Source organism: Myxine glutinosa, chromosome 3 (genome assembly GCF_964187855.1).
Source record: "Myxine glutinosa chromosome 3, kmMyxGlut1.1, whole genome shotgun sequence".
Taxonomy (NCBI): domain Eukaryota; kingdom Metazoa; phylum Chordata; class Myxini; order Myxiniformes; family Myxinidae; genus Myxine; species Myxine glutinosa.
In genome coordinates this window covers 17,627,185-17,771,363 of record NC_136263.1, presented here as the reverse complement: position 1 = coordinate 17,771,363, position 144,179 = coordinate 17,627,185, and positions in this window count along the sequence as shown.

The window sequence follows — 144,179 nt, the reverse complement described above, 5'->3', positions numbered from 1 at the left end:
GGAACTCTCTCATCGTGAAGGAAGGAGTGTTGGTGAACTGTGGTGTTTCTCGGGGGAGCTGGAGCATGATGCGTTTTGGAGGGAGTGAAGAGCGGGGCAGAACCGGCCGCACGAATTGCCTCATGTTCGTTGCGCAGTGAGGCTGAACTTCGCGCCATCTTGTGCATTTCCCGCCTGGGCGAATGCAGGCCACATCCGACTGTCGATGTTATTCAACGACTTCGTCGAGACCAGAGCTGAGTGCCGGAAAATAAAAGGGGGGATTTTCTTTTTATTTGCTTTCATCATTCCCCTGTCTATTTTCGTGTGAGTGGATACGTCTCAAGTTAGGATTTTAGACTTACCTCACCATTCATATTATTTTTGTGCTTTATTTCATTAAACCATTATTTGTTGCATTTCATTTGTTGTATTGTTGATTTTCCTTGTCTCGTTTATGTGTTTGTGGGTTCGAGGAATAACCCATGTGGCGGCCCTCCATAAAGGTAAGAACTTTGGTCCCGTCGTCCCGCGCGCGCCAAAAAAAGGTAATGTCAACTTTCGGCTTATTCGCCTCGAAGTAAAGCAAACTGTTCGGACAGTATTCAGACCCCTAAGTCAATACCTCATCGAAGCGCCTTTGGCAGCGATTACAGCTATGAGTCTTCTTGGGTATGTCTGTATCAGCTCCGTACATCTGGATTTGGGGAGTTTCTCCCATTCCTCCTTGCAGATTTGCTCAAGCTCTGTCAAGTTGGATGGGGAGCATCAGTGAACAACAATCTTCAAGAATTTCCACAGATTCTCAATGGGATTCAAGTCTGGACTTTGACTGGGCCACTGACTGACTTTCACTTCTTTTTCTGAAGCCATTCCAGTGTTGCTTTGGCTGTATGCTTGGGGTCATTGTCCTGTTGGAACATAAATCTTAGCTGCAGTCTAATGTCTTTTGCACTCTGAAGCAGGTTCTCCTCAAAGATTAGCCTGTATTTGGCTCCATTCATTGTTCCCTCGATCCTTACAAGTTTCACAGGCCCTGACATTGAAAAGCATCCCCAGAGCATGATGCTGCCACCACCATGCTTCATGTTAGGGATTGTGTTTGATGGGTGATAAACTGTGCTCAGTTTCTGCCAGACGTAGCTAACCATCGGGGTTTACCATCGGGGTTACAGGGTTTGATAGGCACAGACATAGGGACCCGGCAATGGATGGGAAGCTGGAGGTAGATCTCTGTTCGTGAGCCATGGCTGATGTTAGTGTAAGTTCCAATGCACAGCCATCATATTAAAATACGTAATTTGGTGTCTGTCTGTCTGTCAGACTGAGATACATTCGGTCATTATATATTCAATCACAACCAAACTTGACAGGAAGACTAGGGGGTTAAACGACGGAGGTTGTAGCACAAACAATACATCATTCAAAATACACCACCAAACGCAAACACGTAAAATACACCACAATAAACACACCAGCACAAACAATACATCATACACCACACAAACATAAACACACTAGCACAAACAATACATCATACAAAATACACCACCAAACATAAACATGTAAAATTCACCACAAAAACAAACACATAAAACACACCACACAAACACTTAAAATACACCACAAAAACACAAAACACAAACACATAAAATACACCACACAAACACTTAAAATACACCACAAAAACACAAAACACAAACACATAAAATACACCACACAAACACTTAAAATACACCGCAAAAACACAAAACACAAACAATACATCATTCAAAATACACCACCAAACGCAAACACGTAAAATACACCACAATAAACACACCAGCACAAACAATACATCATACAAAATACACCACACAAACATAAACATGTAAAATTCACCACAAAAACAAACACATAAAACACACCACACAAACACAAAACACAAACACATAAAATACACCACAATAAACACACCAGCACAAACAATACATCATACAAAATACACCACACAAACATAAACATGTAAAATTCACCACAAAAACAAACACTTAAAATACACCACAAAAACACAAAACACAAACACATAAAATACACCACACAAACACTTCAAATACACCACAAAACACAAACACATAAAATACACCACACAAACACATAAAATACACCACACAAACATAAACATGTAAAATACACCACAGAAACAAACACATAAAACACACCACACACACGCTTAAAATACACCACAAAAACACAAAACACAAACACATAAAATACACCACACAAACACAAAATACACCACACAAACATAAACATGTAAAATACACCACAAAAACAAACATAAAATACACAACACAAACAAGTAAAACACACCCCACAGACACAAACACACAAAACACATCCTGGGAAGGGTTTGTAATCCCTGATTGCTCGTTCTAGCTGGACTTGTTTTACTGGTTGCTGAAGAGTTTGTGGTCAGACAGAAGGGACATTCAGTTGTTAGTGTTAGTGTTAGTGTTATCTGATCGCAGGTGAGAGGAAGCACTTTTCACATTGCAATAAAATAAGAAGGAATGTTGAATCCACAGAACGAAAAAACATGAACAAAGTAAACAAACCGAACAACAGCACCACATCGTGCGAACATTCCAAATGATTGACAGGCAGACGAACATTGGGAGACAGAAAAGGAACCGCCTTTTAAGGCCATTTTCCCCGCAGAGCGGGGGTTTGCCTTTTTCGGGCACCTTGGCCCCCTTTTTGAAGCAATGTTTTACAGCCGGATGCCCTTCCTGCTGCCAACCCTGTTTGTCGCCTTTTTGCGACACACAGGGAATTACCATTGAACTGGTACTCAATTTGCCGACCTCAGAAGGATGACAGGCTGAGTCAACCCCCCTGGTGTTAATTCAGCGATCGACCCGGATTCGAACCCAGGATCCTCGGATTGGGAGACAGAAAAACAAACAATAAAAAACAAACGATAAAACAAACGACTAAACAATTAACGATAAAATAACTAACAATAAAACAATCTATAAGACAAATGATAAAACAAACGATAAAATTAGTGATAAAATAAACAACAAAACAATTACCGATAGAATAATTAACTATAAAACAAACGATAAGACATGATAAAACAAACGACAAAATAATTAGAGATAAAATAATTAACAATAAAACAAATGATAAAACAAACGACAAAACAAATGTTAAAACAAATGATAACATAAGCAATAAAACAAACAAAACAAACAACAAAACAATTAGCGATAAAATAATTAGTGATAAAACAAATGTTAATACAATAAAATATGTGATAAAACAAATGTTAAAACAAATTATAGCATAAGCAATAAAACAAACAAAACAATTAGAGAAAAAATAATTAGCGATAAAACAAATTTTAAAACAATAAAATGTGTGATAAAGCAAACGCTAAAACAAAGCTTTTCCAGCAAACACATCAAGACAATAAAATTGTAAAACTTCAGGGATCAGATCCCATGAAATAGCTCGTATTTAATACATACACAAAATGGTGGGAAGTTTAATCCTCTTTAAACGCCATGGGGTCGGACAAACGGGGCGACCGCCCCGAGCGCGAAGTGGATATGGCGCCAAAAGACAACCTCGTCTAAAACACGTGTTCATGCTCCATTTGGTTGTACAGAAATTACAAGACATACAACGGACTCGTGGGAGGACGAGACGTAACTTTCAGAACCACGTTTTACATTTTAAACTCCGTGCTATGTCTAACGTCATGTGATGTTTACAAACTCTTTCCATCCGGTGTAACATTTTTGTAATTACTAATCACCTCCGCACAGTAAATAATTTTTCGTATTAGTAATTATGGGTCTGCTGGCTGTGTAAATCGCTAATATTATGTAAGTGTTTTGTGAATCTTCGAACAGACGATGTTATGCATCCTGTAATATGGAGATCGCCCATGATAGATACAAGGGAAGGAGGGGTTGTACTTGTTGGACAGATGTCGTAATGAATGACGCGTCGATCAGATCCAGATGTCTCGCGACGTACAGCCCAATTAACGACGGCAAGGATCACGTGTCAAGTTAGTTCTTTAACAATTCCTTGTGCATCTCTCTTTTCCTTTCGACATCTTGGATTGGCATCCACTGATCTCGACACTAACTCGATAGGGTGTCAAACGTTAATTGATCAGGCGGTCCTGAAGCCAGCAGAAGCGCTCCATCCGCAATCCTGAAGCCACCGGAAGTGCTCCAGCCACTATCCTAAAGCCACCGGAAGTGCTCCATCCACGATCCTGAAGCCACCTGAAGTGCTCCATACACGATCCTGAAGCCACCTGCAGTGCTCCATCCACGATCCTGAAGCCACCAGAAGTGCTCCATCCACGATCCTGAAGCCACCTGAAGTGCTCCACGATCCACGATCCTGAAGCCACCAGAAGTGCTCCATCCACGATCCTGAAGCCACCGGAAGTGCTCCAGCCACTATCCTGAAGCCACCGGAAGTGCTCCAGCCACGATCCTGAAGCCACCTGAAGTACTCCATCCACGATCCTGAAGCCACCGGAAGTGCTCCATCCACGATCCTGAAGCCATCGGAAGTGCTGTATCCATGATCCTGAAGCCACAGGAAAGTGGTCCATACACGTTCCTGAAGCCACCGGAAGTGCTCCATCCATGATCCTGAAGCCACTGGAAGTGCTCCATCCATGATCCTGAAGCCACCGGAAGCCACCGCCATATTACTTCTCCCACAACACAGAAAATCCTGTTTCCGTCAACACAAATACTTGCTTCAAGGTGCATATTTCCTACAAAAATTCCACCTTCCCACTTTACTTTTCTCCTTTCCCATTTGATTTTAGTTTATTCCCGGGTTGTAAAAAGCATTTGTAATGGAGCGAGGTGGGTCACTCTAATTAAAGAGGCGAGACCAATCAACGTTCTCATTTTATTGCGTTGGTGTGAATCACGGTTATGCTGCGTGATTTTTGGGACTAATTAAAGTCAAAATCGGTTCGGACTATGCTGGGCCAATGGGGGAAAAGACGTACACGAACAGTTTTTTTTTTTTTTTTTTTGTATACAAGATCGAGGCTCGTGTAAGAGCGAACATTAATGACTAAAAAACCAAACGGACACATAAGACGAAATAAAGGTAGCGGGAGACAAGATGGGGAGAGAGGGGGAAGCACACAAGTACAACATTTGAGAGCAGGGACATCGGGAGATTTGTGGGAGCGAGAGGGGTTGGGGGGAGGAGGTGTGGTAAGGGGGGGGGGAGGTGGGGGTGGGAGAGGTAAAAAAGACATGGACACAGCTAGGACCTCCAGGAAAGAAGTCGGTATTTCAGAAAAGTGGTCTGGGGTGAATTAACAGGAGTATAAAACATCAAGGTTTTGGATGGGGGAAGATAAGAGATGGTGGTGAACAGCTGTTTTAAAGACCTGGAGAGATGAGTGGGATTGAAGAGAGTGAGGGAGTTTGTTCCAGAGGTGGGAGAAAAGAGGAATGAAAGAGTGAAGGTGAGTAGAGTCTTGATTTTGGCAGTTTCACCAGGAGAGGGTTGCAGGCAGATCTTGTGCGACCTGTAGGAATATTTGGGGGACAGAGCACAGACAGGGCTGAGGGGGCTAGGCTGGAGAGCAGTCGGTAGAAGACAGACAGACCACCAACCTGCCTGCGGTGAGTGAGTGAAAGGCCCTCAGAGTTAGCTTCATCGCGGGAGATTCCAATGATTCTGAAAGCTTTGGTTTCAACAGCGTGAAGCCGAGCTAGGTGTGAGGCAGGAGCACCAGCCCAGAGGGGAGAGCAGTATTCCATTGAGCTGCGGATGAAAGCCTTGTATGTGGTGAGGAGCTCAGGTGTGCCAAGGAAGGACTTCGCACGACGGAGAATGCCTAGTCGGCGACTGGCTTTGGACGCCAGCTTGGAAATGTGTTCTTCCCAAGAAAGATCATGGCAGATTGTGAGACCCAAGAGATTGAGTGACAGAACTTCTTGGAGTTCCCAACCCTCCCATCTACTTTCTTGTTGAGAAAGTAGATGGGAGGGTTGTCCAGACGGTCTTTTTGAAGAGACATAGTGAGAGTTTGAGATTTGTCAGGATTGAAAGACATGTTCCACTTGTTTGACCAGTCTGTGATTTTGTCCAGGTCTGCAGAGAGTGAGGATGCTGCAGACTGCCGATCTGCGGGATAAGGTATGGAGCGGCAGAGAGTGGAGTCATCAGCAAGGAGATAAAGAGGCTTTTCCAGAGAGTCGGAGAGATCATTGATGAAGACCAGAAAAAGCACAGGGCCCAGAACACTGCCTTGGGGAACTCCAGCCTGAACAGGAAGGGGAGATCCAGAAGGGGAGAGAGAAATCCATTCAGGGCCACACAATGACTATGACCAGAGAGGAAGTCCACAAGCCATGCATGGAGATTTACATGGATACTATAAGAGGTGAGTTTGGTGAGCAGAGCGGGGTGCCAGACCGTATCGAAGGCACATGATATGTCAAGGGAGACCGCTCTAATTTCCTGTTTGACAACGAGGACCTCCATCCATTGTTGAGACTGCAAAGCAGCATGTCCAGAGTAGAGTGCCCTGGTCTGAATCTAAATTGATGATCAGAGATCAAACCATTGGAGAAGAGGAAGGATTTGATATCCGAGGAATGATTTTTAAATCCGAAGAAGAGGAAGGATTTTATTTGTCTGGTTAGTCTTATGATCACATTAGTATGACTACATGCTGAAGTCAGCCTGTCATCATCTTTTTGTGCATGTCATCATCATGATGTGCTAAACGTCTGCCTGTCATCTTATTTCACTTAATAACACTTTATACTTCAGTAACAAATTGGAATAACTCGGTAATAAACAAACACAGATCCCATCAGAAGTGACGTAGATCACACAACTCACCATTCAGCTGGTCGCTTTGCTCCTCTTCCAGACCAAAGGGGTTCACATCCTCTATTTTTATCTGCAGAATCTCAGAAGATTCTTCCAGCTCCTCAACCTTTATTCCACACTCGAGCACAGTCGGCTGTTCCGATTCCGGCTGCACACCACAGGAATCCTTCCAACAGCCAACTTGAGCGTACATGGTATGGTGATCCTTTAAAGACGAAGGAAACAATAGGGAGTAAACATACCACTCTTCCTGATGTTTCCTGCACTCTGAATACCTTGATCCCGCACAGTAACGACATGTGAACTACCTTGTACTTGAGGCTTTATCCTCTGCCTAATTCAATAACAGTACTTTAAATGCCACCACACATATCTGCACACATTTTGACACCCTAACCCCCAAAACCCATTTTTTCCCCAAGGAAGCTGGTGTGAAAAAGGAAATATTTATAAATACGTGAAAAACTAGGATGAAAAAAAAAAAAAAAAAAAAAACGGATGAAAATTTATAGCTGGGTCAAGATTCAAACCCAGGCTAGACAGCTTTGAGGCGAGTGTGCTTACCTTTAGGGCGCAGTTTATTCCGCAGTTGATTTGCAGCAAGCAAAATTATTTTTACCCTATTTTTTGACTATTTTATTCTATTTTTGGTGTTTCAGCACTATTTAAAAACTATTTTTCTCCAAAAATGATCATAAAAATAGGTTATCCTTTCCTATTTTTTCACTATTTTCCTGGTCATTTTTATTTCTTTTTACACCAAATTAGTTGCTATTTTCACTATTTTCCTGGGATTTGTTTTTTTACACCAAATTAGATGCTATTTTTCACCAATTTCCTGGGCTTTGTTTTTTTTACACCAAATTAATTGCTTTTTTCATTATTTTACTGGGCTTTTGTTTTTTTTACACCAAATTAGTTGCTATTTTCACTATATTCCTGGGCTGTTGTTTTTTTTACACCAAATTAGTTGCTTTTTTCACTATTTTACTGGGCTTTTGTTTTTTTTTCACCAAATTAGTTGCTTTTTCACTATTTTACTGGGCTTTTTTTTTTTACACCAAATTAGTTGCTTTTTCACTATTTTACTGGGCTTTTGTTTTTTTTACACCAAATTAGTTGCTATTTTCACTATTTTCCTGGGCTCTGTTTTTTTATTCCAAATTAGTTGCTATTTTCAATATTTTCTTCGGCTTTTTTTTACACCATATTAGTTGCTATTTTCACTATATTCCTGGGCTGTTGTTTTTTTTACACCAAATTAGTTGCTTTTTCACTATTTTACTGGGCTTTTGTTTTTTTTACACCAAATTAGTTGCTATTTTCACTATTTTCCTGGGCTCTGTTTTTTTATTCCAAATTAGTTGCTATTTTCAATATTTTCTTCGGCTTTTTTTTACACCATATTCGTTGCTATTTTCACTATATTCCTGGGCTTTTGTTTTTTTACACCAAATTAGTTGCTATTTATTTCACTATTTTCCTGGACTTTTTTTTTTACACCAAATTCGTTGCTATTTTCAATATTTTCTTTGGCTTTTTTTTTTACACCAAATTAGTTGCTATTTATTTCACTATTTCCTGGGCTTTTTTTTTTACACCAAATTCGTTGCTATTATTTTTTTCCACTTTTCCTGGACTTGTTTTTTTTTACACCAAATTAGTTGCTATTATTTACTATTTTCTTGGGCTTTGTTTTTTAACACCAAATTAGTTGCTATTTTACACTATTTTCCTGGACTTTGTTTTCTATACCAAATTAGTTGCTATTTTACAATATTTTCCTGGACTTTGTTTTTTTACACCAAATTAGTTGCTATTTTGTTTACTATTTTAATAAGCCTTTAGGTTAAGGTAGCTGGCTTGAAACCTTAGGGTCCTGAGTTCAAGCCCCTTTTGTGCTGTTGAAATAACACCAGGTGGGTTGACTCAACCTGGCATCCTTCAGCAAAATGGCAGTCAGCAAAATGCCCAGCACTCCACTATTAACAGGGGCACTGCATCAGCAGCACAACCATGCTTCCAGAAAATGATGCAACTTATAACACCAAACTTATAACACCATAACACCAAATTTGTTGCTATTTTTTACTATTTTCTTTGTTCCAAAATTCGCTGTTTAGAATATATTTATCCAACTATTTTTGTGGTCTGGCTTTTTTTTACACCAAATTTGTTGCTATTTTTTACTATTTTCTTTGTTCCAAAATTCGCTGTTTAGAATATATTTTTCTCCGAGTTTTTCACTCTTTATTTTTTCCAAAACTGGCTCTTTAAAACATATTTTTCTATTTTTTACTTTGTTTATTTTGTTCGAAAACTCACTATTTAAAATATATTTTCCATTTTTTTCATAGATTTTTTGTTCCAAAACTGGCTATTTAAAATATGTATTTTCCATTTTTCCTATTTTTTTGTTTGTTCAAAAACTAGCTATTTAAAATATATATTTTCTATTTTTTCCTATTTTTTTATTCCAAAACTAGCTATTTAAAAGATATATTTTCTATTTGTTTCCTAGTTTTTTGTTGTTGTAAAACTGGCTATTTCAAATATATATTGTACACCGCTCCTTTCCTATGCCATCTCCAGGCATTGCAAATCGTCATTGCCGGGCACCGAAGGGGGCTCGGCAGTGACGCACGCTGAAAGAGAGTACTCAGTTTTCACTCTGGTTGTTTGTTTGTTTGTTTGCTTTCTTGTTTTCTTTCTTGTTTTCTTTCTTGTTTGTTTGTCCGGACGATATCTCAGCCATCCTTTGAGCTAGGAAGCTGAAATTTCGGCACAATAGTGAGCAAGTCCTTTGTCAAAAACGGTATTTTTTTTTTTTGATTAATCAATAAATTGAGGAGTTATTTAATTATTAGCGATTAATTAAGTACTTATTTAATTAATCAAATTTCCTTTCTCTTCTGACCATTAACTCAGGCACCTTTTGAGTTAGGAAGCTGATATTTGGACATGCCAATGACCAGGTGATTTGGCTGCAAAGGATATTTTTGATTTATTAATTAATCAAGTTGTTGACAAGTTGAAAGGAAACGAAATGTATACTTTTATTTATTATTCACAGAACAAGGACAAGAGGCAGACTTATCAATTCTTACCTATCTAAATCCCAACAGGCACCTTGCACACACACACGGGGGATGAATCGCACAGGTTAACTTGTAGTTGTACCGAGCAACGTGCAGCCGCGGACTTGGGTTCGCTAGCTTCCGTGTGCAGCTCCCGGGCTGTTCAGGATGTGCAGCTTGCACAAGATCCGCAGGACTAGCCGCCGCGTTAAAGTCAGCACGAACGACGATCCAGGTCGAATGAATGATTCAACGCAGGCGACGACCTTAGCTCAAGCACCAGCACGAGGAAGGACGAACCAGCACGTCGGACAGCCAGCTTGAAGTACCATGACGAGAGGGCAGTGAGAGAGAGAGAAAAGTGTGATGGGGATGGGTTTGATATGGGTGGAAAAGCTCCCTAGAATGTTCCACAGGCTCCCATTGGCCGAGGCAATACTGGTAGTTTGCTAGGGAAGTGTCCACGACCTGATTGGTTGCTTACGTGTCCACGACCTCTCATTGGTTGTTTGCGTGTCCACGATCTCTCATTTGTTGTTTGTGTGTCCACGACCTCTCATTGGTCATTTGCTGGTGAAGTTTGCTGGGGAAGAGTCCACGACATGATTGGTTGCTTACGTATGTGTCCACAACCTCTCATTGGTTACCTGCTGGTGACATGGGCGGTTCTTTTAGCCACGCCTACCCCAGTCGCGGTTGATCATGTGGACTGTGCTTGTAGCCACGCCTCCTTGCACATGAACAACGTCTTTGTTCTTCAACCATACGAAGGTTTGAAATCCTGCCTAAACTCAACGCATATCTGCTTTAATTACTACACCATGGGAAAGGAGCTAATCTTTACATTTAATAAGAAATAACTGACTACTGCAGGCTACATGTTGTCGTGTATTTAACTAGGGGGGGGGTGGGGGGGGGGGGTTCTTTATTGCAAAACCACAACAATATTTATGAAATGCCATCTTGTGCTGCTTCCGGTTGCAAAAACTGCGACGGTCATGATCAAAGAAGAAGAGGAATTACATTTCATTGGTAAGTGACATTAGTCACCTTTGTTATTTTGAAACTCATGTGAACTCATAGTACTAACATTCCCATTCGTTACTCATGGGAGAGCAAAGATGGTGGGCAAATGGCTTCAAAAAAATGAGCCCTCCCCTGCTATCTGATTAGTATGGAGATCAGTGTTGGAATCCATACTTTTCTATCACTTCACCCTCTTTATAATGTGTGCGGCCATCCGAGGATAATTGTTAATTTTTTCTCTCTTCCAGGTGCAGAGTTTTCTTAAGCCCGGCCTGTATGTACACGCAAGATACGCCATTACGTATGATGAGGACAGACATGTTAGCGAAAAGGTGAAGAAGGTGCTGTGCTCGAAGGGTCTGGACTCTGGACAAAAGGGTAAACGTGGTGAGAGGTCTCCGCATGTGTGTTGGGCTGGCAGGATGGCCTTGAGGTATGCAGACCTCGTCTGTAAGCTGTCTATCCTGGGTTTGAATCCTGACCCAGCTATAAACTGTCATTCTGGCCGATGTATCACAGGAGGGGTGATAAATCAATGTGTGTGTCATCCCTCGGATTGACGTTAACCTGGGTGTCCCGACTGCCGGCATTAGTTGGCGGACGTTAAAGATCCCACAGTTTCCTTTGGCAAGCATAAGAGAGCTTACCTCTGCTGCTGAGCCTGTTGGGGAATCGTCCAACTCCTTCATATTCCCCCCCCCCCCCCATTCCCTTCATATCCCCCTTCATGCTCCATTCATTCATGTTCATATTCTACCCTCCCCCCCCCCCCCCATACTTTTCATATTCATATTCATATTCTCCCAGCTCCTGTGGGGTGCCAGAATTCACCTTTGGACCTGGGCGCCACCAACGCTAACTACAACACTGGACTATACCACCTTCTCCACCTCTCCCTTTACTCCTATCTTTTCCAAACCTCCCACCAGCTTCCGATCCTTTCCCCTTTAAAAAAATTTGATCACTCCCCACTATTATGCATACGTAATAAATAGATAACTGCCAGTTGACATCTTGTATTGTGAATGTCTACTCTGCAGATGGCGCTCATATCTCGCACACAAACACAACAAGAGCAACAGAATGTCAGGCAGGTGAAGTACAAAGGATGTTTGATGAGAATTTAATCCGAACGAACAAATAACTTTTAATCCGAACTAATAATGTGGTTCTAATCCGTGCTAAAGTTCATGAGGTTCTAATCCGTGCTAAAGTTCATGAGGTTCTAATCCGTGCTAATGTTCATGAGGTTCTAATCCGTGCTAATGTTCATGAGGTTCTAATCCGTGCTAATGTTCATGAGATTCTAATCCGTGCTAATGTTCATGAGGTTCTAATCCGTGCTAATGTTCATGAGGTTCTAATCCGTGCTAATGTTCATGAGGTTCTAATCCGTGCTAATGTTCATGAGGTTCTAATCCGTGCTAATGTTCATGAGATTCTAATCCGTGCTAATGTTCATGAGATTCTAATCCGTGCTAATGTTCATGAGGTTCTAATCCGTGCTAATGTTCATGAGGTTCTAATCCGTGCTAATGTTCATGAGATTCTAATCCGTGCTAATGTTCATGAGGTTCTAATCCGTGCTAATGTTCATGAGGTTCTAATCCGTGCTAATGTTCATGAGGTTCTAATCCGTGCTAATGTTCATGAGGTTCTAATCCGTGCTAATGTTCATGAGGTTCTAATCCGTGCTAATGTTCATGAGGTTCTAATCCGTGCTAATGTTCATGAGGTTCTAATCCGTGCTAATGTTCATGAGGTTCTAATCCGTGCTAATGTTCATGAGGTTCTAATCCGTGCTAATGTTCATGAGGTTCTAATCCGTGCTAATGTTCATGAGGTTCTAATCCGTGCTAATGTTCATGAGGTTCTAATCCGTGCTAATGTTCATGAGGTTCTAATCCGTGCTAATGTTCATGAGGTTCTAATCCGTGCTAATGTTCATGAGGTTCTAATCCGTGCTAATGTTCATGAGGTTCTAATCCGTGCTAATGTTCATGAGGTTCTAATCCGTGCTAATGTCCATGAGGTTCTAATCCGTGCTAATGTTCATGTGGTTCTAATTCGTGCTGATGTTCATGTGGTTCTAATTCGTGCTGATGTTCATGTGGTTCTAATTCGTGCTGATGTTCGTGAGGTTCTAATCCGTTCTAATCCGTGCTGATGTTCAAGAGGTTGTAACCCGTGCTGCTGTCCGTGAGGTTATAATCCGTACTGATGTCCATGAGGTTCTAAGTCGTGCTGATGTTAATGAGGTTCTAATTCGTGCTGATGTTAATGAGGTTATAATTCGTGCTGATATTCATGAGGATATAATTCGTGCTGATTTCATGAGGTTCTAATCCGTTCTAATCCGTGCTGATGTTCATGAGGTTCTAATTCGTGCTGATGTTCATGTGGTTCTAATTCGTGCTGATGTTCATGAGGTTCTAATTCGTGCTGATGTTCATGAGGTTCTAATCCGTTCTAATCCGTGCTGATGTTCATGAGGTTGTAATCCGTGCTGATGTCCATGAGGTTATAATCCGTACTGATGTCCATGAGGTTATAATTCGTGCTGATGTTAATGAGGTTATAATTCGTGCTGATGTTAATGAGGTGATAATTCGTGCTGATATTCATGAGGATATAATTCGTGCTGATGTTCATGAGGTTAAAATTCGTGCTGATGTTAATGAGGTTATAATTCGTGCTGATATTCATGAGGATATAATTCGTGCTGATGTTTATGAGGTTCTAATCCGTTCTAATCTGTGCTGATGTTCATGAGGTTCTAATTCGTGCTGCTGTTCATGTGGTTCTAATTCGTGCTGATGTTTTTGAGGTTCAAATTCGTGCTGATGTTCATGAGGTTCTAATCCGTTCTAATCCGTGCTGATGTTCATGAGGTTGTAATCCGTGCTGATGTCCATGAGGTTATAATCCGTACTGATGTCCATGAGGTTATAATTCGTGCTGATGTTAATGAGGTTATAATTCGTGCTGATGTTAATGAGGTTATAATTCGTGCTGATATTCATGAGGGTATAATTCGTGCTGATGTTCATGAGGTTAAAATTCGTGCTGATGTTCATGAGGTTACAATTCGTACTGATGTCCATGAGATTCTAAGCCGTGCTGATTTCATGATGTTCAGATCCTTGTTAATGTTGATGATGTTCAGATCCTTGTTAATGTTTTATGATGGTCAGATCCTTGTTAATGTTGATGATGTTTGGCTTCTTGTTAATGCTCATGATGTTCCGATCCTTGTTAATGTTGATGATGTTGGGATCCTTGTTAATGTTGATGATGTTCGGATCCTTGTTAATGTTGATGATGTTCGGATCCTTGTTAATGTTGATGATGTTCGGATCCTTGTTAATGTTGATGATGTTCAGATCCTTGTGAATGTTGATGATGATTGGATCCTTGTTAATGTTCATGATGTTCAGAACCTTGTTAATGTTCATCATGTTCAGATACTTGTAATGTTGATGATGTTTGGATCCCTGTTAATGCTCAGCTCATGATGTTCAGATCCTTGTTAATGTTTATGATGTCCGTGTCCTTGTTAATGTTGATGATGTTCATATCCTAGTGAATGTTGATGATGTTTGGATCCTTGTTGATGTTGATTATGTTCAGATCCTTGCTAATGTTGATGATGTTCAGATCCTTGTTAATGTTGATGATGTTCAGATCCTTGCTAATGTTGATGATGTTCAGATCCTTGTTAATGTTCATGATGTTCAGATCCTTGTTAATGTTGATGATGTTCAGATCGTTAATGTTCATGATGTTCAGATCGTTAATGTTGATGATGTTCATGATGTTTGGACCCTTGTAAATGTTCATCATGTTCAGATCCTTGTTAATGTTGTGGATGTTCGGATCCTTGTTAATGTTGATGATGTTCGGATCCTTGTTAATGTTGATGATGTTCAGATCCTTGTGAATGTTGATGATGATTGGATCCTTGTTAATGTTCATGATGTTCAGATCCTTGTTAATGCTCATCATGTTCAGATACTTGTAATGTTGATGATGTTTGGATCCCTGTTAATGCTCAGCTCATGATGTTCAGATCCTTGTTAATGTTCATGATGTTCAGATCCTTGTTAATGTTCATGATGTTCAGATCCTTGTTAATATTCATGATGTTCAGATCGTTAATGTTCATGATGTTCAGATCCTTGTTAATGTTTTTGATGTTCAGATTCTTATTAATGTTGATGATGTTCAGATCCTTGTTAATGTTGATGATGTTCAGATCGTTAATGTTCATGATGTTCAGATCGTTAATGTTGATGATGTTCATGATGTTTGGACCCTTGTAAATGTTCATGATGTACAGATCCTTGTTAATGTTGATGATGTTCAGATTCTTGTTAATGTTGTTGATGTTCAGATTCTTGTTAATGTTGATAATGTTCAGATCCTTGTTAATGTTGATGATGTTCAGATCCTTGCTAATGTTGATGATGTTCAGATCCTTGCTAATGTTGATGATGTTCAGATCCCTGTTAATGTTGATGATGTTCAGATCCTTGCTAATGTTGATGATGTTCAGATCCCTGTTAATGTTGATGATGTTCAGATCCTTGCTAATGTTGATGATGTTCAGATCCTTACTGATGTTGATGATGTTCAGATCCTTGTTAATGTTGATGATGATTGGATCCTTGTTAATGTTCATAATGTTCAGATCCTTGTTAATGTTCATCATGTTCAGATCCTTGTAATGTTGATGATGTTTAGATCCCTGTTAATGCTCAGCTCATGAGGTTCAGATCCTTGTTAATGTTCATGATGTCTGGGTCCTTGTTAATGTTGATGATGTTCATATCCTAATGAATGTTGATGATGTTTGGATCCTTGTTGATGTTGATTATGTTCAGATCCTTGCTAATGTTGATGATGTTCAGATCCTTGTTAATGTTGATGATGTTCAGATCCTTGCTAATGTTGATGATGTTCAGATCCTTGCTAATGTTGATGATGTTCAGATCCTTACTAATGTTGATGCTGTTCAGATCCTTGTTAATGTTGATGATGTTCAGATCCTTGTTAATGTTGATGATGTTCAGATCCTTGTTAATGTTGATGATGTTCAGATTCTTGCTAATGTGGATGATGTTCAGATCCTTGCTAATGTTGATGATGTTCAGATCCTTGCTAATGTTGATGTTGTTCAGATCCTTGTTAATGTTGATGATGTTCAGATCCTTGCTAATCTTGATGATGTTCAGATCCTTGCTAATGTTGATGATGTTCAGATCCTTGTTAATGTTGATGATGTTCAGATCCTTGCTAATCTTGATGATGTTCAGATCCTTGCTAATGTTGATGATGTTCAGATCCTTGCTAATGTTGATGATGTTCAGATCCTTGCTAATGTTGATGATGTTCAGATCCTTGCTAATGTTGATGATGTTCAGATCCTTGCTAATGTTGATGATGTTCAGATCCTTGCTAATGTTGATGATGTTCAGATCCTTGCTAATGTTGATGATTTTCAGATCCTTGCTAATGTTGATGATCAGATCCTTGCTAATGTAGATGATGTTCAGATCCTTGCTAATGTTGATGATGTTCAGATCCTTGCTAATGTTGATGATGTTCAGATGCTTGTTAATGTTGATGATATTCAGTTCCTTGTTAATGTTGATGATGTTCAGATTCTTGCTAATGTTGATGATGTTCAGATGCTTGTTAATGTTGATGATATTCAGATCCTTGCTAATGTTGATAATGTTCAGATCCTTGCTAATGTTGATGATGTTCAGATCCTTGCTAATGTTGATGATGTTCAGATCCTTGCTAATGTTGATGATGTTCAGATCCTTGTTAATGTTGATGATGTTCAGATCCTTGCTAATGTTGATGATGTTCACATCCTTGTTAATGTTGATGTTCAGATCCTTGCTAATGTTGATTATGTTCAGATCCTTGCTAATGTTGATGATGTTCAGATCCTTGCTAATGTTGATTATGTTTAGATCCTTGCTAATGTTGATGATGTTCAGATCCTTGCTAATGTTGATGATGTTCAGATCCTTGTTAATGTTGATGATGTTAAGATCCTTGCTAATGTTGATGATGTTCAGATCCTTGTTAATGTTGATGATGTTCAGATCCTTGCTAATGTTGATGATGATTGGATCCTTGTTAATGTTCATGATGTTCAGATCCTTGTTAATGATCATCATGTTCAGATACTTGTAATGTTGATGATGTTTGGATCCCTGTTAATGCTCAGCTCATGATGTTCAGATCTTTGTTAATGTTCATGATGTCCGGGTCCTTGTTAATGTTGATGATGTTCATATCCTAGTGAATGTTGATGATGTTTGGATCCTTGTTAATGTTGATGATGTTCAGATCCTTGTTAATGTTCATGATGCTCCAATCCTTGTTAATGTTCATGATGTTTGGATCTTTGTTAATGTTCATGATGTTCAGATCCTTGTTAATGTTCATGATGTTCAGATCCTTGTTAATGTTCAGATTGTTAATGTTCATGATGTTCAGATCCTTGTTAATGTTTATGATGTTCAGATTCTTGTTGATGTTGATGATGTTCAGATTCTTGTTAATGTTGATGATGTTCAGATCCTTGTTAATGTTGATGATGTTCAGATCGTTAATGTTCATGATGTTCAGATCCTTGTTAATGTTGATGATGTTCAGATTATTGTAATGTTGATGATGTTCGGATCCTTGTTAATGTTGATGATGTTCAGATCCTTGTTATTGTTGATGATGTTCAGATCCATGCTAATGTTGATGATGTTCAGATCCTTGTTAATGTTGATGAGTTCAGATCCTTGCGAATGTTGATGATGTTCAGATCCTTGTTAATGTTCATGATGTTCAGATCCTTGCTAATGTTGATGATGTTCAGATCCTTGCTAATGTTGATGATGTTCAGATCCTTGTTAATGTTGATGATGTTCAGATCCTTGCTAATGTTGATGATGTTCAGATCCTTGTTCATGTTGATTATGTTCAGGTCCTTGCTAATGTTGATGATGTTCAGATTCTTGGTAATGTTGATGATGTTCAGATCCTTGCTAATGTTGATGATGTTCAGATCCTTGCTAATGTTGATGATGTTCAGATCCTTGTTGATGTTGATGATGTTCAGATCCTTGCTCATGTTGTTGATGTTCAGATCCTTGCTAATGTTGATGATGTTCAGATTCTTGTTAATGTTGATGATGTTCAGATCCTTGTTAATGTTGATGATGTTCAGATCCTTGCTAATGTTGATGATGTTGAGATCCTTGCTAATGTTGATGATGTTCAGATCCTTGCTAATGTTGATGATGTTCAGATCCTTGCTAATGTTGATGATGTTCAGATCCTTGCTAATGTTGATGATGTTCAGATCCTTGCTAATGTTGATGATGTTCAGATCCTTGCTAATGTTGATGATGTTCAGATCCTTGTTAATGTTGATGAGTTCAGATCCTTGCGAATGTTGATGATGTTCAGATCCTTGTTAATGTTGATGATGTTCAGATCTTTGCTAATGTTGATGATGTTCAGATCCTTGCTAATGTTGATGATGTTCAGATCCTTGCTAATGTTGATGATGTTCAGATCCTTGCTAATGTTGATGATGTTCAGATCCTTGCTAATGTTGATGATGTTCAGATCCTTGCTAATGTTGATGATGTTCAGATCCTTGCTAATGTTGATTATGTTCAGATCCTTGCTAATGTTGATGATGTTCAGATCCTTGCTAATGTTGATTATGTTCAGATCCTTGCTAATGTTGATGATGTTGAGATCCTTGCTAATGTTCATGGGATTTGGATCCTTGCTGATGTTATCTGTGCCTGCAATAAGACGGGTTCAAAGAGAATTAACGTCAAGGTGAAGTGATGTATCAAGGTGTGTGCTGTCCCTCCGATGGACATTAAACTGGGGGTCCCGTCTTGCTGGCATTAGTTGGTGGATGTTAAAGGTGCCACTGTGTCCACTGTAAACAATAGGTGAACCTACAGGGGGCACTGCTCGGCAGCACAGCAGGATGGCATGTGCTGCTTACAAAATAAGAATAAAAAGATACGGTGACTTGGCTAGGAAAAGGGTTCCCACCATGTCTCATGGTCACCTGATTTTGGACCCAGAACTTTAATTTCATTCTTGTACCGTACCTAAAACTGAACCCAATGTTTCGTTTCCATCTGCAAGACATGCTGTGACGGGACACGTTCTTTCGGCATGACTTGCATGTGTGAACAATACAAGGCATGTACATATAAATTATTCTTTCTTTGAATGAACATCTCCTGTTCCTGGGAACTTTGAAAGGCAATTTGTTGGCACAATGCGGTCATGTGTCAATCATTACGTGCGGCCATCACAACCTCAGTTGTTCTTTCCCATGACGAGCACTGGCCACACAAACCTCCATCATCTGGCTTCTGTTATGATGTGACAGCACCCAAACAAAGCATGCTTCCCAAACTATGCCTCAAGCACACCTACACACATTTCCCAGCCACATCATCATCTGTGCTCAATAGCTCACCTCCTTTATTTTCCATAGAAGATGGGCACTCGTGGAAGAACGAAGTGACTGAGGGTAAAATTGCTGACTGATAGTGATGCCACAGTTGGATACAAAAGGCAAGGGTGATGACTCACTCGTATGCTGATGACTCAACATTACATTGCTCCATGTTTTTCCCATCTTCCCCCATCGTTTCATCGCAGCCTCCTCTTTAAATTTGGATTTGGACACGATTCCCTAGTGGGGAAAATGTAATCAAGTTAAGTTTAATGCTTCTAAAACTCAATTTCTCCCAATCTCTGTCTCTAAACCTCCTCTCAACTCTCCAATCTCCTTTGAAAGCTCTACAATTACACCATGTGATTCAATAAACCTACTAGGTATTACCCTAACATCACATTTATCCCAGAATCCACACATTACACAAATAGCTAAGTCTGCCTCAAATAAACTGGGAGTCCTGTTCAGAAGTTAAAGATTCTTCTCCTCTCAACAGTTGCTTCAACGATATAAATGATTGATTCATCCTTGCATAGAGAACTGCTCTCACATCGGGGGAGGTTCTAGCTCCTTACAGGACAGAATTGAATCCAAAGTAATCGGACTTATCAACTCTCCCAATCTGACCTCAAATCTCGACCCGCTTGAATTACGCTGCCAAGTTGGCTCTTTCTCTGTTCTACAGATATTACTTCGGTTTCTGCTCCCAATAACTTGCTGCTTGTGTATCTCCTCCATTAGCGAGACCACGGGATACACGACAAGCCATTACATCGCATGATTACTGTGTGGCCATTGGCAACTCAAGGGTGGGCCATTATGATGTTTGTTTCTTCCCCTCCACTGCCAAACTCTGGAACTCTTTGCCATCCCATGTATTTCCAAACACTCTTAGACCTTCTCCTTTTCAAAAAGCAGATTTTTTACCTCCTCAAAAACTCACTATTGTACACCGCACCTTTCCTATGCCATCTCCAGGTGCTGCATAACGTCATTGTCGGGCACCGAAGGGGCTCGGCAATGACGCACGCTGAAAGGGATATCTCAGCCATCCTTTGAGCTAGGAAGCTGAAATTCCGGTACAATAGTGAGCAAGTCCTTTGTCAAAAACGGCATTTTTTGTTTTTTGATTAATCAATTAATTGATGAGTTATTTAATTATTAGCGATTAATTAAGTGTCGCAGCCCAAATTAAGTGCCGCAGGGTTGGCGTCAGGAAGGGCATCCGGCCATAAAAACATTGCCTCAAACAGGGAACTATGATTGTCATGGGGCCCGCAAGGCTAACCCCTGCTCTAGCGGGGAAAAATGGCCTTAAAACGATAATTCATTCATTCATTCATTCAATTAAGTACTTATACATTTCCTTTCTCTTCTGGCTATTATCTCAGGCACCTTTTGAGTTAGGAAGCTGATATTTGGACATGCCAATGACCAAGTTATTTGGCTGCAAAGGCTATTTTTATTTATTGATTAATCAATTAATCAATTAATCGATGAATTATTTAATTATTCGATTACCGACTATTTTTAAAGTTACATATTCTGATGAAATGGCGGTGGTTTATGTGTTCTATTGGCGAATTAATGAATATGAATGAATGATCGTTTTAAGGCCATTCATTTTAGCGAATTGATTAATTATTTTTTTAATGATTATTATTTATTTATTTTCATTATTAATTAATTATTTTTTTCCTTTCTCATCTGGGCAATATCTCAGGCATCTTTTGAGCTAGGAAGCTAATATTTGGACATGACAGTGACGAAGTGATGTGGCTACAAAGGATATTTTTGATTTATTGATTAATCACTTAATTGATTCAAGCTGAAATCAATCAATCAATTTTATTAATGCCTTATTTAATTAAATTTCTAAAAGATACATCTTCGGATGAAGCACCAGTGGTTTAGTTATGCTATTAGCCAATTGATAAAGAAAATATTTTATGATGATCTTTTCTTGATTTTAATTATGCAATTAATCAATGAATTATTGTGCACCTCTCCCTCCAAATACACTCTCTATGAGCTGCACGGCGGTATTGCCGGGCGCCAGAGGTGCCCCGGCAATGCCGCGCTGGAGGATATTTAATTGTTTGGCAAGGGGGCGGTGTACTTTGAATGTATCTGTACTTGTTCTCTCTTTCTTCACTTTTCTATCAATGCAGCTCTTTTATTTGAGGCCCAGCCTCGTTGGCAACTATATAGTCCATGACTGGAACTTTCAACATAAAAAAGGGAATAATGTACAGGAAAACAGCGGAGAGAGGATGAGAGGAGACACAGCAACTTGAAAATAAGAGGGTTGTGTTTGGAAGGATGGGATTGAACCACCGTTGGAAGGGAGTTCCACAAATAGGGGAAAAGGGAACAAAAGAGTGGAGATGTGTATAAATCCTGGATTTTAGGACTTTAATCAGGAGGAGTGAGCTACGGGGGAGGGGGGGGGAGTTACTACAATTATGCATGGATCCTATAGAGGACTTGGGGAGGGTCAGAGAGTTGAGAGACGAGATGGAGCTGGATAGGAGGAGAGGTGTGAACAACGAAAACAGACAGACCGCCAACCTCTACAAAGCGACAGCAACGGGCCTTGTTCTTTGGCCACATCAAGGGATATTCCAATTGTATTGAGACCTTTAGATTCTACAGAAACCAAGGGAGACCGATATGATGCTGGGGCACCAGCCCAAAGGGGAAAGCGGTACTCCATTTAACTATGGACCAATACCTTGGCTGTGAGTAATCCTATTTTTTCAAGGCAATGACAGAGGGTGCCTAGTCTGAACCAGTCATTTTTTAATGCATGGTCCAAGGATCATCATGGAGCAGCATCTCTGCTGAGTTACTGACGGTAGAGTTGAGTGAATATTTTTCCTGATGTAGAGTTGTCACTGAGTGATGTAGAGTTTTCCTGCTGTCGAGTAATGTACCTGCTGTCGCTTAAATAGAAAATATTTTTTCCAGTGTTGACCAAATAGGGAGCTGGCCTGGGAAAGGGCACAGATGCGAACCCTAACTTTAACCACAATTCATCATTCATGGCTTCACCACCATTGTTTTCAAGCTTACAACTCCTCGGGCATTTCTTCCCGATGAGAAACAAATTAGGAGCTGTTTATCAAACATCCAAGAAGTGTTCTCTGTTAGCTGATCACCCAAACTATAAAGCTTACAAGCATTTGCTTTTACAAGAGCTGTTCAAGGAACGTGATACCCGCAGTGATCCAAGACATGCCAACTTAATTTAATTCCTCAACAAATGAGAATTAATAAATAATTCGTTTTAACACGCACACTAATAGGGGATCATTTCATATAGCTGCAAAGGCTCAGGCACTATAAAGCGATTTTGTTTTTCAAAAAATCCCAAAAAAAGAACTTTTTTTCTCAAATATTTTTCCCCCTTTTTTTTTTTAGCCTAAAACACTCCCAATCACTCATTGATGAACCTCTGTAAGTTTGTTGAAGATCCGTTCAGCCATCTGAGAAAAATGGCGACACACAGACAGACAGACAGACCAACGGCTCTCTTATACATTAGACTAGCGGGAGTACCTGGTGTTATATTTGAAATTTTATGTTTTTTTTTTTTTTTTTGTATACAAGATCGAGGCTCACGTGAGAGCTAACATGAATCACATAAAAAGAAACGGACACATAAAAGATATGATAAAGGGAGCGGGAGACAAGATGGGGGGAGAGAGGGGAGCACACAAGTACAACAGTAGAGAACAGGGACATCGGGAGATCTGTGGGAGGGAGAGGGCTTGGAGGGAGAAGGCGTGGGAAGGGGGTGGGGTGATACTGTACAATTAATAAAGTCTTTGTATGTATGTGTCTGTGTGTATGTGACATAATTGTGAGAAACAGGAAGTATATTGTTGCGGATATGGGATTTGCATCCATCCATATCCGCTTGTAAATATTCCCCTATTTCCTCAATACTTCCCAACTCTCCCCAATCCCCCATTCCCTAGTCCCATTTTCTGTAAACAACACTCTGTAGACCCGACCTCCCCCTATTTCCCCCATTAAATGTCGCACCCAGGTTCACCACATCTCATGTAAGACAACTATAGGACATCTTGCTAGTTATTCTTAGTCTATGTCAGTTAAGGATTCGTTTCCATTAATTCTGACCCTTCGTTGCACCAGAATGTGATTGTATGGCACCGTTAGGAAGTTTAGGACCTCCCAATACCTCCCCGCAGCTCTTCCTCACAGTTCAACAACAACAACAACAACAACGAGCGCAGGGAGTGCGCGTCCTCACTCCGGCTTGGTAGGAGTGGTGGGAGGGCACCAGGCCTTCCCAACGAGCCGCCATCGGACATGTGCTCGACGGGGTTACCAAACAGGGGCTCCCTGTCGGCTCCTCGTCAAGGGCGGAGCCCGGCAACCCCCGCACCCAATGGAAGCGGCAGACCGGCCCCAGTGGGGCGGAACCAACCAGCCGAGGGCGTGTCACTCCCCGCTGAGCATGCGCAGTGAGAGGGATGTGACGTCAGATGCGCGCTGAGCTTGGAGCAAGCAAGACCACCTCCGAGCACTGTGAGACCTCCCTGCATCTTTTGAACCGTGCTTTATCCTGTCCCCGAGCCAAGGTGCACCTTGTGCCATCGACCGACCTGCCCATTCCCGCCATCAATCCCCGTGTGAGTCTACCTTGTCCGTTTGTCCGTGGTCTGTCCGGGAATAGATAAGATTGTATTTAAGTGCCCATCTCTTCTGTGTCTTTACCTCACTCTGCCTTGTAATCTACCCCCTTTTCTCCACCACTGTAATTATACCCTCCTCCGGAGGTCTTGAGAACTGTACCCCTTGCGTCCTTTCATCTATCCCAGTCGTCGTGTCCTTTCTATCATTGATTTAGCATAGCGCGATTTGGCCAACGTCTGGGTGAATCGGGTGTTAGTCGGGGAATAACTGTTCGGTCGCGGAGCCTCCGCTCGGCAAATATAACATCTTAAACCGCGGTCCGTAACAACTGGTGTCGGGGAGTGAGATACGAGGCCCGAACCAAAAAAAAAAAAAAAAAAACATCTAGACAAAATTTGGTCAAAATTATAAAGTACCGAAATTGCTTTTGTTTTACAAAAACCCGAATTTTGGAAGTCGCGCTATGGGAGATCAAGACGGCTGGGTTCCGGTAGAGGAGAGTGAGGCAGGGTCGATCCAGGACCAAATTGAGGGACATGAGGAGAGCGAAGCAGTGAGGGCGGCGGGTTCGCAAAATGGCAGCGCTAGGCATGGGGAAGAGGAGCGCGAACAACAGGTCGGCGCCGCGCAGGGGATTGCGGTAGCTGTACCCGTGCCGCCGATGGACATGCAAGTCCTCATGGCGCAAATAGGGGCCCTGTTGGCCCAGAATAGCGAACAATTGGAACAAAGAATGGGCAAGCAATTAAGGGAGGACATGGGGGCCAATAGCCAACGGTTAGAACAAAGGATGGGGTCCAATAGCGAGAAATTGAGGGAGGACATGGGGGCCCAGATCGGAGGGTTAGGGAGAAGAATAGAGGGATTAGGAAACAAATTTGAGGGACTAGACAACAAATTTGAGGGATTAGACAATAGATTAGGGGAAATACAGGAGGGGTTAACGGGGGTAGAAAACAGAATGGCCGCTCAAGAGAATCAAATGGAAGGGATGAAAAAGGGGTTCGAGGGGTTAGAAAACAGTATGGAAGGCAAATTGAGGGACATGAGGGACCAAGCGGAAAGGGAAGTTCAACAAATGGGGCAGCAGATAGAGGGGGTCAGAATGGGGGTAGAAACTAAATTGGATGCTCACAGGGAGGAAATGGAGCAGATGAGGGTGGCATCTGGGCAGGAGATGCAAGTGATGGGAGGGGAGATCAGAAGAGGTGTGAGTGAGGAGGTCGGAGGAGTGCGCGAGGAGGTGAGGCACTGTGAGGAGCGCATGGAGAAGGAGGTGAGAAAGGGGACTGTAAAATTGCAAGGTTGTATAGAGGAGTTGACGCTGGGAGTAGAACAGCTGACAGTGGGACAAAAGGAGTTGGGGGACCAGGTAAAGAAGAACACAGCGGTAATAGAGGGTTTAAAATCGACACAGAAGGAGATGAAAAAGGACGTAGGGGTAATTAAAAAAGAGTGTCAGATGGTACATGAGGACCTGACGAGGAAAATGAACAAGGTGGTAGAGGTGATGGAGGTTAAAGAGCGGGAGGTGCGGGAGCACATAGAAAAAAATAAGGTGGAGTTAGAGGAAGAACTTAAGGGGGCGCACGAGGAGATGAAGGAGGTGAAGCAGAAATTAGAAGAAGTGGAAGAAGGGGTGAGCGAAATTAAGAAGCGACGGAGAGAGGATAAGAAAGAGATAAAAGAGGAAGTAAAAGAATTGGTCCAAAGTCTGTGTTCGGATCGTGATGATGTGCTCATTAACCGGATGAGGGATTCGCAGGTGATGGAGGAGAAGCGAAGAGAAAGAGGACCCGGTGTAAGTGGTGACCAATATGGTCGTGCGTATGATGCGCCAGGTGATTTAATAAGCTTGGGGGTCGAGATGGACCCGGATGTTCATGAGAGGCCAAGAGTGAGGTGTATGGCTGGTCCGGAGTGTATGGAACAAGGGTGCGAGCGAGAGGGTCCGGTGATGGGAGAGTGTGCGCGAGAAAGGTGTGTAACGGACAGGTGCATGAGGAAAGAGTGCGCTGTCGAGAGTAAGGGTGAGTGCGCTGTCAAGAGTGGTGGTGAAAGTAGTGAGTGACACGGAGCATGAGTTGGTTATGACAGGTGAGAGAGGATGTACACCTGGAATGGAAGGATGCACACCTGGAATGGTAGAGCGTGTGTGGGAATGCACGCTGGAATTAGTAGTGAGGCACGTGGTTGGGTGTGCGAGTGAGAGCACACCTGTGATTGTCACAGAGGAGGTGACCGAGAAGGGGGTGCGAAAAGGTGTGTTGGTGAGGTGTGCGAACGACGAATGTGTGCCAAGGTGTTCGGTGGTCAGGTGTGTGACCAAGTCTGTGAGCGGAATGAGTGTACCTGGGTGTGTTAGAGAAGGTACGACGAGGAGCATGGGAACAGCTGGATGTATGAGCAAGAAAGGGGTAGCGTATGCGTGTAAGCATGCAGGTGAGGCATCGACGGTAACCGGGTTAGCGGTTAGAACGACATTTAGCCTAATCGGGCCCTCGGTGCGCGCCGATCAGCTTCGCGTGCCGCGAGGACCAGCGGGGATCCGAACCACGGCGGTTTCGAAAGAACCGCCGTACGCGATCCACGCCGGGCCGCGCTTTGAACGGCCGCGTCCGTGCTCCATTAAGCGGAGCGGGCAGCCCGATAGGAAGGGTCGTCATGGCGACCCCTTTTTGTTGAGGCGTTCCGGCAGGTCGAGATCGGGCCATGGGATGGCTCCGTGCCAAGGTGGTGCGTGGGATCTCGGCCCGGGTAAGCGTCCTTCCCTGCACCGAGTGTCGGACGCATCCAGCCACCGGCACCAAAGAACCCGCATTCATTGCTCGGCTTTACGAAGCCGGGCTGTAGAAGTGAATTGGCGCACCGATAGGATCTGGTAAGTAGACGGGTGATGAGGTTAGTGTTTTGGACCCAAAATTAGAAAAAGGCAAAATTTGATGATTGGCAAAGGATTGGCAGTAATGATTGGCAGATGATGGGTAGTGATTGGCAAATTTTTGATTTGTTGAAATTTGATGTGCAAAATTGGTAGTGGGAGATGCCCGATGTGGTGGGATGGCAACTCTGTCATCCCTCACAAATGGGGGCAAATGCGCTATAGTTTATGGGGTGGTTATGACAACCGAGCCAGGGAGGGCTTGGTTATAGTGATAGGGACTAGAGGTGACTATAGGTGACAAGATTTAAGTAAGAGACTTGGTACCTGTAGTGGGGACGTAGTAGCTTAGTGTATGATAATGACGTGGTATGTGCTTAGTTTAAAGGGAAGACGGGGAGCACTAAGTTAGCAGGGTAACAGGTAGAGCAGATGATGTCGTGTGTTTGAGGATTGAACAGGTGTGATGGAACAGGTGTGATTGCACAGGTGTGCAACTGGACAGGTGGATGGAGCAGTGTTTGAGTGATGGTGATGGTGATGTGAGTTGTATTGACTAAATGGTCCAGGGAGAGAAGGGTGCAGGCGGCACCAAGTATGAGAGCACAGGTGTGCAAGTACAGGTGTGTGGAATATATGGAGCAGAGAATGAGTGGTGTGGAGAGAGTTGGAGTAAGTGGTATGGAGTGGTGTGCGTGGTGCGAAGGTGTGGATGGGGGAAGAGTGGACCCCCATCACGGTTACCCGGGGCGGGTAGTGTAAGTGTTAGGTAGAGGGTATAGGTAAATTGTGGTTGGATATTGGCATCTGTGGTGCGGGTGGAAGAATGATGATTGGATGGGTGCATTAGTGTTGTGGAAATGGCTGGGCGTGTAGCCTGTTAGTGTGTGTAGTTGGTTTGGGCACTCCACCACTGTGAGGATGTCGGCCAGGTGAGGCCGCAGGTGGACTCTGGGAGCCGGTAGTAGTTGTTGTGGATGGGGCCCGAGGATCCGGAGGACGGACCCGGTTAGCCCAGTGCCAGAGGGCACCGAGTGTGGTGACAGAGCCAGGAGGGGCCTTCCCCAGTTAGTTAGGTTAGGGTGAGGAGCTAGGTAAGCTCGGGTGGCAACTGCAGTGGTGGAGGTGTGCAGGTGGGTAGACCTGCTGGGAGAGCTACACGTCACAGCCCAGAAATTGTGCAAGGGCACCGGGAGATGAATCGGGGGAGTGAGACCCCAAATTGAGAAGCACCACAGTTTGGTCAATGGGAATTGGTTTTTAGAACCCATAGTGTAAGTTGGCCAATGGTTTGGCAGGAGAAAGACCCCGGGTAATGTAAAGTTGTTAAAGTCATTTAGGAAATAGTTAGGATTGAGGAACCTGTCGCACCATACGCAGCCACTTACCTGAGGTGATGATGATGGCTCCACACCTGTGTTTTCTTTGTTTTGTGTTGCAGGAAAGGAGAATTGCTGTTTGAATTTGTGAGACGCATCACGACGTGGATGAGACATTGGGGTGATTCCATCTCTCCCTCCTTAGGAGGGACTGATGATGAATTGGAGATGGCAAATTTTGATGAGAGTTGGAAATGGCAAATTTGATTGGTTAGGAGGGAGAGAAGACGAATTTGGTTTATGGGAGGAACGGGGAAGACAGTAGGGACGGTTGTTGATGTGTAAAGTAGATGTTTATGGGTAGTGTTGTGTTTTGTGGATACAGTAAGGGGTAAGGGAGGGGCAATGTAGGTTACCTGGTGGGGGGGGGGGGGCATACGGTAGGAACGTACCTGTCTCACCTGGTTCCCATGTGCCCCAGTGTGCATTGCCTTGTATTGCGTGCACTTTTGCGCCCTTACCACCTTACTCACCTGTCTTCTTTTGTCTCCCACCTCCGAGGATCTGGCTTTGGGGCAGAGAGAGAGGAGAGAGAGGTGCTGGCTCTGCAGTTGTGGGCCTGTACTTCCGCTGCTTGCTGCCTGGATCGATACACCATATGGACCGCAATTTTTGTGGCCGCCCACAATGGACCGCAGTTCTTTTGCGGTCAAGCACCACCCGTTGATGGACCTCTGGGTCAACGTGGCACCTATGCCATACAGGTGAACCACTTTTAGTTGGCCCCCCTGACGGCCACAATTCAGAAATGGACGCGGTTGGCGCCTTTCTTTATTTCTAAAGAAGCCAGAAGGCCAAGTGCACTCCATGAAGGCAAGACCAGTGGCAGAACATCGGCCGGCTGCGACACCACCGGTGACCATGGACACTTAATTGTGCATTGTTATTAAACACTTTATTGGTGCACCGGATGGTGCTGACTGTACATAATGGGGTGGTGCTTTTGGTGCTTGGACGGGGTGCTCTGCACATTATTAAAGGCCGTAGGGCCACAGGGCACTCGTGGGTTGGTGTATCGATGCTGGCATGCGTGCTCTCCCTATGCATAAAATCTGCATGTGTTCCTCAAAGAACAGGTCCTGGATCGTAGTGTAAATATCAGTGTAGTCTTGTATAAATGATGCTCCCTACCGGCTGTATGTTTAGTTTGAGGATGCTTTCCGCGATTCGGTTATCCTGTGGGTGTGTTTCTGTTAGGAGAAGGATGCAACGTCGCAGGGGGACATATTTACTCATTTGTGAACATCTGTAAAACTGTCGCACTCAGGGTTGAGTTAATAGTAGAGGGAACTACATCTGAGTGCCACACTAAAGTAGGTAAAAATTTATCGGGTCGGGCCGCCCCGAGGTCGAGAAGGGTGCAGTGTTGCGGATATGGGATTTGCATCCATCCATATCCGCTTGTAAATATTCCCCTATTTCCTCAATACTTCCCAACTCTCCCCAATCCCCCATTCCCTAGTCCCATTTTCTGTAAACAACACTCTGTAGACACGACCTCCCCCTATTTCCCCCATTAAATGTCACACCCAGGTTCACCGCATCTCATGTAAGACAACTATAGGACATCTTGCTAGTTATTCTTAGTCTATGTCAGTTAAGGATTCGTTTCCATTAATTCTGACCCTTCGTTGCACCAGAATGTGATTGTATGGCATCGTTAGGAAGTTTAGGACCTCCCAATACCTCCCCGCAGCTCTTCCTCACAGTTCAACAACAACAACAACAACAACGAGCGCAGGGAGTGCGCGTCCTCACTCCGGCTTGGTAGGAGTGGTGGGAGGGCACCAGGCCTTCCCAACGAGCCGCCATCGGACATGTGCTCGACGGGGTTACCAAACAGGGGCTCCCTGTCGGCTCCTCGTCAAGGGCGGAGCCCGGTAACCCCCACACCCAATGGAAGCGGCGGACCGGCCCCAGTGGGGCGGAACCAACCAGCCGAGGGCGTGTCACTCCCCGCTGAGCATGCGCAGTGAGAGGGAGGTGACGTCAGATGCGCGCTGAGCTTGGAGCAAGCAAGACCACCTCCGAGTGCTGTGAGACCTCCCTGCATCTTTTGAATCGTGCTTTATCCTGTCCCCGAGCCAAGGTGCACCTTGTGCCATCGACCGACCTGCCCATTCCCGCCATCAATCCCCGTGTGAGTCTACCTTGTCCGTTTGTCCGTAGTCTGTCCGGGAATAGATAAGATTGTATTTAAGTGCCCATCTCTTCTGTGTCTTTACCTCACTCTGCCTTGTAATCTACCCCCTTTTCTCCACCACTGTAATTATACCCTCCTCCGGAGGTCTTGAGAACTGTACCCCTTGCGTCCTTTCATCTATCCCAGTCGTCGTGTCCTTTCTATCATTGATTTAGCATAGCGCGATTTGGCCAACGTCTGGGTGAATCGGGTGTTAGTCGGGGAATAACTGTTCGGTCGCGGAGCCTCCGCTCGGCAAATATAACATCTTAAACCGCGGTCCGTAACAATATATATATATATATATATATATATATATATATATACGTATATATATATATATATATATATATATATATATATATATATATATATATATATATATGTATATATATATATATATGTATATATATATATATATGTATATACAGTAGTGACCCCTAATTCCGAACGCCCCTCATCTCGAACTACTCTAATTCCGAACCGTAAATTCGAGAAAATTTTGTCCCTAATTCCGAATGTATTTCTATAACCGAACCGCCAACATAGCGTTAGCGTCGTTCATATTTCCCGCCGCGAGCGTCGTTCATATTTCCAGTGCTGAAATTAGAGAACTGTGCTTCCATTGGTCTAAAACACAGGCCATTGTTGAAAAGTGGCACCCTAATAAAGCAGTGGTTAACAGGAGCATTAACTTGTTCAGTGACAATGTGATTGACCACTTCAGAAAAATTAAGAAAAGTCGCCAACACCAGGCAACTTTGGAGAGGTGGTTCTCTAAAGAAAGCAAGCCTAGTGAGCCCCAACCCTCTGCAAGTGGTGTTAAGAGACAAAGAGAGCAAACACCAGAAGCACAGTCATCTGATGTTAGCTTGGAAGGTGCCTCACCTTCCAAGCAATAAAACCCTCTCCCTCCTTCCTCCTCTCCAGCTTCCACATGCACCATCAGAACTCTCCACTAAGGTAAATGCAGTTATTTTCATGTTAGTACATTTATTTCTTGTTTTTATTATTATTATTATTTGATATTTAGGGCATTTACTCATCTTATTTTACCTTGAATCATGTGTATTTGCAGTTAACAGTGTCTTGATAATGGGTTTTTGGGGTCCAGGAACGGATTAATTCACTTTCCATTATTTCTTATGAGGAAAATAGTTTCTAATTCCGAACTTTTCCCAATCCGAACTGCCGCTGGAACGAATTAAATTCGGATTTAGAGGTCCCACTGTATATATATATATATATATGTATATATATATATATATATGTATATATATATATATATATATATATATATATATATATATATATATATATATATATATATATATGTATATATATATATATATGTATATATATATATATATATATATATGTATATATATATGTATATATATATATATATATATATATGTATATATATATATATATGTATATATATATATATATATATATATATATATATATATATATATATATATATATATATATATATATATATATATATATATATATATATATATATTAATAGGATATTGCCCGCCACAAAGCCTACAGGCCACTCGAGGTGGGCGCTGCACAAAGAAAACTAGAACAGCATTCAGTGGAGAGCATACCTCCACCAGGTGAACAGTTTACGTTTTGTATCCCAGAGTACACCAGAAAATCACAATACGGAATCACATTTAATCAAAATCCCCCGTCCATAACTTTTTGAGATATCCTGCTATGTATCGTTTTTGGCCCGATTTCCCAATGGTGAAGAATCACTTTAAAAAATCTAGTAACCGGATCCGAATCCGGATCTTCACCAAAATATACTAATTTCGTCCTTGTCACAGACGCTACCTCTGTGCCAAAATTCGTCCGAATCCGTCAGCAGCTTTTTGAGATATCTTGTTCACAAACAAACGGACAAACAGACAGACAGACAGACAGGGGTGAAAACATAACCTCGATCCACCTTTGGTGGCGGAGGTAAAGAATATTAAATGGTAATCTGGGAAGAGGGAGAACCAAGTTGTACTGTGTGGTGCTTGAAATGGCAACTACGTTAGCCATAAATAAAAGCTGATTTAAAGGAGGAATAAAGGAAGCACAGGAGGGGTATAGAGGAGGAGGAGGAAGAGCTACTATAGCCCACTCAACGCATCTACCCCATTTCTCTTAGACAACAAGTGGGGTCATATCTGGCCATATATACTGATGATATACCTGGCTGGGGAACTCCTACCTGTCATGGATGGTCATCACCTGGGGGCCGGTTCCATAACCGTCACACTACTCCCCCTCTCCATGCCAGACTCGTCCCCAAGTTGATTTCGAAGTGGTTACATGGTAGGTGTAGTTCCCCTTAAGTGCGACATTTTAAAGTTATATTTGTGTTCCCCAAAATAATAAAGAAAAATTAATAAATCCCCAATGCGTTGTGTTGATGCTCAGACTTAATCAGACACAAGTATTTAACATTGTAAATTCAATTACTATTTCTAAACAGATATCCGGATGTGCTTGAACGCTTCACATTATTTACACTCCACCCTGGTCCAGGACCTATAACGAAAAGGTAAATAAGTAAACGCACACTGATGAATCGATTCTACACACAAGCAGTCTTTGGCGCAATGCGCAGGAATCGATGCCAAATCACAAGTGGTCCTCTTGCAGCAAATGTGAAGATTGGCCGCATCACAAGTGGTCCTCTTGCAGCAAATGTGAAGATTGGCCGCATCACAAGTGGTCCTCTTGCAGCAAATGTGAATATTGGCCACAGCACAGCGATCCTTGCAGCAAATGTGAAGATTGGCCGCATCACAAGTGGTCCTCTTGCAGCAAATGTGAAGATTGGCCACAGCACAGCGATCCTTGCAGCAAATGTGAATATTGGCCACAGCACAGCGATCCTTGCAGCAAATGTGAAGATTGGCCACAGAACAGAGATCTTTGCAGCAAATGTTGTTTTTATTCCTATTGAAAAGGCTTTTTTCAATTTCATCTCAAACTCATTCCACTTAAAAAAAAAAAATTCAATCTCTTATACGTCTCCCTCACTACATCTATCTATAATTCCAGTAATCTCTGTGTGTATGTGTGTTTGTCTGTGTGTGTGTCTGTGTGTGTGTGTGTGTGTGTGTGTGTGTGTGTGTGTGTGTGTGTGTGTGTTGTCTGTGACCGCTGTTTCTCGACAACTACCGGTCCGATATACTTGAAACTTGCCAGGTATATTGCTGGGGACCCGAGGATGTGCCTTTTCAAGGTTTCATATTAATCGGAGAAGTAGTTACCGAGCTATGGCGATTTCTTTACCAAACTCCGCAAGCCGTTCGCTTTGGACCAAACCATTTCATGTAAATAGAGGGGGGGGATTGTCACCGTACTCGCAAGCCGTTCGCTTTGGACCAAACCATTTCATGTAAATAGAGGGGGGGGATTGTCACCGTACTCGCAAGCCGTTCGCTTTGGCTTTGCGATATGGACCAAACCATTTCATGTAAATAGAGGGTGGGGGGGGGGGGGGGGGATTGCCACCGTACTCGCAAGCCGTTCGCTTTGGCTTTGCGAATGGACCAAACCATTTCATGTAAATAGAGGGGGGGGATATAATTTTAGATATATATATAGTACGGGCATGCCCTAGTCTATCTATAATTCCAGTAATCTCTGTGTGTGTGTGTGTATGTGTGTGTGTATGTGTGTGTGTCTGTGTGTCTGTGACCGCTGTTTCTCGACAACCACGGGTCCGATATACTTGAAACTTGCCAGGTATATTGCTGGGGACCTGAGGATGTGCCTTTTCAAGGTTTCATATTAATCGGAGAAGTAGTTACCGAGCTATGTCCAAAAAACGATTCAACCAATCAGAGAGCAGCGAGCTATCACGTGTGCCGAACGTGGCGAACAGACTCTGCCTCGGACGGCACATTTGAGAGCGTATTCATTTATTTCACGTTGGCAAACTATGTTGGCGCTATGTTGGCGTTAAACTATGTTTTAAAACTAAATATTAATCGGAGAAGTAGTTACCGAGCTATGTCCAAAAAACGATTCAACCAATCAGAGAGCAGCGAGCTATCACGTGTGCCGAACGTGGCGAACAGACTCTGCCTCGGACGGCACATTTGAGAGCGTATTCATTTATTTCACGTTGGCAAACTATGTTGGCGCTATGTTGGCGTTAAACTATGTTTTAAAACTAATTAAAACTAATTTGCGATTCATCGTAACTGCGATATGCGACCTTCCGGACAGTCAAATGAGGACGTCACTTCCGGACTTACGGATAGTCATAGTGACGACGTACTGATGCTGAACGTGGCGAGCAGACGCTGTAAGGTACGATCGATTGTAGTACACGTTTATAATAACTCTGCCGATACAGGCCCGATTAACTGCAGCGCCATCCGAGCTGCGGCGTCGGGACGATACATTCATTGTACGGTCACATCACGCACTTACGGGCACGCCCATGGGCCCATGGGCACGCCCATGCATGCATGGGCGAAGACATTTTTTCTTTTTTTTTTGGCAAGGAACGGGCACCCACGTACGGGCACGTCCTAGTGTTCTAAATTCACATTCATTCCACCCCTCCTCCATCGTTCTTAATCGGATTGCTAACTTGAAAATCACAATAAACCCAATTTGTTATCAATGTTCGTCTTTCATTAATCATCCACTTTCTAAACTCTCTTCTTGCCCCTCCCCTCCAAATCCCCCCCCCCTTGCACCTACACTCCTAAACTCCCCCCTTGCCCCTCCACTCACAAACTCCCCGCTTGCCCCTCCACTCATAAACTCCCCGCTTGCCCCTCCACTCCTAAACTCCCCGCTTGCCCCTCCACTCCTAAACTCCCCCCTTGCCCTTCCCCTCCTAAACTCCCCCCTTGCCCCTCCCCTCCAACCCCTCCCCCCTTGCCCCTACACTCCAACCCCACCCTTGCCCCTCCACTCATAAACTCCCCGCTTGCCCCTCCACTCCTAAACTCCCCGCTTGCCCCTCCACTCCTAAACTCCCCCCTTGCCCTTCCCCTCCTAAACTCCCCCCTTGCCCCTCCCCTCCAACCCCTCCCCCCTTGCCCCTACACTCCAACCCCACCCTTGCCCCTACACTCCTAAACTCCCCGCTTGCCCCTCCACTCCTAAACTCCCCCCTTGCCCCTCCACTCATAAACTCCCCACTTGCCCCTCCACTCCTAAACTCCCCCCTTGCCCTTCCCCTCCTAAACTCCCCCCTTTCCCCTCCCCTCCAACCTGCCCCTTGCCCCTACACTCCTAAACTCCCCCCTTGCCCCTCCACTCCGAAACGCCCCCTTGCCCCTCCCCTCCTAAACTCCCCCCTCACTCCTCCCCTTCAAACCTCCCCCCAACCCATCCCATTCAAATCTCCCCCCATACCATTCCTCTCCAATTCTCCCCCCTCCCCCCTCCTCCTCAAAGCTGCCTCCTCCCCACTTCGTCTCCCTTCTATCTCATACCTCCACCTCCCCCAACCTTCTACTTTCCTCTGCCCCCCTCAAACAACCCCTCACTGTGCCTCATCCCTTCACCATCAAACCTTTCATCCTCCTCATCCTTCCCTTTCTTGTAACTTAGTCCATGGGCCAGGCCAAATATCGGTACCACCTGGGGTGACCAAACCTAAGTGGTACTAAAATGTTTATTGGGTCAATATAAGTACATTAAGATGATAGCCTTTCCACACTGGCAGCTTTGTCAGTTTTTTGTAAAAACTTCAAATTCACCCAATAGCGGCATTGCGTAATTCATTTAAATCTTGCGGTATGCAAAGATCACATCTAATTTCAGTCAATACAGAACTAAAACCATGTGAGAAATGCTACTATATTGTAATTATTAAACATCAGAGCAAAGTAAATGCATTTCCTATTTGTCCGTACTTTCTTATTGGATAATTGTGTACTCACGTTCAGCCTTTTTTCTAGGAAGAGTTAATTGCGGATAGATGTAAGCTTTTTTTTCAGCTCCTTTGATGGAACTGGTGAGATATCTGGCTATGTAAGTTATCTTTTGCAGTTCTAATTAAGGTTAATTAAGTTTGATTAGTTAAGATCAGTTAACTATGATAATATCCTTTCCTTTTCTAGGATGAACTTACCAGTGAGGTCAAGATGTGGCAGATCTTAGATCAGATTTTGTTTTGCTTTCAATGGTACTGTCAGAACAAAGAATGCATTGGATTGCTGGAACACGGATTGCTGCTTGTACATTGCAGGTGTCTACTGTAGTGTGCTGACGCCCTGAGGTGTACATGATGGATCCACCAAGTAGAGATGAAGGTGCCACCCTGCCAAGGAAGCGAGCACGCACTGACTGTATCATTCATTGCTCTCATGAAGACTCCGACTCCCTGGTGTCACCACAAGATCTGGACTCATGGAACACTTTGCTCAGGGCTGCAGAGATCAGACAGCATGCTCCACTTCTGGATATAGCCAAAGGCATTCAAGAAGGACAAATACCACAATTGCAGTATCATCGCAAATGCCGTAGCATTTTCACCATGAAGAAGTCTCTTGACTCTCTCCTTTCCAAAGACCCCAAAGATGAACCTGGAGAGGTCAGTTCAAGAAGATCAGCTAGGGATGCGCCAGGTACATCAAGAGTGTATGATAAAATCTGCATTTTCTGCAACAAGTCGAGCAGATACCTAAAAGGACACAATACAAGGGAACCCCTCATCCAGTGTGTTGAGTTACGTGCAGATGCCAGGGTTCGCAACACAGCAACCAAAAAACTGGATCCAAGAATCCTTGCCTTACTTAGTAAGGGAAACATATGAAAATCTGTTAACTAAATTGTTACCAAAATATTTCTTCACCAATATGTTTGTAAAGGTGTGTAATAACATGTGTTAAAATGTTGAAGGTCAACTCCCGTGGGAAACCCAGAAAAAAAGCTGTTGAATTCGGGTACCGAAAAATTATTTTCGAGAATTTTTTTTTTTTTAATCGGCCCTTAAGTAACTTATGAGGGGTCAAATAAGGGTTTTTCATGATTCTGAGTTGATTGTTAACATTTATATTTCACCACAGACACTGCTTTGTGGAAAAATAATTTCTAAATATATCTCATTTTCTACTTTGCAGGACATGGAGTCTGGCAATATGGATGAAGACGTTACTCCACCTGTGCTCAATTGCTTCATCTGTGCACGCTCGGATACACCAGCTGAAAGGCTCATACAGGCAACTCCAAAGGGATACTCAACTTTATTGAAACAAGCAGAAACTGTCGAAAATGTTACTGTTGTGGAACGTATGAAGGAGGCTCAAAAGGAAGGAAAACTGAGGTACCACCAGAAGTGTAAAAATGATCTGTACAACAACTTTGTTGCAACCACCAAGAAGTCAGCTCAAGCATCAAAGGCAGAGAAAGAGTCATCAAAGTTGAAGAGAAGACGCACTACTTGTGAGTTCAGTTCATCAACTGGCTGCAGTTCTAGAAGATCACAGTCAGTTGACCTCCTGTATAAGGATGTATGCATTCTTTGCAACCAACCAGCCCAGCTCTACAAAAATAATCCAGCACAAGCTAGAAAGAAATACAGAGTGCCAGATAATTTGACTGCAGATACACTGAAGGCAAGCTTGCTGAAGACAGCACGGAGTCGCGGGGATGACTGGGGCACTGAAGTCACTGGACGCCTGGAAGGGATCAACGACTTGGTAGCAGAAGAAACACTGTACCATTTGCGATGCAAACTTATGTTTGCGAGAGGTGACAGTTTGTCCAAGACTGATGAGGAAGGAAAAAGTAAGAGAGGACAGAGGAGTATTGATGAGGAGCGAGAGGCAGTTTTTTATTGAATTCTGCGAATGGTTAGACTCAGAATTAGAGCATGGGGTAATGAACATGGACCAAGTCCATGAAAAGCTGCAGGAGTTTGATCAGTCACCAGAGAAGAGCCTTTCTTATTCAAAGCATTGGCTAAAGATAAAACTTCTCCCCCTCGCTGAGCTTTCCTCCTCCCTGGCTCATGATCAGCCACTCCTCACTCCAGGTGACACACTGAAGTTGTTGAGTCTGAAGAAGACATAGCCAATGACTGTTGAAACTTCTGACATTGTGAATGAGAAATAACTCTTGAGTATTATATATGTATGTGAAATAAAAGCTACTTTGTGTGTAAATGTAAAAGTGAAAATATAAATGTTAACAATCAACTCAGCATCATGAAAAACCCTTATTTGAGCCCTCATAAGTTACTTAAGGGCCGATTAAAAAAATAAAAAATTCTCGAAAATAATTTTTCGGTATCCGAATTCAACAGCTTTTTTTCTGGGTTTCCCACGGGAGTTGACCTTCAACATTTTAACACATGTTATTACACACCTTTACAAACATATTGGTGAAGACATTTTTTGGTAACAATTTAGTTAACAGATTTGTGAAATATCTCATAAAATGCCCTTACTAACTGAGAAGAGACCTTGTTGCTGCAGAGGGACATTACCACAAGTCCTGCTACAAACTGTACACAAAAGACGAGTCTTCTGCCAGCTCTGGTGCAGGTGAGGAGAATGAACAAAGAGAGGATGCAGAGTATGAGGAAGCAGTGAGACAAGCCTACGAGGAACTCTTCTTGTATATCAGGAATGAATTCTTTCCCAATCCTGAAATACTGCCTATGACAGACCTCACAGGTAGGCTAGAGAGATCCATGAACGCACATGGCATCACCCAAATGAAACCCTCAACGAAGAAACATGTTCGTCGTAAGCTGGAAAGTGAGCTGGGAGGATCACTCCACTTTGTCTCTGATGAGAAAGGAAAGATTCTCCTCTATCCAGACAGCCTTTCCATGGATGATCTTGCCAAACAAGCCCACAACATGAAGAAGGATCTGCAAGAAGCAAGGACTGCCAGCTCTGGAGATGTCTTAACCAAAGCAGCAATGCAGATGAGGAACCAGATCAAGAAGCAAGACGTCAGTCAAGCATGGCCACCCAATACAGAGCAGAGTGTCATTCCCGAATTGGTCAAGGAATTCCTGTATACCCTGCTGACTGGAGAGTGTGACTGTGCAAATCTCTCCAAGAGAGTCCAACGTCTTGCCACTTCTTTTGGCAGTGATTTGATCTTTGCTGTCACCCGTGGCAAGACAAACGTGCAGCAACCATGCCAGTGAAGAAGAGCCAGGGGTGGATTTAACTGACTGATATGGATGACGGTGATGATGAATAACTTGGTGGCATAATTGTGCACAAACAGAAACGTGAAACTGTACTTCATTAAATAATGTTAAGAGCCAAAGAAAAAGTGTCATGGATGCATGTTGATTCTACTGAATCAAAGACCTTGCTTAAAACAGGAAACCGAGAGTCTGATTTGTCACAGGGTGTGACTTGACAAAAACATAAATATTTTGTTCAACTTGCATAAATATTTTGTTAAGTTAAGTTCGAATTTTTTTGAAAACAACCCACTTCATCTACAAAATCTGCCTTTATGTACGAGAATGACTGCCTACATTCGCGATACTGGTAAGAAAGGATCCCGATGTGGTATTTTATGCTTGGCTGTGACTGAACTGATTCTTAACAGAAAGATTGTGGTGTGAGAATAAAGGAAAGTGGTAAAGTGTGTGTTTGCGCCTTTCATCCATGGGGCATGTCCATTACAAGAAGTGATAAACTCTAAAAGCTGTGAGTCTGCAAGGGCTATCATATCAAAATGCAAACTAGAGACATATAGCAAGTTAAAAACACCAAAGAGAATTAGTCACCCCGGATGGTACCGATACTGGAAATTTGGGATCCTGGCCCATGGACTAACTCTTCTGTAATCTTTGACACACTATCAACTGCTCTCCCTACCTCCCCCTCTCATCCTTCATCTTACCCTACCCCTCCCCTCCCCTGTCCTGTACCCGATGCTCCCCCTCTCTCTTCATTAACGGTATGGACCTCAAACATCCGGGGCCTTCGCTCAAACCTGACTGATCTCTCCATACAGGTTGCTTCTGACAATCCAGACTTGATCTGCTTAACAGAAACTTTCCTCCTTCAAGATGTCTCTGATTCCTTAATATCTCTTCCTGGTTACTCCCTCCTCCGGTATGATAGACCTGAGCCTCGTCCTGGTGGTGGGGTGGCTATCTTTATCAAAAACTCTCTTCCTCACTCTCCTTGCACTGCCCCCTCTCCACCTCACCCCCAGGAGTACCTCTGGCTATGGCTTCCTCTCCGCTCCCACCTGTTGTTCATATGTGTTCTGTACCGTCCTCCAAACAGTGATGACTCCATTTACATTTCACTGTCTGACAACATGGACCAACTTCTATCCACTCATCCCAACTCTCTCTTCCTCATATGTGGTGACTTCAACTGTCATCATGCCAGCTGGTTCGGTGTGGATTCCTCTCTCACCAGTCATGGCACCTCAGCAAAGGAATTCTGTGACTCACTGGGATTGACACAATCTGTCAATTTCCTGACCCGGATCTCAGCCAATGGAGTATCTTCTCTTCTAGACTTGGTTAATGCAAACTTCCCTGCTGATATCTGCTGCTCTTCTTCTGCTCCAATCGGTTCTTCTGATCATGTGCTTGTTAAAGTGGACATCTCTCTGGCCATTCTTGGAGAGCCTCCTCAGCGGCGACGAGTCTGGGATTTCACTCAGGCCGACTGGCACGGTCTTCAAGCAGCCATCAATCATCTGGACTGGTCTCCCATCTCCACTGCCTCTGACATCAATTCTTCCTGGGAATTCTTCCAAAGCAAACTGCTCTCTCTCATGCACAGATTTATCCCACATCTCGTCTTCAGTTGTCTTACCCTTCCTGTCCATGGTACACTGAATCTTGTGGTGAGGCAGTTGCCCTGAAACAACTTGCCTTTGCCTCTTGGAAGGCTAATCCAACTGAAGGCAATCTCTGTTCCTTCCACCAAGCTCGGAACAGGTGTGCGTCTACCCTCAGGAGTGCCAGGAAGCACTATCTCTCCACACTCAAGAATGAACTCTCAAACCTGACTCCTTCCTCCGAATCCTGGTGGCGTCTGGTCAAATCCGTTTCTGGTGTTTGTTCCCCCTCCATCCCCTCCATTACCTCAAATGGCTACACAGTTGACACCGCACGTGACAAAGCCAAATGCCTCAACACTGTGTTTGCCTCAAAATCTTGTGTCCCAAACCCATCTCTCTCTGTTTCCACCTTACCCAGTCGAACCTAACTGCTCCTGTACTCTGTGTCCTTCTCTCCTGACAAGGTGGAGGAGTTTTTGTCAAACCTCGACTGATTCTGCAACTGGACCAGACGGCATCAGCCCACGGGTCCTAAAATCCTGCTCTGCTGCTCTATCTCACCCTCTCTCTGTTCTCTTCACCCTCTCTTTTGCTCAAGGTCAACTGCCATCTGCTTGGAAATCAGCCAACATCACCGCTTTGCACAAAAAAGGTGCAAAAACAGATCCTTGCAACTACAGACCAATCAGCCTTCTCCCAATTATCAGCAAAGTCATGGAATCCATCATTGCTTCTGATATGAAATCTTTCCTCTTCTCCAATGGCTTGATCTCTGATCATCAATTTGGTTTCAGACCAGGTCACTCTACTCTGGACATGCTGCTTCTGCTGTCTCAACAATGGATGGAGGTCCTCAATGCCAAACAGGAAATTAGAGCTGTCTCCCTCGACATATCACGTGCCTTCGACACGGTCTGGCACCCCGCTCTGCTCACCAAACTCTCCTCCTTTGGTATCCATGGAAATCTCCACGCATGGCTGGCGGACTTCCTCTCTAGTCGTCGTCAACGTGTGGCCCTGAATGGGTTTCTCTCATCTCCTCTTCCTGTTCAGGCTGGAGTTCCCCAAGGCAGTGTTCTGGGCCCCGTGCTTTTTCTGGTCTTCATCAATGATCTCTCTGACTCTCTCGAAAATCCTCTCTATCTCTTTGCTGATGACTCCACTCTCTGCCGCTCCATTCCTCTTCCCTCAGATCGGCAGTCTGCTGCCTCCTCACTCTCTGAAGACCTGGACAAAATCACAGACTGGTCAAACAAGTGGAACATGTCTTTCAATCCTGACAAATCTCACACTCTTACTATGTCTCTCCGAAAAGATCGACTGGACAACCCTCCCATCTACTTTCTCAACAATCCTCTCCAAGAAGTTCTGTCGCTCAAGATTTTGGGTCTCACTATCTGCCATGATCTTTCTTGGGAAAACCACATTTCCAAGCTGGCCTCCAAAGCCAGTCGCCGACTGGGCATCCTCCGTCGTGCGAAGTCCTTCCTCGGCACACCTGAGCTCCTCACCACATACAAGGCTTTCATCCGCAGCTCAATGGAATACTGTTCTCCCCTATGGGCCGGTGCTCCTGCCTCACACCTAGCTCGGCTTCACGCTGTTGAAACCAAAGCTTTCAGAATTATTGGAATCTCCCGCGATGAAGCTATCTCTGAGGGCCTTTCACTCACTCACCGCAGGCAGGTAGGTGGTCTTTCTGTCTTCTACCGACTCCTCTCCGGCCTTGCACCCCCAGCTCTCTCTGTGCTCTGTCCCCCAAATATTCCTACAGGTCGCACAAGATCTGCCAGCAACCCTCTGATGGTTAAACTGCCGAAATCTCGGCTCTCCGCTCACCTTCACTCTTTCATTCCTCTTTTCTCCCGCCTCTGGAACAAACTCCCTCACTCCCTTCAATCCCACTCCTCCCTCCAGGTCTTTAAAACAGCTGTTCACCACCATCTCTTATCTTCCCCCATCCAAAACCTTGATCTTTTCTACCCCCGCTAATTCACCCCAGATCCACCTTGTTTGAAATTCCAACTTCTTTCCTGGAAGTCCTGGCAGTGTCCATATGTTTTATACCTCTCCCACTGCCCCCTTCCCACGCCCCCCCCCCCCAAAGCTCTCGCCCTCTCTCAGATCTCTCGATGTCTCCATGTCTCTCGGTCCCTGCTCTCAAATGTTGTGTTTGTGTCCTTCCCCCTCTCTCCCCATCTTGTCTACCGCTCCCTATGTTATATGTTTTATGTGTCGGTTTGTCTTTCTGTGTGATTAATGTTCGCTCTTTCACGAGCCTCGATATTGTATACAAAAAAAAAAAAAAAAAAAAAAAAAAAAAAGAACAGTGATCCTTGCAGTAAATGTGAAGATTGGCCCGATCACAAGTGGTCCTCTTGCAGCAAATGTGAAGATTGGCCACAGAACAATGATCTTTGCAGCAACTGTGAAGATTGGCCACAGAACAATGATCTTTGCAGCAAATGTGAAGATTGGCCACAGAACAGTGGTTCTTGCAGAAAATGTGAGAATTGGCCACAGAACAGTGGTATTTGCAGCAAATTGGAAGATTAGCCACAGCACAATGGTTCTTGCAGCAAATTGAAAGATTGGCCACAGCACAATGGTTCATTGGGAGATCTGTGGGAGGGAGAGGGCTTTGGGGGAAGAGGCATGGGAAGGGGGGAGGGGGGGTGGGTGGGCGAGGTAAAAACACATGGACACTGATAGGACTTCCAGGAAAGAAGTTCGTATTTCAAAAAAGTGGACTTGGGGTGAATTAACGGGGGTAGAAAAGATCAATGTTTTGGATGGGGGAAGATAAGAGATGGTGGTGAACAGCTGTTTTAAAGACCTGGAGGGAGGAGTGGCATTGAAGAGAGTGAGGGAGTTTGTTCTAGAGGTGGGAGAAAAGAGGAATGAAAGAGGGAAGGTGAATAGAGAGTCTTCATTTTGGCAGTTTAATCATAAGAGGATTGCTGGCAGATCTTGTGCGACCTGTAGGAATATTTGGGGGCCAGAGCACAGACAGAGCTGGGCCGGAGAGGAGTCGGTGGAAGACAGAAAGACCACCTACCTGCCTGCGGTGAGTGAGTGAAAGGTCCTCGGCGTTGGCTTCATCGCAGCAGGTTTCAATGATTCTCAAAGCTTTGGTTTCAACAGGGTGAAGCAGAGATAGGTGTGAGGCAGGAGCACCGGCTCAGAGGGGAGAACAGTATTCCATTGAGCTGCGGATGAAAGCCTTGTATGTGGTGAGGAGCTCAGGTGTGCCAAGGAAGGACTTCACACGACGGAGGATGCCCAGTCGGCGACTGGCTTTGGAGGCCAGCTTGGAAATGTGGTTTTCCCTGGAAAGATCATGGTAGATAGTAAGACCCAAAAGCTTGAGCGACAGAACTTTTTGGAGTGGATTGTTGAGAAAGTAGATGGGAGGGTTGTCCATTTGGTCTTTTCGGAGATACATTGTAAGAGTGTGAGATATATCAGGATTGAAAGACATGTTCCACATGTTTGACCAGTGTGTGATTTTGTCCAGGTCTGCAGAGAGCGAGGAGGCTGCAGACTGCCGATCTGAGGGATGAGCAATGGAGCGGCAGAGAGTGTAGTCATCAGCAAAGATATAGAGAGGATTTTCCAGAGAGTCAGAGGGATCATTCATGAAGACCAGAAAAAAAGACTCAACACTTATCAGAAAGACTCAACACCACGTTATAAACTCAGGATGTCTGTAAACGAAAACAAGTCAGGAGACGACGATGGTTCACGAGCGAGCAGTATTCAATGACAAAGGACGGACTATAACCGAAACAGGCCCGGACAGGCCAGGCCGGGAAATGTCAAAACGAAGGTTACTGACCTTGAAATAAAATAAAAAATAATGTATAATCAGTTATGAGGTTAGTTAGCTACACAATACCGAAAATTCGGTGAAAAATGAAATGAAAAAAAAAAAAGAACAACAAAAAAAAGAAAATGTAAAATCGAGCTAGACATGACAGAATGTGGTAAATGTGTAAATGGGCTAGACACATGACATTGGCCTAACCAAATATCGCAACCCCCTGTCAGATTCCACCAAACCCCTTGGAGAAGATGTAGCTTGAAATTGATTACTCCCTAAAAAGACATCTTTTTCGAGCGTTGCTCCGCCCACAATGGGCGCAATACGCCCACTCTATGCAGGACACAACTGCATCATGATATCAACCTCCCACCCAAGTTTCATCAAGACCGGATGATATCATCGGGTAGTTATGCTGCGGACAAACAGACACACACACAGACACACACAGAGACAGACGCACACACATGACGAATATAGTGGTCACTTGATAACTCGTGAACCAATATCCACAAATAATGGTCGACTGGTGCTGATTGTCTGCTTACTGCATATCACGTGATCCAAGGCAATGGAGATGATACTGTAACTGGTTGCTTGGCAACAGTAACAAACCCGAGACGATTAACAATGAATATTGCCATGGAAACAATTGTTACATATATATGTTTAAACGGTAAATTCTTCATTTTGATTTGAACTCTGGCTGTGAAAGGATGTCCAGTGAAAAGCATGACCTTTTCTTCTACGTTTGATATGTTTTTTTTGTCTCTCTCTCCATATATACAGTGTACATTGGTTCATGATTGCTTTTAACTTCTTCTTTTTTTCCTACTTTTAATGTTTAAAAAAACATTAATACTTATGTGCGTAAATATTGATATGTTTTAACTACCCTTTAGCGACTGTTGGGACATACCCAATATACCCCTTTTGACCTTTTTAGACGACTAGTACAGCTGTTCCATACGGGAGCGACAGGAAGGGTCATTCCTCTCTGGGGTATATAGATTACAGTAGATTTAGGGTCCGGCCTCAAGAACATCGGGGGTGTGTTCAGTTACCAAGGTTCTTGTAGTGCCAGACAAGTGCTTGAAACGTTCGAGCAAGCACTCCATTCAAAAGCATTGATAAGGAACGGCAGGCTTGACGAGCGCTAGCTCGCTGTTTGGTAACTGAACACACCCTGGGTTTCCTCCCTTTCAGTTTAGTGTTAAACAGCAGGAGCGACTGTTTCAAAAGGTAATCAAACTTGTTTGTGGTTTCCAATATTTTTACTTCTGGTGGAGGCCGTTGTTCCCACAAAACACCATAAGTTCCCACAAACACAAAGAAAAACATAAAAAAGCTATTTATACATGTTAACAAGGAGGAAAAAACCCCTTGGTGACGGGTGGATATTATTAGTATTAATATTGTTTTGTAATAACATTAGTATTATGCTTTTGTTATTCGAAGCGGCCTTGGAAAACGCCACGATAAAGCTGTCTTAACAGTGGATATACACCTCAACATGCAACCCCCTTGATGGGGAAATCCTTCTTGGGATGGGGGGGAAGGTAAAGCACTGCAACCTCCATCAAATGACCCTTAGTGTCTCTGTCAAGTTTGGTTGCGATAGGATAAATAACGACCGAATGTATCGCGGTCAAAAAACGTCAGACAGACGGTTTTCCCAGGAAAGATCATGGCAGATAGTGAGACCCAAAAGCTTGAGTGACAGAACTTCTTGGAGAGGATTGTTGAGAAAGTAGATGGGAGGGTTGTCCAGTTGGTCTTTTCGGAGAGACACAGTGAGTGTGAGATTTGTCAGGATTGAAAGACATGTTCCACTTGTTTGACCAGTCTGTGATTTTGTCCAGGTCTGCAGAGAGTGAGGAGGCTGCGGCCTGCCGATCTGAGGGATGAGGAATGGAGTGGCAGAGAGTGGAGTCATCAGCAAAGATATAGAGAGGATTTTCCAGAGAGTCGGAGGGATAATTTATGAAGACCAGAAAAACAGACAACACTTATCGGAAAGATTCAACACCACGATATAAACTCAGGATGTCCGAAAAAGAAAATATCCACAAATAATATTGGACCGGTGCTGACTCTGTCTGCTTACTGCATATCACTTGAGCCAAGGCAATGGAGATGATACTGTAACTGGTTGCTTGGCAACAGTAACACAACCCAAGATGATGAACAATGAATATTGCCATGCCAACAATTGTTACATATATATATGTGTGTAAACGGTAATTTCTTCATTTTGATTTGAACTCCAGCTGTGAAAGGATGTCCAGAGAAAAGCATGGACTTTTCTCTACGTTTGATATGTTTTTTGTCTCTCTCTCCATACAGTGTATATTGGTTCGTGATTGCTTTTAACTTCCTTTTTTTTTTTTTACTACTTTTAATGTTTTAAAAAACATTAATACTTATGATGTGCGTAAATATTGATATGTTTTAACTACCCTTTAGCGACTGTTGGGACATACCCTAGAGACCCCTTTTGACCTTTTTAGACGACTAGTACACCTGTTCCATACGGGAGCGACAGGAAAGGTCATTCCTCTCTGGGGTATATAGATCACGGTAGATTTAGGGTCCGGCCTCAAGAACATCGGGGGTGTGTTCAGTTCCATTTGTGTGGATACATTTGCGTGTTCCATTCTGCCCCATGTGTGTCTTTCGACCGCCAGATCTGTTCTATTTATTTATAGTGTCTTGTCTTTCCTTATCCCCGTATTCATTTTAAATAACGTTTTCCGTCTTCTGCCTTCCCGAGCAAACGACCACAAATCTGTTTTGTTTTAAATGATCCTTGGGGGGATTGCAAATGGTTAATTTCTGTTGAACACGGTGTGAATTCGGATATCGTTTGGTCATTAGACCTCCAGCTCAGAGGGTGACATGACCTCTGACATGACGGTATTGAAGGAGATGGTAGAGCAGATAAGAATGTTGGCATTCTCCGGAGGGAGAGAGAGAGAGAAGTTTTGACAATGAGATTGTTAGGAAGATTGTGGTAAAAACAATAATGTGTAAAGTGTGAGGAAATACAATATGTAGAAAGTTTGTGAGCATCAGTAAACCATTATTTCATTATAAATGAATGTTTGTGTCCCTGGCCTCTTACTCAATTATTGAATTAGGGGTTACATGCATTGCGGCTCTGAAGACCAATTTTTTAAAATCAAATTTGAAAAAATTGCTCTTCTTTTTATTTGGGATGTCGACCCCTGACTTAGACCCATTGAGCCTTGAGACCCTATAGCCCTTTAGACTATACACGTTAGACCTTTTAGACCCCGTAAGTGCATAAATGTACTCGCATTCTAATCCTACTACATACTTTAAAGACATGCTTTCTTAATTGATACGTATATGTGGGTAAATTACACGCCCAGACCAGGAATCCAACCCAGGTCCTCTGGTGAACCGTACCAGTGGGAAAATTGCATGCTTGGTCAGGGTCGCCCAGATAGCTCAGATGGTGGAGCACTGGTACGGTTCACCAGTGGACCTGGGGTCGATTCCTGTTCTGGGTGTGTAATTTTCCCACAAATGTCAACTAATTAATTATAATCCTGTTCATTTATTGAATAGACGTACTTACATTCTTATCGAATATATGAAGCTCTTTCTAACCACTCACCGAGAGAAATGTTTTGTACCTTCTAGGTGGAATAGAAAGCTGAAATTTTGCACACGGATGCAAATCAAAGCCAATATGCCAGGAAAAAATCATGAAATTGCCGGAAATGATCCGTAAACAAAAATTATCCATTAATAAGAGTCAGCTGGGGCAGATTCTGTCTGCTCACTGCAGGTCACGTGATACAAGGCAATGGAGCTGACACTGGAACTGGTTGCTTGGTAACAGTAACAAACCCAAGACAATGAACAAAGAATATTGCCATGGCAACCATTGCTGCATATAAAGGTGTAAACGGTAAATTCTTCATTTTGCTTTGAACTCTGGCCGTGAAAGGATGTCCAGTGAACAGCTCGACCTTTTCTTCTACGTTTGATGTGTTTTTTGTTGTGGTGATTTCAACGTCTCTCTCTCTCTCTCTCTCTCTCTCTCTCTCTCTCTCTCTCTCTCTCTCTCTCTCTCTATCTCTATCTCTATCTCTATCTCTATCTCTATCTCTATCTCTATCTCTATCTCTATCTATATCTCTCTCTATCTCTCTCTATCTCTCTCTCTATCTCTCTCTGTCTCTCTCTATCTCTCTCTCTCTCCCCCTACAGTGTACAGTACAGTGGTTAGTGATTACTTTGAACTGTTTTAACTTTTTATGTTTTAAAAAACCCCATCAATACTTCTGTGCATAAGCATTATGTTTTATCTACCCTTTAACGACTGTTGGAATATACCATAAAGACCCATTTAGATCTTTTTAGACCATTGTAAACCTCTTAGACCCATTGAGCATTTAGAACCATTAGCTGTACACGTTAGACCATTTAGACCCCTTTAGCGCATAAAGGTACTTGCATTCTCATTGTACATATTTTATAGAAGTACTCACATTATAATCGTACATATTTTGTAGACGTACTCACATTCTAATCGTACATAATTTATAGATATACTCACATACTCACATTCTAATCGTACATACTTTATATACGTACTCCCATTCTAATTGTACATACGTTAAAGACGTACTCACATTCTAATCGTACATACTTTATATACGTACTCACATTCTAATTGTACATACAGTCACGTGAAAAAGTAAGTACACCCCGTGTAAAGTTTTGACTTTTTCAACATATTTCAACATATAGCTATTTGATCTTCATTTCAACAATATTGAAAGATAAAGGTGATATAATATATCAAATATCATGAAACATTTACATTTTGTGGTCCATTGTATAATTTAAATAAACATAAATGCAAATTTCGCATGTGGAAAAAGTAAGTACACCCCTACATTTATCACTACTTCAAATACCTAAAATTTGAATCAGGTGCACCAGCTCAGGTGCAAATGATGAGAACATCGTTAGAGAGGATCTTGGAGGAACCTGTCTTATTTAAACCTCGGACATTTAGTTTGGTTTGCTCTTTGTTGTTGAAGTGTGCGGCGTCACCATGCCTAGATCCAAAGAGCTCTCTGAGGCCTTCAAAAAGAAGGTTATGGATGCCCACGAGTCTGGGAAGGGATTTAAAAAGATCTCCAAACAATTTGAAATCAATCATTCGACTTTCCGGAAGATCATCTACAAGTGGAGAAGAATCCCAAACAACTGCCAACCTGTTCAGGCCAGGCCGCCCCAGCAAGTTCAGCCCGAGAGCAGACCGCAAGATGCTGAAAGAAGTCTCTAAGAACCCCAGAATGTCATCACGGGACCTACAGGTAGCTCTTGCCACTGTTGATGTCAAAGTGGACGAGTCTACCATTAGAAAGAGGCTGCACAAATTTGATCTACATGGGAGGTGTGCCAGGAAGAAAACTTTGCTGTCCAGAAAGAACATCAGGGCAAGACTAAAGTTTGCCAATGAACCAAAGAAGGCAAAGAAGGCAAACCTCTTTGCCAAAGAAGGCAAAGACCAGCACTTCTGGAACAATGTGTTCTGGACCGATGAGTCAAAGGTAGAGCTATTTGGCCACAGTACCAGAAGACATGTTTGGCGAAAACCAAAGACAGCATTTGACCACAAGAACCTGATAGCAACTGTAAAGCATGGTGGTGCAAATATTATGGTTTGGGGGCAGCTTTGCTGCATCAGGGCCTGGGCAGCTCACCATCAGAGAATCCACTATGAATTCTTCATTGTACCAGAGGGTGCTTGAGGATAATGTGAGGCCATCTGTCGGAAAGTTGAAGCTCAACCGAAGGTAGAGCTTGCAACATGACAATGACCCTAAACATGCCAGTAAATCCACCAAGGAATGGCTGAAAAGAAAGAAATGGAGGGTTCTGGAATGGCCAAGTCAAAGCACGGATCTAAATCCCATCGAGATGTTGTGGGGGGATTTGAAACGAGCTGTGCATGCAATTGTGCATGCTGTGCAACAATTTGTTGTTGAATAAATTATTGCAAAGTCAATTTAATCATTGTTTTTTGTTCAATTAGATCACCTTTATCTATAGATATGTTTAAATGAAGATCAAATATTGAGATGTCCACATATGTTGAAAAGATTTTTTTTTAAACATTTCATGGGGTGCACTTACTTTTTCCACATGCAAAATTTGCATTTATGTTCATTTAAGTTATACAATGGACGACAAAATGTAAATGTTTCATGATATTTGTTATACTATATCACCTTTATCTATCAATATTGTTGAAATGAGGATCAAATAACTATGTTGAAATATGTTGAAAAAGTCGCTTTTTCACAAGATGCTGAAAGAAGTCTCTAAGAACCCCAGAATGTCATCACGGGACCTACAGGTAGCTCTTGCCACTGTTGATGTCAGTGGCAAGAGCCACTAACCTCAGTCATGTGTATATATGTCATGTCATGTGTATGTCATGTGTATATATATGTATATATTATATATATATGGATATATATATATATATATATATGATCAAGGCACCTCCTAGCTTTAATGGTGAGCACCAGCCACGAATTATGTCTCACACGTGTTACGTGGTCCTCCCGGTAACTACCTGGTCTTGGTGACCCCCGGACCGTGGGAGGGACCCCGCCAGAAAGATATATGGTTTATACGCTTTCGTAACGCAATCAATATGAATTCCGGTCAAGAAGAAACCCCACACCAAGGATCCGGAATAATCAATAATATATTCACTGAGCAATCAACAACCATCAACAATGCACAATCAATATTACAACCATGTGAACTCATCTACACAAACTCTAAGATGGCCATCTTAATCTTATACATTCCTCACGTGAGCCCCACTCCTGACTCCCTCCGTGGTCAATGTCTCTCCTCTCCGCACACGGGCGGTTGAACGAGCCCCGGGCGGACGTGCTCTAAACGTGCCGTCTCGGACTGGGGCCGCGGCTGCAGCGCACCTCCTTGCCAAGCCACGGGGCAAACCCAGCGCGGCGTCCAACGTGCGCGAGGCCCCAAGTGCGACTCTTACGCGTCCTTGTAGATGGGCAAAAACCCAGCGCGGCTTCCGACGCGAGCGAGGCCCAACGTGCGGACCCGTACGCGTCTTTGTAGACGGGGCAAAACCCAGCGCGGCTTCCGACGCGAGCGAGGCCCAACGTGCGGACCCGTACGCGTCTTTGTAGACGGGGCAAACTGTCCCGGACGCTTGGTTTCGTGCACGAACTCACAGTGACTGGACGTGTCCAAAGGTATTTACCGCCCAGGTAACTCCTCTCGCCAGACGTTTCGCAACGGCGCGTTTTCCGCGCAGCGTAAGGTCGATTCCACCTTCTCGTCGTCGCGGGGCGAGGAAGAAGAAGCCTTCCTTTCCCTCGTGTCTTTTCTCCTCCGTTTCCCGTCACTTCCGCTTCCGGCCACTTCCGTTTCCTGCCACTCTTTCAGAAGGGCTTCTGACCCTCCAACCACAACAACTACACAACAACTTAATATACTACACACGGAAGCAAACACCTGCATGGTAATTCACATACATTCACATAAATATGTAACACACGGTAAATACCGCATAACCCGCAAGGAACCAACAGCCTGTCTGCCACACAGACCATCGTTCCCACCAGTGCAAACCAAAACCAGGGGGTGCGGTGCGATCGGCGGGGATAATAATCAACGAACATAACAGCGTGATGAGCGCTGTCCCGATCTCCTGTGGACCGAAGTCCTAGACCAAAGCATCACCTCCGACCCAAAGGGTCTTCTGGAGGCTTCAGCCCGGCCACTCTGTCAACAGACAGAGATTTATTCATTGGTCCCCATTGGCTAAACATCAAGCAGAGCCGCCAATCCAGATTTCGGGCTTATAGACCCTCGTCAGGACGGCATACTGCAAAAAATCTAACCAATGAGGACCAAAATCGTCTATTAAGATGATCAAGGCACCTCCTAGCTTTAATGGTGAGCACCAGCCACGAATTATGTCTCACACGGTAAATACCGCATAACCCGCAAGGAACCAACAGCCTGTCTGCCACACAGACCATCGTTCCCACCAGTGCAAACCAAAACCAGGGGGTGCGGTGCGATCGGCGGGGATAATAATCAACGAACATAACAGCGTGACGAGCGCTGTCCCGATCTCCTGTGGACCGAAGTCCTAGACCAAAGCGTCACCTCCGACCCAAAGGGTCTTCTGGAGGCTTCAGCCCGGCCACTCTGTCAACAGACAGAGATTTATTCATTGGTCCCCATTGGCTAAACATCAAGCAGAGCCACCAATCCAGATTTCGGGCTTATTAACCCTTGTCAGGACGCCATACTGCAAAAAATCTAACCAATGAGGACCAAAATCGTCTATTAAGATGATCAAGTTGTACAAGTTAGTACACCCCATGTAAAGTTTTGACTTTTTCAACATATTTCAACATACAGCTATTTGATCTTCATTTCAATAATATTGATAGATAAAGGTGATATAATATGTTACGTGCTCCTCCCCAAACCCCGGTCACGGTGTACCTCCGAGCCCCGAGAGGAGTCACGGCAGAAAGATGTGTTATTCTGTATGCCAAGGATCAATGGTGAAACCACACCAATTGTTACCAACAAACAAGTATTGTATTAAGGTCACACAAGAATAACGGTACAGTAACAATATTAATCAAAAGTACAATCAATATATATCATTCCTATGATGGTACCATCAGTTTCGTAATATATAACTCACTGTGCTCCAAGTGAGCGAAAAGAAGAATATTCCCAATGTCTCTATTCCGGCATCAAGCCAAAGTCGATCCGCTCCAGTCGTCGTCAGAACGATGTCTCATCGAGACTAGAATCCCATTCGGATAACAGTCACAGTCACGCGGCCTAAGTTGCGCAAAGGTGCCCTCAAGGTGACTGGGAAATCACACCCTCGGGTGTGGACGTTCCACGGCTCCCACTCGGCGAACCGCAGGTTTCCCACTCAAAAGTCATGTTGCACACACACACCAGATTAACGTCTGAATGCAGTGAAAATGGTTGAAGCGAAGTGAAAAACCTTGAGCGAAGTGCAAATCCTGCACGAGTCAAAATGGCCAATGGCCCGTTCTCGTGGCGTAAAGGCACTCTGACGTTTCTCTCCGGAATCAACCGCAAAACCTGTCACGCAGGTTTATCTGTCACAGCGATGACAACTCTGTTGCAGGAATCCCTTTCCCGGGAAACCCAAAGTTCACTCATGACTCTCGTTCGCCAACGTTCGCTCCAGACCTCAAAGCAGCTAGGCTTCTTGTCCGACTCACTCACTCCGCCTTTTCTCCTCCTCTTCCTCTTCGTCATCGTCCGGTTCCGGTTTCATTTAAAACATTATCTGTTTTACCTTTTGAAAATAGCAATCTCTATTTCCCCCAAACGACAACAATAATAGTACATGGAATCAAAAATGTTTACAGTGGATGAAAACCACAACAACGGAAGTGACGAATCCGTAACACTTCCCCCCCTCAAGAAAGAAAGTTGGAACATAGTGAAAACTTTCTTTGCATGCAAAAACTCTTTTAACAAACAAAAGTAAAACTCACCCCCAAATGATCAATTCACGTGAGCAACAATCTATATAATAATACCGTAAGGACTTGACTTTGTTATCCCTTTTACGCCGCACCCAGTGACCCAATGCCCATGGCACTAATGCATTTTCCATCTACGAACCGCGCTCTTTGTTTATCACGTACAGCCATACTCGAAAAATCTGAATTCGCCGAATTTGGGACCCAAAAGCATCCGATTATCGGCCGATACGACGCCATCTTACGACACCATCATATTGGCGTCTGCTGGGCGAAGGTGATGCGTGGTGTGATGGGTGGTGTGAACCAAATGGTCTTTATCGTCATTTTAATAAAGTTAAATGGAGTGACGTTTTGGAAACGTTTTTTGAAGTTTGAAGTTTTTTCGAATCGAAGTGAAGAAGTTTTTGAAGTTTTGATTTTGGAAACGTTAAATGGAGAAACAGTTTCACAGGAAGAGAATGCGATGCGATGAAGAAGAATCCATCTTTATTTTATTTTTTTGAACTACATTGAAGCTCCACGAAGTCAAGAATGTGAAACTACGTGAATGTAATAAAATAAAAAATGTACATAAACGACACAGTTCTATGAAACAGTTTCACAGGAAGAGAATGCGATGCAATGCGATGAAGAAGAATCCATCTATTCCGCCATTTGTGCCGGTGTCATCGATGGCGGTGTACGCTAACCTCATCAGGTGGGTTTACCATAATTTCTTCCATATACTGTGATAACAACGAAGTGAAACGGATCAGCAGCCCATCAGTATCTGCTCTATTCACGGTGCTTAAGTTAATCCTTCAAATCATTTAAAAACAACCCAACGTTGACGAAGCATGGCATACGAGGCCCGTTCAAAAAGTTCACGGAATGACGTACTCTCAAAGGTCTGAGGCCAAAATGTTTGTTTTTATCCCCCCTTACACAACGGAAACAACAACTGGACAGGTATGGCCGAGGCCTACGCCTACGTTTCGCTCCTGCATCTGCCACCGTTCATGATTATCAAAGTAGGCTTTACCCTGTTCACGATAAGGTAGAAATCAGTGAGGTGTATACGAAGAGATAAAAGGATGGCATTGACTTCGAGACGACGGTACGTGATAGTTGGCTGCGGCTGGCTGATGCCACGTTTTTTTTTTCCCTAAGTGCCATGGATGCTGATGGACATAATAAAGGTATCGGCTGATCTCTCATCGTAATATTACCCGATGGAAATGAACTGTTTCTTTGTTTGTCATTTCCTGTGCAATAATGTCAAATTGATGTCAGACATCCTTTTCTATTGACAGCTGCGCTCCTTTTCAATGGCATCGTCTATTGATATGCATGTTCTTCTTTCATATAATTTTACACATTCACAATCAGTATTTCAATTCTTGCAGACATTGGAAAGGAAGTTGACTCACAGGCCAACTCTCTGGCTCAATCACAGGCCGACGCACAGGCGATGTAATTGTGAGTAGCATTTTTGCACAAGTGAAAATTGAAAATACACGTTTTTGGTATGTGGCTATGTTATTTAGTGTTTGTTTTGTCTCTAACAATATAAAATACAAAGTCAGGAGGTGACACTTTATACACAGTGTAAGTTGGATTCTACAAAGTGTCACCTTTTTCTTGATTTTGTTCACACAAATCCAACCCACACCATATAGTCTCATAAAAAAATGGCCAGAGTGGTGCTATGCCGATTCCTATTACGAATCCATTCATTTTTCAAAAGTATATCGTAGCGTTGTCATTTAAGTACATTGCCATAAATACGTTGTTCATATACGCACTCTTCATTCTCATCTTTCTTCCTAACTCTTACTCGGACAAGCAAATCCCCTATGCCATCCATATTGGTACACTCTATCCATACACCACATCCTCCCTTCCGTGGATGTTCCACGGGTTTCGGCTAGTCTATATAATAATAGCATAAGGACTCGACTTTGTTATCCCTTTTACGCCGCACCCAGTGACCCGATGCCCATGGCACGAATGGATTTACGATCTACGAACCGCGCTCTTTGTTTATCACATACAGCCATACTCAAAAAATCTGAATTAGCCGACGTTGGGGCCCAAAAGCATCCGATTAACTGCCGTATGACGCCATCTTACGACGCCATCGTATTGGCATCTGCTGGGCAAAGGCGAAGCAAGCCGTCCGCTGATTGGACAGGCGAAGGCGAAAGCAAGCCGTCCACTGAGTGGACCATCCAGAGCATGCATTTGTGCCGGTGTCGGTGATCGTTGTTCATATATGCACTCTTCATTCTCATCTTTCTTCCTAACTCTTACTCGGACAAGCAAATCCCCTATGCCATCCATAATGGTACACTCTATCCATACACCACATCCTCCCTTCAACGGATGTTCCACGGGTTTCGGCTAGTAATTAATATTCCCCAAAATAAAGCAACAAAACTTCCAAACAACCTACAGAAATTTCCAAAGTTAGTTCACTCTGGACAAAGCATCAGCAACGACATTGTCCCTGCCCTTTACATGCTCAATTTCCAAGTTGAACTCCTGCAAAGCCAAACTCAATCTCATCAACCTCTGATTTTTATTTTTCATTTTTTGAATGAAGGTTAAGGGGTTGTGATCAAAAATCCAAAGCAAAGCAAATCTATAGCACTTTTTGAAGGAGACCGAGCTGAGAGCCAGGTTTCCTGGTGGTTGGGTGGTGAGGCCTGGAAGTATTCACTGCATGGACGCATTTAGGGACGTGGAGTTCACAGGTTAATCCATGTAGGAATCTTGGCTCGGCTGTTCCTGAGCACTCAGTGCTTCCAACTCTTCTCTTGATCATAAGGATCATAAACACGGTTGTAGCGTCGGATGCTGTAGTCACGTGAGTAGCGGTCCCCATCTCGGCTACCACCGTAATAGTCATCCCGTCGAGAGTTGCCAAAACTGCGCTGCTGCTGCTGGGAGCCTCCGTAGTAATCACGACTGTGGCCGCCACCAAAACTACTACTCCCACCCCGGGAGCCATAGCCACCCCTGAAACTACCTCCACGTTTTCCTCCTCTGTAGCCCCCTCGACGCCCATGGCCTGCCTTCTCTACTGGTATGGTCCGACCATCCAAATCCTTGCCATTCAAATCCTTTTCTGCATCTTTGGCGTCCTTTGTGTTTTCAAACGTGACAAAGCCAAACCCTCTCGACTTTTGCATCTCCCTGTCTTTTATCAGCAGCACTTCCAAGAGTGGTCCATATTTGCCAAAGATAGAGTCCAGAACATCTTCACTTGTGTCAAAGTTCAGTCCACCTACAAAGAGCTTGCCAACATTGCCTCCATCCATGACTTGTGTATGCTGACACTTAGTTTCAGGATACTCGACAAGACGTGCCTGTGCAAAGCATGACGTCAGTACCTTCTCCTTCTCTTCAGAGCACTTCCTACCCATAGCACGAGTCACGGCACAGGATGGAAGATACCCGGAATCTCCTGCTCCAACCGTGCGGTGTTGTTTTCCGTACTAGGCTTTTCAACCATCAGATTACCAGAAACTTGACCACCGGCCAAATCATTCCCGATAACAAAAAGAGATTCCCTCTGCAGGAAGAGTGGCTTGTAAACCTACGGTGACCGGTCCTGACACCAAATCAGACTTCAAATGGATGACATGATGTGGAGCTTTAACATAGCTGTTACGGATTCGGCCCTTCCATGGTGGTGGTTTTCATCCACGTGAAACATTTCTGGTTAGGTATTATTATTCTTATCGGGGTTGGAAGGAAACGGCGATTATTGTTGTTTAAAGGAAATGGTTATTGTGATTAAAAGGTTAAAAGCGTTCATGGTAAAAATGAAACAGGAAATAGGATCGTGCCCAGGAAGACGTCGAGCGAAGAAGAGGAGGGCGTGAGGAAGAAGTAGAAAGACGGTTTTGTTGAAGCCCGTACCGAGGGTGGTCGAGCGTACATCGCGAGTGAACTTTGAGTCCTTGAAAGGAATCTCGTGCGATTGGTGTTATCGCTGGAGTAGTGAAAAAGCCTGCGAAGTCAGGTACAGGCGTGAGGTTCCGGAGAATCCTCGCCTAAAGGCTTTAGCTCGAGCAAGAGCTGGCCGCCATTGTGGACCCTCGCGCGTCGTTCACTGGACAAGGTTTTTTGCCGCATGCGCTGGTCTCACCCTCCGGTGGTCTGCCGGGGCTGAGTGGGAACTAAAGCGGCGTCTGAAGATTGCACTGCGGTTCGCTGATTGAACGGTGCCTGTGCACGACTGGATCGCATCTTTGGGAGGTCCCTTTCCACTGCCCGTTTGCTGTGGGTGTGGTTCATGTGACAGTCCACGCCTTGCCTCCACCTCATTACTCGCCATCGCCCCTTTGCCGCATCTCCGCTGAGTTATAGAGACATTGAGGGGTTTCTGTTCCATTCACTGGGAGTGCCGTGAGTTTTGTGACTTAGGGGTGGTACCATCCTAAGATATATTGATTGTCTGGATTTGCTATCATTATTATTGATAATGTTATTCCTGTGTGATTTTTAATATATTATTGGTTTGTTTATAACCATTGGAGTGGTTTCCTTATTGATTTCGACACGGAATAACATATCTTTCTGCCGTGACTCCTCCCGGGGTTCGGAGGCATACCGAGACCAGGAGGTCTGGGAGGAACACATAACAATAGCCACCAACCCCCTATAAAAGAACACTGACACCAGTTGCCGTCTTCTCTGACAATGGCAAAATGCCCTCAAGCATCAAAGATTGATGTTCTGAACAGTTGAACAGTTCTGAGAGTGCGCGTGTTGAATTGAGTAACAAGATAAACGCTCGGTTGAGTTTGAGGCAGATCCTCTATTGAGTTATGAGGGTGAAAGTGCGCCCTTGATTAATCGCGCTGTGAGGAACCGCCGAGCTGGGCGAGAGACGCGCATATTCGCCTGCCTGCCTTTTTTCGAGATACGTGCTGCAAGGATCCCTCCTGCCTGCCTTCATCGAGGGACGTGCTATGACCGCGGAGGGCCACACCGGGTGAAGCTGTTCCTGAACAACAGAGCTGGCGCGTTCAGCGCATGAACATTTCCTTCTTTCATTCCCCTTGTGAGTGTGAACGGGCCCGTGTCTGGGAATTAAGCTAAGACTGTTTAAGTGCCTGCTCTGTGTCTCTTCGAATTGTCTAAGCTGTAAATAAACCTGTGTTCTTCCTTCCATTTGATCGCTCCCGTCATTTCCATCTATTGACTAAGCGTGGTACGAATTATCGCTCTAAACGGGTTCCAATATAAGATAACTGCACGGACCACGTGGTATGCCATCCGCTCGGACGTACTCAAATTACGCGTGGTTCGTGCGAGACTTGATCCCCGCTTTTGCGGCGGCGTAGGTACTTAGGTACGTGCGAGAATTGTCCCGAAACCCTGTCCTGAGTCTGCCCGGGAGTGGTGATTGAAATCTCGCGGTTGCGACGACCCAAAAAGAACAAGGGGCTTAATCTACCCTTGGTAAGGGCAGGAGGGTCGTGCGAAAACCGTAACAATATATATTAAGATAAATCATTAAATCTAATTAAGTCATTGGCATCGGTGGGGCTTGGATAATTGATTAATTTATAAGTATTTTTCATATTAATATTTTTTGTTATATTATATTTTTGTCGTTCAGCCTGTGCCTTTGTATAATAATTTGATAAATCAATATCCTGAGGGGATTCTCCAAAGATAGAACCATCTTTTCCAACATAAGTCATTTATATTAGATTAAAAATGACATCATAAAAATTTTCATTATTGTTGAGTTGAAATAATACATATAAACATAATTGACCACAACATTTAGAATTAATTTCTTGAACTTGAAATGTTTGATAAACACCATTCTGTAAGAATTGTATTACTTCAACAGGTGGTGGCATACCATAACTATCAAAATAATATTTATCCTGACTATTATGAATACAAACCCAATGAGAACCATTCTGTGTGTCTAAATTCATAATAATATTCTTTGTATTCTTGGACAACTTTGTTAATTCATCTCTCATACAGATTTCCACATTATCAATTTTTAGTTTTTTACAATACTTAGCAAGTTCTATATTTGACGTTGTATTCTTTCCAAATTGTTTAAACCATTTATCCATTTATTTATGAGAAAGATACAATCCATTACCCCGTTTAGTTAGTTTAACACCCACTTGAGCGATAGAGGAAAGCATATCTCCAACCAACAATCTAGCTTTTTCAGGTAGACTTTCAAGTTTTTCAGCAAAATCCACAATTACACCACTTCCACTAATTTGTTTCTCCAACTCCTTGTTATGTCTTTCCAATTCTTTTTGAGCTTTTAGTTGTGCCTTCCTTTCGTTAGCAGTTTTTACCGCTGCTGAAATACCACCAGTCAATGCTCCCGCCGCACTTAAACCAGCAAATAAAGGAATTAGAAATGGGAGAAATCCTCCACTCGTCTCTATTATTGAATATTTCTTTAACATAGGTTTTGATATTTTAAATTTAAGTGAGCCAGTATCATTTGGTGTTTTCACCTGCTCTCTTGTGAGCAAATCATCAATTCTTACTGCTCCTTTTCTTTGAATTGTATTAACATTAATAATACAAGGCTTTATTAATAATTAACTTAGGGATATTAATAATTAATAAAGTACAATTTATTAATAATCCAATCACTTGAATAATGACTCATATTTAATTAGAAGAAAAAACATTACCGTGTAGTATATCCACATAATTAATTTTCATTAACAGATTCAACTACAACATTTTTTATATTAAAGGTAATTTTAAAATGGTTCCTAACTACTATTGAGTGAAATGACATTTCTCCTGATATATTGACATCTTTGGGGTTATTAAAGAATATATAAATTTCACCGTGTTTAGAGCTAATAGTTTTATCTTCCTTTTCGATAGGTTCTGTAAAAAGTGTTTTCTTTTTTGATACTTTTACATGTTTCATTACCTCCTCCAGTTTATTATACAGACTTGGCATTTAATAAGGAATATTTTTTTTTTCTTGACTTGGGTTTACTTTCTTAACTCAGTATATCAATCTGGTGAGTTTCTTTTACACTTTGGTGATTTATTTGTTAAAAGAACCATGTCACTAATTGTCTGTCGCAGCAAGAAGTCAACAACAGGATTATATCACAGGTGGCGTGGCAAAATGTACGGACAGGTGCATTTGACGATTGGCTTCACAGTCGGGTATACAAGGGATGTTGCGTTCTGTATTAGTGGAAAACAACTGCTGCACGTCTCCAAAAGTTATTGCCGCTTCCTCTGGAGATAGTCCGTCAACTCGACAATGCTGTTTGTTATGGAGTGGTGGCTTTACGAAATTACGGCATGAAAGAGCGTGCTATTGCTCGGCAGTATGGCATCACCCAAGGTCAGGGGTCAAAGATCCTGAAACGAAATGCTCAGAGGGGTGTCCCTACTCCAATACCGAGGCCAGGACGTCCCCGCAGAACCACAAGGAGGGATGATCGCCAGCTGCACCGGTTAGTCCGCAATGGCCGTACCAAGTCAGCTAATCGGCTTAGGGCTGAGTGGCAGCAACTGACAAATGTGCCTGTATCCAGAAGGCTCGTCAACCAACGACTGGTTCAAGCAGGCTATCATGCCAGGCGTCCCGTGAGAAAGCCACGCCTGACCAGACAACACCACCAGCGCCGATTGCAGTGGGCCAGAGAGCACCGCCAATGGCAGCCAGGACACTGGAATCACGTGATCTTCAGTGACGAGTCTAGATTTCTGGTCTATCGTCAAGATGGCCGCGTCCGAGTGCGCAGACAAGTGCATGAAGCCTACAACAAAAATTGTATAGTGCCAAGAGTCCAAGCGGGAGGTGGTGGGGTGACCGTTTGGGCTGCTTTTCATGCAGGGGGCAAAACTGACCTGGTTGTTCTGAATGGAAACCTGAATCAGTTCAAGTACAGGGCCATTCTGGAAGAAACATTGCTTCCATTTGCTCGTGCAGCCTTTCGAGGAAACTTTGTCTTCCAAGATGACAATGCACGGCCTCATCGTGCTTGCATGATCCAACACTTTCTTGCTGACCGTGGTGTAGAGCATATGGAGTGGCCTGCCATGTCCCGGGTATATGAATCCAATAGAGAACATGCGGGCAGAATTAACGCGTCAAATCGACCACTTGGACCAGCATCCGACCTCTGTGTGTGAATCGCAGCAGGCTATTGTCACTGCATGGCAAGCGATTCCTGTCCAAACCTTGGCAAATCTCGTGAACAGCATGCCTCAACGTGTACGTGCTCTCCTGAATGCTCGTGGGGGTTACACGAAGTACTGAACTGTAATTTTACTGTCCGTAATCCCAGTCGTAATTTAACTTTTGTTTTTGTTAAAAAAAATTTTGGCTAATGTGCAAAATAAAGAGATACTTCTGGAAAACGTACAGAAGTTTAACAGTACTGTGCATGAATTGAGTTTGATATCAGTTTACATCACTTTCAAGGATCAATTTATTTGTTTCGAAATGTCAAATGTGGTTTTTGTTTCTTTTAAAGGTCACATTAACAAAATCTAGAATAATTTCAACATAATTCCAATGAACTTTTGGTTCTAAGACATCTTGAAAAGTAAGGTCACCCCCACAAAAAAAGATTCCATATTAAATGCCAAGTCTGTAAATCTCCATAAATAGTGGTGAAACTTTTGTCATACTTACTTTAATTGACGACTTCCCAAAGACAGAGAATGCTCTTCCTTTAAAAGGTATTGAGTAGCTCATATTATCCTTCATAATAGGTTTAATCCAAATGTTATTGAAATCATCTTTGTTCAATTTTACAGCAGTGCAATATATTTCAGTATCCTTTTTAAATGAGGAGATTGATTGAAATTTGTTTTTTGTGTTTTGAAACATTGTATTTATTCGACAAAAAAGTGATTGCCAAGAGATTGATGGGAAAATAATTTACTATAACCTCAAAATGGTATGTGGTTCGGGAGGTGGTCAGACGAGGTCATTAAGAGAAGTTTATCATTTCATATCAGCTCAACGGGGATACCTAAACCGAGAGTTAAATTCTAATATAACATTTGTCAATATTCTAGATGGTGATTGTTCTTCTGAGAGAATTAAGTTATTACCTAAAAATGAAACACAAATATTCGTTGGGTCTCTGTATGATTACAATGAAAAATGGGGAGAGTTAATAAGTTAAATGCAGGGAGAAAAAGGGTGTAATTTTTGAAGCATGGCATGTCTGGCATTTCAAGCCATGGGCAAGGTTTAGGGAAAGTGGCCCGGGCTTAGTAAAAATTCTACAGATGCAGTTGCACCAAAAGGGGTGCAATTTTTTGAGTGAAAATTTCCTGTTAATTGGATCAACGGTTGCAGAGAAAATCATATTTATTCTGTGCGGGCAAACAGACAAACCGTCAAATGCAATACCCTCTCCTCAGGCGAGGGTAAAAAGGGGCGCAATTTTTTGAGAGAAAAAGGGGTGTAATTTTATGAGAGAGGGGGTGTGAGTCAATAAGTTTTTCCCTTTTTTCCCATTGACTTCAATGTTAAATTTAATGTGCCTCAGAACCCCCATTATTCCCCTACTCACAGTGGAGACTTTAGAAATAGGTAAGTGTGGAACGACCTAGAAACTCAATATCTTGAATACACCTGAAACCATCAGATGTTTGAAGCTAAGGCAGTCAACGTTATCATCATCGCCTCCACTAATACTGGAAAGGGACACCTGTATGATTGCGGAGATCACAGCAGAGCATCGATTGCTGCATATTCCTTGCTCCAGTACTGAGGACTGATTCTGACCAACGTGCCTCAATTATGTGTCTCAATTTATTCCTTGACCGAGGTCAAGGCAGTGTAGAGGTTTCTGTCGTTTAACTCTTAGATGCAGGCGTCAAAAATCCTACATAAACGCAGCCGTTGGGCCTCAGAGGCCCAACGGATGTATTCGTGTAATGTTTTTAATTTTTTATAGATTTTTTTTTCTTTCATATCCTTTTTCAATCCAAGTCGATGCTCATGAATGTGTATTTTCTCAGAAAATGTGAATCATTGATACTATTAGTTGGAAGAATCCCATACGAGTAATGAATCTTTTTTTTTTTTGGCAAAAATATTTATGGCTCTTGGTTTTTCAACTTTTTTTTCTCTAAAAAGTTGAGGCTCATGGAGGAGTATTTGCTCAAAAAATATGATTCACCAATCCTTTTATTTAGAATGTATATGTCCACAACTGTCAAAAATCCTACACCTATGCAGCCATTGGGCCTCGGAGGCCCCACGAATGTAGTCGTGTAAAGTTTTTTAATTTTCATATTTTTGTCACTGAATTATTTGTAACCAAGTTATAGGAGCATATAATGAGGCTCATATCAAGAAAATAATGATATAACATAGTAGTACAACAACATTTATGCGGGGCCTCGAAGGCCCCAGGCCTGCATTCGTATCGGATTTTTGGGTTATAAGTGAAGAATTAAGATTTCCCCACGAGCCTGAATGAATTTTTTTTATGTCACTGAATTTTGTGTAACAACATGAAAGACGGTGAAAATGAGGCTCATTCCCCAAAAAAATTGTACAGCATAGTTTTTGCAACAAAAACAAAACCTTGTGGGCCTCCGAGGCCCAATCACTGCATCCAAGGGTTAAGAATGCAAAGAAATAATTGTCGGATTTGGACGAAATTTGGTGGACAGGTTGGGTCTGTGATGAGGACAAAGTGATTTGATTTTGGTGAAGATCTGGATGTGAATACTGGAAAAAAATTAGTAATTCTTCACCATTGACGATATATAGCATGATATCTCAAAAAGTTATCGATGGATTCGGATGAAACTTTTTTTTTCTGTATAGATACATTGAACATAGAACACATATAGAACATCGAACCTGGTAGATTGGACATCGTCGACATGATGGACATTGGACTTGGGTGTGTTCAGCCTTGCGGAAGTGCGTGCTCCACCGAGTGGCGTTTAGTATTGTTTCGGGTTTGTTAAGTGTATGAACAGCCTACAAAACGTGTCTCATACAAGACCTTTACAAGATCATAGCTGGTAGGGAATATATGCTTCTAAAGTGCAGCCCGATGAAGATCAATCTATAATGATGTATAATCACACTTTATTAGGATTTTCACTTGCTTTATCCTCCAGCCAGAGTAAAATAAACTTCATTTAAGGATTAACGTTCTGGGAGCTCAATGAGAGAGCATTACTGAAACTGACATCTTGCTAAAGAGTTAGTCACACCTGTCTCTTTCATTACCGTTGAAAATAAATCTCTCACTTGTATGCAGCATGTTCATCCGCGAGCCGGCGCACTGCTAATTGCACCTGCGGACAGCACAAAGCGCTGGATTTGGGTAAAAAGCCCCCCCCCCCCCCCTTCACATGCCTGCCCCCCAAAGCCCTCTCCCTCCCACAGATCTCTCGATGTCTCCATGTCTCTCGGTCCCTGCTCTCAAATGTTGTGTTTGTGTCCTTCCCCCTCTCTCCCCATCTTGTCTACCGCTCCCGATGTTATTTGTTTTATGTGTCTGTTTGTCTTTCTGTGTGATTAATGTTCGCTCTTTCACGAGCCTCGATCTTGTATACAAAAAAAAAAAAAAAAAAAAAAAAAAAAAAAAAGGTAAACTATCTCGCACAGCAACGGTTGCGTCTTCGATGGACGATGGAGCTCTGCAAGCATCAGGTCATTCTGGTGCAAATTTTTTGAGTAATAAAATGGGAAATTTTTGTTTTGAGGGAATGCCTTGAAATATAAAATGGCTGACATTTTGCTGAAAATGGCGATCTTATAAAAAAAACACAAGAGCTTCTTTCAAAGATCTATGATTACCAGCGTGACCGAAGGTGGACGCAGGTTGTGTTTTCATACCTGTTTGTCTGTTTCTCAAAGAGTTATGGACGGATTTGGCCAAAACGTGGGTGTGGTGTTGGGTGTGGTGTTGGGTGTGTGACGACGAAGAATTTTTTTTCAATTTTGGTGAATATCTGGATCCGGATATGCAAATTATTTATTTTTTCAGTGATTCTTCACCATTGTGAGATGAGGGCCAAATACAATATATAGCACGATATTTCAAGAAGTTGTGGACGAGTTATGACAAAACTTGGTGGGTGGGTTAGGTAGGTGACAAGAACAAGCCAATTCGATTTTGGTTGAGGTCCGAATCCAGATCCGGCCTTTCAGTGAGATATAAAACGTAAGCTGTTCAGCCTGGTGGAGGTATGCGCTCCACCCAGTGCTGCTGTAGTTAGTCATGATATCAGAGAGAAATGTGATGGGAATCTCATCGGAATGTTTTTGTAAGGTTTCTTGTAGATTGCGAAGCCATTGACTTGCAACTAAAGTAGGTATATCCAAGGTTTAAATGATGGTGGATGATCTCCATAGAAAAGGTGTGTAGGACAGTGACAATAATGGCACAAAGCAATCTGCAAAGGTGGCGGTAATGGAGGATGAGAGTGGTGCTTATCGCTCTCAAGTGTGAGTGCCATTTCAGGAGTGGGTTATTAGGGTAAGAGGCAACACCCTGCCTCAAAAGTAATTACAGTCAAAGGTAATTGCTACCACCACAAACAGAAAGAAAGGTGCTGATATAGAAATAGAAGCTGCAAAATTGGTTATCATCTTTTGAGACTTTTCTCAAGTGACCCTTAGAGACAAAGAATGTGTCATTTACATTTTTTTTGAGCATAGCATCATAACTTCATTCCATAGTTGCCAAACTTACAGAAATACCAAGCCTTTACTGAAAGGTCAGCGTAAGTGATGGATAGTGAAGAGGCGTTAGGTTCTGTGGATGTGTGCACCTCAGGCTGGTCCCACAGACGAAAAGTTATAATAAGCACAAAAATGGGCACGCCTATTCCACCGTATCCTCGGTCAGGTAAGACCCATCTGGCCAGAAAAGGCCATTTTGCGCATAATTCTGCCCACAAGACGAGGTTGCGCATGGTTCGTTAGCCTGCAGACCACAACCTTAGCACCCAAATGACATAATTAAAATCATTTTACAAGAGGCAGGTCGGAACATCTTTCGGAGGCAACTTGACCTGCTCATCAATTCCACTTGGATTATCGTGTTCCCAGGGCAGCCATTGCTGATTGGCAACCGTGTTCGCGAGAAGCCCTTCAAAGCTTTTGTCGGAAATGTTCTCTCGGGGTCACCTAATCCTTTTCTTTATTACTACGTGCACCTCAGCGGAGCAGTGCAAGAATGAAGTGGTGGCATACACAATGCGGCTTGGGAGGAAAAGACCCACAAACCAAATACTGCTCAGAATCCCAACCATGACAACCAAGCGTTCTGCCTGGCAAAACGTGTGTGCATGGCAATTAGCAAGATTAGATCTCCCATGTCAGTTATGTCATGTTGCTGAGCATCGCTGTTCTCAGCTGCTTAGCAATGACATGCCATGGGCAAGGTTTTATGCTTATATGGCTTTATAGACAATTTTTTGTTTTGCTGTGCAGTGCGAAGGAGAACGATTGTATTCATTTATTACAAGCCCGAGTTGAAGTCAAAGTCACGAACATTATAATAGTACAAATGGAAGATAGCATTGATTGGATACACAAAGTGATGAATGAAGAATGAGCAGAATATAAACTACGGCAACTAAAAAAGGTCAAGAAAAAAATGCAAGATAATGCCTAAGAGGAGACCTTGAGAAAGACTTTTTAACGGAGACCTTGGCAAGACTTCTTAGAGGAGACCTTGGTAAGACTTCTTAGAGGAGACCTTGGTAAAGATTTCTGAAATGAGACTTTAGTAATCACTTTTTAAAGGAGACCATGACAAAGATTTCTTAGAGGAGACCATGGTAAAGATTTCCTTGAGGAGACCTTGGTAAAGACTTCTTAGAGGAGACCTTGGTAAAATTTCTTAGAGAAGACCTTGGTAAAGCCTTCTTAGAGGAGACCGTGGTAATACTTCTTAGAGGAGACCTTGGTAAGACTTCTGAGAGGAGACCTTGGTAAAGCCTGCTTAGAGGAAACCTTGGTAAGACTCTTAGAGGAGACCTTGGTGAAGATTTCTGAAATGAGTCTTTAGTTATCACTTTTTAAAGGAGACCATGGTAAAGATTTCTTGGAGGAAACCTTGGTAAGACTTAGAGGAGACCTTGGTAAAGATTTCTGAAATGAGACTTTAGTTATCACTTTTTAAAGGAGACCATGGTAAAGATTTCTTAGAGGAGACCTTGGTAAAGGCTTCTTAGAGGAGACCTTGGTAAGGCTTCTTAGAGGAGAACTTGGTAAAGATTTCTTAAATGAGACTTTAGTTATCACTTTTTAAAGGAGACCATGGTAAAGATTTCTTGGAGGACACCTTTGTAAAACTTCTTAGAGGAGACCTTGGTAAGACTTCTTAGAGGAGACCTTGGTAAGGCTTCTTAGAGGAGAACTTGGTAAAGATTTCTTAAATGAGACTTTAGTTGTCACTTTTTAAAGGAGACCATGGTAAAGATTTCTTAGAGGACACCTTTGTAAAACTTCTTAGAGGAGACCTTCGTAAAGCCTTGTTTGAGGAGACCTTGGTAAGACTTCTTAGAGGAGAACTTGGTAAAGATTTCTTAAATGAGACTTTAGTAATCACTTTTTAAAGGAGACCATGGTAAAGATTTCTAAGAGGGGACCTTGGTAAGACTCTTAGAGGAGACCTTGGTAAAGATTTCTGAAATGAGACTTTAGTTATCACTTTTTAAAGGAGACCATGGTAAAGATTTCTTGGAGGAAACCTTGGTAAGACTCTTAGAGGAGACCTTGGTAAAGATTTCTGAAATGAGACTTTAGTTATCACTTTTTAAAGGAGACCCTGGTAAAGATTTCTTAGAGGAGACCTTGGTAAAGGCTTCTTAGAGGAGACCTTGGTAAAGCCTTGTTTGAGGAGACCTTGGTAAGACTTCTTAGAGGAGACCTTGGTAAGGCTTCTTAGAGGAGAACTTGGTAAAGATTTCTTAAATGAGACTTTAGTTATCACTTTTTAAAGACCATGGTAAAGATTTCTTAGAGGACACCTTTGTAAAACTTCTTAGAGGAGACCTTCGTAAAGCCTTGTTTGAGGAGACCTTGGTAAGACTTATTAGAGGAGACCTTGGTAAGGCTTCTTAGAGGAGAACTTGGTAAAGATTTCTTAAATGAGACTTTAGTAATCACTTTTTAAAGGAGACCATGGTAAAGATATCTTAGAGGAGACCTTGGTAAAACGTCTTAGAGGAGCCCTTGGTAAGACTTATTTGAGGAGACCTTTGTAAGACTTCTTCGAGTAGACCTTGGTAAGATTTCTTAGAGGAGACCCTTGGTAAGACTTCTTAAAGGAGACCTTGGTAAGACTTCTTAGAGGAGACCTTGGTAAGACTTCTTCGAGTAGACCTTGGAAAGATTTCTTCGAGGAGACCTTGGTAAGACTTCTTTGAGGAGACCTTGGTAAGACTTCTTCGAGTAGACGTTGGTAAGATTTCTTAGAGGAGACCTTGGTAAGACTTCTTAGAGGAGACCTTGGTAAGACTTCTTCGAGTAGACCTTGGTAAGATTTCTTAGAGGAGACCTTGGTAAGACTTCTTAAAAGAGACCTTGGTAAGACTTATTCGAGGAGACATTGGTAAAGCGTTCTTAGAGGAGACCTTGTTAAGACTCCTTAGAGGAGACCTTGGTAAGACTTCTTAGAGGAGACCTTGGTAAGACTTCTTAGAGGAGACCGTGGTGAAGCCTTCTTAGAGGAGACCTTGGTAAAGATTTCTTAAATGAGACTTTAGTAATCACTTTTTAAAGGTGACCATGGTAAAGATTTATTTGAGAAGACCTTGGTAAGTCTTCTTAGAGGAGACCTTGGTAAGACTTCTTAGAGGAGACCTTGGTAAGACTTCTTAGAGGAGACCGTGGTGAAGCCTTCTTAGAGGAGACCTTGGTAAAGATTTCTTAAATGAGACTTTAGTAATCACTTTTTAAAGGTGACCATGGTAAAGATTTATTTGAGAAGACCTTGGTAAGTCTTCTTAGAGGAGACCATGGTAAGACTTCTTAGAGGAGACCTTGGTAAGACTTCTTAGAGGAGACAATGGTAAAAATTTCTTAAATGAGACTTTAGCAATCACTTTTTAAAGGAGATCATGTTAAAGATTATCACGTGGTGTTGGCCCAATGGTTAGGGTGGCGGGCTTGGGATACTAAGGTCCTGAGTTAGAAATCCCGTTGAATTAACACCAGGTGTGTTTGACTCAGCCTGTCATCCTTTCGAGGTCGGCAAAATGAGTACCAGATAACTGGTTATAGAGATGCGCAGATGCGCCCACAGAAAAATGATGCAACCAGCAGCAGGGTGGCTGCACACGAACCAGCCACATGGTAAAGATTTATTCGTGGAGATTATGGTAAAGACTTCTTGGAGGAGACCTTGGTAAGGACTTTTTAAAGGAGACATTAGTGAGGACTTCCAAGGGGAGACCACGCTGAAGACTTCTTCGAGGAGACCAAGTGGAAAATGCTACTGGATTAGAAATTCCCGATTATAAACCAACTTCACCACATTTCAAGCCATTTATATGCCTGCCTGACCGCACTGAAACTCGGTGGTGGTCAAATGGTTTGAGTAAATCAGGAAATTTTGCCAATTATTATCGAGTCCCATGAACACCACTACTACTACTACTACTATACCTACTACCACCTTAATATTCCCGATTATTCCCACCTTGTGGGATAGGCCAAGTAAAGTTTTTGGTCCAAGTCTTTAATTTCACAAACTAACTGGCCAGCCTGATGTTCGACTGGAGGTGATTTCGGCAGGAATTTGTAATATTTGTTTCAGGGTGACTGAGATCATTTGTCTGCTCTTCCTGAAATGCATTGTGGGATCTTTAAACGCCCACCAACATCCAGTGCTGGCAGAGGATGGCTTAATGTCCATGTATGTGGTGGACGGCACACACATTGATGAATCACACTGCATGGCACACACCATGGTAGCAGTTTATAGCTGGACCATCCCCGAATGAGTTCAATTAACACTTCGCAGTTGACGAAATCATAAAAATAAAGGAAATCTCCTGCGAAATGATTTTCTGGCTTGATGATGGCTGGTAACAATTATAACCCAAGAAATATTTGGAATGAAATTTCATGAAGCAGGGAATTCTGGTGGCCTACATTAAATATTTTGACAGTTTCACAAAAACGCTGTCAACAGTCATTTAGAATTAATGTTTTCCAATCCTGGAAGCAATCCAATCAGGTGACTCAAGAACAGCATCCTGTGAATTAATGCACGTGGACATGATTGATTGATTTTTGCATCCCGTCATTTATTCATGCATCGCCCTGCTTGTGAAACACCAGGATGGCAGTTTATAGTTCGGTCGGGATTCAAACCCAGGCTAGACAGCTTAGAGGGGAGTGCCCATACCCATACCTCGGCACAATCTCGTTGGACAAAACCGGAGACCTGGGAGTGATTTGTTTAAAAAAAAATCCTTGAATTAATAATTTTCAAATAAATTTGGATACTTTGCTGAACTCGGTACTTAGGGATGGAAAAGTATATCCATTAACGAGTCGTAACTAAACCAATGACCAACCTTCAATGTGATGATTTCTGGAGACCTTTGGCCAGACCACATCACAACCAGGTGGAATCTTGTCAAACAGGTGGAATCTTGCCAAACAGGTGCAGTCACAACCAGGAGTAATCTTGCATGGAATGAACTGACCAGCTGCCCAATGGGAGCAGAGTCTATAAGGCTCATGAAGGAGGTTGGGCAAAAATCACCTGCAGGACAAAGACATGAGGACCCATCAGCATACTTTACATGAATTACAAGGTCATAACTAGATGGTATTCAAAGAATACTAACCCCGCACAGTCGACTTGGTGTGAGCCAACTCTTCTGTTTTCAAGAGGTTTTTACGGCGTAGCCCATAGGGCAAAGCCGTCTACAACAGTGTTTGTCCGTCTGTATGTATGTATGTATGTATGTATTTATGTATGTATGTAGCCCATGTCCTCCTAAACGTATACCAATCAGAGCTGATGATCTGGTCACATGACAGGGTGATGTGATTAGGTCTGATGTCATTACGGGAGTACGTACGCAGCTGACTCTCCACACACCGCCATTTTGATTTATATGTCATTCAGGCTGAACATATCGTCGAACCTGTCATATTGTAGGGGTTACCCCATTGGGACGTAATCCACAGGCACTGGTCCAGTGGGGCTATTGATTGTATGGGCGTGGCGTGCGCTCGGTTGTTGGAGCCACGCCCCCTGAAGAGTGAGTTGCGTTATAAAAGATGCGTGAGTTCCGGTATGTTTTGAGTTCTGTTGGAATAAAGGAGCTTTGATCAAGCAACAAAGCGTCTCGCCCTCTCGGTATCCGCAACTCCTACATTGGTGACCCCGTCTTGCTCCCGAACGTTTTCGGGGCTTCAAAAGAACATGGCGACAAGCGCAGTTTCGATCAAACTGCCGGAGTTTTGGGAACGACAGGCGGCCATTTGGTTCGCATAAGCTGAGGCCCAGTTCGCCATTCGGAGCATTTCTGCGGACGACACGAAGTATTATTATGTCGTGTCTGCGCTCAGCGGCGCCTCTGCGACCAGAGTGGTGAATCTTCTTCAGGATCCTCCGAAGGAACGCAAGTACGAGACGCTAAAGGCACTGCTGCTCGTAACCTTCGAGCGCACTGAGGCCGAGCGCGCCCGCAAACTACTTTCTCTACCCTGGCTGGGTGACTCCAAGCCGTCGGAGCTTATGGACCACATGTTGTCTCTACTGGGCAGCCACCGACCATGTTTCCTCTTCAAATAACTGTTTCTGCAACAGCTGCCAGGTCAGGTACAGACAGCCCTGGCCAACTCGTCTGCTAAGGATTTTCGCGCCCTGGCCAGGGAAGCAGACAAGTATTTCTCCGCCAGCTAGCAATGTAATGTGGCCGCATGGGACCCCGGCCCCGTCGAGCCTGCGGCGCTGGCGGACATCGTCGTGGCCGCCATTATGGCCCAGCGGCGGAAGGCCCCAGGCTTGTGCTTTTACCACGCAAGGTTTGGGCCCAAAGCCAAGGCATGCCGGCCACCCTGCAGCTTCAGCGAGTTGGGAAACGGGATGGCCGGCACTCGTTAACTGCCATGAGCGTCGGCCGTTCGGGCAGTTTGTTGTTCATTTCAGACACTGACTCCAGACGTCGTTTCCTCTGCGACACAGGGGCCCAGGTGAGCGTTCTACCTGCGTTGGCGTTGGACCGAGAGGCCGGGAGTCATGTCCCCGCCCTGGAAGCCGCCAACGGCAGTGCTATTCAGACTTTTGGCAAACGGAGCGTGGCACTGTGCTTTGGCGGGTAGCGGTTTAAATGGGATTTTGTCACGGCGAAGGTGTCCACCTCCTTGCTGGGCGCTGATTTCCTCTGCGCCAACAGCCTATTGGTGGATGTTATAAATCGGCGGCTCATTAATGCGGAGACATTCAATTCTCTTCCATGCTTGCTGAGTGCCTCCGCCTCGACGAGGCTTGCGTGCAAGCTCTCGACCTCTGATGAGTTCACCCGCCTCCTCACCGAGTTCCCGGCCCTTACATGGCCCACCTTTTCGGTCGTTGCCGTCAAGCACGGGGTTGGAGCATCACATTCCGACCACTGGCCCACCTGTCTATGCCCGGGCTCGACGCCTCGACCCGGGGAAACTCGCTCTCGCAAAGGCGGAGTTCGACACGTTGGAGCGTCTTGGCATCGTGCAACGGTCCGACAGCCCATGGGCCTCGCCTCTCCACATTGCGCCAAATTGCGCAGGGCTGCAGTCACGGGGCTTCGACTGTCTGACGTGCCATTCAAGGACACGGGCACCACGCTACTGTGCGACGTTTCCTTGGGTCAGCCTCGCCCCGTTGTACCCACCAGCTGGAGACGGCCGATGTTCGATGCCGTCCACGGTCTTTCTCACCCGGGCAGGAAGGCGTCGCAAAAGTTGGTGGTGGCGAAGTTCGTTTGGCACGGGCTCACGAAGGATGTGCGTGACTGGGCCAACACCAGCGTCGAGTGTCAACGCTCGAAGGTGCATCGCCCCGAGTGACGGTTTGATCAGGTTAATGTGGCCCTGGTGCCTTACGACGGGCCTTTCCCCGTTCTGGAGACAGGACAATTCCTTCGTGGTCGACATCGGCGGCGAACCGGACCACCTTTCGGTGGACCGCCTCAAGCCGGCTCACTTGGACCTAGACCAGCCCCCTCGGTTGGCTCAACCCCAGAACACGGACATTGCCCGTGCGAGTGCATTCTGGGGGGGGGGGGGCGCATGTAGGGGTTACCCCATTGGGACGTAATCCACAGGCACTGGTCCAATGGGGCTATTGATTGTATGGGCGTGGCGTGCGCTCGGTTGTTGGAGCCACGCCCCCTGAAGAGTGAGTTGCGTTATAAAAGATGCGTGAGTTCCGGTATGTTTTGAGTTCTGTTGGAATAAAGGAGCTTTGATCAAGCTACAAAGCGACTCGCTCTCTCGTTATCCGCCGCTCATACAATATATTACAATCGCCATGCTCTACCTTAACGTTTTTCATTCAGTGTGAAACACAAACAAACCGATTGTTAAAATGACCATCAAATATTGAAAGCATCGGCGTTACAGGTCTTCCAACAAAACGGTACCTACTCACCCCTTGTGGGGTATAATCTAGATTACAGTAGATCTTCCCTCAGTTCTGTAAGTAAAACTTACCTCATGGGATTCCTCCAAATTTCTTTGTTTAATGTAATAAACAGCATTAGCGACTGTTTAAAAAGCTAATCATGTGTGTTTGTAGTTTAAAATATTGCCCAAGCCCGGCTATGCCACTGTTAGACTTTTTAGTCTTGTTCTATTATGATCCAATATGGCTGCCAGACCATGTGACTGATGACGTAATAAGCTTACATTCTCCAATATAAGTGTTGTGTATATCACGCTCAAAAAATTCAAACTGAGCAGACTAAGCGTTGTACTTGTCGAAGTATGACGTCATAATTAAGACACCAATTATGTCATCATTAACATATGTTGTTCTCCATGGGGAGTTCTTTACAATGAGCCATGTTTAAAAAAATTCCATAGAGCAGTTTCAGAGATAGAGAGGTGCAAAGTTTTCAGTTTTTCAAGGATGGCGCTTGTACCATCTTCGGGGCGTGGCTCATGGCCCTGCCTGTCCTGTTTGCCCACCAAGTCGGTGTTATCCACGGTAAGGCTTCATGCCTCGTTTCCGGTTGGTTTTATAATTAGTGTGTTTAATGGGCGATTTCTGGCTAGGTGTCAAGTGTGGTGTCATAAGGAACAGAGGAATAAATTACAGAGGCAATTACATACAGGGGATTAATTACCCATAATTCCTCACTAATTAACAAGCCCCACCCCTCTTATGGGGATGAAGATACAAGCTTACCCGACATCCGGTCTACACAAATTCCCTACTTATGATACTTCGAGGTTTCTTCTTCTTCACCACAGTCGGAGCACACTAATCTATACACTGTACCTGGACTAAGGTATTCCTACCCCCCACAAACGTAACAATACTTTTTTAATCTTCGATTTTCGCAAGTAACAAACTGCCAGGGGTGAAACAGATATGGGAATGAACTGAGGATCCCACTCAGTATCATGGGTAAAGTGAGGGCAGAATGTCAAACATGTCATGCACTACTCTGATGACATTTATTGCTGTTTCCTATTACTTCCTTGTTTGCTATTACAGTATTGGTGGTTTCTCCCCTGATTCTTGTTGACCTACCGAACTCTTCACAGAGTGTCGGTGCTGCCAAAACAGTTTGTTGGCAAGGGTTATACTGGGTGGGTCCCCATTTTCCCCATTTTCCCCATTTCCCTCCTCCCCCCTTCCTGCCCCGCCGGGCAACGCCGTGTACTTCTGCTAGTCTTTAATAAAGTGTTTGTTATGACATCATCAGGGTTGGCAGACTCAGAGCAAACACTCTATTATGCCACAAAGCCTGCCATGTACACACACACACACACACACGCACGCACGCACGCACGCACGCACACAATCTTTTGGCTCAGGAAAGAGTAATATGACTCGATCCGACATGGCAACAAACCCACAGTGGAGTCGTAGTGGCCAAATTTGGATGTCTTGAATATACAAACATGAGAAGAGTTGAGAGTGGAGTGAAGGAAACGCAGTAATCTGTACGTAAGAGCAGTGTTGGGTGTCATTTGGTTAATGGAGTTTGTAAAGATCATCCAAATAAGACTATGTTTGACATTAAACATATTTTAAACCAAGATTATCTATTTACCATTCCCCTTATGAAAAGGAACAACCCTTAAAACCCCCAAGTAGTTATTCTGTGGTTAAGACAAGATGTACTTATAAGTACTTATAAGACAAGATGCTTTGACGAATTACCCCGACCCACCTTTGTTTGTCTCTTTGCCAATGTTGTTGCGTGGATACTTTCAAAACATTAGTTCAACCTTTAAAAAGCAACTTAAAGATTTCATCAAATATGCAACAATTTTTTTTTAAACAAAAGACAGAAGTTAAGAATTTTCTTTGTGAGCAAAATAACTCATCAGATCACTAGAGACTATCCAGGTGCACCTTATTAAGTGAAGTTCTTCCTCTATTATAAACAAATCTCCCTGTTTACAAGGTATTCACAACATGGTTAAATAGATACAGTGATAGATCACCATAAAAGTTGGTTTAGGAAGTACGCACTTTACCGATGTCTCTTGTGTTTACCATTGTCTCCTCCAACAAGTCTCTACCAAAGTCTCATCTTGGAAGTCTTACCAAGGTCTCCTTTAAGAAATCTTCACTAAGATCTCCTCGAAGAAGACTTACAAGGTCTCCTTTCAGAAATCTTTACCATGGGCTCCTCTAATATTTTCCATGGTCTCCTCTAATCTTTACCATGGTCTCCTCTAATCTTTACTGTGGTCTCCTCTAATCTTTACCGTGGTCTCCTCTAATATTTACCATGGTCTTCTCTAATCTTTACCAATGTCTCATCTAATCTTTACCATGGTCTCCACTAATCTTTACCAAAGTCTCCTCTAAGAAGTCTTCACTAAGATCTCCTCGAAGAAGACTTACAAGTTATCCATTCAGAAATCATTACCATGGGCTCCTCTAATCTTTACCGCGGTCTCCTCTAATCTTTACCGCGGTCTCCTCTTATCTTTACCAAAGTCTCCTCTAATGTTTACCATGGTCTCCTCTAATCTTTACCAAAGTCTCCTCGAAGAAGTCTTCACGAAGATCTCCTCGAAGAAGACTTACAAGGTCTCCTTTCAGAAATCTTTACCATGGGCTCCTCTAATCTTTTCCATGGCCTCCTCTAATCTTTACCGTGGTCTCCTCTAATCTTTACTGTGATCGCCTCTAATCTTTACCGTGGTCTCCTCTAATCTTTACCGTGGTCTCCTCTAATCTTTGCCATGGTCTCCTCTAATCTTTACCATGGTCTCCTCTAATCTTTTCCATGGTCTCCTCTAATCTTTACTGTAGTCTCCTCTAATCTTTACCGTGGGCTCCTCTAATCTTTACTGCAGTCTCCTCTAATCTTTACCCTTGTCTCCTCTAATTTTTAGCCTGGTCTCTAATCTTTACCATGGTCTCATTTAATCTTTACCATGATCTTCTCTTTAAGAAGCCCTTACCATGATAATTTGCATGCAAGGGAAGCAGAATATTCATGCAGAAAGCCACGCAATCATGTTTGTTTGTTCTTTTCGTCTCGAAGTTTGAACATGCTAGCGCTTGAATCATCGTCCAAACTACAGCCTTCAGCACTTGGGTCTGTAATTTAAAAATAAATTAACGATTCAAGCAAATGTAATCAAATGCAGATTACGTTCAGCTTCAGACAAGCAAATGACACGGTGATTGGGCCCATGGTCACCTCTAATTTACCATGGGCTCCTCTAATCCATGGTAAATTACCATGGGCTGAGAGGCCTTTGCCCATAAGTTTAAGATATTTTGTTGAATGCTATTTCATCATAACGACTCATAACCCTTAAGATTGACCAAATGTCTGAGATCCTTTATACATATATGGGATGTGAACTGCAACTACTTTATAATAATAATAATAATAATTCATTTATTTTGTATAGCGCTTTTCCAGAAGCCCAAAGGCGCTTTGACAGAGTGGAAAACATAATGCATAACAATACATGAAAACAACAATTGCAAAAAGACAAGAATCAAGAAAACAAACAGCAGCGATATACGGCATATATATAAGACAAGAATCAAAAAGACAAGACAAGAATCAATAGGGAAATATTTAAAGCAAAAGGAGGGAGAAGGAGAAGAGATAGTCAGGGGTTAAATGCTGTGGGTTGAATGTTGAATGCAGCGTTGAACAGGTGGGTCTTTAGTGATGTTTTGAATGTGGTGAGTGAGGAGGAGTCTCTGATGGTGTGAGGTAGTGAGTTCCAGAGGGTGGGAGCAGCGATGGAGAAGGCCCTGTCCCCCCAGGATCTGAATTTGGTCCGGATGGAGGGGGTCAGGAGGTTGGTACCAGCAGAGCGGAGGTTGCGGGTGGGAGTGTGTCTGGAGAGGAGGTCAGCCAGGTAGGATGGGGCCAGGTTATGGAGGGCTTTGTATGTCAAGAGGAGGATTTTGTACTGGATTCTCTGGGGGATGGGGAGCCAGTGAAGCTTGTAAAGGACGGGGGTGATGTGGTCACGGGTCCGGGAATGAGTGAGTAGACGGGCAGCGGAGTTCTGAATGTATTGGAGTTTATTGGTGATTTTTGAGGGTGAACCATAGAGGAGGCTATTGCAGTAGTCCAGACGGGAGGTGATGAAGGCGTGGATGAGGGTTTCTGCAGCCGTGGAGGAGAGGGATGAGCGGAGACGGGCAATGTTTTTCAGGTGAAAGAAGGCTGACTTTGTGATCTGTTTAGTGTATTTGTCGAAGGAAAGGGTTTGGTCAAAGATGACGCCAAGATTCCGGATGTGAGGGGAGGTGGATACTGGGATACCGTCGATGTTGAGGGCAAAGTTATGGGTGGATTTTGTGAGCGTTTTTGGGCCAATGATGATTATTTCAGATTTATCACAGTTAAGCTTGAGGAAGTTGATTTGAAGCCAGGATTTTATTTCAGTGATGCAGTTTGTCAGGATAGAGTGGGTGTCGGTGGAGACGGACTTGGTGGAGATGAAAAGCTGGATGTCATCGGCGAAGCAGTGGAATTGGAGACCATGACGGCGGATTAAGTGACCGAGCGGGGACAGGTAAAGGATGAAGAGGAGGGGGCCAAGAACTGAACCTTGGGGGACACCTTGGGGGAGGGGAGCAGTGGGGGATTTGCAGTTATTGATGGAGATGAACTGGCATCTGTCAGAGAGGTATGATTTAATCCAAGAGAGGGCAGTGCCGGTGACGTTAAAGGTGGATTCAAGTCGGGTGAGGAGGATAGTGTGATCGATGGTGTCAAAGGCAGCGCTGAGGTCGAGGAGGACGAGAATGTTGAGGTTGCCAGCGTCAGAGGAGAGGAGAAGGTCGTTGGTGATTTTGAGGAGAGCAGTTTCAGTACTGTGGTTGGAGCGGAATCCGGATTGGAATGTTTCATACAAGTTATTGGCAGAGAGATGATGTTTGAGTTGAGTGGCTACAGCGCGTTCCAAAACTTTTGACAGAAAGGGTAGGTTGGAGATGGGTCTGAAGTTGTTTAGGGTGTCAGGGTTTAGACCAGGTTTTTTTAGAATGGGGGTAACAGCAGCAATTTTGAGGGAAGGTGGGACGATGCCTGTAGACAGGGAGGAGTTTATTGTTGCAATGATAAGTGGAGAGAGAGCAGGGAGGGAGGCTTTGACAAAGCTGGAGGGGATGGGGTCAAGAGTGCAGGTGGCAGTTTTCATTCCTATGAGGAGTTCAGAGAGGTCAGTAGGAGAGATTGGGGAGAACCGAGACAGGGGATGGCAGGACAAGGGGGGGCAGGTGGTTGGAGGGGGAGCGGGTGCGGCGGTGGTCAAGCTGTTGTAGATGTTGTCAATTTTGCGTTGGAAGAAAGAGAGGAAGGAGATGCAGTTGTCTACTGTGAATGACTGGGTGGTGGTGTTCAGGGGGCGGAGGAGTTTGTTTATTGTCGAGAAGAGTGCTTTTGGGTTTCCGGAGCCAGAGTGGATAATTTGAGAGTAGTAGGCAGAGCGGGCGCGGGAGAGGGCATCTTTATAGTGTTGTATGTGGTCCTTGTAGGCTTGGGAGTGAACTGTGAGACCCGTTTTATTGCGGAGTCTTTCAAGTTGGCGAGCACGAGTTTTCATCAGGTGGAGTTCAGGGGTAAACCAGGGAGCAGAATGGGTGAAAGAAACTGTTTTGGTTTTTACAGGCGCAAGCTGGTCAAGGCAGGAGGAGAGAGTGTGGTTGTAGTAGTCAGTGAGGTCGGAAGGGGTGTGGAGGTCAATGAAGGGAGAAGTGGACATTTTTTCAGAGAGGGTGGATGAGAATGAGGTAGGTGAAAGAGCGTTTAGCTTACGGAAGTTGATTGTGCGATAATGCCTTGGTGTTGGGGCGGGGATGTTGATGGTCAGAGTGATGGCTAAGTGGTCAGAGAGGGTGAGGTCGGAGCCATAGAGATGGTGCAAATTTAATCCAGTGGAGCAGACAAGGTCCAAAATGTGACCACGGATATGGGTAGGAAAGTCGACATGTTGAGTGAGGTTAAAGCAGGTGAGTAAATCAGTGAAGTCAGTGGTTATTGTGGAGTCAGTGGAGTCCATGTGGATATTGAAATCACCAAGGAGGAGGATTGAGGGGGAGAGGGAACATAGCTGGGTCAGAAAGTAGGAGAAGTCAGACAGGAATGATGGGTGTGGTTTGGGAGGGCGGTAGACGACAGCCATGACTGACTGCGTGTGACCAGAGAGTTTTAAAGCCAGGTGTTCAAATGATGGAGCAGATGAGATGGAGATGAGGTTGGTCTTGATGTCTTGACGGTGGATAACGGCAATTCCACCACCTCGGCCCTCCGAGCGTGGTTTATTGACGTAGGAATATCCACTGGGTGTGGTGAGGTTGAGTGTGTAGTAGTCCAGAGGTTGTTGCCAGGTTTCGGTGAGACAGAGAAAGTCCAGTTTGTTATCCAGGATGTATTCGTTCAGGATGAGGCATTTGTTGTTGAGGGACCGGGTGTTGAACAGGGTGAGCTTGATGTTGTTTTGAACAGCAGGGATGAATTCAGGTGATTTAGCCAGGGTTCGTAGGCAAGAGGTGCGATCGTGTGGGTTGCTGTGACCAGGTGCGCTGGGACGAAGAGTGAGAGTGCGCTGAGCCGACCAGAGGACGGGGATGGAGTGACCTGATTGCGAATAAACAAACTTGCGACCGGAGCCACGGTGAATGTACCTGGGTCGTCGGAGGAGTCCATTTGATTTGATGGCAGAGATGCATGATGGGGTGGAGCGGGTATTGAGCAGAAGAAGCCTTGCGGCGGAGTACTTCAGAGCCATGCCAGGCAGGAGCGAAGGGACGAGTACGAGGCCAAGGTCGAGGAGGCAAAGCGGCAAACGCAGCGGCAAACGCAGCGGCAAACGACTGCAGCCGCTAATCAAGACCACAGCGGCAAACAAGGCCACAAGGTCACCGGCAAACAAGGCCACGGCCACAAACAACGGGAGCGGGCCTTTCGAATTCCGTATTCCGTACCATCAAAAGCAGATTCCGTTATCCAGCCGGAGAACACGCGGCACGTGCGGGTGTGAAAAGGCAGGACAGGTGTGAGATGTCAGGTCAGAAAGGTAGAAGCGGACCCTGTACATCCATCCAGTCGGAGAAGCGGCGAATATGCAACGCCAGCGTCCTCTCGCAACCGAACCCGGACAATTTTTTATTTATTTTTATTTTTATTTATTTATTTATTTATACAATTTTATATAAGGAGAACGTTAGTGCCCATACCAAGCTTCCCTGCCATTTCCTAAGGGAATAAAGAGCCGATCGACCTTCTCGATAAACGATCTCTCTGAATCTCGGGAAAATCCTCTTTATTTATTTACTGATGATTCCACTCTCTGTCCTGACATCCCTCGTCCTTCAGACAGGCACGCTGCACCTCTTCCCTCTCTTTAGACCTTGACAACATCAAAATATGGTCAAACACATGGAATATGTCTTTGAATCCAGACAAATATCTCGCTCTCTCCCTCCGAAAGGATCGTCTGGCAAACCCTCCTATCTACTTTCTTAACAATCTTCTTGAAGAATTTCAGCCATTCAGACATTTGGTGCTCACATTCAGCCATGATTACCCCGCAGTTTAGCAGTACTTTGGCTCTGAATTTGGCAAATTGTCGGAAGCTCATCCCGGTCGCGCATGCACACAGAGGAGTGAGATAATCGTCTTACTTTGTCTGTCAGTAAAACAAAATTTTAAATCATTCCAAACAGTAAACTTACGGTTTTTGGGCACATCTTAATGGACACAAACAACAGGCGCGAACAATGAATGTAACATGTCAAATAAGGTGATGTAAAAGACGGTGCATCAACGGTGGTGCATTCCCCCAAAAAAGTTTGTTTTGATTGATTTTTTTCAATAGCCTTCAATAAAAGTTTAATTTTATTTCAATTAAATTACATACTTGGGTACTAAAGAACACGAATCGCCTTGTTGGCACTTCCAAAAGCCTCCAGTTTAGCAGTACTTGGAAAAATATCCATGCCATCTCATTCCCCGAGGGCAGAGTGTGACATTCAGCATTCAGATAAATATGGCGGCGTTCAAAACGCAGTGGTTAGAAAGAGATATACATGTATATATATATATCATAATCTAATTTTTGTTCTCCAACCTAATGAGCGCACGCAGTGACATCACCGCCACGTACGTACGTCTTGCCTGCCAAACTCTGGAGGGGCCATCAAGCAGTACGTAATTTTTAGATGTTAATTCAGATACAATCATAAGTGCCTGCAAAAGCTCACAGTTACCGACCTGGTTTCGCCCTGTTGGGGCTTCATCAGGGCAACGCAGCGAGTCCTTCATACACTTATGAATCTGAAAACCTTTCGGTTTTATACCAGTCATTAGATCTAAAATTTACGTACTGCAAGATGGCTCCTCCAGAGTTTGGCAGGCAAGACGTACGTACGTGGCGGTGATGTCACTGCGTGCGCTCATTAGGTTGGAGAACAAAAATTAGATTATGATTGGTTACTCCCGACCGCATCTAGGCGACACCATATAATGAGTGGATACCACAGATAATGTACCGTGTGGCAGGCGGTGCTTATCACTCCCATTAAGGTACAGCGATAGCTGAATGGGATACCTTAATGGTGGTTCACCACTGATGGTATGGAGTCGCCTTATGACTGATATATATATATATGTGCAGTGTTTGTCTTGTCCTGTGTTGTCACTGAACTACTCCCTCAAACATTTGTGAAATCATACAAAACTTCTGGTATGCACCTATCTCTTCTGTGTGCATGACGTAAGGGTATTGTTTTTAGAAAATTTTTATTTTTATTTTTTTAATATTTTTTTTTAACTTAAATCTTCAACTTCAATTGTTTATAAAATGTAATGTCACGTATATTACAAATACATCTGTGCAAAATTGTTAGTATTATGATTGGTTTAAACCATGACAAAACAGCAACTCAGGTACAGTCATGTATCTATATATCTACATATCTGGGCAGTGTCTGTTTTCACTGAACTACTCCCTGAAACGTTTGTTTCCGTGGCTGCGAGGTATATTTACGAACGTGGTTGTTAGGTGTTTAGAATGACGTGGTGGTGAGATGTATTTACTAACGTGGTTGTTAGGTGTTTTGAATGACGTGGTGGTGAGATGTATTTACTAACGTGGTTGTGGGGTGTTTAGAATGACGTGGTGGGGAGAGGTATTCACTAACGTGGTTGTGGGGTGTTTTGAATGACGTGGTGGTGAGATGTATTTACTAACGTGGTTGTGGGGTGTTTAGAATGACGTGGTGGTGAGATGAATTTACTAACGTGGTTGTGGGGTGTTTAGAATGACGTGGTGGGGAGAGGTATTTACTAACGTGGTTGTTAGGTGTTTAGAATGACGTGGTGGTGAGATGAATTTACTAACGTGGTTGTGGGGTGTTTTGAATGACGTGGTGGTGAGATGAATTTACTAACGTGGTTGTGGGGTGTTTAGAATGACGTGGTGGGGAGAGGTATTTACTAACGTGGTTGTGGGGTGTTTTGAATGACGTGGTGGTGAGATGTATTTACTAACGTGGTTGTGGGGTGTTTAGAATGACGTGGTGGTGAGATGTATTTACTAACGTGGTTGTGGGGTGTTTTGAATGACGTGGTGGTGAGATGTATTTACTAACGTGGTTGTTAGGTGTTTTGAATGGCGTGGTGGTGAGATGTATTTACTAACGTGGTTGTTAGGTGTTTTGAATGACGTGGTGGTGAGATGTATTTACTAACGTGGTTGTGGGGTGTTTAGAATGACATGGTGGTGAGAGGTATTTACTAACGTGGTTGTGGGGTGTTTAGAATGACGTGGTGGTGAGATGTATTTACTAACGTGGTTGTTAGGTGTTTTGAATGACGTGGTGGTGAGAGGTATTTACTAACGTGGTTGTGGGGTGTTTAGAATGACGTGGTGGGGAGAGGTATTTACTAACGTGGTTGTGGGGTGTTTTGAATGACGTGGTGGTGAGATGTATTTACTAACGTGGTTGTGGGGTGTTTAGAATGACGTGGTGGTGAGATGTATTTACTAACGTGGTTGTGGGGTGTTTTGAATGACGTGGTGGTGAGATGTATTTACTAACGTGGTTGTGGGGTGTTTTGAATGACGTGGTGGTGAGATGTATTTACTAACGTGGTTGTGGGGTGTTTTGAATGACGTGGTGGTGAGATGTATTTACTAACGTGGTTGTTAGGTGTTTTGAATGGCGTGGTGGTGAGATGTATTTACTAACGTGGTTGTTAGGTGTTTTGAATGACGTGGTGGTGAGATGTATTTACTAACGTGGTTGTGGGGTGTTTAGAATGACATGGTGGTGAGAGGTATTTACTAACGTGGTTGTGGGGTGTTTTGAATGACGTGGTGGTGAGATGTATTTACTAACGTGGTTGTGGGGTGTTTTGAATGACGTGGTGGTGAGATGTATTTACTAACGTGGTTGTGGGGTGTTTTGAATGACGTGGTGGTGAGAGGTATTTACTAACGTGGTTGTGGGGTGTTTAGAATGACGTGGTGGTGAGAGGTATTTACTAACGTGGTTGTGGGGTGTTTAGAATGACGTGGTGGTGAGAGGTATTTACTAACGTGGTTGTGGGGTGTTTTGAATGACGTGGTGGTGAGAGGTATTTACTAACGTGGTTGTTAGGTGTTTTGAATGACGTGGTGGTGAGATGAATTTACTAACGTGGTTGTGGGGTGTTTAGAATGACGTGGTGGTGAGAGGTATTTACTAACGTGGTTGTGGGGTGTTTAGAATGACGTGGTGGTGAGAGGTATTTACTAACGTGGTTGTGGGGTGTTTAGAATGACGTGGTGGTGAGATGTATTTACTAACGTCGTTGTGGGGTGTTTAGAATGACGTGGTGGTGAGAGGTATTTACTAACGTGGTTGTGGGGTGTTTTGAATGACGTGGTGGTGAGATGTATTTACTAACGTGGTTGTGGGGTGTTTAGAATGACGTGGTGGTGAGATGTATTTACTAACGTGGTTGTGGGGTGTTTTGAATGACGTGGTGGTGAGATGTATTTACTAACGTGGTTGTGGGGTGTTTTGAATGACGTGGTGGTGAGATGTGTTTACTAACGTGGTTGTGGGGTGTTTTGAATGACGTGGTGGTGAGATGTATTTACTAACGTGGTTGTTAGGTGTTTTGAATGGCGTAGTGGTGAGATGTATTTACTAACGTGGTTGTTAGGTGTTTTGAATGACGTGGTGGTGAGATGTATTTACTAACGTGGTTGTGGGGTGTTTTGAATGACGTGGTGGTGAGATGTATTTACTAACGTGGTTGTGGGGTGTTTTGAATGACGTGGTGGTGAGAGGTATTTACTAACGTGGTTGTGGGGTGTTTAGAATGACGTGGTGGTGAGAGGTATTTACTAACGTGGTTGTGGGGTGTTTAGAATGACGTGGTGGTGAGAGGTATTTACTAACGTGGTTGTGGGGTGTTTAGAATGACGTGGTGGTGAGAGGTATTTACTAACGTGGTTGTGGGGTGTTTTGAATGACGTGGTGGTGAGAGGTATTTACTAACGTGGTTGTGGGGTGTTTAGAATGACGTGGTGGTGAGATGTATTTACTAACGTGGTTGTGGGGTGTTTAGAATGACGTGGTGGTGAGAGGTATTTACTAACGTGGTTGTGGGGTGTTTTGAATGACGTGGTGGTGAGATGAATTTACTAACGTGGTTGTGGGGTGTTTAGAATGACGTGGTGGTGAGATGAATTTACTAACGTGGTTGTTAGGTGTTTTGAATGACGTGGTGGTGAGATGTATTTACTAACGTGGTTGTGGGGTGTTTAGAATGACGTGGTGGTGAGATGTATTTAATAACGTCGTTGTGGGGTGTTTAGAATGACGTGGTGGTGAGATGTATTTACTAACGTGGTTGTGGGGTGTTTAGAATGACGTGGTGGTGAGATGTATTTACTAACGTGGTTGTGGGGTGTTTAGAATGACGTGGTGGTGAGATGTATTTACTAACGTGGTTGTGGGGTGTTTAGAATGACGTGGTGGTGAGATGTATTTACTAACGTGGTTGTGAGGTGTTTTGAATGACGTGGTGGTGAGGTGTTTTGAATGACGTGGTGGTGAGATGTATTTACTAACGTGGTTGTGGGGTGTTTAGAATGACGTGGTGGTGAGAGGTATTTACTAACGTGGTTGTGGGGTGTTTAGAATGACGTGGTGGTGAGAGGTATTTACTAACGTGGTTGTGGGGTGTTTAGAATGACGTGGTGGTGAGAGGTATTTACTAACGTGGTTGTGGGGTGTTTAGAATGACGTGGTGGTGAGATGTATTTACTAACGTCGTTGTGGGGTGTTTAGAATGACGTGGTGGTGAGATGTATTTACTAACGTGGTTGTGGGGTGTTTAGAATGACGTGGTGGTGAGATGTATTCACTAACGTGGTTGTGGGGTGTTTAGAATGACGTGGTGGTGAGATGTATTTACTAACGTGGTTGTGGGGTGTTTAGAATGACGTGGTGGTGAGATGTATTTACTAACGTGGTTGTGGGGTGTTTAGAATGACGTGGTGGTGAGAGGTATTTACTAACGTGGTTGTGAGGTGTTTTGAATGACGTGGTAGTGAGGTGTTTTGAATGACGTGGTGGTGAGGTGTTTTGAATCACGTGGTGGTGAGGTGTTTTGAATGACGTGGTGGTGAGGTGTTTTGAATCACGTGGTGGTGAGGTGTTTTGAATGACGTGGTGGTGAGATGTATTTACTAACGTGGTTGTGAGGTGTTTTGAATGACGTGGTGGTGAGATGTATTTATGAACGTGGCGGTGAGGTGTTTTGAATGACGTGGTGGTGAGGTGTTTTGAATGATGTGGTGGTGAGATGTATTTACTAACGTGGTGGTGATGTGTTTTGAATCACGTGGTGGTGAGGTGTTTTGAATGACGTGGTGGTGAGGTGTTTTGAATTACGTGGTGGTGAGGTGTTTCAATTACGTGGTGATGAGGTGTTTTTAATTACATGGTGGTGAGGTGTTTTGAATTATGTGGTGGTGAGGTGTTTTGAATTACGTGGTGGTGAGGTGTTTTGAATTACGTGGTGGTGAGGTGTTTTAATTACGTGGTGATGAGGTGTTTTTAATTACATGGTGGTGAGGTGTTTTGAATTATGTGGTGGTGAGGTGTTTTGAATTATGTGGTGGTGAGGTGTTTTGAATTATGTGGTGGTGAGGTGTTTTGAATTACGTGGTGGTGAGGTGTTTTGAATTACGTGGTGGTGAAGTGTTTTGAATTACGTGGTGGTGAGGTGAAATCGTCCCAAACTTCCAGTCTGCACCTGCCGCTCCCGTATGTATGTGCTGAGGGGTTGTTTTTTAATTGTTTTTTTTCAACCTAAAATGCTTTTAAAAGCTATAAACTGTCATCTTGATGTTTTCTATCCGGGGCGAGGCATCAATGGTTGTGACGTCCTTAAAATAGACCGGTGGACCCGCCTGCCAGCACTCGGTGTGTTGGTGGATGGAAAATACCCCACGGTGTCATTCGAGAAAAGAGCAGGCGACTTTTTTTTTTTTCTTTTTTTTTTTGTATACAAGATCGAGGCTCGTGAAAGAGCGAACATTAATCACACAGAAAGACAAACAGACACACAAAACAAATAACATCGGGAGCGGTAGACAAGATGGGGAGAGAGGGGGAAGGACACAAACACAACATTTGAGAGCAGGGACCGAGAGACATGGAGACATCGAGAGAACTGTGGGAGGGAGAGGGCTTTGGGGGGGAGGCATGGGAAGGGGGTGGGGGGTGGGAGAGGTATAAAACATATGGACACTGCCAAGACTTCCAGGAAAGAAGTTGGAATTTCAAACAAGGTGGATCTGGGGTGAATTAGTGGGGGTAGAAAAGATCAAGGTTTTGGATGGGGGAAGATAAGAGATGCTGGTGAACAGCTGTTTTGAAGACCTGGAGGGAGGAGTGTGATTGAAGTGAGTGTGGGAGTTTGTTCCAGAGGCGGGAGAAAAGAGGAATGAAAGAGTGAAGGTGAGCAGAGAGCCGAGATTTCGGCAGTTTAATCATCAGAGGGTGGCTGGCAGATCTTGTGCGACCTGTAGGAATATTTGGGGGACAGAGCACAGAGTGAGCTGGGGGAGCAAGGCCGGAGAGGAGTCGGTAGAAGACAGAAAGACCCCCTACCTGCCTGCGGTGAGTGAGTGAAAGGCCCTCAGAGATAGCTTCATCGCGGGAGATTCCAATGATTCTGAAAGCTTTGGATTCAACAGCGTGAAGCCGAGCCAGGTGTGAGGCAGGAGCACCAGCCCATAGGGGAGAACAGTATTCCATTGAGCTGCGGATGAAAGCCTTGTATGTGGTGAGGAGCTCAGGTGTGCCTAGGAAGGACTTCGCACGACGGAGGATGCCCAGTCGGCGACTGGCTTTGGAGGCCAGCTTGGAAATGTGGTTTTCCCAAGAAAGATCATGGCAGATGGTGAGACCCAAAAGCTTGAGCGACAGAACTTCTTGGAGAGGATTGTTGAGAAAGTAGATGGGAGGGTTGTCCAGTCGATCTTTTCGGAGAGACATAGTAAGAGTGTGAGATTTGTCAGGATTGAAAGACATGTTCCACATGTTTGACCAGTCTGTGATTTTGTCCAGGTCTTCAGAGAGTGAGGAGGCTGCAGACTGCCGATCTGAGGGAAGAGGAATGGAGCGGCAGAGAGTGGAGTCATCAGCAAAGAGATACAGAGGATTTTCCAGAGAGTCGGAGAGATCATTGATAAAGACCAGAAAAAGCACAGGGGCCAGCACACTGCCTTGGGGAACTCCAGCCTGAACGGGAAGGGGAGATGAGAGAAATCCATTCAGGGCCACACGTTGACTACAACCAGAGAGGAAGTCCGCAAGCCATGCATGGAGATTTCCATGGATACCATAGGAGGAGAGTTTGGTGAGCAGAGCTGGGCGCCAGACCGTATCGAAGGCACGTGATATGTCAAGGGAGACAGCTCTGATTTCCTGTTTGGCATTGAGGACCTCCATCCATTGTTGAGACAGCAGAAGCAGCATGTCCAGAGTAGAGTGACCTGGTCTGAAAACCAAATTGATGATCAGAGATCAAGCCATTGGAGAAGAGGAAAGATTTCATATCCGAAGCAATGATGGATTCCATGACTTTGCTGATAATTGGGAGCAGGCTGATTGGTCTGTAGTTGCAAGGATCTGTTTTTGCACCTTTTTTGTGTAAAGCGGTAATGTTTGCTGATTTCCAGGATGCTGGCAGATGACCTTGAGCAAAAGATAGGGTGAAAAGAACAGAGAGAGGGTGAGATAGAGCGGCAGAGCAGGATTTTAGGACCCGTGAGCTGATGCCATCTGGTCCAGTTGCAGAATCAGAGTCGAGGTTTGACAAAAACTCCTCCACCTTGTCAGGAGAGAAGGTCACAGAGTCCAGGAGCAGTTTGGTTCGACTGGGAAAGGTGGGAACAGAGAGAGATGGGTTTGGGACTAAGGATTTTGAGGCAAACACAGAGTTGAGGCATTCGGCTTTGTCACGTGCGATGTCAACTGTGTGGCCATTTGAGGTAAGGGAGGGGATGGAGGGGGAACAAACACCAGAAACGGATTTGACCAGACGCCACCAGGATTTGGAGGAAGGAGACAGGTTTGAGAGTTCATTCTTGAGTGAGGAGAGATAGTGCTTCCTGGCACTCCTGAGGGTAGCCACACACTTGTTCCGAGCTTGGTGGAAGGAACTGAGATTTCCTTCAGTTGGATTAGCCTTCCAAGAGGCAAAGGCAAGTTGTTTCAGGGCAACTGCCTCACCACAAGATTCAGTGTACCATGGACGGGAGGAAGGGTAAGACAACTGAAGGCGAGATGGGATAAATCTGTGCATGAGAGAGATCAGTTTGCTTTGGAAGAATTCCCAGGAAGAATTGATGTCAGAGGCAGTGGAGATGGGAGACCAATCCAGACGATTGATGGCTGCTTGAAGACCGTCCCAGTTGGCCTGAGTGAAATGCCAGACTCGTCGACGCTGAGGAGGCTCTCTGAGAATGGCCAGAGAGATGTCCACTTTGACAAGCACATGATCAGAAGAACCGATTGGAGCAGAAGAAGAGCAGCAGACATTATCAGGGAAGTTAGTCATAACCAAGTCTAGAAGAGAAGATACTCCATTGGCTGAGATCCGGGTCGGGAAATTGACAGATTGTGTCAATCCCAGTGAGTCACAGAAGTCCTTTGCTGAGGTGCCATGACTGGTGAGAGAGGAACCCACACCCAACCAGGTGGCATGATGACAATTGAAGTCACCACATATGAGGAAGAGAGAGTTGGGATGAGTGGATAGAAGTTGGTCCATGTTGTCAGACAGTGAAATGTAGATGGAGTCATCACTGTTTGGGGGACGGTACAGAACACATATGAACAAAAGGTGGGAGCGGAGAGGAAGCCGTAGCCAGAGGTACTCCTGGGGGTGAGGAGGAGAGAGGGCAGTGCAAGGAGAGTGAGGAAGAGAGTTTTTGATAAAGATAGCCACCCCACCACCAGGCCGAGGCTCAGGTCTATCATACCGGAGGAGGGAGTAACCAGGAAGAGATATTAAGGAATCAGAGACATCTTGAAGGAGGAAAGTCTCTGTTAAGCAGATCAAGTCTGGATTGTCAGAAGGAACCTGTATGGAGAGATCAGTCAGGTTTGAGCGAAGGCCCCGGATGTTTGAGGTCCATACCGTTAATGAAGAGAGAGGGGGAGCATCGGGTACAGGACAGGGGAGGGGAGGAGTAGGGTAAGATGAAGGATGAGAGGGGGAGGTAGGGAGAGCAGTTGATAGTGTGTCAGATGTTGCAGAAGAGTTCCAAGAAAGGGAAGGATGAGGAGGATGAAAGGTTTGAAGGTGAAGGGATGAGGCACAGAGAGGGGTTGTTTGAGGGGGGGCAGAGGAAAGAAGAAGGTTGGTGGGGGTGGAGGTATGAGATAGAAGGGAGACGAAGTGGGGAGGAGGCAGCTTTGAGGAGGAGGGGGGAGGAGGGAGAATTGGAGAGGAATGGTATGGGGGGAGATTTGAATGGGAGGGGTTGGGGGGGAGTTTTGAAGGGGAGGAGTGAGGGGGGAGTTTAGGAGGGGAAGGGCAAGGGGGGAGTTCAGGAGTGGAAGGGCAAGGGGGGAGTTCAGGAGTGGAGTGGTAGGGGGGGAGTTTAAGAGTGGTGGGGCAAGGGGGGAGTTTAGGAGTGTAGGTGCAAGGGGAGGGATTTGGATGGGAGGGGCAAGAGGGGAGTTTAGAAAGTGGATGATTAATGAAAGACGAACATTGAAAACAAATTGGGTTTGTTGTGATTTTCAAGTTAGCAATCCGGTTCAGAATGATGGAGGAGGGATGGAATGAATGTGAATTTAGACCATGTAGTGAGGGAGACGTATAAGATATTGAATTTCTTTTTTTTGAGGTGGAATGAGTTGGAGAGGAAATTGAGAAAAGCCTTTTAAATAGGAAGAAAAACAGCGTGTTGTAAAATACCACTGAGTAAAACACTGAAGGGGAAAGGTTATACATATTTAAATAATATTTAAACAGAACCGTGAACAATCTTATGTGCACAAAAATACCAACGGGGGGAGAGCCGAGAGGGACCACCACGAGTCACGTGAAGGGCAAACGGTGGATGGCAAGGATTTATCGCCGGCACTCTGGCCGAATCTTACGTTCCTGCCAATCGAGCTTCAGGTCTGGCCAACTGGTTCCAGAAAGACTTGGGCCAGAACCGTTCCTCCGACCAGGAGGTGGGAATAATCGGGGCCAAGAAAGGAAACCATGTCTACAAAATGTGTTTCATTTATATCCATTCCCTTACCTTAATATTTCCATTTTTTTTCTCAATTTCGCCCCCAACCTACCTTTTGCCCAGTGCATATGTAATATATATATATATATATATATATAGCCCCTTACATATGACACGATAAGCAAAGGACCAAACATGTAGCCCCTGACAAATTATGAGCAAACTAAGAAGACACAAATGTTTTAAAAGTTGTAAAGTATGCCCAGATGTTTACCTGCCAGGAATTACCCCATAATGTTGTAAAGTATGCCCAGACGTTTACCTGTCAGGAATTACCCCATAATGTTGTAAAGTATGCCCAGACGTTTACCTGTCAGGAATTACCCCATAATGTTGTAAAGTATGCCCAGACGTTTGCCTGTCAGAAATTACCCCATAATGTTGTAAAGTATGCCCAGATGTTTACCTGCCAGGAATTACCCCATAATGTTGTAAAGTATGCCCAGACGTTTACCTGTCAGGAATTACCCCATAATGTTGTAAAGTATGCCTAGACGTTTGCCTGTCAGAAATTACCCCATAATGTTGTAAAGTATGCCCAGACGTTTACCTGTCAGTAATTACCCCATAATGTTGTAAAGTATGCCCAGACGTTTATCTGTCAGAAATTACCCCATAATGTTGTAAAGTATGCCCAGACGTTTACCTGTCAGAAATTACCGAATAATGTTGTAAAGTATGCCCAGACGTTTACCTGTCAGTAATTACCCCATAATGTTGTAAAGTATGCCCAGACGTTTATCTGTCAGAAATTACCGAATAATGTTGTAAAGTATGCCCAGACGTTTACCTGTCAGTAATTACCCCATAATTTTGTAAAGTATGCCCAGACGTTTACCTGTCAGGAAGTACACCATAATGTTGTAAAGTATACCCAGACGTTTATCTGTCAGAAATTACCCCATAATGTTGTAAAGTATACCCAGACGTTTAACTTTCAGAAATTACCCCATAATGTTGTAAAGTATGCCCAGACGTTTACCTGTCAGTAATTACCCCATAATGTTGTAAAGTATACCCAGACGTTTATCTGTCAGAAATTACCCCATAATGTTGTAAAGTATGCCCAGACGTTTACCTTTCAGGAAGTACACCATAATGTTGTAAAATATTCCCAGACGTTTACCTGTCAGGAATTACACTATAATATTGTAAATTATGCCCAGACGTTTACCTGTCAGGAATTACACCATAATGTTGTAAAGTATTCCCAGGCGTTTACCTGTCAGGAAGTACACCATAATGTTGTAATGTATGCCCAGGCGTTTACCTTTCAGGAAGTACACCATAATGTTGCAAAGTATTTCCCGACATTTACCTGTCAGCAGTTTCACCATAATGTTGTAAAGTATGCCTGGACGTATACCTGTCAGGAATTACACCATAATGTGCAAAGTATTTCCAGACGTTTACCTGTCAGGAATTACACCATAATGTTGTAAAGTAAGCCCAGACGTTTACCTGTCAGCAGTTACACCATAAAGTTGTAAAGTATGCCCAGACGTTTACACCATGGTTGTTGTTTCGCGAGACTAATAATGGAGTGGTTGTTGTTTCGTGGGACTAATAATGGAGCGGTTGTTGTTTCGCGAGACTAATAATGGAGTGGTTGTTGTTTCGCGAGACTAATAATGGAGTGGTTGTTGTTTCGCGAGACTAATAATGGAGTGGTTGTTGTTTCGTGGGACTAATAATGGAGCGGTTGTTGTTTCGCGAGACTAATAATGGAGTGGTTGTTGTTTCGCGAGACTAATAATGGAGTGGTTGTTGTTTCGCGAGACTAATAATGGAGTGGTTGTTATTTCATGGGCCTAATAATGGAGGGGTGGTTGTTTCGCGAGACTAATAATGGAGTGGTTGTTGTTTTGCAAGACTAATAATGGAGTGGTTGTTGTTTCGCGAGACTAATAATGGAGTGGTTGTTGTTTCGCGAGACTAATAATGGAGTGGTTATTGTTTCGCGAGACTAATAATGGAGTGGTTGTTGTTTCACAAGAGTCATGATGGAGTGGTTGATGTTTGGCGGGACTAATAATGGAGTGGTTGTTGTTTCGCGAGACTAATAATGGTGTGGTTGTTGTTTCGCGAGACTAATAATGGAGTGGTTGTTGTTTTGCGAGACAAATAATGGAGTGGTTGTTGTTTCGCGAGAGTCATGATGGAGTGGTTGATGTTTTGCGGGACTAATAATGGAGTGGTTGTTGTTTCGTGAGACTAATAATGGAGTGGTTGTTGTTTCGTGGGACTAATAATGGAGCGGTTGTTGTTTCGCGAGAGTCATGATGGAGTGGTTGTTGTTTCACGAGACTAATAATGGAGTGGTTGTTGTTTCACGAGACTAATAATGGAGTGGTTGTTGTTTCGCAAGAATAATAATGGAGTGGTTGTTGTTTCGCGAGACTAATAATGGAGTGGTTGTTGTTTCGCGAGACGAATAATGGAGTGGTTGTTGTTTCGTGGCACTAATAATGGAGTGGTTGTTGTTTCCCGGGACAAATAATGGAGTGGTTGTTGTTTTGCGAGACTAATAATGGAGAACTTGTTTCGCGAGAATGATAATGGAGTGGGTGTTGTTTTGCGAGACTAATAATGGAGTGGTTGTTGTTTCGCGAGACCAATAATGGAGTGGTTGTTGTTTCGCGAGATTAATAATGGAGTGGTTGTTGTTTCGCGAGACTAATAATGGAGTGGTTGTTGTTTCGTGGGACTAATAATGGAGTGGTTGTTGTTTCCCAGGACTAATAATGGAGTGGTTGTTGTTGTTTTGCGAGACTAATAATGGAGTGGTTGTTGTTTTGCGAGACTAATAATGGAGTGGTTGTTGTTTTGCGAGACTAATAATGGAGTGGTTGTTGTTTCGCGAGAGTCATGATGGAGTGGTTGTTGTTTTGCGAGACTAATAATGGAGTGGTTGTTGTTTCGCGAGACTAATAATGGAGTGGTTGTTGTTTCGCGAGAGTCACGATGGAGTGGATGATGTTTTGCGAGACTAATAATGGAGTGGTTTTTGTTTCGCGAGACTAATAATGGAGTGGTTGTTGTTTCGCGAGACTAATAATGGAGTGGTTGTTGTTTTGCGAGACTAATAATGGAGTGGTTGTTGTTTCGTGAGAGTCATGATGGAGTGGTTGATGTTTTGCGGGACTAATAATAGAGTGGTTGTTGTTTCGCGAGACTAATAATGGAGTGGTTGTTGTTTTGCGAGACTAATAATGGAGTGGTTGTTGTTCCGCGAGAGTCATGATGGAGTGGTTTTTGTTTTGTGGGACTAATAATGGAGTGGTTGTTGTTTTGCGAGACTAATAATGTAGTGGTTGTTGTTTTGTGGGACTAATAATGGAGTGGTTGACGTTTCGCGGGACTAATAATGTAGTAGTTGTTGTTTTGTGGGACTAATAATGGAGTGGTTGTTGTTTCACGAGAGTCATGATGGAGTGGTTGTTGTTTCGCGAGACTAATAATGGAGTGGTTGTTGTTTCACGAGACTAATAATGGAGTGGTTGTTCTTTCGCGGGACTAATAATGGAGTGGTTGTTGTTTCGCGAGACTAATATTGGAGTGGTTGTTGTTTTGCGGGACTAATAATGGAGTGGTTGTTGTTTTGCGAGACTAATAATGGAGTGGTTGTTGTTTCGCGAGACTAATAATGGAGTGGTTTTTCTATTTACTATAAGACTATTAACAAGACTAATAATAGAGTGGTTGTTGTATTGCGAGACTAATAATGGAGTGGTTGTTGTTTCGCGAGACTAATAATGGAGTGGTTGTTGTTTTGTGGGACTAATAATGAAGTGGTTGTTGTTTCGCGAGACTAATAATGGAGTGGTTGTTGTTTCGTGGGACTAATAATGGAGTGGTTGTTGTTTCCCAGGACTAATAATGGAGTGGTTGTTGTTTTGCGAGACTAATAATGAAGTGGTTGTTGTTTCGCGAGACTAAAAATGGAGTGGTTGTTGTTTCGCGAGACTAATAATGGAGTGGTTTTACTATTTACTATAAGACTATTAACAAGACTAATAATGGAGTGGTTGTTGTTTCGCAAGACTAATAATGGAGTGGTTGTTGTTTCGTGGGACGAATAATGGAGTGGTTGTTGTTTCCCAGGACTAATAATGGAGTGGTTGTTGTTTTGCCAGACTAATAATGGAGTGGTTGTTGTTTCGCGAGACTAATAATGGAGTGGTTGTTGTTTTGCGAGACTAATAATGGAGTGGTTGTTGTTTTGTGGGACTAATAATGGAGTGGTTGTTGTTTCGCGAGAGTCATGATGGAGTGGTTGTTGTTTCGCGAGACTAATAATGGAGTGGTTGTTGTTTCGTGAGACTAATAATGGAGTGGGTGTTGTTTCGCGAGACTAATAATGGAGTGGTTGTTGTTTCGCGAGACTAATAATGGAGTGGTTGTTGTTTCGTGAGACTAATAATGGAGTGGTTGTTGTTTCGCGAGACTAATAATGGAGTGGTTGTTGTTTCACGAGAGTCATGATGGAGTGGTTGATGTTTGGCGGGACTAATAATGGAGTGGTTGTTGTTTCGCGAGACTAATAATGGAGTGGTTGTTGTTTCGCGAGACTAATAATGGAGTGGTTGTTGTTTTGCGAGACTAATAATGGAGTGGTTGTTGTTTCACGAGAGTCATGATGGAGTGGTTGATGTTTTGCGGGACTAATAATGGAGTGGTTGTTGTTTCGTGAGACTAATAATGGAGTGGTTGTTGTTTCGTGGGACTAATAATGGAGCGGTTGTTGTTTCGCGAGAGTCATGATGGAGTGGTTGTTGTTTCACGAGACTAATAATGGAGTGGTTGTTGTTTCACGAGACTAATAATGGAGCGGTTGTTGTTTCGCAAGAATAATAATGGAGTGGTTGTTGTTTCGCGAGACTTATAATGGAGTGGTTGTTGTTTCCCGAGACGAATAATGGAGTGGTTGTTGTTTCGTGGCACTAATAATGGAGTGGTTGTTGTTTCCCGGGACTAATAATGGAGTGGTTGTTGTTTTGCGAGACTAATAATGGAGAACTTTTTTTCGCGAGAGTGATAATGGAGTGGGTGTTGTTTTGCGAGACTAATAATGGAGTGGTTGTTGTTTTGCGAGACCAATAATGGAGTGGTTGTTGTTTCGCAAGATTAATAATGGAGTGGTTGTTGTTTCGCGAGACTAATAATGGAGTGGTTGTTGTTTCGTGGGACTAACAATGGAGTGGTTGTTGTTTCCCAGGACTTATAATGGAGTGGTTGTTGTTGTTTTGCGAGACTAATAATGGAGTGGTTGTTGTTTCAGGAGACTGATAATGGAGTGGTTGTTGTTTCGCGAGACTAATAATGGAGTGGTTGTTGTTTTGCGAGACTAATAATGGAGTGGTTGTTGTTTTGCGAGAGTCATGATGGAGTGGTTGTTGTTTTGCGAGACTAATAATGGAGTGGTTGTTGTTTCGCGAGACTAATAATGGAGTGGTTGTTGTTTCGCGAGAGTCATGATGGAGTGGTTGATGTTTTGCGAGACTAATAATGAAGTGGTTTTTGTTTCGCGAGACTAATAATGGAGTGGTTGTTGTTTCGCGAGACTAATAATGGAGTGGTTGTTGTTTTGCGAGACTAATAATGGAGTGGTTGTTGTTTCGCGAGAGTCATGATGGAGTGGTTGATGTTTTGCGGGACTAATAATAGAGTGGTTGTTGTTTCGCGAGACTAATAATGGAGTGGTTGTTGTTTTGCGAGACTAATAATGGAGTGGTTGTTGGTCCGCGAGAGTCATGATGGAGTGGTTGATGTTTTGCGGGACTAATAATAGAGTGGTTGTTGTTTCGCGAGACTAATAATGGAGTGGTTGTTGTTTCGCGGGACTAATAATGTCGTGGTTGTTGTTTTGTGGGACTAATAATGGAGTGGTTGTTGTTTTGCGAGACTAATAATGTAGTGGTTGTTGTTTTGTGGGACTAATAATGGAGTGGTTGACGTTTCGCGGGACTAATAATGTAGTAGTTGTTGTTTTGTGGGACTAATAATGGAGTGGTTGTTGTTTCACGAGAGTCATGATGGAGTGGTTGTTGTTTCGCGAGACTAATAATGGAGTGGTTGTTGTTTCACGAGACTAATAATGGAGTGGTTGTTCTTTTGCGGGACTAATAATGGAGTGGTTGTTGTTTTGCGAGACTAATATTGGAGTGGTTGTTGTTTTGCGGGACTAATAATGGAGTGGTTGTTGTTTTGCGAGACTAATATTGGAGTGGTTGTTGTTTTGCGGGACTAATAATAGAGTGGTTGTTGTTTTGCGAGACTAATAATGGAGTGGTTGTTGTTTCGCGAGACTAATAATGGAGTGGTTGTTGTTTCGTGGGACTAATAATGGAGTGGTTGTTGTTTCGCGAGACTAATAATGGAGTGGTTGTTGTTTCGTGGGACTAACAATGGAGTGGTTGTTGTTTCCCCGGACTAATAATGGAGTGGTTGTTGTTTTGCGAGACTAATAATGAAGTGGTTGTTGTTTCGCGAGACTAATAATGGAGTGGTTGTTGTTTCGCGAGACTAATAATGGAGTGGTTTTACTATTTACTATAAGACAATTAACAAGACTAATAATGGAGTGGTTGTTGTTTCGCAAGACTAATAATGGAGTGGTTGTTGTTTCGTGGGACGAATAATGGAGTGGTTGTTGTTTCCCAGGACTAATAATGGAGTGGTTGTTGTTTTGCCAGACTAATAATGGAGTGGTTGTTGTTTCGCGAGACTCATAATGGAGTGGTTGTTGTTTTGCGAGACTAATAATGGAGTGGTTGTTGTTTCGCGAGACTAATAATGGAGTGTTGAGGAAGATTTAATGTGTTTGAATTATTCACTCAAGGGTTATTTGCAGGCTCTGTGTACTAAAGCTGATTGTGATGTACGTTTAAACACTTCCAATCTACAAGCATGTCGCACATTATAATTAATACCATGGCGAGGCTCCAAAGGGGCTATCTATTTATTATGTACGCAGATACGACGAACCCATGACCCCCATTCAGCATAAGGTGGACCATACCCAAGGGCTTCATAGATCTTTATAAAAACCTTTTACATACCTGTTTCCATATCTTAAATCATTACCTCTGCCGAAGGTAATGTCATCACCTCCTTTTCACACCTGTGTGTCTGTTTGCCCTTCTGTGAGCAGGATATATCAAAACGTTATGGACGGATTCGGGCGAAACTTGCTGGACAGGTGAGTTTGTGACAAGGAAGCATTCATTCAATTTTGGGACAGGTCCGAATCCAGATCCGACTTACCAGTGGGATGCAATAGGTAACAGGCCAAGGGACTCAAGCGAGGGACTTCTTGCCATAAGTGTGATTCCCATATAACGTACGGAAAAACGCCAAGCCGACACATTCAGGTGGCTCTTGAAGTTTCCTGAAATATCAATCCTGATGTATAGTTTGAACAAAAGTGATGACGTAAACGGCCTTCATTTTTAATCACCTTTTAAAAATCCATTACGTTGTTGGTGGATGAGAGGGGTGATCATTAAGTTCGTGGCCTAATTGAGGGAGTCTGAAAATAATCGTTCAATTAAAGGATGAAACATGTTGTAAATGTGCTATTTAGAACCATTAAGTTAGTTTTTGAAAGTTTATGTGAAAAACTCTTTGTAACCACAAATATGCTCCATGCTTAAGGCCCTGATGAAGGCTGCTCTGTGGTTGAAACTTTGGACCTGAACTCGTGTTTTTGTTTTGCCTTCGTTACAAATGTCGCTCGAAAATGTACGTTTGCGTTCTACTTGCATAAACCACGTGGAGCATTCAAAAAGTTCAACAAACGTTCAAAAAGTTCAACAAAAGTTTTAAAAGTTCAACAAACGTTCAACAAAAGTTCAAAAAGTTAAACAAATGTTCAAAAAGTTCAGCAGCAAATTAAAAAAGCACAAAAAGGCCTCCGGCCGGCATCATCCCTACTGCTTATCTCTAATCTCTGATCATCAGTTTAACTTCTGCCATGGCTATTCCATAATTGTTGCTTCACTTAGGTCTTAGAGCCGAACAATCAATGGAAGTAGGAAATCATGAATGAGAAATCAGGGATATCTCTCAAACTTTTGACACTATCTCCAGGCCCCTCGTGTTATCAGCCCCCGTTTGGCTTAGTCCAAAACGAAGGCTTACGTATTGCGTCGCGTCCGTCCGTCCGAAACCGTATCTCGGATATCTATGGACCGATTTTGTTCATACTTGGCACGAAGGCAAGACATGATGGTCTACATATGCACGTCATCTTCTTTCGAGATTAGATCCAAGATGGCCGACTGGCGGCCATTTTAGTTGTAAAAAAACCCGATGTTGAACACGTCCTCAACCATTTCTTGGAGATGCATTTACCGATCTTGTTCAAACATATAAATAATGATGGCTTACATATGCACGTCATCTTCTTTCGAGATTAGATCCAAGATGGCCGACTGGCGGCCATTTTGGTTGTAAAAAACCCGATGTTGAACACGTCCTCAACCATTTCTCGGAGATGCATTTACCGAACTTGTTCAAACTTGGCACACAAATAATTAATGATGGCTTACATATGCACGTCATTTTCTTTCGAGATCACATCCAAGATGGCCGAGTGGCGGCCATTTTGTTACTTAAACGTTTCCCCAACCATTTATTGACATGCATGTTCCGACTTTGTTCAAACTTGGCACAAAGATAATACATGAGAGTATACATATGCAGAAGATTTTGTTTTGTAATCCGACCAAAGAGGGCCGACTGGTGGCCTTTAACTCCGTACAGCAAAATTACTAAAATCACGGGGGCAATGACATTTTATGTCTTTTTCTCCTTATTTACCAAGCTCGTCGTATTCAGAGAGGCTTCTTCTTCGCGGCTGGATATCATATATTCTCTGCGAGTGGAAACAACCGATTTTTGATGTCATGTGAGGCAGTCTTTTAGCACTGGCCTTATTCTTGGTCTACATCAATGACCTTTCCGTTTCTTTGGAAAAACCTCTGCCATTTGGCTGATGACTCAACCCTGTGCAGAATCCTACAACACAATTTCAGAGGCAGGCTGCTCCATGTGGATGCAGATCTGGAAAAACAAGTCTGTCACGAGATGTGTCGGTCCTTTGATCGATGGACACACACCAGCAAGAAGGTCTTCCATCGGAGAGATGATTCAGCAAAACAAACGTGAAATGGCATACAGTACACCGCAACACAGGATCTCCCCCAGTCCTTCTGCTCTCCCTTCCCATTCATATCCTCTAGATATAATCTCCATGAAGGTTCTTCCTTATAGCGCAATCAGTGTTTTCCAGGTGCTTCTAAAGCTGGAATTTACTGGAAAATTGTCACATCTCAGTGGTTAATCTATGAAGGTCCAATGTTAACCCCAACATTATAACTGGTTCCACTTTTCCACAAAACTCCTTTTACAATTCATAGTTCATCTCTGAAAACATTACGCAACCATCTAACATTACAGCACGTTTTGCATCAAGTCCTAGGTGTACCAGCACAAAACCCTGGAAGGAGTGCAATTTCTGGAGCACCTTCTATTGCGTCGATGACATCTCTACCCTGGCCTCGAAGACTGTCTGATGCTCTAGAAATCTCCAAAAAGCCAAGTCCATTCTCAGCGGGTCAGAGCTCACTACAGTGTATAAGGCCTTCAATGTAAGTATCGTGAAATAGCCGATAGGTCTCCATTGCGAGCAGGTGCAGTTGCAGTTGCGCCAAATCCTGATTAACTGAAGCGATAAATTCCAAAGCTCTCCACGTTATTGGAATCTCCCGACAGGAGGCCATCTCCAAAGATCTGTTTATCACCCACCACAAGCAGGTTGGTGGACTCTTTCATTTTCTATATCCTCACTTCTCACCTACCTCTTTCTGCCCTTTTGTCCCGTAGTCCTGCCCCAGCATGCACATACACACACACCTTTCTCCCACTCACGTATAATAAGTATCTTGGTGCAGCTGTTCCATATGTAAAACATCCATTGAAGTGTTTCCGGTGGTTCCAGGAGCTTTGAATTATAATATCGATAATTATTTCCCGAAACGCAACGTCACAGCTAAAAGCGCAAGACATTACAGTAAACGATCTCCCGAAAACAGCAAATACACTTCCGAGATAATTTCGACTTCCCAGGATCGGGATGAGTTTGAGTTCAAAGAAAACCTTCCTGCAAATGGTCTAAGCTGTGGAACACTGCGACAACGTCAACAAAAGGTGTCTTAACTGCAACAATAAAACCATTTAGAGGTTTACTGACTTACAACACAATGATGTATAACGATTATTATGATGCTGATTAGTTAATAATCCAATGCCAATGAATATTTACAAGGATCTTCAACTTCAATGCAGGAGGCCATTAGGCCCATCAAGCCTGCGCAATCAAGTCAACATTTTAGAACACCCAACACCAAATCCCCAATTCCCACGACTTACAGATACCTATACAACTCAATTTAAAAACTATCCACTGAGTCTACCTTCACCACACCTGCATTCAATGCATACATTCACCACTCTCTGATTGGTAGACCCCTGTGCTACGACCATCCTAACTCTCTTCTTTATTCTTAAACTGAGACCCCTTATCATGTCAGTGTCTATTCTATTGAAAAAATTATTCTATACTTCATTTCTCTAAACCCTTAATTATCTGAATCATCACATGCCCTCGAAACTGTCTTTTATATATACGTATATGTATATACTGTATATATATATATATATATCAAAAGCAAAATGTAGCAAAATGTTTTCACACCTTCCAGCTTCACTCGGTCTCCAAGATCCAACTCAAACAACAACAACAACAACAACAACAACAACCTCAACGTACGATCTTCACAAAACATATTACTCGATCACTTTCAGAAAAAAAACAAATACCCAGGCAGTGTATAAGCACAATAACCGATTGAGGCTTGAAGGCCATTTATTTGGTTTTATTTGGGGTCAGTTTTTTTAAAATCCAAACATATCCCTCCATCCAGAAGCAGATTGAGATTTTTGGGGCCATGGGCAAAAAATACACAAACGCACAAACAAACAAACTTTCTTCTTTATATGTTAGAATTTTGGATAACGCCTTGTGTCCTTCGACCAATCATCAGTCATTACTCATTATAGCTGAGTCTTACAATGCCCAGAACCGGGCCTGCACTCTATGGCAGCTATGGCGTCCCTCAGATGTGGTGACCAAATACGCACACAATATTCTCGATGAGGCCTCCCTAAATTCCTGTACAATATTATAACGAACCTGATGATGGTGAGGTGTATGGAGAAGCTACCGCGGAGACATTTTGCTACCTCGGAGATGCTGAATGGAGAAGGTGGATCAGATTCGACAACGGTTGCTTGAGTGAGATGTGCATGGAAGAAGTTTCTGGAACTGAGTGGCGTGCTGACGAGGAGGGGTGTCGTTGAAGCTGAAGGGAAAGGTGTATGCTGCATGTGTGAGAAGTGTTATGATTTATGGGAGCGAGACATAGGTAACTAGAACACCATTCAGTAGTGCGCATACTCCCGCCGTGGGTGGCCGCTGCTGAGCCCTATCTTCCAATGGTAAAAAAAACCTTCAAAAAAATTCCTGGATCCGGAATAATATCCTGAGCTTCACCAAAAACTAATCAATTCTTCCTTATCCCAAGGGCAACCATCCCACCAACTTTCATCCAAATCCATTCAGAACTTTTCCAGATATCTTGTTCACAAACACACGAACACACGAACACACACGGACGGACACAATCGAATACATTACTCCCTTGCGGGAGTAATTAACATAGAGCAGCAACGGAGGCTGGAAAGGGTGGAAATGCGAATGGTTCGGTGGATGTGCGGAGTATCGTTGAGAGAGAGAGGAAGACAAATGATGAATTGCGAAAGATGATGGGAATAGAGCCTGTGGTTGATGCTGTGAAGAGGAACAGGTTGAGATGGTTTGGTCATGTGTTGAGGAAGGATGAAAGTGACTGGTTGAGAAGAGTGATGGAAATGAATGTGGAAGGAAGTAGAGGACGGGGAAGACCGAGAAAGACTTGGCTAAAGGTGGTGGAAGAAGAAATGCGGGCAAGGGGGTTAACAAGGAGAGATGCAGAAAATAGGGCAAAATGGAGAAGATTGTCATGGGGACCACAAGGCTATCCCCCGCTCTAGCAGGGAAAATGGCCTTAAAATGCATGTTGTTGTTGTTGTTGTTGATTAGTTATATTCCTGCGTGTGGTTCATTTCATACGGAGTCACCGATTCATAATGCTAATGACAATTAAAGCTCGTTACACCCAACATCGCTGTGTGAGGTTCCGCAAGTGAAAGCAAACGGTTTGAAATGTGTAAACATGATCAGGGTAATGGAGGGCAATGTTTGTCGACATGCTCATCGCTAGGGAGAGCGAGAAGCATTTGAAGTAATTACGAGTGAGAGCAATCGACCAAGTTTGCATGCATCCTCCATGTCCCCCAACAGCCCCCCAACCAACCACCCCCAACCACTGTTTCCTTGCCTCCGGACAATATCGCTTCTGAAACACAGGAAAAGCAGAATTGGGGCCTGCACCTTGTTCATGGAAATATAGTAACATCAACAAAGTAATGATCGACCATTTCACACAAATAATCGTCCTTTGAGATCTCCCCTATAGATTTCCCCTATAGTGCTGGGTGTGCTTACCTCTAATTGGAAACTTGGCCTTGATTCCGGTGTCCTTTGTGGAATGTGCCTCCTGGGTGTTTTTCTACATTGTAACTTTAATTATCCATCATCCATAATGCAATTCATGTCATTGCAAGGTACACGATGTACCTTTACTCGATGATAAATCTTTCCGTCCAGGAGGAAACAATGTCTACTTTAGTACATTCCCCGACTTTTCACCTGCAGCTGCGGCAAATGCTTTATATTAACTGCAAAAAAAAATCTTCCCAAATCAAAACAACAATTATGTGTCGTGACGTCATGAGTTCCACAATAGGCAATAACGATGAGACGTCGATAACAACTGCAAGCCTCGGTCGATGGTCGTCATAGGCCGCACCGTGGGTTGCTCCTCTACCCCAGCGAGTATCGGGCCAACAGTTCCCCCCAACACGTCTCCCGCGGGGTTAATTACCTGGATCTGGAATCTTTCTATGCGGGGCCGCAAGGGTGTGTGCCCGCTTTCCTTTTCCTAACTAATTAGATGAGGCATGGCTCATGGTGAGAAGCCAACTGTGGCGCCGGGCACTGGGGAAATGCACACCATGTGGCCTATCACGGATGAGTGCTTTCACTAAGAGATCATGGAAAGTAGTTCTATACCTGCTCAATCAACGAAAATATGATGAATCTATGAAAATATGTCTGCTCAATCCTGCGTCGTGCGAAGTCCTTCCTTGGTACACCTAAGCTCCTCACCATATACAAAGATTTCATCCGCAGCTCAATGGAACAAAAAATGTGCAAAAACAGATCCTTGAAACTACAGACCAATCAGTCTTCTCCCAATTATCAGCAAAGTCATTGAATCCATCATTGCTTCGGATATCAAATCCTTTCTCTACTCCAATGGCTTGATCTCTGATCATCAATTTGGTTTCAGACCAGGTCACTCTACTCTGGACATGCTGCTTCTGCTGGCTCAACAATGGATGGAGGTCCTCAATGCCAAACAGGAAATTAGAGCTGTCTCCCTCGACATATCACGTGCCTTCGATACGGTCTGGCACCCCGCTCTGCTCACCAAACTCTCCTCCGATGGTATCCATGGAAATCTCCACGCATGGCTTGCGGACTTCCTCTCTGGTAGTAGTCAACAAATGGCCCTGAATGGGTTTCTCTCATCTCCCCTTCCTGTTCCATCTGGAGTTCCCCAAGGCAGTGTTCTGGGCCATGTGCTTTTTCTGGTCCTCATCAATGAACTCTCTGACTCTCTTGAAAATCCTCTCTATGTCTTTGCTGATGATTCCACTCTCTGCCGCTCCATTCTTCATCCCTCAGATCGGCTGTCTGCAGCCTCCTTACTCTCTGCAGACCTGGACAAAATCACAGACTGGTCAAACAAGTAGAACATGTCTTTCATTCCCGACAAATCTTACTCTCACTATGTCTCTCAGAAAAGACCGTTTGGACAACCCTCCCATCTACTTTCTGAACAATCCTCTCCAATAAGTTCTGTCACTCAAGCTTTTGGGTCTCACTATCTGTCATGATCTTTCCTGGGAAAACCACATTTCCAAGCTGGCCTCCAAAGCCAGTCGCCGACTGGGCATCCTCCGTCATGCGGAGTCCTTCCTTGGCACACCTGAGCTCCTCACCACATACAAGGCGTTCATCCGCAGCTCAATGGAATACTGTTCCCCCCTCTGGGCTGGTGCTCCTGCCTCACACCTAGCTCTTCTTCACGCTGTTGAAACCAAAGCTTTCAGAATCATTGGAATCTCCCGCGATGAAGCCGATTGTGAGGGCCTTTCACTCACTCACCGCAGGCATGTAGGTGGTCTTTCTGTCTTCTACCGACTCCTCTCCGGCCTTGCTCCCCCAGCTCTCTCTGGGCTCTGTCCCCCAAATATTCCTACATGTCGCACAAGATCTGCCTGCCACCCGCTTATGGTTAAACTGCCAAAATCAAGACTCTCTGCTCACCTCCACTCTTTCATTCCTCTTTTCTCCCACCTCTGGAACAAACTCCCTCACTCTCTTCAATCCCTCTCCTCCCTCCAGGTCTTTAAAACAACTGTTCACCACCATCTCTTATCTTCCCCCATCCAAAACCTTGATATTTTCTACCCCTGTCAAAATACCTCAAATCCACCTCTTTCAAGCTCCAAATTCTTTCCTGAAATTCCTCGTCGTGTTCATCTGCTTTATACCGTCTCCTGCTCCCTAAAAACTAGGGTTCATAGAACACCTTACCCCGCATAGTCTTGAGAAATATGGACATATGCGGGGTCTGCGAGCGGCAAATTTGATTGGTCGAGATGTTATAAATGCTGTAATATTTTGGAGAGATACTGGTAATCAGAAAGTTTTTGAAAGTGACATCAAGGCGATTTGTGTTCTACAGTGTTCAAATATATAATTAAATTGAAATAAAATAAAAATTTTAAAGGTTGTAGAAAAAATATTTTTTTGTAAGTTTACCGCCGTTGATGCAACTTCTTTTACACCGCCTTGTTTAACACGTTACACTTGTTTGTCGTGCCTGTTGTTTGTGTCCTTCATGAAGTCCTTAAAAACAGTTCGTTTCCTGTTTGGAATGATTAAAAATTTTGTTTTACTGCCAGACAGGAAGACAGAGTACAGACATGAGATCTCGCTCTTCTCTACACATGCGCCGATCGGACGAGATTCCGTACAATTTGCCAAATTCAGAGGCAAAGTACTGGTAAACTGCAGGTTGATGTTCCAAGTTGTGTTCAAAATATAACTTCAAATCAGGTTGTTCCTCCATGAAAAATTTATGTTTGCAGACAAACAGACAAAGCGAACCACGTGTTTAACCCCACTTTTTGCTTCGCGCACGGGGTCACAACACCCGATTTTAACCTCACCGTGAGCATCTATTCTCATATTTGTCCCATGATATCACCATATACGAGGATGTGTCGATTCAGGATGTCCGCTAACTCGGGGTCCTGATGAGAAGCCTTCAATGACGTGCTCAAAGACTCCATCTGCAGCCGCAAAGGCTTCTGGGATGAAACGTGCGTCTTCCTTTGAATACAATGAGTCACAAAGTGCGCCCGTCCCTCGGATGGACGATAAGCCGGCTATCCTGTCTGCTAGTCGGTACCCCAAACAAATTACAAATTTCTGCGAAGGCGATTACAAACCACCCAGTGTATTCCTTGCCATGAGCCTGTTTTGGTGGCACTGCCAGACACTTAAACGTGTCCAGGAGTAGGGAGTGTCACGTGATGATGAGACGTCGTCAAGCCGCAGCACGCATTAAAGCAACAGGTGCACGGTGCAATTGGACGTCACATTGCCATTCCATCCCACGGCAATTTGGGAGCGATTTTTAACCCCACGGTCTGCTCTCAATCACCACAACGACATGGGGTGTCTGGGGATGTATGAGACCGCCCACTCGCAGCTGCCACCCAGCGTCCCCGAAACACCATGGTGCCAATAAGCGCCGTGTTCCCAGGTGCTGCGCCCCGCTTGCTTCTGTGCGACTTTGCAGCAAAGCTGATTTGTCATCTTTTCATATCGGAAGATGTCAACTTCAATGTCGTCAACTTCAACTTCAATGTCAGAAGATGGCATTATTGTGATTTAAATGGCAGGAATGATTGTTAATGTAATTTGGCTTGTTTGGCCGTGCCATTTGGGTGCTTACTTCATGATGTAATGACCTCAGGTTGAAATCCTGTACCTGTGCCGATTTGTCCACGGTCTACAATGTCCTCTACAATGTAATGAACGCGCGTCTGCACTCTTGTCTCCAAATGTTCCTTAGGAAATTATTAATTAAATATAATTAATCACAGGCTTTCATGCACCAAAATACTATTTTAACAAGGACTAAAAGGCATAAAATGTCATCGCTCTCGTGATTTTAGTAATTTTGCTGTACGGAGTTAAAAGCTGTAAGTCGGATATCTTTGGTCGGATTACAAAACAAAATCTTCTGCTTATGTATACCCTCATGTATTGTCGTTGTGCCAAGTTTGAACAAAATCAATCCATGCATGTCTGTGAAATGGTTGTGGACACGTTTAAGTAACAAAATGGCCGCCATTCGGCCATCTTGTATCTGATCTCGAGAAAAGATGACATGAATATGTAAGCCATCATTCATTATCTGTGTGCCAAGTTTGAACAGGATCAGTAAATTCATGTCCGAGTAATGGTCGAGGTTTGTACGAGGAGTAATGGTCGAGGTCGAGGCCATGTACAATATCAGGTTTTTTACAACGAAAATGGCCGCCACTCTATCAGGGGGCCATCTTTGATCAGATTGCCAAATAAAGTGAGGTGCACGGGTATGCCATCATGTGCTGTGCTTTGGCCTAATTTGAACAAAATCGGTCCATGCATGTCTGTGAAATGGTTGGGGACACGTTTAAGTAACAAAATGGCCGCCAGTCGGCCATATTGGATCTGATCTCGAAACAAAATGGCGTGCAGATGTAAACCATCATTCGTTATCTGTGTGCCAAGATTGAACAAGATCGGACCATGCATGTCCGATATATGGTTGCGGATGCACACACGCACGGACGGACGGACGGACGAGACACAATCCATAAGCCCCCGTTTCGGACTAAGTCCAACGTGGGCTAAAAAAATACTGAACCCAAGGCTGATTTTCTTTCTTTATGTGACGTGTCATGGGCTGATAGAACAGCTTAGAGGTATGCACACTCACCTCTGAGCTGTCTAGCTTGAGTTCGAATCCCGACGCAGGTATAAACTCTCATCCTGGTGTTTCACATGCAGCGCGAGGCATCATTGTGTGCGATGCTCATCCCAAGACGCCGACCCAGAAGACCCGTCTGCCACCACTTGTGGTTCGTGCAATTTCAAGATCTCATGGTGTCCTTCTCGAAGAGTCAGTACGTTATCACCGGCATTCTGTACCAATTACAAAAACCCCGTTCAAATGGCCTTCAATCGAGCCTCAGGCCGAGCCAGCAGGTTCATGAAAGCCTCCAGGTAACTCCATAAAGGTACCACGAGTGGCTGTGAATTTTTGGGACCGTTATTTAAGTGGTAGATAGGTTATCCGAGTTATGATCATATGTTTGCTAGGAGGAGTTCTCAAAGCTGTGAGCATGAAATGTCCCTCGACCTATTTGCCCAGGTTGATTGGTACCTGGGTCTCCAGGGCCACATAAAACACGATTTTACCATCGTTCGGAAATTGTCGTTGCTAAGCAACACCAAAACAATATTGATTCTAATCTGTTACCTTTATTCACATATGAAGCACGTGGATTGTGTATGCACAAAAAGAGCATTTTCGATCACATTAATAATGAATACCTTTTTCAATTAGGGCTTGGTGCAAACTTTTACCTTTTTACCAAGAGGGAGCAGAGAGCAATAACCGTGGCAGGTATCCACAGATCACCTTAGGAATCCACAGATCATCCACAGATATCCACAGATCACTGTTATATTTCTAACTACGTATAAGAAAAACATTTAGGATGAGATCTGATCTATACCAATAAAGTAATACCATAAAACGTTTAATTAATTAATTATTTATCTCTCCTGTCTCAGGTTCATCGAGGAGCTCGTGCAGGTGGTCGGGAATCGAACCCGGTGAGTGGTTGTTTGAGTGGTGCCCCCCAGAGCAATTATTTGATTTATTAGCCCCCATTGGACTTACACCCAAACGGGGGCTTATGGATTGGGTCTCGTCCGTCCGTCCGTCAGTCAGTCCGTGCATGTGTGCGTGCGTGCGTCCTCAACCATTTCTCAGAGATGTATGGACCGATTCTGTTCAAACTTGGCACACAGATAATGAATGTCGGCTTACATATTCATGTCATCTTTCCTGAAGATCAGATCCAAGATGGCCGACTGGTGGCCATTTTGTTACTTGAACGTGCCCCCAACCATTTCTCAGAGATGTATGGACCGATTTTGTTCAAACTTGGCACACAGATAATGGATGTCGGCTTACATATTCATGTCATCTTTCCTGAAGATCAGATCCAAGATGGCCGACTGGTGGCCATTTTGTTACTTCAACGTGCCCCCAACCATTTCTCAGAGATGTATGGACCGATTTTGTTCAAACTTGGCACACAGATAATGAATGTCGGCTTACATATTCATGTCATCTTTCCTGAAGATCAGATCCAAGATGGCCGACTGGTGGCCATTTTGTTACTTAAACGTGCCCCCAACCATATCTCGGAGATGTATGGACCGATTTTGTTCAAACTTGGCACACAGATAATGAATGTCGGCTTACATATTCATGTCATCTTTGCTGAATATCAGATCCAAGATGGCCGACTGGTGGCCATTTTGTTACTTAAACGTGCCCCCAACCATATCTCGGAGATGTATGGACCGATTTTGTTCAAACTTGGCACACAGATAATACATGAATCTATATATGCAGAAGATTGTGTTTTGTTATCCGACCAAATCTGAACTCTGGGATAATAGGATGTCCGAGTATGGAGGCATACACACTCTACTCTGAGCTCTCTTGCCTGGGCTCAGATTCCGACCCAGCTTCAAACTGCCATCCAGGTGTTTCACAGGCTGGGTGAGGCATAATTGTGTGCGCCGTCCCTCGGATGGACGTTAAGCTGGGTATCCCGTCTACCTGAATGCGTTGGTGGACATGAGAGATCCCACGGTGTCTTTTATGAACAGAACACGAGTTATCGCCGGTATCCTCAACAAACTACAAATTACTGCTCTAGCCCACAGGGGGCACTGCATCAGCGGTGTAGCTGTCACCGCAACCCCCAGAAAATGATGCAACTAGCAGCCATGTGCTGCATTAAAAAAAAGGAAAGGACCTTAGGAGCTCTTTTTAACTGCTGCTGATGTTACCTGAACGCCATTTTGACTATTTTTGGCCAGAAAGGTCCACCAAGAAAATGGCGACCACTTGTCGATAGGTTTGCTCTTCGGTCACAGTGTCCTTAATTAAGCGTGCACGGTCAGTCGAAGTAGGTTCCACCAAGTTTAGTCCCAATAGGAATTCGTCCGCAATTTGCCAGAATTTTCACCGAGCAGGAAGCTTACCTATACAAAGGTAAGCAGGTTGAAAGTGAACCAGCACATACGGAGCATGTGGGAACTGCCGCCCCGAGCTCATTCAAGTGTGCCCTTACCAAACGAGCTTTGAAAGAGGGACAGGAGGTTCTCTGGATTTGAATCGTCGGGAATTTTCACCTCTGTTAATTCCATCACCCCTTGGAGTGTGGTAATCAGATTAGAGACGGCCAAGAGGCTTTGCGGCCTTTAATCCGTAAAGAAGTACTCCTTGAACGCCGATGGTGGGAAACCGTGCGGCTGAGGTCATTGCTTTTGTCATGCTTTACCAAGTAAATTCTCTTCTTTTTAAAAACCCCATCTCTTTCTTGGCTGGGGTCCCTGGCCAGTTGTGGGCTTCGTGCGGGTGTGACGCAGCGGGGCGGAAAACGCAATTTGCGGCCGCCATGTTTTGACAACAAAAGCAGCCAAACAGATGTCGCGCTGCCCTGTCCAATTACCCGGGTGAGCACGCCTCACCGACAACACTTCATTATTTTCTAATCAGGCACTTGTTAATCCGTACGCCACCCCTAATTCTTTTTCTCCTCACTTCCCGCGATGCGCGGTCCGTCACCACCCGAGACCCGCGTTCACTACGAGCGTTGCATGGGAGTCGTGTCTGTTTATTCCGGTACACGTGCACACGAGGTGGATTAAATTGAGTCAATTGAGAATGAGAAAAGGAAGAAGGGAAGAGTGGAGGAGAAGGGAGAGGATGCTTGGAGTAGATAGGAGGAGTGAGATATCCTGCTATATGTTGGTTTTAGCCCAATTTCCCAATGGTGAAGAATCACTTAAGAAATTAAATAATTATCATATCCGAATCCATATTCAGATCTTCACCAAAATCGAATCGAATCGTCCCTGGCAGACACCCAACCGGTCCACCAAGTTTCGTCCAAATCCATCGATGACGTTTTGAGATATCCTGCTATGTATCGTTTTGGGCCCCATCTCCCAATGATGAAGAATCACTTTAAAAATCAAATAATTCTCATATCCGAATCCATATTCAGATCTTCACCAAAACCAAATCGAATCGTCATTGGCACACACACAACCGGTCCACCAAGTTTCGTCCAAATCCGTCCAAAGCTTTTTGAGATATCCCGCAATATATCGTTTTTGGCCCGATCTCCCAATGGTGACGAATCACTTAAAAAATTTAAAAAATTATCATATCCGAATCCATATTCAGATCTTCACCAAAATCGAATCGGCCTTGTCAGGCAACCAACCGGTCCACCAAGTTTCGTCCAAATTCGTCCACAACTTTTTGAGATATCCTGCTATGTATAGTTTTTGGCCCGATCTCCCAATGGTGAAGAATCACTGAAAAAATTAAATAATTATCATATCCGAATCCATATTCAGATCTTCACCAAAATCGAATCGAATCGTCCCTGGCAGACACCCAACCGGTCCACCAAGTTTCGTCCAAATCCATCGATGACGTTTTGAGATATCCTGCTATGTATCGTTTTGGGCCCCATCTGCCAATGATGAAGAATCACTTAAAAATCAAATAATTCTCATATCCGAATCCATATTCAGATCTTCACCAAAATCAAATCGAATCGTCATTGGCACACACACACCCGGTCCACCAAGTTTCGTCCAAATCCGTCCACAACTTTTTGAGATATTTTGTTCACAAACGGGCAGACAAACAGACTGACAGACAGTGAAAACATAACCTCCATCCACCTTTGGTGGCGCAGGTAATGAGTAGATGCTCCTTGCACTGAAACATGCAAATATGTTCCAGTATATCCGGAGCTACCTTGAAATGAGACGCCAATTGGTCTGAAAGCTGACCTTTTTGGGACTAAAAAAGGTATTTGATGCAAGTCTTGTGAAACACCACACACCACACACACACACCCCACACGACACACACACACACACACACACACACACACACACACACACACACACACACACACACACACACACACACACACACACACATATCACTACAACAGCGATTTTAAATCAAACCCGGAAAGCGGAGACTTAGCCTCGGGCAAAGTTTCATTCATGATCCACAGACTTCCGGCAAGTCTGTTCCAGCTCTGGCAGGTGGCGACCAATTTTACTTAATAAGCTTGACCTTTTGCTCTGAGGTCCCACATGAGGATGTAGATTACGTGAGGATGCAGATCAGGCAGCTTTGAGCTGTCTAGTCTAGGTTTGATTCCCGACCCGAACATAAAACTGTCCTGGTGGTTCGATGGATGTTTCGCGGGCAGGGCATCGACTCACAGTGCGCTATCTTTTTGGATTGACATTAAGCCGGGTGTCCTGCCTGCTTGCATTCGTCAGAGGACTTTGGAGATGTCACGGTGTCTTTCGAGAAGAGGACGCACCTTGTCGTGGGCACCCTCAGCAATCACCGACTCCTGCCTAAGGCTTAAGTCGAAAGTCAGGCCTGGCCAGGCGGTTTTGTGAATGATCAGGATCAGGTTTGATAAGATACTGCCATTACCTATTTTGGTCGCCAACTTGAGGTGTCATCACTATTTATTGTTTATTGCAGTTACCAAGTAGTGTCTGTCCTAGTTTGTCCTGGAGGGGGATCTATTTATAACACTTACAAATATGATGAATGTCCACACAGCCCAACCTCACAGTAAACAGCATTCTGGTAGCACACCTCCCCTCGCTATTCTCCCTCACCTGTACTTCGGCCTACCTCTGGTGATCAATGTTCTGCAGCATTCTTGGAAATGCACTTTATAATTTTTGAAATAAATTTTATTGATCACATAGTATCATATATTCTGCATCAAAATTTTGAGGAGGTCCCATTATGTTATGAAGAAACTGACTCACTGATATAAATGTTTAGTACCTACTGCAGGTGGCGTAGAAAGCTGAAATTTTGCACGCTGATGCAACTCTCGGCCAGAATCCCAGGAGAAATCACAAAACAGTCGGAAAATGTCCATAAACGAAATTATCCGCGAATAAGAGTTGGCCAGTGCAGCCTCTGTCTGCTCATTGCTGGTAGACAATGGACCTGACGCTGGAACTGGTTGCTAAGCAACGGCAACAAGCACTGCTTCCATTCTCCCTCTTATGTTATAGCTTTTGCCATGTTTACATTAAAAATTACTAAAGATGTAAACTTTTAAATAAAGAGCTCATTATAATCATTGATTGCTGATTTACTTGATTTATTTAGCTGTTTGCAGAATTCAAGCAAAAAAGGCTTTTTAAAACAGTCGAAGCAGACCGAAATGAAGACTCCGCATTGTGGGTTCAAAGTACAACAAGGCGAACAAAGTGGACAATGGAGACAATGGAGAACTAATACAGAGCAGTTTGATGATGAAAAAAATAAACATAAAAATATATAATTTATAATTAAAACAATTAACATTAATATAACAAACCCACAATGCTGATCCTTCATTTGCTCGTTAGCCTCAAGAAGTGCAGATCATCTCATGTCATGCTCTTCTTACTCTTCATTAACCCCTCTTATACCCCATTTACTGCCATGACAGATCTTCAAAGGGGTAAGTTTTAAACAGCGGGTATGTTTATTTAATTCGTGCCACCATTGGTGACCCAGTGCTCAGTCCAATGTTAATGGTTACATTAATGTGATGTTGATGTAGAGAAAATGGGCCAAATGGCCTTCTCCTGCATCACAGTTCCTTATGTGTCCTTGTTTGTCCGTAGGTGGCCTTGTGTATCCGCATGTCCTTGTGTGTTATTGTGTGTCCTTGTGTATCCGCCTGTATCCTTGTGTATCCTTCTGTGTCCGTGTGTGTCCTTGTGTATCCATGTGTCCTTGTGTATCCGCATGTCCTTGTGTGTCCGTGTGTGTCCTTGTGTATCCTTGTGTATCCTTGTGTGTCCATGTGTGTCCGCGTTTTATTGTGTATCCGTGTGTATCTCTGTGTATCTGTGTGTATCCATGTGTATCTCTGTAGCGGTTCCCGCTGAATGTACACAATCGCCTTGCACCTGCCAGGACACGGCCAGGGCGCGATCGCCATGCCGGGCTCATCCGGACGGGCCCAGACACGCCTCTCCTGGGCATGCCCGGACTCGCTGTACCCGGGCACGCCCGAACCTCCCGGGCACGCCCGGTCTCGTCTTTCCCGGGCATGCCCGCTCTCGCCTTTCCAGGGCTCGCCCAGAGCGCCCGGGCACGCCCAGCCTCGACTTGCCAGGCCGCGTCCAGGACGCCCGGGCATGTCCAGACTCGCCTTTCCAGGGCTCGCCCAGAGCGTCCGGGCATGCCCGCTCTCGCCTTTCCAGGGCTCGCCCAGAGTGCTCGGGCACGCCCAGCCTCGACTTGCCAGGCCGCGTCCAGGACGCCCGGGCATGTCCAGACTCGCCTTTCCAGGACTCGCCCTTGACAACCGGGCATGCCCGGTCTCGGTTTTCCCGGGCAAAAACGCCCCGGCATAAATGTGTATATATATTGCTGCCCGATAAACGGGCTTGTGAGAATACCTGAGCTGTTTTGTTTCAATAAAGCAACTCGGACGAATTCCGTCTTTGGTCGCGTCAATTCTTTCGACTAGCGTTGGAGCACAGCTCCTTCACTGGTGACCTACCGACATGGACACGGCAGTGACTCTTAAACTGCCTACCTTCTGGGAGGCTCACGCGGCTGTTTGGTTCGCCCAGGCGGACTCCAGGTTCGCCCTGCGAGGCATCACCGCGGACGACACCCGCTTCACCACGTCGTGGCAGCGCTCGGTTCCGCCACCGCGGCCCGCGCCCTGAGCCTCCTCGAGCACCCGCCGGCTGCTGACAAGTATGACGCGCTGAAGACGCTCCTCCTCGACGCTTTCGCCCTCTCACCAGCGGCACGCGCACGGCGCCTGCTCGACCTGCCCGAGCTCGGCGACATGCGCCCGTCTGAGCGCATGGACTATATGCTCTCGTTGCTCGGTGAGCACTCTCCGGATTTTCTGTTCCGCGAGCTGTTCCTTCGCCAGCTGCCTCACCCGGTACGCCTCGCCCTGGCTCGCACGTCGATCACCGATCCCCGCGCCCTCGCCAGGGAAGCCGATAAGATCTCCTCGGCGGGCCAACACATCGGCGCGGCTACCTGGAGCCTGCCGCCGTCCGAGGCGACGCCAGAGCACCCTGCGCGGTTGGAGGCCGAACTGCCGGTGCAACTGGCGGCCGCCACGCCGCGCCGACCGCTTCCGACACGACGGCCGGGGCCTCCACCTGACCAGGCGTGGTGTTATTACCACGCCAGGTTCGGACACACAAGGCTCGGACGTGCCGACCCCCGTGCACTTTCGGCAAGTCGGGAAATGGCCGGGCCGGCGTTCATTCCCAGCCATGAGCGCCGGCCACTCAGGCAACTTGCTTTTTATTCAGGACAAAGCGTCCGGGCGGCGTTTCCTTTGTGACACCGGCGCCCAACTGAGCGTCATACCCGCCTCCGAGCAGGACAGGCGGGACGCCGTTTGCGGCCCCTCTTTGGTCGCTGCTAATGGCTCGGCCATATGCACTTTCGGCCCGCGCGATGTCACCGTCTGCTTCGGCAGCCAGCGCTTTCAGTGGACCTTTGTGACCGCCTGCGTCCCCATGGCTTTGCTGGGCGCCGACTTCCTCTGCGCGCACGGGCTGCTGGTCGACGTCAAACGACGTCGCCTTGTCAACGCCGAGACCTTCAGCTCCCTGGCGTGCATGATGAGCAGCTCCACACCGACCGAACTAGCGTGCGCCCTCCCGACGGCGAACGAGTTCACTCGCCTGCTCGTGGAATTCCCGGCCCTAACGCGGCTGACGTTTTCGGCCGTCGCAGTGCGGCATGGAATCGAGCACCACATACCCACTGCGGGCCCGCCGGTCTACGCCAGGGCCCGCCGCCTCGACCCGGCCAAGCTCGCCGTGGCAAAGGCCGAGTTCGACGTGTTGGAGCACCTCGGCATCATGCGGCGCTCCAATAGTGCGTGGGCCTCACCACTGCACATCGTGCCAAAGCCGGGGGGCGGATGGCGCCAGTGTGGCAACTACCGCCGCCTCAATGACGCTACCACCCCCGACAGGTACCCGATCCCGCACATCCAGGACTTTTCCGCCCGTTTGGCGGGACGGGTCATATTTTCCAAAATTGACCTGATACGGGGATACCACCAAGTACCTGTCCGGGCGGCCGACGTCCCGAAGACGGCCGTCATCACGCCGTTCGGCCTGTTCGAATTTTTGAGGATGCCGTTTGGCCTCAAGAACGCGGCCCAGGCGTTCCAGCGCTTAATGGACAGCGTGCTGCGCGACCTGCCATTTCTTTTCGTCTATCTGGACGACATCCTCGTCGCCAGCACGTCCCGCGCCGAGCACCTCCTCCACCTCCGAACACTGTTCGGTCGCCTCAGCGAGCACGGCTTAATTGTCAACCCGGCCAAATGCCACTTCGGCACGACGACCGTTGACATTTTGGGCCACCGCATCACCAAGACCGGGGCCGTGCCGCTGCCGACCAAGGTCGAGGCCATCACCACGTTCCCGCGTCCCCGTTCCATCAAGGCCCTACAAGAGTTCCTCGGCATGGTGAATTTTTATCACTGATTCGTGCCCCGCGCTGCTCAGCTCATGCGGCCCCTTTACGAGGCCCTCCGGGGCAAGCCGGCCAAGCATGACATCGTTTGGTCCGCGGCCATGGACGCGGCCTTCGCGAGCGCAAAACGGGCTCTCGCCGACGCAATGCTGCTGGCTCACTCGGTGCTCAACGCGCCCATCACCCTCACGACGGACGCCTACAACTACGCGGTGGGCGCCGTCCATGAACAATGGGTGGATGGGGTTTGGCAGCCACTCGCTTTTTTCAGCCGGCAACTCCGGCCGAACGAGTTAAAATACAGCACGTTCGACCGCGAGCTGCTCGGTCTATTCCTGGCCATTCGCCATTTCCGACACCTCCTGGAGGGCCGCCCGTTCACGGATTTCTTCGACCACAAGCCGTTGGTCTACGCGATGGCCAAAGTCACGGAGCCGTGGTCGGCCCGCCAGCAACGCCACCTCTCCGCCGTGTCGGAATTCACCACGGACATCCGGCACGTCGCCGGCAAAGACAACGCCGTGGCCGACTGTCTTTCTTGGGCCAGCGCGAACGCGGTCCACCTCGGCGTGGATTTCGCGCTCATGGCGGCCGACCAGACCACCGACACCTCGGTGCAGGCCCTCCGGGCGGCAGACATGGGCCTCCGCCTGGCCGACATCCCCTTCGCGGGCACCGTCCTGCTCTGCGACATGTCCCAAGGCCAGCCTCGCCCCATCGTGCCCGTTTCCTGGCAGCGCCGCATCTTCGCCTCCATCCACGGCCTTTCTCACCCGGGCCGGAAAGCTTCTCAGAAGCTGGTGTCGGCGCGTTTCGTATGGCACGGCCTTCGACGGAACGTCCGTGACTGGGCCAACGCCTGCACGGCCTGCCAGCGGGCCAAGGTCCACCGCCACACCCAGGCCCTGCTAGCACCTTTCACCGTGCCTGCACGGCGTTTCGACCACGTCCACGTGGACCTGGTGGGTCCCCTGCCCCCATCGCGGGGGTTCACCCACCTGCTCACCATGGTGGACAGGACCACCGGGTGGCCGGAGGCCGTGCCCCTCACCTCCACCACCACCGCCGACGTGGCGCAGGCGTTCATCGCCACCTGGGTCGCGTGCTTCGGCGCACCAGCGGATATCTCGTCCGACCGCGGCCCACAGTTCACGTCCGAACTTTGGGGCGCGGTCGCCCGCTCGTTGGGTGTCACGCTGCACCGCACCACGGCCTACCACCCCCAAGCCAACGGGTTGTGCGAGCGGTTTCACCGCTCCATGAAGGCCGCACTCATGGCCGGCCTTCAGGACGACGGTTGGACCGACCGGCTGCCGTGGGTCCTTTTGGGCCTCCGCACGGCCCCCAAGGAGGACCTCCGGGCGTCCGCCGCCGAGCTCGTCTACGGCCAGCCGCTCCGCGTCCCGGGCGAGTTCGTGCCCGACGCTACCAGTCCCTGGTCCGCCGCACACCAGCGCTCGGACCTCCAGGAGGCCGCCCGACGATTTGCCCCCGTGCCAACGTCCCGCCACGGTGGCCCCCAGTCCTACGTCCCCCCGGCGCTTCGCACAGCGGAGTACGTCTTTGTGCGTCATGACGCGCACCAGGGCCACTCCGGCCGCCATATGACGGGCCCTTCCGGGTCCTGCGACGGGGCGGCAAGTCCTTCGTCGTCGACGTCGGCGGTCGGTCGGACCGGATCTCTGTGGACCGCCTCAAACCGGTGCACGTGGACGTCGACCGACCACCATGGTTGGCACTTCCTCCGCGGCGAGGCCGCCCCCCGTCCACAGTTCCCCCCGCTCGACCACCCACCACCGGATCGGACCCCCCCCCCCACGACCCTCCAGGGGTCGCTTCGGCTGGGTCATCCGGACCCCCCTTAAATTGACCCTGCCGGTGCAGGTCGATTCTGGAGGGGCGTGTGTAGCGGTTCCCGCTGAATGTACACAATCGCCTTGCACCTGCCAGGACGCGGCCAGGGTGCGATCGCCATGCCAGGCTCGTCCGGACGGGCCCAGACGCGCCTCTCCTGGGAATGCCCGGACTCGCTGTTCCCGGGCACGCCCGAACCTCCCGGGCACGCTCGGTCTCGTCTTTCCCGGGCATGCCCGCTCTCGCCTTTCCAGGGCTCGCCCAGAGCGCCCGGGCACGCCCAGCCTCGACTTGCCAGGCCGCGTCCAGGATGCCCGGGCATGTCCAGACTCGCCTTTCCAGGGGTCACCCAGAGCGTCCGGGCATGCCCGCTCTCGCCTTTCCAGGGCTCGCCCAGAGCGCTCGGGCACGCCCAGCCTCGACTTGCCAGGCCGCGTCCAGGACGCCGGGCATGTCCAGACTCGCCTTTCCAGGACTCGCCCTTGACACCCGGGCATCCCCGTTCTCGGTTTTCCCGGGCAAACGCCCCGGCATAAATGTGTATATATATTGCTGCCCGATAAACGGGCTTGTGAGAATACCTGAGCTGTTTTGTTTCAATAAAGCAACTCGGACGAATTCCGTCTTTGGTCGCGTCAATTCTTTCGACTCGCGTTGGAGCGCAGCTCCTTCATCTCTGTGTATCCGTGTGTATCCATGTGTATCTCTGTGTATCAGTGTGTATCCATGTGTATCTCTGTGTGTCCGTGTGTATCCATGTGTATCCTTGTGTATCCTTGTGTATCCTTGTGTATCCTTGTGTATCTTTGCGTATCCATGTGTATCCTTGTGTATCATTGTGTATTCTTGTGTATCCGTGTGTATCCTTGTGTATCCGTGTGTATTCTTGTGTATTCTTGTGTATCCATGTGTATCTCTGTGTATCCGTGTGTATCCATGTGTATCTCTGTGTATCCGTGTGTATCCATGTGTATCTCTGTGTATCCGTGTGTATCCATGTGTATCCTTGTGTATCCATGTGTATCATTGTGTATTCTTGTGTATCCATGTGTATCCTTGTTTATTATTGTGTATCCTTGTGTATCTGTGTGTATCCGTGTGTATCTGTGTGTATCCATGTGTATCCTTGTGTATCCTTGTGTATCTGTGTGTATCCGTGTGTATTATTGTGTATTCTTGTGTATTCTTGTGTATATGTGTGTATATGTGTGTATTCATGTGTATTCTGGGGTATCCTTGTGTATCCTTATGTATTATTGTGTATCCTTGTGTATCTTTGTGTATCCTTTTGTATTATTGTGTATCCTTGTATATCTTTGTGTATCCTCGTGTGTTCTCGTGTATCCTTGTGTATCCTTGTGTATCCTTGTGTATCCTTGTGTATTATTGTGTATCCATGTGTGTCTGTGTGTATGATTGTGTATTCCTGTGTATCCTTGTGTATCCATGTGTTTTCTTGTGTATTCTTGTGTATTGTGTATCCTTGTGTGTTCTTGTGTATCCTTGTGTATCCTTGTGTATCCTTGTGTATCCATGTGTTTTCTTGTGTATTCTTGTGTATTGTGTATCCTTGTGTGTTCTTGTGTATCCTTGTGTATCCTTGTGTATCCGTGTGTAACATTGTGTATTATTGTGTATTATTGTGTGTCTGTGTGTATGATTGTGTATTCTTGTGTATCCTTGTGTATTCCTGTGTATGATTGTGTTTTCTTGTGTATCTGTGTGTATTTTCGTGTATCCTTGTGTATTATTGTGTCTTCTTGTGTATCTGTGTGTGTCATTGTATATCCTTGTGTATTCTTGTCTTCAAGTGCCGGGAGGGTATTGATGCTTGATTCGCTTTTATACAAAAACTAAAGCCGGAGAGTTGCGATTGTCCGTCGTTTCTTGTGTCTAATTGGATATAAAGAGTCTAAAGAGGGTCTAATTTGTCTACCATGTCTAAGGGTCAAGAGGTTTAACTGGTATAAAGTGTGAAAATATATTGTGGAGTATAAGGGGTCTAAAATGTATAAAAGGGTCTCAAAGGTCTAACTCTAAAGCATTTAAGGGATCTAAAAGCTCATGAGGTCGTAAAGGTTTAAATGGTCTCAAAAGATGTAAAGGAGTCTAAAAGGCCTAAGGGGATCTAAAGGTCTAAAGGGCATGTTCCAACAGTAGTTAAATGGTAGTTAAAAGTTAAAACATATCAATACTTATGCACATCAGAAGTATTTATGTGTTTTTAAAACATTAAAAGGTTAAAACAGTTAAAAGCAATCAATTACCATTGTACATTGTAAGGAGAGAGAAGGTCGAAGCAACACAAAAGCCTCAAATGTGGAATAAAAGGCCGAGCTGTTCGCGAGACATCCGTTCACGGCCAAAAGTTCAAAGGGAAATGAAAAAGATTACCGTTAACATCTTTATAAGCAACAATTGTTGCCATGGTAATATTGTTTGTTACCTTTTCCTATCAACCAGTTCCAGTGTATGCTCCATTGTCGTCGGTCACGTGACATATATGCATCAATTGTTGCCATGGTAATATTGTTTGTAACCGTTTGATATCAACCAGCTCCAGTGTAAGCTCCATGGTCGTCGGTCATGTAACCTGTAGTGAGCAGACAGCGGAGTCTTATCCATGTTTATTTTTGTTTACGGACAATCTCTGACGATTTTGTGATTTTTTCCTGGGAAATTGGTTTCTAGGTTGCATCAGTGGGCAAAATTTTGGCTTTCTGCTCAACTGAGAAGGAACTAAACATTTATATCAGTAGGAAGGAACTCACTGAGTCAATCATTGAGTGTGAGTGAGTGATTATAAAGATATATATATATATATATAACAAGGATGGCTGTCGTTCGGCCGTTTCCTGTTACACTGATTGGCTGTGTGAGGCTAGGTGCACTGTGATTGGCTCCTGGCAAGATTATCGTATAGGTTTATTAAAAGCTGATATTGGAAATTTGATTCAATATTTTTTCGATCAGAACTCATGGCCTAAATGTTTATTCCAAATCTAGAGTGAAATTGTAAAATAATTCAGAATAAAAAAAAAAAAAACATATAAAATTAAATAATACCTTCCACGGGAAGTGAGGTAAAACTGCTACAAACCGGCAATCCAAACTTTCCCCAGCAGACCTCACAAGTAGGTGAATAATTGGAGCTATGAAACAAGTAGTCATAGTCGTACTGCATATCATCATTATATCACCACTACAAGAGTACTTGCTAACTAAATTGCTATGAGAGCCATCCATATATTATACTCCATATATTACTCTCCATATATTATACTCCATATATTATACTCCATATATTGTACTCCATATAAGGAAGAAAGTGAAGATCTCTCCATATATTATACTCCATATATTATACTCCATCTATTATACTCCATATATTATACTCCATATATTATACTCCATATATTATACTCCATCTATTATACTCCATATATTATACTCCATATATTATACTCCATATATTATACTCCATATATTATACTCCATATATTATACTCCATATATTATACTCCATATATTATACTCCATATATTATACTCCATCTATTATACTCCATATATTATACTCCATATATTATACTCCATATATTATACTCCATATAAGGAAGAAAGTGAAGATTGACGAAATGCAGTTTGGATTTATGCCAGGAAGAGGAACGACAGACGTGCTTTTTATTGTGAGGCAGTTGCAGGAGAAGTACATGGAGAAGAGGAGGAAGTTGTTTCTTCGGTTTGTTGATCTGGAGAAAGCATTCGATAGGGTTCCACGCGAAGTTGTGACATGGGCATTGAGGAAGTTAGGAGTGGAGGAATGGTTGATCAGAGTAGTGATGGCAATGTACGAAAGAGCGCGCACAGCTGTAAGGACGAAGGACGGGAACAGTGGTGAGTTTGAGGTGAAGGTGGGAGTGCATCAGGGGTCGGTACTAAGTCCACTACTATTTGTAGCTGTGATGGAGGTGCTGGCTCAGACCGTAAAGGAGGGTTTACCATGGGAGTTGTTGTATGCAGATGATCTGGTGTTGATTGCGGAAAGTATGGATGGACTAAAGGAAAAGATGAACAAGTGGAAGGAATGTATGGAGACAAAAGGTCTGAAGGTGAATATAGGAAAGACGAAGGTGATGGCAAGTGGTAAAGCATGTGGTGAGGTGGAAAGAACTGGGAAGTGGCCCTGTGCTGTGTGCAGGAAGGGTGTCGGAGTGAACTCCATTCTATGTACAATGTGCGCTGAGTGGGTTCATCAAAAATGTAGTGGTTTGAGAGGGTCATTAACCAGTGTGGCAGCTACATTCAAGTGTAAGGTGTGCACAGAGGGAGCTGCAGATGGAGGAAATGTTGAGTTGGATCTTGGAGACGGCGTGAAGCTGGAAGGTGTGAAAACATTTTGTTACCTCGGAGACATGCTGAATGGAGAAGGTGGATCCGACTCGGCAACGGTTGCTAGAGTGAGATGTGCATGGAAGAAGTTTCGGGAACTGAGTGGCGTGCTGATGAGGAGGGGAGTGTCGTTGAAGCTGCAGGGAAAGGTGTATGCTGCATGTGTGAAAAGTGTTATGATTTATGGGAGCGAGAGAAGTACATGGTCATGAATGTAGAGCAGCAACGAAGGCTGGAAAGGGTGGAAAGGCGAATGGTTCGGTGGATGTGCGGAGTATCGTTGAGAGAGAGGAAGACAAATGATGAATTGCGAAAGATGATGGGAATGGAGCCTGTGATTGATGCTGTGAAGAGAAAAAGGTTGAGATGGTTTGGTCATGTGTTGAGGAAGGATGAAAGTGACTGGTTGAGAAGAGTGATGGAAATGAATGTTGAAGGAAGTAGAGGACGGGGAAGACCGAGAAAGACTTGGCTAAAGATGGTGGAAGAAGAAATGCGGGCAAGGGGGTTAACAAGGAGAGGTGCAGAAAATAGGGCAAAATGGAGAAGATTGTCATGGGGACCGCAAGGCTAACCCCTGCTCTAGCAGGGAAAATGGCCTTAAAATGCCTGTTGTTGTTGTTGTTGTTGTATATATTATACTCCATATATTATACTACATATATTATACTCCATATATTATACTCCATATATTATGCTCCATGTATTATACTCCATGTATTATACTCCATATATTATACCCGCACAAGATGGTTGAATTAAGAATTTTATTTTCGAGAGAAGGAAGAGGATGATCGGAGATGAAGAGATTCAGGTGGCGAAGTGTGAGTTGGTAGCGAAGGTAAATAAGTTTGTGAATACATAGGAGTAAGGGAAGGGAAGGGAAGGTGCACGGATGGATCACGTGATCTCATTCCGCCATATTGTCGGTCGTAATAAATAGATGGTTCCTTATTCCATTGTAATTGGACAATTCACGATGTTCATTGTTGAGGGCAGAAGGTGTCTCAGCCAACTTTACATTTCGGCAACCAATTAAAAAACGATTGAAAAGTTTTTTCTTTTCTTTGCTGTCAACCGGTGACTCCACCTTGATCCTCTGGTGAAGGATTCCTTTCAGCAAGCTCACCTTTACGCCTCAGCGTGCACACCGAGAAACTGCACACAAATCAAAGGCTTTCTGAGAAGTGAAGCATGCAGCAGTCAACAACGGTGGTTTGATCAAGGTGGAAAAAAAATGTGAAATGGGACATTTGTGAACAGAAACACGTCATTGTCTGCAAAACAACAACACTTTTTCTTTGCTTCCAAATAACAAAGTCACGAGAGCTCCCACGACAGGGTCTTGAATGTTTTCTGAGCTGAGAATCTACCCTGGATCGGTCAATACTTAATCACAGGGTGCGGCCGAAAGCAGCCCTCAACTAGAACGGCACTCAGTAGAGAGCATACCTCCACCTGGTTGGCCATATCTCCCAATGGTGAGGTATCACTTAAAATTTTAAATAATTCTTATATCCGAATCCATATTCAGATCTTCACCAAAATCGAATATATTTGTTCTTGTCAGATACCCAACCTCTCCACCAAGTTTTGTCCAAATCCATCCATAACCTTTTGAGATATCCTGCTATGTATCATTTTTGGCCCAATCTCCCAATGGTGAAGAATAACTTTAGAAAATTCTAGTAGCCGGATCCGAAACCAGATCTTCACCAAAATCTAATCATTTCGTCCTTGTCACATACGCTACATCTGTGCCAAATTTCGTCCGAATCCGTCGACAACTTTTTGAGATATCCTCTTCACAAACAGACAGATAGGCCTGAAAACATAGCCTCCACCCACCTTCGGTGACAGAGGTACCTAGAGAGTTCATAGAACACCTCAACCCACGCGGTCTTGAGAAAAAAAGGACATATAAAGGGCCTTTCCAACTCTTGTTTATAGTGTTTCTGCCATGATCTATATTTCTTATGAGCTGCCATTTTGTGTAAATCTCGATGCTCCCCAACGCTGAGAGCGCGAGCGGCACATATGATTGGTCGAGGCGACACCACCTTATTTAACACGGTCAATTAGTTATCTGTGCCTGTTGTTTGTGTCCTTTATGGCTTCCTTAAAAAACAGTAAGTTTCCTGTTTGGAATGATTTTCAATTTTGTTTGACTGAAATTAAGTTGTTCCTTGATTATAAACTGACGTTTGTAGACAAAAGGACAGACAGACAGATAGACAAATTGCTTAACCACTTTTTCGCTTCGCGTGATCGGTAAGTAGTCATTGGAACTTGGCTGGACGCGTCGCAAGAAAAATGGACAAAGGGTGGATAAATGACAATTACAAACTGGCAACCTTGAGAAGAACCTGGAAGAAGCAGAGGAAGATCAAATATGACTTGGAGAGATGAGATAAAAAAATTAATTGGTGTAAAATGGTCTCAGTACAGAGCATATAAGAGGGAGGCCTTCATCCTGCAATGGACTGAAACAGGCTGGTCAAGTCAAGTCAAGGCATGTGAGAAAGTGCAAAACTAAACAGTTACCATGACAACAAAATCTTAACTTTTCAAAAACGGGATTAACGGATAGGAATGCGTGGTGGAATAGGGATGGGGTTTAAGTTGGGAAGGAAGTTTTGGAATTTGAGGCGACAAATGCTGATTGAAAAGTGAGAAGTGCTGACATGGCAGAGATCAGGGCTATCTATCTAACTATATAAATAAAACACAGTTTGTGTGTGTGTGTGTGTTACCTATAGACTCCTAAACGGAGAGGCTCACGTACTTGATTTTTGGCATAGACATGGCCATTGGGCCTGGGAAGGACATGGCCTACCTAAAAATGACCTCCGATGACGAGAACCATATTTTTTATTCATATTTAACTGAGCGCATTTCAGCGAGGAACATTATACACTGAATCTCAGCCTGTGCCAGAGCAGCTCGCTGCTTCGCTCAGAGCGATCACGTGATGTTCCATCCTCGCCGCCAGACTCGCTCACATCCCTCCATCTCCTTCCCCCCCTCCCCTCTCCTTCCCTCCCCTCCCTCCCCCCCTCCCTCCCCCCTCCCCTCCCTCCCCTCCCCTCCCTCCCCCTCCCCTTCCCCCTCCCCTCCCCTCCCCTCCCCTCCCTCCCCTCCTCCTCCTCCCCTCCCCCTTCCCCTCCTCCCCTCCCCCTCCCCTCCCCCTCCCCTTCCCTCCCCTTCCCTCCCCTCCCCCCTCCCCTCTCCCTCCCCTCCCCCCCCTCCCCTCTCCCTCCCCTCCCCCTCCCCTCTCCCTCCCCTCCCCTCCCCCTCCCCTCCCCCTCCCCTCCCCCTCCCCTCCCCTTCCCCTCCCCCTCCCCTCCCCTTCCACCCTCCTTCCCCTCCCCTTCCACCCTCCTTCCCCTCCTCCTCCTCCCCTTCCCCTCCTCCCCTCCTCCCCTCCCCTTCCCCCCTCCGCCCCTTCCCCTCCTCCCCCCCGCCTCTCCCCTTCCCCCCTCCCTTGCCCTCCTCTTCCCCCCTCCCCCTCCCCCAATTCTTCTCTAGCTATTATTCTATGAGATTCAATTATGTTATACAAAAACAAAAACAAAAAATCACATTGTATACATATTGATTGACAGGTAGTTTTAGGAGGAGTATTCAAAACAATATTGAGTTCAAGTCATACCAAAGTTGTTATACATGTTGAAATATAGACACAGACAGCCAACAATTTGTACTTGGTGCTACTCTGATGTTCCATCGGCAAAAGTATTGTATTGTGGGAGCTGTGCTCGCACGATAAAATCGGACAAAATGGACGACGCCAGGAATTAGGTTTCTCTGAGCTATTTATTCCCAGCTCACTCAAACGAACTCCAAAGCACTGAATCAGCCCATCGAACGGGCGGCAATATATATCAGAAACTCAACACACAAAAGCCACGCCTCTCAGGCGGGGCGTGGTATGCAAATAGATAAGCCACGCCTCTCAACGGGGCGTGGTATGCAAGGCAAGCGTTCGCCCGGTAAAGGCAAGTCTCAACACGCCCGGGCGAGTCCGGACACGTGACCGCTCGCCGGTTGCGTCATCGGCCGGTGCAGGGTAATTATGTCATGCTACCGGTAACCTCTACACGCGCCCCCCCAGAATTAACATGCACCGGGAGAGTCAGTTTGAGGGGGGTCTTGATGACCCGGCCGAAACGACCCCTGACGATTCGTGTGGGGGTGGTAGGTGGCGGGGCGGTGGATGGTCGGGCGGGGGGCCTAGTTGATGGGGGACGGCCCCGACGTGGAGGAAGGGCAAACCGTGGAGGTTGGTCGAGGTCCAAATGGGCTGGCTTGAGGCGGTCCACGGAGATGCGGTCTGCCTTGCCGCCGATGTCGATGGTGAACGACTTGTCGTCCCTCTTCAGGACCCGGAAAGGTCCATCGTATGGCGGCCGGAGCGGTCCCCGGTGTGCGTCGTGCCGGATAAAAACGTACTCCGCAGTGCGAAGTGCTGGGGGGACGTGGGGTTGGGGGCAGCCGTGGTGGGACGTGGGCACGGGGCAAATCTCCTGGCTGCCTCCTGGAGGACCGAGCGTTGGCGAGCCACGGACCAGGGGCCGGTGGCGTCAGGGATGAATTCGCCCGGCACGCGCAGTGGCTGGCCGTAGACCAGCTCGGCGGTGGAAGCCTGGAGGTCCTCTTTAGGGGCCGTTCGGAGGCCCAAAAGGACCCACGGGAGCCTGTCGGCCCAACCGTCGTCCTGGAGGCTGGCCCTGAGAGCGGCCTTCATCGAGCGGTGGAACCACTCGCACAAGCTGTTGGCTTGGGGGTGGTAGGCCGTGATGCGGTGAAGCTTGACCCCCAAGGCCTGGCGACCGCGCCCCAAAGCTCGGAGTTGAATTGCGGGCCTCTATCGGAGGAGATGTCCGAAGGGGCGCCGAAACGGGCAATCCAAGTGCCAATGAAGGCCTGCGCCACGTCGGCGGATGTTGTTGATGCCAGCGGGATGGCATCCGGCCACCTGGTGGTCCTGTCCACCATTGTGAGGAGGTGGGTGAAGCCCCACGAGGAGGGAAAGGGTCCCACCAGGTCCACATTGACGTGGTCGAAGCACCGCGCGGGCACGTCAAATGGTGCCATCGGGGCCTGGGTGTGCCGGTGGACCTTTGCGCGCTGGCAGGCGACACAGGCATTGGCCCAGTTGCGGACGTCTTTACGGAGCCCGTGCCAGCCGAATTTCGCTGCCACGAGCTTCTGTGATGCTTTCCGACCCGGGTGGGAAAGGCCGTGGAGGGCGTCAAAAATGTGCCGCCGCCATCCAGTGGGCACGATGGGGTGAGGTTGGCCCAGGGAGAGGTCACACAGGAGAACTGTGCCTGTGTTCTCGAAGGGGACGTCGGCCAACCGCAGGCCTGTGTCCGCTGTCCGGAGGGCTTGCACCATGGGGTCGGCGGTCTGGTCGGCCGCCATGCGGGCGAAGTCCACACCCAGGTGGACGGCATTCACGCCGGACTGGGAGAGGCAATCAGCCACAGCGTTGTCCTTGCCCGCGACATGCCGGATGTCCGTCGTAAATTCGGACACGGCAGAGAGGTGGCGCTGCTGGCGGCCGACCACGGCTCCGTAACCTTGGCCATGGCGAAGACCAGGGCTTTGTGGTCCACAAACGCCGTGAACGGGCGGCCCTCCAAAAGATGGCGGAAGTGGCGAACAGCCAGGTAAAGGCCGAGGAGCTCGCGGTCGAAAGCGCTATACTTGCGCTCGTTAGGGCAAAGCTGCCGGCTGAAGAAGGCCAGCGGTTGCCTAGCTCCGTTCACCCACTGTTCATGCACGGCGCCCACCGCGTCGTCGGAAGCGTCCGTGGTGAGGGTGATGGGTGCGTCGAGCACCGGGTACGCCAGCATGTTCGCGTTGGCGAGGGCCAGCTTAGCGCCTGTGAATGCCGTGTCCATCTCTGTGGTCCAGGCGACGACTTGCTTGGCCGGCTTGCCCCGGAGGGCTTCATACAGGGGGCGCATGAGATGGGCGGCGCGAGGCACGAACCAGTGGTAGAAATTTACCATCCCCAAAAATTCCTGTAGGGCCTTGATGGAGCGAGGGCACAGGAAACTTGTGACTGCCTCCACCTTGGTAGGCAGCGGGACGGCCCCGCGCTTCGTGATGCGGTGCCCCAGGAGGTCGACGGCCGTTACGCCAAACTGGCATTTCGCCGGGTTGATGATGAGGCCGTGCTGGCCGAGGCGCTCAAAAAGCATGCGCAGGTGGACGAGGTGCTCCGCCCGGGAAGTGCTGGCGATGAGAATGTCATCCAGGTAGACGAACAGAAAGGTGAGATCGCGCAGCACACTGTCCATCAGCCGCTGGAAGGCCTGGGCCACGTTCTTAAGGCCGAACGGCATTCGGAGGAACTCGAAGAGGCCAAAAGGTGTAATTACAGCCATCTTCGGAATGTCGGCTGGCCGGACAGGTACCTGGTGGGAGCCCTGAATGAGGTCGACCTTGGAGAAGATCACCCGCCCCGCCAAACGGGCGGAAAAGTCCTGTATGTGTGGTATCGGGTACCGGTCGGGGGTGGTGGCGTCGTTGAGGCGGCGGTAATCGCCGCATGGTCGCCATCCGCCACCCGGTTTGGGCACGATGTGCAGGGGCGAGGCCCACGCGCTATTCGAGTGCCGCACAATTCCCAATCGCTCCAGCGCGTCGAAACCCGCCTTCGCTACGGCGAGTTTGGCCGGGTCGAGGTGGCGAGCCCTGGCGTAGACCGGTGGACCTGTGGTCGGGATGTGGTGTTCGATGCCGTGCTTGACGGCGAAGGCCGAAAACTTCGGCTGCGTGAGGGCGGGAAACTCGGCGAGGAGGCGGGTGAAATCGTCCATGGCCGGGAGCGCGCAGGCTAGCTTGGTCGGAGCGGAGCCGCTCAATGAGCAAGCGAGCGAGCTGAAGCTCTCCGCGTTGATGAGCCGACGCCGTTTGACGTCGACCAAAAGCCCATGCATGCAAAGAAAATCTGCACCCAGCAAGGCCATGGGCACGTTCGCCGTGATGAAGTCCCACCTGAAGCGCTGGCCCCCGAAGCAGAATGCGACGCTACGCGAACCGAAGGTGCGGATGGAGGAACCGTTTGCGGCGACCAAAGCGGGGCTGCAAAGCGCGGCCTGTTTGTCCTCCACCGAGGCGGGTATCACGCTCAGCTGAGCGCCGGTGTCACAAAAAAAACGCCGCCCGGACTCCGTGTCCATGACAAACAGAAGGCTGCCTGAATGGCTGACGCTCATGGCAGGCAGCGAGCGCCGGCCTGGTCGTTTCCCGACCCGCTGAAAGTGCACGGTGGGCCGCACGTTCTGGCCTTCTGCCCGAACCTGGCATGGTAAGAGCACATGGTCCGCTCTGGTGGAGGCTCCGGCGGTCTCGTCGGGTTCGGTCGACGGGGCGTCGCGGCGGCCGCTGCCGCCAGTGGCGCTGACTCGGCCGGTGGAGGCGCCGGTCATGGCGCGGGCGTTGCCTCGGTCAGCCCAGGGTCCCAGGCGGCTGCTCCGACGTGTCACCTGGCAGAGCAAAATTTATCGGCCTCCTTGGCCAGGGCGCGAGGGTCTGTGATGGACGAATTAGCCAAAGTTAACCGTACCTGCCCGGGTAGCTACTGGAGGAACAGCTCGCAGAAGAGGAAGGCACCGCATCACGGCTGTGGTCACCGAGAAGAGCAAGCATGTGGTCCATGCTTTCGGACGGACGGGCCTCGCCCAGCTCCGGGAGGTCGAGTAGTTGTCGTGCGCGTTCGGTCTCAATGAGTCCAAACGCACCGAGGAGTACGTCTTTGAGCGCGCCGTATTTGTCGGCGTCCGGCGGGTGCTGTAGGAAGCTCAGAACCCGGGCCGCGGCGGAGGCGTTGAGCGCGGAGACCACGTGGTGGTAGCGCGTCGTGTCCTCCGTAATGTTCCGCAGGGCGAATTGAGAATCCGCTTGAGCAAACCAAGCGGCCGCATTAGATTCCCAAAAGCCCGGGAGCTTCAAAGCTTCAGCTGACTCCATCGCCATGTTCGTAGAAAGGGGTCACCAATTGTGGGAGCTGTGCTCGAACGATAAAATTGGACAAAATGGACGACGCCAGGAATTAGGTTTCTCTGAGCTATTTATTCCCAGCTCACTCAAACGAACTCTAAAGCACTGAATCAGCCCATCGAACGGGCGGCAATATATATCAGAAACTCAACACACCAAAGCCACGCCTCTCAGGCGGGGCGTGGTATGCAAATAGATCAGCCACGCCTCTCAACGGGGCGTGGTATGCAAGGCAAGCGTTCGCCCGTTAAAGGCAAGTCTCAACACGCCCGGGCGAGTGTGGACACGTGACCGCTCGCCGGTTGCGTCATCGGCCAGTGCAGGGTAATTATGTCATGCTACCGGTAACTGCTACAGTATGATAGTCAGCGCCCTTAGGGATATTTTGGGGCCGTTTGGTTCAAATTCTTCCAAAAGCACCAAATTTGGCCCAGATGTTGCCCATGCCATACTCTTTCGATTTTTGACGGGCGCCAAGATGGGCGCCCCCCCCCCCCCCGGGGGCCCCATATTGGCGAAATACTAAATGGCCGCCACCCGGATTAGAGGAAAATCAGTTAAATAACCAAAAGGGTTGGAATCATGTATGATACCACTTTTCAGGGGTTTTCGAGGACGAGGAATCCAATTATGATGTTATTTTGATGATTCGAGGTCAAGGTCAACCCTCAAGGTCATCTTAAAGGTCATTTTTGAGTCAAACATGTCGGTTTTTGAGTTTTTTGTCAAGGTTTACGCGAGGTTCTCCATTTTACGTTTCTGGGTTGGGTAATCGAACTCTGACCTTATTTTTGACAATTAGAGGAAATATTTACATGTCTATTTCCTAATTTTCAGGCATATGCAGTTCATCAGTCTAATTACAAAGGTACGGATTTTGATGTTTTATGAACTGTATGCCATATCCTTGTGTTTAATTTTTGTGCGATCATGATCCGGGTTCATGTATACATGATTGTATACATGTCATAAATATGACGTCATAGGTCATGTGACCTGGTGGCCATATTGGATTTTATGAAAACCTTAAAAGTGGATCCCTGCCTTCATTTTTCGATCGATTCATTTTGAACTTTGACCACTTATAGTACGCCATGTGATTGGATGCATATCCTAATTATGACGTCACAGGTCAGGTGACATGGCGGGATGGACCGGTATGGTCCCTGGATCGTACCGCCCTTGGCGCCCGTCAAAAATCGAAAGAGTATGGCATGGGCAACATCTGCGCCAAATTTGATGCTTTTGGAAGAATTTGAACCAAAATATCCCGAAGGGCCCTGACTATCAGCCAGCTTGTGGGCCTCGGCCTGGCGTGTTGGGGGATAGGACCTAGGATCGCTGACAATAGTCACCCGATAACACACTTATTCGGGAGTGACGTTTGGGACTCTGGTCCTCATCCCCGTCACCCGTAACAGTATTTTTGTGGCCCAAACGTCTTCTTCTTTTTCAAATTTGCTTTAACAATTCCATCGTGCTGTTTGTTTATATATAAATATGAAGCTAACCTAAGAAACACATTTGTGGCTTACCTGTATTCATCAGTGCGACACTACTCACAATAAGATAGGGATATTGTGGGAGTGAGTTTATTTTTTTTATAGGGGTTAGGGTTAGGGTATTGAAATCAAGAATGCTGTGTTTTTCACACTCATTAATAACCACAGAATTAGGACCAACAACATTTTTCAACATAATTAATACACAAAATCAACCACACCGAAGAACCTGCAAATATCCCTAACTTATTGTGAGTGGTGTATTTCTTGTTACTTTGACTTGATTAATGAAGATCGAGATAAGGGCAAAAGAAAACGGACGACGTAGAAACTCGGTCGGAGACGGTGGTGTATTGGGGGCACATCTGCTCTGTAAGGCTGGCATTTCGACTTTCCCATCCAGTTTTTGATAAATTTGTGTCGACCATCAAATTCCACTATGTTCCATGTAAAGCTAACCAAAGAAACACATTCATGACATACCTGTATTCATCATCGCTAATTAATGTTACTTTAACTTAATTAATAGACCAAGGTTTGCAACTTCTTCTCCAAAGCTGCTGATGGGATTGTGACCAAACTGGTGCGATTGTGACCAAATTAATGAGGTTGTGACCAAATTAATGAGATTGTGACCAAATTAATGAGATTGTGACCAAACTGGTAAGATTGTGACAAACTGATGAGATTGTGACAAATTGATGAGATTGTGACCAAATTAATGAGATTGTGACCAAACTGGAGAGATTGTGAACAAACTGACGGGATTGTGACCAAACTGGTGAGATTGTAACCAAACTGGTGAGATTGTGACCAAACTGGTGAGATTGTGACCAAACTGGTGAGATTGTGACCAAACTGATGATTGTGACCAAGCTGGTGAGATTGTGACCAAACTGATGAGATTGTAACAAACTGATGGGATTGTGACCAAACTGATGGGATTGTGACCAAACTGGTGAGATTGTGACCAAACTGGTGAGATTGTGACCAAACTGGTGAGATTGTGACCAAGCTGGTGAGATTGTGACCAAACTGGTGAGATTGTGACCAAGCTGGTGATATTGTGACCAAACTGGTGAGATTGTGACCAAACTGGTGAGATTGTGACCAAGCTGGTGAGATTGTGACCAAACTGGTGAGATTGTGACCAAGCTGGTGATATTGTGACCAAACTGGTGAGGTTGTAACCAAACTGGTGAGATTGTGACCAAACTGGTGAGGTTGTAACCAAACTGGTGAGATTGTGACAAACTGATGAGATTGTGACCAAGCTGGTGAGATTGTGACCAAACTGATGAGATTGTGACCAACTGATGGGATTGTGACCAAACTGGTGAGATGTGACAAACTGATGGGATTGTGACAAACTGATGAGATTGTGACCAAACTGGTGAGATTGTGACCAAACTGGTGAGATTGTGACCAAACTGATGGGATAGTGACCAAACTGACGGGATTGTGACAAACTGATGAGATTGTGACCAACTGATGGGATTGTGACCAAACTGGTGAGATTGTGACCAAACTGATGGGATTGTGACCAAACTGATGATTGTGACCAAGCTGGTGAGATTGTGACCAAACTGATGAGATTGTAACAAACTGATGGGATTGTGACCAAACTGATGGGATTGTGACCAAACTGGTGAGATTGTGACCAAACTGGTGAGATTGTGACCAAGTTGGTGAGATTGTGACCAAACTGGTGAGATTGTGACCAAACTGGTGAGATTGTGACCAAACTGGTGAGATTGTGACCAAACTGGTGAGATTGTGACCAAACTGGTGAGATTGTGACCAAACTGGTGAAATTGTGACCAGACTGGTGAGATTGTGACCAAACTGGTGAGATTGTGACCAAACTGACGGGATTGTGACCAAACTGGTGAGATTGTGACCAAACTGGTGAGATTGTGACCAAACTGGTGGGATTGTGACCAAACTGACGGGATTATGACAAACTGACGGGATTGTGACAAACTGACGGGATTGTGACATACTGACGGGATTGTGAACAAACTGGTGAGATTGTGACCAAACTGGTGAGATTGTGACCAAACTGGTGGGATTGTGACCAAACTGACGGGATTGTGACCAAACTGGTGAGATTGTGACCAAACTGGTGAGATTGTGACCAAACTGGTGGGATTGTGACCAAACTGGTGGGATTGTGACCAAACTGACGGGATTGTGACAAACTGTCGGGATTGTGACAAACTGACGGGATTATGACAAACTGTCGGGATTGTGACAAACTGACGGGATTGTGACATACTGACGGGATTGTGACATACTGACGGGATTGTGAACAAACTGGTGAGATTGTGACCAAACTGGTGAGATTGTGACCAAACTGGTGGGATTGTGACCAAACTGACGGGATTGTGACAAACTGACGGGATTGTGACAAACTGACGGGATTGTGACAAACTGACGGGATTGTGAACAAACTGGCGAGATTGTGACCAAACTGACGGGATTGTGACCAAACTGACGGGATTGTGACAAACTGACGGGATTGTGACAAACTGACGGGATTGTGACAAACTGACGGGATTGTGACAAACTGACGGGATTGTGACAAACTGACGGGATTGTGACATAGTGACGGGATTGTGACAAACTGACGGGATTGTGACAAACTGACGGGATTGTGACAAACTGACGGGATTGTGACATACTGACGGGATTGTGACATACTGACGGGATTGTGACATACTGACGGGATTGTGACAAACTGACTGGATTGTGAACAAACTGGCGAGATTGTGACCAAACTGACGGGATTGTGACAAACTGATGGGATTGTGAACAAACTGGCGAGATTGTGACCAAACTGACGGGATTGTGACAAACTGACGGGATTGTGACAAACTGACGGGATTGTGACAAACTGACGGGATTGTGACAAACTGACGGGATTGTGAACAAATTGGTGAGATTGTGAACAAACTGATGGGATTGTGACCAAACTGACGGGATTGTGACAAACTGACGGGATTGTGACAAACTGACGGGATTGTGACAAACTGACGGTATTGTGACATACTGACGGGATTGTGACAAACTGACGGGATTGTGACAAACTGACGGTATTGTGACATACTGACGGGATTGTGACATACTGACGGGATTGTGACAAACTGACGGGATTGTGACAAACTGACGGGATTGTGACAAACTGACGGGATTGTGACAAACTGACGGGATTGTGACAAACTGACGGGATTGTGACAAACTGACGGGATTGTGAACAAATTGGTGAGATTGTGATCAAACTGGTGAGATTGTGAACAAACTGGTGAGATTGTGAACAAATTGGTGAGATTGTGAACAAACTGGTGAGATTGTGAACAAACTGGTGAGATTGTGATCAAACTGGTGAGATTGTGATCAAACTGGTGAGATTGTGATCAAACTGGTGAGATTGTGACAAAATGGGTCCAGGTTTGATCCCCCAAAATAAGTATTTGCTCTCTTCTCTGAAACTATACACACGATTTTGATGATGCTTGACCACAAACTTCTTCACCCGTGATGTACCAAAGTTTGTTCACGGCATTAAGAAAGTCGCTGTGTTAGCGATTCGACGTCGGGTCAAAGTGGACCGACGTTTGAAAACATAGGTATTTGCCTTCTTCGCTGAAACGACACACATCATTTCGATGAAACTTGACCACAACCTTCATCACCCATGATTTATCAAAGTTTGTTCACGGCATTAAAAAGAAAAATCGGTCCCTGAGTCGGCCTCAGACCTCCAATTTATTAATGCTGTGACCAAACTTTGGTACATCACAGGTGATGAACGAAACATTGTTTGTTTGTTTAAATACATCACCCTGCAGTAAGCAGTGCAACCAAACTTTGCATGGCCTCCACTTTCATCCTAAGGACGAAGGCTATGTTTGGATGACAAGACAACAGTAGCTGGTCTTGGATCTGCTGAGTGGAAGATCTGCTATCCCATTGTCATGTGATCAGATCCTCAGCTCTGATTGGTGGATGTTTGTGAGGGGCATACACCTATACATACACCGGACAGACAGACATAGGCTGTTCCAGAGGGCATTGCCCTATGGGCTATACCGTAAAAAATATGGCTGCCGAACCGTGTGACCGATGCTGTCATCAATTTGTTTTTCTTGACCAATTTATCCCATGATCACGCCCAATAAATTTTCTATTAATCAGATCAAGCATTCTACTTGTCGATTTATGACATAATTAAGGCACCTATGACATCATCATCAACATATGTTATTCCCCATGGGGAGTACTTTACAATGGGCCACCTTTCAATTTTTTTCCATGGAGCGGTTTTGGAGATAGCGATGCAAAGTTTTTCTGTTTATCCAAGATGGCGCCCATACCACGTGATCTATGACGTCATAATTATCATTACAAAATTCTACAGGAGGACGTGCTCCTATCGTGAAAATTTTGTTTCAATCGGACTATAGGTTGCAGAGAAAAGAGATTTTAAAGAGAATAAACCAGCAAAATGCTGACGGAAGTGACATATATATACTGTTAGGTTTATGGGGGTACGTGAAAGGATACCGTAGGGAAGGTAGCACTGTATAGGAAGTAGCATGGACCTTGGATGCGTAGATGAAATCTCGATGTACTTAAGTAGGGAAACTGGCATAAGAATGTTTTTGTGTACACCACATGGGGGTGGTGTTGTGCTAATTAATCGGTAGGAATTAAGGGTTTTTTTTTTGTTTTGTTTTTTTGATGTTGTATACAAGATCGAGGCTTGTGAAAGAGCTAACATTAATCACACAAAAAGTCAAACAGACATAAAACACAAAATAAGGGGAGTGGTAGACAAGATGGGGAGAGAGGGGGAAGGACACAAACACAACATTTGAGAGCAGGGACATCAAGAGAAATGTGGGAGGGAGAGGGCTTGGGGGGAGGTGGGAGTGGTATAAAACATATGGACACTGCAAGGACTTCCAGGAAAGAAGTTGGAATTTCAAAAAAGTGTATCTGGGGGAACTTAGCGGGGGTAGAAAAGATCAAAGTTTTGGATGGGGGAAGATAAGAGATGGTGGTAAACAGCTGTTTTAAAGACCTGGAGGGAGGAGTGGGATTGAAGGGGGTGGGGGAGTTTGTTCCAGAGGCGGGAAAAAGGGGGAATGAAAGAGTGAAGGTGAGCAGAGAGCCTAGATTTTGGCAGTTTAACCATAAGAGGGTTGCTGGCAGATCGTGTGCGACCTGTAGGAATATTTGGGGGACAGAGCACAGAGAGAGCTGGGGGAGCAAGGCCGGAGAGGAGTCGGTAGAAGACAGATCACCAACCTGCCTGCGGTGAGTGAGTGAAAGGCCCTCGGATTTAGCTTCATCGCAGGAGATTCCAATGATTCTGAAAGCTTTGGTTTCAACAGCGTGAAGCCGAGCTAGGTGTGAGGCAGGAGTGACGGCCCAGAGGGGGGGGGGGGGGGGACAGTATTCCATTGAGCTGTGGATGAAAGCCTTGTATGTGGTGAGGAGCTCAGGTGTGCCAAAGAAGGACTTCGCACGACGGAGGATGCCCAGTCGGCGACTGGCTTTGGAGGCCAGCTTGGAAATGTGGTTTTCCCAAGAAAGATCATGGCAGATAGTAAGACCCAAAAGCGACAAAAAGCGACAGCGACAGAACTTCAAAAGCTTGAGCGAGAGAAATTTTTGGAGAGGATTGCTGAAAAAGTAGATGGAAGGTTTTTTCAGTTGGTCTTTTCGTAGAGACATAGTAAGAGTGTTAGATTTGTCAGGATTGAAAGACATGTTCCACTTGTTTGAGCAGTCTGTGATTTTGTCAAGGTCTGCAGAGAGTGAGGAGGCTGCAAACTGCCGATCTGAGGGATGATGAATGGAGCGGCAGAGAGTGGAGTCATCAGCAAAGAGATAGAGAGGATTTTCCAGAGAGTCGGAGAGATCATCGATGAAGACCAGAAAGAGCACAGGGCCCAGAACACTACCTTGAGGAACTCCAGCCAGAACAGGCAGGGGAGATGAGAGAAATCGATTCAGGGCCACAACTTGACTACGACCAGAGAGGAAGTCCGCAAGCCATGCGTGGATATTTCCATGGATACCATAGGAGGAGAGTTTGGTGAGCAGAGCTGGGTGCCAGACCGTATCGAAGGCACGTGATATGTCAAGTGAGACAGCTCTGATTTCCTCTTTGGCATTGAGGACCTCCATCCATTGTTGAGCCAGCAGAAGCAACATATCCAGAGTAGAATGACCTGGTCTGAATCCAAATTGATGATCGGAGATCAAGCCATTGGGAAGAGGCAGGATTTGATATCCGAAGCAATGATGGATTCCATGACTTTGCTGATAATTGGGAGCAGGCTGATTGGTCTGTAGTTGCAAGGATCTGTTTTTGCACCTTTTTGTGTAAAGCGGTAATGTTTGCTGATTTCCAAGATGCTGGCAAATGACCTTGAGCAAAAGAGAGGGTGAAAAGAACAGAGAGAGGGTGAGATAGAGCAGAAGAGCAGGATTTTAGGACCCGTGGGCTGATGCCGTCTGGTCCAGTTGCAGAATCAGAGTCGAGGTTTGACAAAAACTTCTCCCCCTTGTCAGGAGAGAAGGACACAGAGTCCAGGAGCAGTTGGGTTCGACTGGGTAAGGTGGGAGCAGAGAGAGATGGGTTGGGACACAAGATTTTGAGGCAAGCACAGAGTTGAGGCATTTGGCTTTGTCACGTGCGGTGTCAACTGTGTAGCCATTTAAGGTAAGGGAGGGACACCAGAAACGGATTTGACCAGACACCACCAGGATTTGGAGGAAGGAGAGAGGTTTGAGAGTTCATTCTTGAGTGTGGAGAGATAGAGCTTCCTGGCACTCCTGAGGGTATACACACACTTGTTCTGAGCTTGGTGGAAGGAACTGAGATTGCCTTCAGTTGGATTTGCCTTCCAAGAAGCAAAGGCAAGTTGTTTCTGGGCAACTGCCTCACCACAAGATTCAGTGTACCATGGACGGGAGGAAGGGTAACACAACTGAAGACGAGATGGGATAAATCTGTGCATGAGAGAGAGCAGTTTGCTTTGGAAGAATTCCCAGGAAGAATAATTGATGTCAGAGGCAGTAGAGATGGGAGACCATTCCAGGTGATTGATGGCTGCTTGCAAACCGTGCCAGTCAGCCTGAGTGAAATGCCAGACTTGTCGGCGCTGAGGAGGCTCTCTGAGAATGGCCAGAGAGATGTCCACTTTAACAAGCACATGATCAGAAGAACCGATTGGAGCAGAAGAAGAGCAGCAGGCATTTGCAGGGAAGTTTGTCATAACCAAGTCTAGAAGAGAAGATACTCCATTGACTGAGATCCGGGTCGGGAAATTGGCAGATTGTGTCAGTCCCAATGAGTCGCAGAAGTCCTTTGCTGAGGTGCCATGGCTGGTGAGAGAGGAACCCACACCCAGCCAGCTGGAATGATGACAGTTGAAGTCGCCACATATTAGGAAGAGTTTTTGATAAAGATAGCAGCCCCACCACCAGGACGAGGCTCAGGTCTATCATACCGGAGGAGGGAGTAACCAGGAAGAGATGTTAAGGAATCAGCGCATCTTGAAGGAGGAAAGTTTCTGTTAAGCAGATCAAGTCTGGATTGTCAGAAGCAACCTAAATGGAGAGATCAATCAGGTTTGAGCGAAGGCCCCGGATGTTTGAGGTCCATACCATTAATGAGGAGAGAGGGGGGGGGGGGCATCAGGTGCAGGACAGGGGATGGGGAGGGGTAGGGTCAGATGAAGGATGAGAAGGGGAGGTAGGGAGAGCAGTTGATAGTGTGTCAGAGATTACAGAAGAGTTACAAGAAAGGGAAGGATGAGGACGACGAAAGGTTTGATGGTGATGGGATGAGGCACAGTGAGGGGTGGTTTGAGGGGGGGGCAGAGGAAAGTAGAAGATTGGGGAAGGTGGAGGTATGAGATAGAAGGGAGATGAAGTGGGGAGGAGGCAGCTTTGAGGAGGAGGAGGAAGGGGGGAGAATTGCAGAGGGATGGTAGTGGGTGGGGGGGAGCTTTGAAGGGGAGAGGTTGGGGGGGAGTTTTGAAGGGGAGCAGTGAGGGGGAAGTTTAGGAGAGGAGGGGCAAGGGGGGAGTTTAGGAGGGGAGCGGCAAGGGGGGAGATTTGGAGGGCAGGGGCAAGGGGGGAGTTTGGAAAGTGGATGATTAATGAAAGACGAACATTTATAACAATTTGGGTTTATTGTGATTTTCAAGTTAGCGATCCGTTTAAGAACGATAGAGGAGGGGTGGAATGAATGTGAATTTAGAGCATGTAGTGAGGAAGAATTATAAGAGATTGATTTTTTTTTTGAAGTGGATTGAGTTAAAGAGGAAATTGAAAAGAGCCTTTTAAATCGGAAGAAAAACAGCGTGTTGTAATATACCACTGAATAAAACACTGCAGGGGAAAGTTTAAACATATTTAAACAGAACCGTGAAGAACAATCTTATATTCACAAAAATACCAACGAGGAGAGGGCAAAGAGGGACAACCACGAGTCACGTGAACAGGTGTTACGGATTTGTCACTTCCGTTGTTGTGGTTTTCATCCACTGTAAACATTTTTGATTCCATGTACTATTATTGTTTTCAAAAGGTTTATTGTGTATGAACTGTTTTCAAAAGGTGAAAAAGTTAGTGTTAAAAGAAACCAGAAACCGGATCGGGAACCGGATGACGACGAAGAAGAGGAAGAGGGAAAAGAAGGCAGAGCGAGTGGAGTTGGACAACAAGCATGGTTGCTTTGCGATCTGGAGCGAACATTGGCGAGCAAGAGTCATGAGTGAACTTTGGGTTTCCCAGGAAAGGGATTCCTGTGACAGAGTTGTTATCGCTGTGACAGATTCACCTGCATGTCAGGTTTTGCGATTGATTCCGAAGAGAATCCTCGTCGTGCCGTTACGTCTCGAGTACGGGCCGTCGTCC